General features: G+C 61.5%; 7 protein-coding genes across 12 annotated transcripts in view; 3 read left to right on the top strand and 4 right to left on the bottom strand.

Moving 5' to 3' along the window:
* NFYC (nuclear transcription factor Y subunit gamma) overlaps positions 1–12,118 on the top strand; it is a 17,159-nt gene extending 5,041 nt beyond the window's left edge. The window contains exons 2-9 of one of the 4 annotated variants that reach the window (XM_041417628.1): positions 11–82; positions 1,195–1,308; positions 2,085–2,180; positions 5,553–5,726; positions 6,537–6,695; positions 9,840–9,947; positions 10,624–10,683; positions 11,277–12,118. In XM_041417628.1, the coding sequence (XP_041273562.1) occupies positions 11–82; positions 1,195–1,308; positions 2,085–2,180; positions 5,553–5,726; positions 6,537–6,695; positions 9,840–9,947; positions 10,624–10,683; positions 11,277–11,393 (900 nt within the window). In that variant the 3' untranslated portion in view covers positions 11,394–12,118. Of the gene's footprint in view, positions 1–10; positions 83–1,194; positions 1,309–2,084; positions 2,181–5,552; positions 5,727–6,536; positions 6,696–9,839; positions 9,948–10,623; positions 10,684–11,273 lie in introns of all 4 variants that reach the window. The other 3 variants (XM_041417627.1, XM_041417630.1, XM_041417629.1) reach the window with 3 other exon arrangements.
* Positions 12,119–18,182: 6,064 nt separating this feature from the next.
* Positions 18,183–37,753, top strand: KCNQ4 (potassium voltage-gated channel subfamily Q member 4). Its single transcript, XM_041417313.1, has 14 exons — positions 18,183–18,427; positions 27,734–27,824; positions 28,416–28,542; positions 29,732–29,907; positions 29,984–30,109; positions 30,206–30,316; positions 30,427–30,522; positions 30,738–30,826; positions 31,870–32,025; positions 34,541–34,761; positions 34,848–34,950; positions 35,040–35,171; positions 35,269–35,404; positions 36,111–37,753. Exons 1-14 carry the CDS (start codon positions 18,183–18,185, stop codon positions 36,327–36,329), a joined length of 2,028 nt encoding a protein of 675 aa, XP_041273247.1. The 3' UTR covers positions 36,330–37,753.
* A 1,139-nt stretch (positions 37,754–38,892) lies between these two features.
* TINAGL1 (tubulointerstitial nephritis antigen like 1) lies at positions 38,893–49,180 on the top strand. Of its 2 annotated transcripts, none has more exons than XM_041417617.1 (12): positions 38,893–39,328; positions 41,174–41,496; positions 42,179–42,242; positions 43,839–43,931; positions 44,027–44,141; positions 45,191–45,314; positions 45,401–45,551; positions 46,710–46,893; positions 47,175–47,220; positions 47,633–47,756; positions 48,180–48,225; positions 48,346–49,180. In XM_041417617.1, exons 1-12 carry the CDS (start codon positions 38,985–38,987, stop codon positions 48,484–48,486), a joined length of 1,755 nt encoding a protein of 584 aa, XP_041273551.1. In that variant the 5' UTR covers positions 38,893–38,984; the 3' UTR covers positions 48,487–49,180. The 2 variants fall into 2 exon arrangements, with proteins under 2 accessions (XP_041273551.1, XP_041273552.1); XM_041417618.1 differs by lacking the exon at positions 38,893–39,328 and adding an exon at positions 40,529–40,637.
* Positions 39,277–40,519, bottom strand: LOC121342898 (nascent polypeptide-associated complex subunit alpha, muscle-specific form-like). Its single transcript, XM_041417642.1, has 2 exons — positions 39,573–40,519; positions 39,277–39,393 (listed from the first exon to the last, which is right to left on the bottom strand). Exons 1-2 carry the CDS (start codon positions 40,292–40,294, stop codon positions 39,390–39,392), a joined length of 726 nt encoding a protein of 241 aa, XP_041273576.1. The 5' UTR covers positions 40,295–40,519; the 3' UTR covers positions 39,277–39,389.
* A 2,025-nt stretch (positions 49,181–51,205) lies between the features above and the next one.
* On the bottom strand, positions 51,206–54,626 carry PEF1 (penta-EF-hand domain containing 1). The gene is made up of 5 exons (XM_041417641.1): positions 54,575–54,626; positions 53,744–53,963; positions 53,094–53,249; positions 52,495–52,638; positions 51,206–52,014 (listed from the first exon to the last, which is right to left on the bottom strand). Exons 1-5 carry the CDS (start codon positions 54,590–54,592, stop codon positions 51,779–51,781), a joined length of 774 nt encoding a protein of 257 aa, XP_041273575.1. The 5' UTR covers positions 54,593–54,626; the 3' UTR covers positions 51,206–51,778.
* Positions 54,627–55,578: 952 nt separating this feature from the next.
* Positions 55,579–78,578, bottom strand: COL16A1 (collagen type XVI alpha 1 chain). Of its 2 annotated transcripts, none has more exons than XM_041417598.1 (71): positions 78,470–78,578; positions 77,444–77,549; positions 75,668–75,730; positions 75,435–75,552; positions 74,015–74,138; positions 73,656–73,931; positions 73,497–73,577; positions 72,408–72,539; positions 71,743–71,796; positions 70,652–70,687; positions 70,283–70,309; positions 69,866–69,928; positions 69,662–69,703; positions 69,531–69,575; positions 69,302–69,337; positions 69,094–69,156; positions 68,956–69,000; positions 68,782–68,877; positions 68,610–68,648; positions 68,322–68,366; positions 67,930–67,965; positions 67,675–67,791; positions 67,550–67,585; positions 67,432–67,467; positions 67,268–67,357; positions 67,129–67,176; positions 66,978–67,013; positions 66,835–66,888; positions 66,541–66,657; positions 66,422–66,457; positions 66,208–66,315; positions 66,008–66,130; positions 65,869–65,922; positions 64,752–64,793; positions 64,633–64,668; positions 64,430–64,483; positions 64,294–64,362; positions 64,165–64,209; positions 64,029–64,055; positions 63,883–63,948; positions 63,744–63,797; positions 63,614–63,667; positions 63,472–63,525; positions 63,344–63,388; positions 63,145–63,261; positions 62,876–62,911; positions 62,667–62,741; positions 62,513–62,557; positions 62,185–62,229; positions 61,089–61,142; positions 60,928–60,981; positions 60,414–60,467; positions 60,241–60,285; positions 60,094–60,147; positions 59,979–60,014; positions 59,549–59,611; positions 59,372–59,443; positions 58,781–58,834; positions 58,646–58,690; positions 58,404–58,448; positions 58,250–58,303; positions 58,111–58,164; positions 57,963–58,013; positions 57,734–57,823; positions 57,603–57,638; positions 57,454–57,498; positions 57,174–57,362; positions 57,009–57,075; positions 56,737–56,913; positions 56,022–56,099; positions 55,579–55,932 (listed from the first exon to the last, which is right to left on the bottom strand). In XM_041417598.1, exons 2-71 carry the CDS (start codon positions 77,517–77,519, stop codon positions 55,730–55,732), a joined length of 4,836 nt encoding a protein of 1,611 aa, XP_041273532.1. In that variant the 5' UTR covers positions 77,520–77,549; positions 78,470–78,578; the 3' UTR covers positions 55,579–55,729. The 2 variants fall into 2 exon arrangements, with proteins under 2 accessions (XP_041273532.1, XP_041273533.1); XM_041417599.1 differs by having other exon boundaries at positions 67,129–67,173.
* Positions 78,579–82,749: 4,171 nt separating this feature from the next.
* ADGRB2 (adhesion G protein-coupled receptor B2) lies at positions 82,750–105,087 on the bottom strand. Its single transcript, XM_041417535.1, has 30 exons — positions 104,298–105,087; positions 99,728–99,811; positions 98,092–98,256; positions 95,574–95,738; positions 94,672–94,836; positions 94,496–94,597; positions 94,033–94,139; positions 93,140–93,334; positions 92,976–93,044; positions 92,754–92,862; positions 92,534–92,680; positions 91,695–91,770; positions 91,523–91,625; positions 90,607–90,650; positions 88,657–88,783; positions 88,081–88,184; positions 87,704–87,806; positions 87,322–87,472; positions 87,012–87,081; positions 86,852–86,918; positions 86,653–86,738; positions 85,933–86,031; positions 85,071–85,242; positions 84,904–84,999; positions 84,736–84,775; positions 83,946–84,604; positions 83,641–83,676; positions 83,237–83,341; positions 83,044–83,097; positions 82,750–82,944 (listed from the first exon to the last, which is right to left on the bottom strand). The coding sequence occupies exons 1-30, from the start codon at positions 105,085–105,087 to the stop codon at positions 82,750–82,752; spliced, it is 4,485 nt and encodes a 1,494-aa protein (XP_041273469.1).
* Positions 105,088–135,515: the final 30,428 nt, after the last annotated feature.

The following is a 135,515-nucleotide window of genomic DNA, read 5'->3' as shown; positions in this document are numbered from 1 at the left end:
CTCTCTGCAGAAAGACTTCAGGGTTCAGGAGCTGCCCTTGGCTCGGATTAAGAAGATCATGAAGCTGGATGAAGATGTGAAGGTATTTTCAGGATTTTTACCTGGAATTTATGATCCTTTTCCTGGATATTTTACCCATTGTTCCTTGAAATTCTTCTCATTTTTATTATTTTTTAAGTATTTTTTAGCAAAATTCTCTTGGCCTTGTGTAATTAAAGTGAGCTGGGAAAGCAGAAACATTTGGGATTTTGGTTTTGATTTTGCAGTTTTGTTTTCTTGTGATAAATACCACTTTAAGGGTATAATAAATACAAAAATAATTCTGGCTATTTCCTGTTTTCCCTAGTGCTTAACTGTCTCCTCTCAAGTTCCCTCTTGGTTTTTCTCCACTCTCACAAAGATTTAAAGTGATTTTTGTGCCACCTAATTCCATTTTTATGGAAAAAGAAGCAATAATTCAGGTGGATAACCTGGGTTTGATCCCAGTATTTGGGATTTTGGTGACAAGGACACACAAATTGGTGAAAACTCCCTGACACAAGAAAAAAGGAAAAAGGAATCACCTGCAGTTTTTGACTCTGTGCTGCTCCACTCATCCCTGGTTTTTTATTTGGAAAACTGTCACTTAATTCTTGAGGAAAAAAAAAGAATTCTTTGTTTTTTCTTTTTTTTTTTTCCCTCCTCAGTGTGACACCATCCTCCTGTCAGGACATCCCTTAATTTAAATGAGATCCTGAAAATTCTCTATTGAGATTCCCTGGAAAAAGATCCCAGACCTTTGAGGGCCCAGCTCAGTGTCTGAACCAAAAAAAAAAAAGCCAAATTTGTGATGATAAAGGGGAAAATGAGATTTTAAGGCAGAGTGGAGAGCAGGGAAAGTCTCTGGCCTGTCTGGAATATTCCTATTTAAAGGTTAATTAATAAACATTAATTCCAAGGCAGCTGATAACCAAACTGCTTCATTTGAGTTAAACTGGAGCCAGATGTTTTTTAAGGAAAAGGAATTTGGTGGAAAAAAAAGACAAACAATTCTCTTTAGAGAATATTTTAGCCACCCAAAACTCTTCTCCCGTGATCTTTAACTCCCCCAAATCCACATTTAACCACCCAACTTCCACTCAGGCAGTGAAATTCCTCTTTGCACCGTCAGGAATGAGTGCTAAAATTGCCAATAACGTGATTTATTTTTGGCAGATGATCAGTGCAGAAGCCCCTGTGCTGTTTGCAAAAGCCGCTCAGATTTTCATCACCGAGCTGACCCTGCGAGCCTGGATCCACACGGAGGACAACAAACGCAGGACCCTGCAGGTGAGGCAGCTCCCAAATCCCAGCTGCTCCCAAATCCCTTCCCCACCCCTTCTTTCCACAGCAGCAGCCGTGTTTTGTACACAGCAAGGCACTGAACTGCCCAGCTGAAAGGGGTTTTTTTTGTTAATTTAATTAAAATAAACCCACCCAAACACAAATCTGCATCTCTCAGCTGAGCTGCTGGAACAACTCTGCAGCTCCTGAATTTCTGGTTGTTACTGTTGTTGTTAGTTGTAATCTAAATTTGTATATATAGGTTTGGTTTGTGGAGGTGAAAATAAAAATGCAACAAAATACAGATTATTGGCTCTTTTAGAGAATCCATTTCCTCAATAATAATTCATTTTTTTTTAATGGTTGAAGAGTAAAATATAACTTTTTAAGGTCATTTTATGGAGAAAAAGAGGAGGTTTTCACTTTTAGTCTTACATATTGAGCAGAACTACTGGAAAATGCAACAACCATTAATTCAGGCCCTCAGCTCAGGGGAAAAATTGGGATTTTCAGGCCCACATCAGCTCTCCTGTTCTTGGGCAGGACTTGCTAATTTAGGGGCAGGCACCCACAACTGATACCCATTAAACTGAGCTAAAATTGCTCAAAACCATTTATATTGCACGTTTTGGAGGCTTTGCTCAGCACAAAACTGAATTTCCACCAGCTGGGACCTGCAGGAGACATTCCCCCTCTTTCCCCTCAGCTTTAAACCTCTAATTTCATTTATCCAGTGCCAAAACCCTCCCGGAGCTGAGGAATTTTTCCCTTTGTTGTTGCAGAGGAATGACATCGCCATGGCAATCACCAAGTTTGATCAGTTTGATTTCCTGATCGATATCGTGCCCAGGGATGAGCTGAAGCCTCCAAAAAGGCAGGTGAGACACAAAATTCTGCAATTTTTGTCCTTTCCTCAACGTGGTTTCAGCCCCTGATGAAAACAGAGGTGATCAAGCAACACGGATTTAAACATGAGCTTTGTTCTTCTCTGGTTTATTTCCTGTGGTTTGCAGGTTTTTATATTCTTAAATTTCAAGTTCTTCAATCCTTTAATTTCATGGTTTTAAATTCTTTAATTTCATGTTTTTAAATCCTTTAATTTCATGGTTTTAAATTCTTTAAGTTCTTAAATTTAGGTTGGACACGATAATCTTAGAAGTCTCAACCTCATTATTCTGTGATTCTGTGAAATTCTTTCATTTCAAGTTTTTAAATTCTTAAATTTCAGGTTCTTAAATTCTTAAATTTCATGTTCTTAAATTCTTAAATAAAAGCAAAATTGATAAATAAAACTAAAACCCACTGGGTTTTTATGGAAGTAGAGCTTGAGTGGAGATCACACCAGTCTGACCAACAAACCAAACCCATTCCTGAACAGTTCTGATCCCAAATGGTGCCAGTGGGAAGAATTTAACTTGAAAAAAAAATGGATTTATCGCATTTTGGGTTGAAAAATCCCCCTCCTGCATCCTTTGGGGCAGTCAGTGCCTCTGTAAACATCCTTGACTGGAAGCTGGAAGGTGCTGGAAGGAGCTTTCAGTCGGATGTTTACAGCAGCAGGCTGCTGCTCTCAGCTGAGCTGCAGGGATTCCTCATCCCTTTCCTTCCAATTTCCCTGCTGGATAAAAACTCTGGGCTCCCCTCAAGGCCCTGTTCGGATAATTCTGCTCCTGCAATAAAAAAAGAAAATTGAAATTATTGTTTAAACAACACTTTCCTGCTGTTTCTGAAGGTTTGCAGCGTGGAAAAATCCAAGTTGTCCCAAAAAAATGGGGAATTTGGGATCCTGTGGAACATCTTGGCTTGGAAGTTTGTCTCTGATGTGGATTTTTTCTTTTCCCCCTGTTTCACTCTAAATCCTGGCTAGCATGGAAAATTCTGTCTGCTCTGAGTGTCCAGAGCAGCATTCCCATTTGGAGCTGGGTTTTGGAGGCTGCTGTTTGATTTTGTGCCTGGAAGTGTCCTGGTGGTGCTCCTGGAGTGACAGTGAAGGGAGGGAGTGGAATCCACACCTCTTCCTTTGGGATGGTGCCCTGAGCTGGCTTTCACTTCCCATCCTGATTTCCAGAAGGTCTAGAAAATAAGGAAAACACTTTTCCATGTCCCAAAATCTAGGAGAGTCCATCCTGCTGCTCCTGTGGTTAAAACCAGCATGCCAGGTGTGCAGGAAACTCGACATAAAATAGAAATATCAACATAAATCCTCATGATTTCTCCCAAACTCATTAGTTTGGTGTTAATTAAAAGACAAAACAGCCCCCAGAGCTGCTCTTCTTTAACTTGTTTTACAGAAATCATTGAAATTTCCATTCTGGCACTGGAAATCCACTTTTTTCTTTTTTTTTTTCCTTGAGGTGCCTCATTCCTGTACTTTTCTATTTTTGGCAGTGCACCATGTTTGGGAGGAGAGAGCATTCCCTGTGTCTTCTCCTTGCTTGATTCCCATCAGGAGTTTGTGATTACAGAACATCCAGGCTCTGGAATCCAGGGAATTTTCCTGGAGCACTTAAGGAGTGTGTTACAGCATCTGGGATAACTGCTGATCCATCCCAGCCAGGAAATCCTGGGGGATTTTGGGTGGGAATGAGTTTGGGGAGATGTTCCTCACCCATCTGTGATCACCAGGAATGCTTTTTCCAGCAGGAAAATTTGGGTGGAGAATGTAGGAATGTAGGTTAAGGATTTACAGGAGAAAACCAGTGGAAAAGCTGCCTGTGCCTGGATTTTTTTAAATTATTTTTTTATTTTTGCCTGGTGTTACAATCTGGATTTATCTCTTCTTTGACAAGGCAGTGTTGGTTCTTGGAGGAGCTGGGAGTGAAATCCTGGTGTTGTGTTGCTCTGGAAATAAAAGATGGCAAACGCTGGGCTGGGAGGGAGTGGAAGCAGATTTGGATTTAAAGCCATTCCTGCAAACAGGATTGAGCATCCTGGAATAAATGCTCAGAGGAGGTCTCAGTGGCCTTCATTATTTCAGGATTCAGCTGGAATTGGGGATTGGAGCATCCAGAAATAACCTAAGGACTGGGCTGAGAGCAGCCCCAGCTCTTGTGGGTTGCTGGTTCACTGCAGACCTACCCTGGTGAAAATATATTTGAATTTATTAAATGTTATTACTCCTTCCTTCAGAGGAATGAATGAGGGGAATGGGAATAACAGGGAGCTGCAGGAGTGGGAAATGTTGTGTTTGCTGCTGGTTGTGATGATGTTTGCCCTGAGAGCCAGGCTCAGAGTTGGTCTTTTTTTACAACCAGCTGGGATCAGTTGAATTTTTGGGATTCTTACTCTGGGAAACCTCCCAGGAGTAACTCCTGAGTTGTTCTCCTCTCTAAAAAACATCTTCTAAGCCAACAAACTCCTCGCTCCAGCCCACTGCTCACCCAGACATGCTCCTGTTTAATGTGAATTTTCCTTTTCCTGCCCAGCTGGATCAACTGAAGGGGAATCCATGAGCAAGCCTCAGAAAAGCAGGGATTCCAGCAGGCTGTTGGAGGTGGGAATGTCCCATGTTGTAGCACGTGTAAACATCCTACACTCTCAGCTGTGAACTCGAGGTGGCTGGGAGAGGATTGTTTACGCCTTCTGCCATGGAGTGAACGTCTGGGAGCTGCATCTGCTCTGGGGAGCTCAGGAATTCTGATCCTGCACTATCTACATCCCATAATCTCAGAAAATCCTGGAATGCCGTTGATCTTGAGGGGCTTTTCTCTGCTGAGATGAAAGAAGGCAGCGTTGCTGCTGCCAGGGAGGCAGAGCAGAGCTTTGGTTCTTCCCACTGCCGAGCTGTCCCTGCTCCCACAGCAGGGAAGGGTTGTCAGCCTGGAAAATAAATAAAGAACTCCAGACAGGACAGCGAGCTTCAAATCCATGGCTTTTATTGACACCAGAGCTCGTGGAGGGTGGGGAAGGCAGCTCAGCAGAGGGGTTGGGTGACAGGGGAGGCTCTGTCAGTTTTCCTGGGGCATTTGCAATTGGAAGGAAGTTCCATGGCTGTCAGCTCTGGTCATTTGATTCATTTTCTCCTCCTCACTGTGACTCCACCTCAGCAGCGAGGTGCTGAGGTTTTTAAGGCACGTTATCCACACTTTTCTGATTTCCACAGAGCTGAATAATGGAGCTTTTACCAGCTCACCCTGACTCGAAGCGTTCTGAGGGAGGTGTGGCAGCTCCTTTGCCAGGGGATGTGTCTGGGGGGGATGTTTGGCCGCGGGTGCCATGTTCCCATCCCCGTTCCCGCTGTCTCCCTGCAGGAGGAGGTGCGCCAGGCCGTCACCCCGGCCGAGCCCGTGCAGTATTACTTCACCCTGGCCCAGCAGCCAGCAGCAGTGCAGGTGCAGGGCCAGCAGCAGGGCCAGCAGACCACCACGGCCACCACCACCATCCAGCCGGGCCAGATCATCATCGCCCAGCCCCAGCAGGGCCAGGTGAGCCAGGCCTCAGGGGAGCCTCGGGGATGGATTGCTCAGGAATGGCAGTGGCAGCGTGGAAATCACGGGTTTAACCCCTGGGGTGGGTTGGGAGGGAAGGAAGGAACTGAAATTTCGCCTGTTCCACCATCGGGGACTTTCCAAGGTGTTCCAGGGACCATCCTGAGTTGTTCCAATCCTTACCTTGGACATTTCTGTGGGACAGCCTCAGCTCTCCTTTCCAAATGTGGTTTCTGGTCCTGTTCCTGGGTCAGATCCTCCAGGACAGTGCCTCTCCCAGGCTCTGAGCTCCATCTGTGCTGGTTTAATCTGGGTCTAAGACAGGCCTGCCCCAGCAGGGCCAGGTGAGCCAGGCCTGAGGGGCTGAGGGAAATCCTCAGGGATGGATTGCTCAGGAACAGCAGTGACAGAGTGGAAATTACGGGTTTAACCCCTGAATGGGATGGGAGGGAAGGAAGGAATTCAAATCTCACCCTGGTCCATGATCAGGGACCTTCTGCTGTCCCAAGTTGTTCCAATCCTTGTCCTGCCTTACCTTGAACATTTCTGTGGGACAGCCTCAGGTTTTCAGGGCCAAATGGGATTCCTGGTCCTGTTCCTGGATCAGATCCTCCAGGACAGTGCCTCACCCAGGCTCTGAGCTCCATCTGTGGTGGTTTAATCCCCACATTTCGTGGGTGTAGGCCAGGCCTGCCCCATCCCCAGCAACGATCAGTGGGTGTAGGACAGGCTCAGTCTGCCCAAATCCTGGCACCTCATGGATTTTCCACCTCCTGATCCTCATCCCTGTTTTTTTCCTTTGTGCAGACCACCCCTGTGACAATGCAGGTGGGAGAGGGGCAGCAGGTCCAGATCGTGCAGGCCCAGCCTCAGGGCCAGAGCCAGCAGGCTCAGAGCAGCACAGGACAAACCATGCAAGTGATGCAGCAAATCATCACCAACACGGGAGAAATCCAACAGATCCCGGTAAGATTTGGCCAGGAGGAAAGGTGGAAAAGTCCCCCTGAGCAAATTTTGTGAGCATGAGGCTTGTTTCTGTTTGCTTTGTTAACTGGCAGAGGAAGTTTGGATTGAGTGGTGTGGTTCCTGCACTTAGGAAAACCAACCAAGTGTGACCTGAAGGGGGGAATAAATCTGAACTCATTTAGTCCAGACTCGTTGCCCACCCCAAACACCTTCCCCTGAGTGAAATAGTTGTGATTAGGAAGCAATAAATCAAATATTTCCTGGCTAAACCTCAGTTCTTTACCACAGCCTGGTTTGAATAAAAGAGAATTCATTTCTTTTGCCTTTACTTGGTTGTGCCTCTGCAATCTGAAGTCGTGACCTGGCAGGCTGAGTGGGAAAGTTGCCATCTGGGAGTTATTAATAAACTTTGATGTTAAAAGAAATATTTCTCCAAAATATTTGGAGCTGGTTGGAGAAATGGTTTTGCAGAACCAGGAGATACATCCTCACTTTTACATCAGCCTTAAAAATGAGATTTTGGGTGCCCAGTGTAACCCAAACTTTCTGAAATCTGTCCTAAGTAAACACAGAAGTCAAAAAAGTCACATTAACTTAGAATTACAACAAAGCTGTGGCTTTTGGTTCCCAGCTGGAAAATATCACACCTGTTAGAGGAAAAAAATAAACAAAAATCAGCCACTTCTGTGTTCCAGAGCCCAAAGGTCACCCAAGGGCAGGCTTTTCACTTGGATTTCAGTTTTGCTGTGAAATTGGAGCTTTCACACAGGTTTTTGCCTTTCCAGCCTTGCTGAGCTTCCCTCTGCTCGTGGTCAGAGCGTCTTGGAAAGGGTTTGGCTTGGGGGAGCTGCCAGATTCTTCCAGCTCTTTTCATCTCTTGAGTCTTCAGCTGGTTCCTGCTGCCTTGAGGTGTTGATCAGGAAGGAAGGAATTCCCAAATTGTCTTTTTTACTACAAGGAACCCTTTTTCTTGTCTGCATTTTCTTGTCCGTTTCTTTTTTTCCTTCTTCTCCTTTTCTTTTTTTTGTCTTCTTTTCCTGGTGAAAATCTCTCTGAGAGACTTGTTCCTCAAAGAATTATGGAAGGAGATCTCCAGTGGATCCTCAGCAAGAAAGGACAGCTCAGATTTGTCTCCAGAGAACAATGGAACTGCAGAAAGGGGCTTGGACATCTCTTGGGAGAAAGAATTCCTTACAAAGGAGCTGTTCAGGGCCAAAACCTCCTGAAGAAAATCCAGGGGGATCCTTTGGGAAGTGATCCTGTGTTTTTGGACAGACTGCAGGGGTTTTAGGGTCTGGTTTTGACCAAGAATTTGCTTTTTCCTCCCTCTTTCCTGGGACTGTGGGAGAACAGGGAGCTGTGGCTGCTCCTCAGGAGCTGCCAGGGGTTGCTGTGGAATCTTTTTGGGAATACCCGGATCTCTGACAGCTCCAAGACTGCAAAGCAGCCATGTGGGATGGAATAATCCCAATTCCCAGCCCCCCATCCAGCAGAGATCCTGTTTGGCTGCAACCAGGAGGATTATTCAGTTGAAGAACCACAGCTGGTGCTGAAGGAGCTTCCAGCAGGTGAAATAAAATAAAACTTGAAGAAAAACCTGGATTTGTCTCCACAAAATTCCAGTCCTTGGTCAGTTCTGCTCTTCCTGCTTTGCTTTTCTTTCTTTTTTTTTTTTTTTTCTCCTTTATTTCCTTTCTCTTTTGGCACAGTCAGAGCCATCTTTTGTCAGCTCTGTGCACTCTGATGGCTCAGCAGAGAATCTTGGATCACCCAAATTGAGCTGGAAACTCTCCTGAAACTGGAAGTGCCTCTGGAGTGTTGGGACATCTTACTCCTGGTTTTCCACACGTTCCTGGTGCTGTGCACACTCCTGTTGCTCTTTATTCCAGAAATGGAGTGGAAAAGTGAATTTTTAACAGAGAAAAACTGGAAGTGAATCCATCAATGAAGTGATAATTGTTTGGCCATATGAATTTTATAATAAATTTAATCTTTGTCTTACCCAGACCTCGTTTTGGGCAGGTTCTTTGGAGCTTCCTTTCCTTGCTTGAAGAACTTTTCCCAAATCTCTTCCACCATCTTTTAATAATGTAATTAAAACCTAATTCCCCCAGCATGGAAAACTTGACCTCCCTGCAGATCTCAATGCAGAAACCAATTCTTTATTGAAGTTTTGTTGCTCAGGAGGAGTTTATTTGCTCTTGAAATAATTTTGGAGCTTTTAGACACAAATGGGGGAGTTGGTAGCTTTTGTGGAAATGCCAGGACCACATACCAGGCACTTCTTTATCAGTCAGCAGTTTTTTAGAGTGTTCTGTGTGTTCTTAAAAAAACAAAACTGATTTTTTGGTATGAAATTACCCTCAAAACTGTGAATCTCAATGTTGTAAAGTTAAATAACAGAAGGAACATGCAGCAATGATATCTGTGACATTTTTATTGCTCTCAGGTGTCTATTAACTGAATTTTCTTCGTGTCCCACATTCCCAAGCATCCAAAATTAGGGGATTTAGGGAATAAATTTGGGGTTGAATCTCTCACATGAAGCACTGACACCAAAAAGCTGAGCTTGGGCCAGGTGGGACTTGACAGGTGTTGGCAGAGAGCTGCCTTCAAAGCCTCCAAAAATATCTTTGAGGTTTGCCATCTCTGCTGGCTCTATTTGTGGGTGAAATTCCTGTTTATTCCTTAATTTTTGGCAGGATATGATTGCTAGGTGTGCAGGATATGATTGCTAGGGGTGCAGGATATTTATTATTTGGTGCTGCCAGCTCCTAAAAGTTGATGTGAAACGCTGCCTCAAAGGAGTAAAACTTAATCCTTGTAACCACAAGTGCTTCCAAACCCCTGAGAAACAGCCATTAATATGCTTTAGCTACTAACTGACCCTTCCCAGCCTGGAAAAAAAGGAGGAATGTGGTGCCTGAGGGATGTCCTGGAGCTCTGTGCCCTGGGCTTTTGCCTTTAGGGTCCCTTGTGGCGATTCCTGCTGGGAACCCTTCGGAATTCCGTGGAGCTCCCGGGGAAAGCTCCCCCATAACTCCCATCTCCTGTGGTGGAATCGAGCAGGGGATTTTGCTGTGTGTTGAGGGTGCAGAGTGACCTGTTTCATTTTCTTTCCCTGCCCCCTCCACCTGTCTCCAGGTCCAGTTGAATGCTGGCCAGCTGCAGTATATCCGCTTAGCCCAACCCGTGTCAGGCACCCAGGTAGTCCAGGGGCAGATCCAGACGCTTGCAACCAATGCACAGCAGGTATGCACTCCACAGAGCTGCCTCCAAGGCTTCTTCCCTAGCTCCTGAAGCTGCGAATTCCAGGGGATTTCAACCACCTCTTGGGTTAGGATTCCTACTTTTCTTTTCTTCTTGTTTGTCAGAGTTTTTTAAAAAAAAATTAAAAAATGAAGGAGCGTAGCGGGAACCTCCTTTAGGTGTCCGTGAGAGCTGCATGCAGAGCTTGTTTGTGTGTGTGTGTGGCTCTGGGTGAAGCTCCCGCTGCTTCTGAGCTGCTTGCTGGTGACATTTTGGGCTCATCAACCTTCTCTTTCCTTCTCCTTCTTGCCTGGGTGAGGGAGGAGCCGTGCAGGAAAGGCAGAACGTCGGGAGCGGCGTTGAGGCTTGAGGGATCCTTCCCGCTGGCCTGGAGGCCACATTCTCCTCAGGGGAAGCAGAGAGGATGTGGTTTTGGGGTCTGGAAGGACCTGATTTGGGGTCTGGAAGGACCTGGTGTTGGTCTGGAAGGACCTGGTGTTGGTCTGGAAGGTGGTGTTTGGTCTGGAGGTGTCCGTGGCTGCCGTTCCTCTCGCGGTTGGGGTGCTGGAAAAGTTGGCTGAGGTTAAAAACGTCTCCCCAGGCAGCAGCAGGATGGTGTTGGTGGGGTTGTGACCCTCTGGGAAGGGCTGGCAGTGATCAGCTGCTCTTATTTCTGTAGATAACACAGACAGAGGTGCAGCAGGGGCAGCAGCAGTTCAGCCAGTTCACAGATGGACAGGTAAGAACTGGGGGGCACAAGGGGCACAGGGACTGTTCTAAATCCACATGTTCCTCCTCTTAAAGCACTGCTGGCCTGCAGCAGGGTAAGGGAATGTTGTGCCAGTCAAAATTCAGGTGGATTTTTAAAGTTCTGCTGCCTTTACTCTGAATTCATCCAGGCCCTGGCACTCCTGGTGAAATCCTAAATTCCTAATTCAGGAAAAAAGGGTTTTAACATCTGGGTGCTCCATGAGTATCATAAATCATGGAATGGTTTGGGTTGGAAGCACCTTAAAGCTCATGCACTTCCAACCATGTGGGGAACACCTTCCACTATCCCAGGATGCTCCAAGCCCTGTCCAGCCTGGCTTTGGACACTTCCAAGGGGTCCAGGGCAGCCACAGCTTCTCTGGGAAATCCACGGACAGAGGGGCCCTGATGTGAGCCTGGGCATCAGGAATTCCCAGAAGGACTTTGGTGGGAATTAGCAGCAGATTTGGTGGCAGCTCATGGTGGATTTTGGGGTGCCTCAGAGGGACCAGGTCTGGGGGGGGTTCTGGGTGTGCTGAGCACTAACAGAGGTTCCTTTGTCACCCTCTGTGTCTGCAGCAGCTGTACCAGATCCAGCAGGTGACAATGCCAGCGGGCCAGGACATCACCCAGCCCATGTTCATCCAGTCCACCAACCAGAGCTCGGACACCCAGGCCACGCAGGTGACGGGGGACTGAGCAGGGACCTGGTGACAAGTCCCCAAATCCAGCCCTGAGCACCTCTGCCAGACCCACCTGGGCCCAGCAACACAGCTGAGAGTGAGCCTGTGGCAGGCTCTGCCACCTCCACCTCGCTCTGCTGGCTATGGGAATACCCAGAATGTCCAGAATATCCAGCAGACTCTGCCAAGAATGCAATATTTTTATTTTCCAAACCAATCTTTGTGTATCCAGCTGCTTTTCCAAACCCTGAGAGAAGCGATCCGAAGGGATTTGGATCATCTCATTGAACAAATGTGGGAAATGGTTTTATTTCTAGGAAAATCCTGAGGGTACTGCTCCTGTCACAGCTCTATTCCTGATGTTCTGTTTGTATTTTTTTTTTCTCTGGATAGAGCTAGGTTTGGTCCTCCCATCTCTGTGGGTTTTAGGGAATTTTTAGGGGGGGAGTGTGTGTGGTTTAGTTTTTTCCCTCCTGCCTCCTTTTTTGGAGCATTTGCTGTATGCAGGGAATAGGAGGAGGAGGAATTGAAGTGAAACAAAATAAAATAAAAAAACACAACATTCCTTGTATTATGATTGTATTTTCTAAGAGCAAAAAATCCTTGAATTTGGCCTCTGGATTCCAGAAAAACTGATGGAATCTGGACAAAACCCCAGCCCTGCTGTTACCTGTTGTCCTGGCTTTGGTCCATGCATGTAATATAAGCTTCATAAAAGGAAATAAATTTGCTTTTGTCAGATCCTGTGTGTGCTGTCCATGAGATGCAGGGCCAGGAGCAGCCTGAATCCCTGGGAGTGTTACACCTGGAGCAGGGAAATCAGCCACAGGATGCCTGGACAAGGGCTTGGCTGAGAGTTCATGAGGTGGGAGGGGTTTGGGGGTAAATCTGTGACATTTGGCACAGTTGCCCCCCTTATCCTGTCACACGTGACCCCTTTGTCCCATCACAGGTGTCCCCCTTGCCTGGAAAGAAGTGTCCCCTTTACCTGGCACATGTGCCCCCCTTGTGGCACGCATGTCCCCCTTGTCCCAGCTCAGGTGTTCCCTTCTCCTGGCACAGGTGTCCCCCAGCCTGGGCAGAGGTGCCCCCTTTACCTGGCACAGGTGTCCCTGGCACAAGTGACCCCCTTTACCTGGCACAGGTGTCCCTGGCACAAGTGACACCCTTTACCTGGCACAGGTGTCCCTGGCACAAGTGCCCCCCTTTTCCTGACACAGGTGTCCCCCTTACCCCATCACAGATGTCCCCTTTCCTGGCACAGGTGTCCCTGGCACAGGTGCCCCCTTTACCTGGCACAGGTGTCCCCCTTGTCATGGCACAGATGCCACCTTGTGCCACAGTTTTCTCCCTTTACCTGGCCCAGGTGTCCCCCTTACCCCATCACAGATGTCCCCTTTCCTGGCACAGGTGTCCCCCAGCCTGGGCAGCTGGCACAAGTGACCCCCTTTACCTGGCTCAGGTGTCACAGCACAGGTGCCCCCTTTACCTGGCACAGGTGTCCCCCTTGTCATGGCACAGGTGCCACCTTGTGCCACAGTTTTCCCGCTTTACCTGGCCCAGGTTGTCCCCCTTACCCCGTCACAGATGTCCCCTTTCCTGGCACAGGTGTCCCTTACCAGGCTCGGGAAGGGAAGCAAAGCTCTGCCTCAGCCTTTGGCTCTCCTGGCCTTTGTAAATCCCATTTTCCTGATTCCCGAAGTTTTCCCGACCCCGCGATTCCTGGGAGCAGCGGGAGGGAGGGAGTGCAGAGCCGGGATGTGCCAGGCTGGAGGACACCTGGAGGACACCTTTCCCAGCATCCCCTGGGCTGGGAAAAGATGGATTTGGGGTGGAAAAGGAACTTTTCGGGAAAGCTCCGAGTGTGGGATCGGCCACGAGAGGGCCCCCGTGGGAAGGGCTGGAGCGGGATGGGACAGAGGGGACAGGACAGAGGGGATGGGACACGGGACAGAGGGGATGGGACAGAGGGGATGGGACAGCGGGGATGGGACAGAGGGGACGGGACAGCGGGATGGGACAGAGGGGATGGGACACGGGACAGAGGGGATGGGACAGAGGGGATGGGACAGCCGGGATGGGACAAAGGGGATGGGACAGCCGGGATGGGACAGAGGGGATGGGACAGCGGGGATGGGACAGAGGGGACAGGACAACTGGGATGGGACAGAGGGGATGGGACAGCCGGGATGGGAGCTCGGAGGTGCTTTCCCTGGAACTGGGTTGTCAGGGGTCCTTTCCCTGGAGCTGTGGGCTCAGAGGACCCTTCCCTGCAATTGGGCGCTCAGAGGTCCCTCCTTTCCTTGGAACTGGGGGCTTGGAGGTCCCTTTCCCTGGAATTGGGGGCTCAGAAGTTTCTTTCCTGGAATTTGGAGGCTCAGAGGTTCCTTCTCTGGGCATCCACATCCCTGTCTGCTCCAGGCTGCCGCGGGAAGGGCTGGAGTGGGATGGGAGAGGCGGGATGGGGGCTCGGAGATCCCTTTTCCTGGAATTTGCTATCTTGGAAGTCCCTTTCCCTGAAATGGTGAGCTTGGAAGTCCCTTTTCCTGGATGTGGGGGCTCGGAGGTCCCTTTTCCTGGCAGCCACATCCCTGTCTCTGCTCCAGGCAGCCGTGGGAAGGGCTGGAGCGGGATGGGAGAGCGGGGATGGGGGTTTGGAGGTCTCTTTCCCTGGAATCTGGGGCTCGGAGGTCCTTTCTTTGGATTTGGGGGCTCGGAGGTCCCTTCTCCCAGCCTCTGCATCCCTATCTCTGCTCCAGGCTGCCGCGGGAAGGGCTGGAGCGGGATGGGAGAGTGGGGATGGGGGTTTGGAGGTCCCTTTCCCTGGAATCTGGGGCTCGGAGGTCCTTTCTCTGGATTTGGGGGCTCGGAGGTCCCTTCTCCCAGCCTCTGCATCCCTGTCTCTGCTCCAGGCAGCTGTGGGAAGGGCTGGAGCGGGATGGGAGAGCCGGGATGGGGGTTTGGATCTCCGATCCCAAGAGCTGATCCCACCCGCCGGGGGCTGCCCCAGCGCCCTCCCCGCAGCCAGAGGAGATGAGTGACCTCCCGTGCTCCCCGAACACCTCTGGAAAAGCATCCCTTGGGTTTGGAGAGCTGGGAATCCGCTTGTGGGGATGGAGAGAGACCTGGAAGGCAGAGCTGGAGAGCGGAGCAGGCGCTGCTCGCCTTTATCAGCCCGCGGCTGCTGAGGAAAAGCTCTTTACCCGCAGCAGTGGGGTTTGCTGGAAATTGCTTAAATCTGAATGGGAATAAATCGCTTAAAGGACAGAAAACGGGAGGGAGATGCTGCTCCCCAAGGGAGTTTCCAGCTGTTGCATGAAGTGAATGAAATTTGGCTGGAAATAAGCCCTGTTGAGTTCTGAGGAATCAGAGGGGCTGGGGGTGGCCGGGCTGATTATTTTAATTCCTGATCGTGTCGAATTAGGCAGAGAAAACGTGGTCGTGTTCAATAAAAACTTTCTCGATCAGATGCACAAAAATTTACTGAAGGCACAGAAGCAGCCTGGTCGTGTTCAATAAAAACTTTCTCGATCAGATGCACAAAAATAGGGTTTATTGGAGGCACAGAAGCAGCTTCAGAATGGAATCTTCTTCTCGGACACGGATCTGGGCAGAGAGCTGAGTAATAATCATGGATGTGAGAGTGTGTATTTAATTAACCTCATTAGCATATTCAAGATGCGGGTTTAGATATTGAAATAAACCTTAATAGGGCAAAAGTTATTTTTTTATTTAGGTGATAACAGAGGTAAAGCTTTGCCTGCCCTCCCAGAGGATACTGGGACAGGATGGATGCCTTGGGGACAGCCAGCATCGTTTGTCACAGGGACTGGAACCCCGGGCATTGACGGGAGCCAGACCTGCCCTGCAAGGACTCACGGCTTCCTTTGATCTGCCGAGGGGACCGCGGTGACAAATTGGGTGGCGTGGGATGGCACAGAGGCAAACACGTGTCCCTGCAGAGAGCGGTGGCAGCCGCGGGGGGGACATCGGCCCTTCTCTGTGTGATGCAGTGAGTGCCACCTCTCTACGGGGCAAGTGCGACAGGAGCAGAGCTGGTCACACCCCCGGGGACCCGGGATGAAGCTGAGGAGGAGGAGGCGGAGGAAGAGGAGGAGGAGGCAGGGCTTTCCTGCTAAGGAGTGGTTCAAGATCCTTTTTCTCCTCGGGGCGATGAGCTCAGCACCGGCCGCCGGCACTCGGGCACTGCCACGCTCGGTTTGCTGCGGGCTTGGCTGCTGACAGCTGTCCCTTCCAGGGCTGCTGTCCCTTCCAGGGCTGCTGTCCCCTCCAGGGCTGCTGTCCCCCCACAAAGCTGCCACCTGCGGCCACCCTTTTCCAAGGAAAACTCACTGCGGCGGAGGTCACGCTGCCGCTGCGGGTGCGGGGTCCCCGAGGGACACTGGAGATGGGGATGGCGCTCCTGGTGAGGGCTCTGGAGTCACCACCTGCAGCCAGCGCCACCAAGGTCCCGTTCCCTCCGGGATCAGCTCTGCCTCTTCTCCGCTCTGCTCCATCCCCGCAGGACCTGGCACGCCTGGAGGGCTTTGGCTGGGAACTGTCCCAGCGCTGGCGAGCCTGGGAGCTCTCGGCATCCTCTTCCTTCCTTCCTTCCTTCCTTCCTTCCTTCCTTCCTTCCTTCCTTCCTTCCTCGCGTCTGGAGTGAGCAGAGCCGAGCCCCTGCCCCGTCCCGCTCCCTGCTCCTCCCCGAGGCTGTGCCCGAGCTCCGGGCGGTGCCGCTGGAGTCGCTCCCAGCTCGGGGACAGCTCGGGGACCGGGCTTTGGGGTGGTTTTGGGGTAGAGCAGCCCCCTGCCCCGGGGTTCCCCATCCCGCAGGAGCCCAGGCTGTCCCAGGCGCTGGTTGGTCCCAGCGAGCGGTGCCAGCGCCGGTGCCAGGAATTAATTGCCCTGGGATGAGGCCAAGCCTCCGGCTGGAGCAGGTACTGCACAGCCCTCCCCGCTCCCCGCGCCGCTGTCACCGCTGTCACCGCTGTCATCAGCGCTCCCCCCACCGCCACAATGCCACCCCGGGGTCCCCCGAGGCCGCTGTCCCCAGCTCTGCCCATCCCAGTCACTCCAGTCAGGCTCACAAGGGTCGGATGAATCCCCCCCTCCACGATGTCCCCCCAGTATCCCCCGCCCAGGGAGCCAAACTGGGGCTTTGCCCCGGTCCCCGTGTCCCGGTGAGGGGTCCCGGCTGTCCCTGGTCCCACAGCCGCTGTCCCCAGCCCCGCAGCCCTGCAGCTGCATTCCAAGCCTGCAAAACTTACTGGAAATCCTGTGGATGCAAATCCTGGCCGCCGGTCCGTGCCAGGAACTCGAGCTGCAATCCCGAGAGGGCAGCAGGCTCCAAGCACAGAGGCCTCCCCCTCGCCATTCCCGGCCTCTGGAATCCTCTTTAAAGTCTCATCAGGGCTGGGGACACGAGTAGCTCTGTGGGACTCCCGAAGCCAGGCAGGTGTGGGGTAAAATCAGCAAATCCTGGGATGCCTTCCCAAAACCTCCACCCATCTGACAGATGGGTTGGTGCCATGTTGATTCAGACTGCCTGGCTCCATCCCAAAACCTCCCAGCTCCCAGACCGATGGAGATTCCCAGGGTCTGGGCAGGTGATGAGGTGAGAATGGCACCTGCCCACGGCGTGTGGTGACCCCCAGCCCCAGGAATAACCCAATTCCCACCTGCCCCTTGCACAACCAAGTCCTTTCCAGGTCACCTTAACCCTGCCCCCTCCGCAGCCCCGAGGTTTTAATCAATCCCAGGTGAAACTTAAACCTCCAGCGAGGGGAATGTGCTGCTCCAAAGGCAGCGGGATGAAGGTCAGGGCGCTCCCGCTGGAGCTGCTGCCGGGAGAGGGGCCAGACGAGCTGGGGGGATGCTCTGGGAAGCACTTTTTGGGGGGATGCTGGAGTTAGGGGAGAATTTCGTTTGGATTTCCAGCATTTCAGGCTCCACGGCTCTTACCCCGTCTGCGTGGGGTTTTTGTGGCATCCTTGGGAGGGAATTGTGGGTTTAAGAGCACCATTTCCTCCAAGTAAATAAAACTGTCTATTTATTGTGTGTGATTCCCGAGACCTCCCAAATCCCGCAGTGCTCACGAGGGCCCCGCGCTGTGCCAGGATCTCTGACTGCCACTAAATAATTCACTGCCAAAGCCCTGAACTTCATCTCTGCTCCGGGAGAAGCTGGAGGGGTGGGGTGGGGGCACCCGGATTCTCCAAAGGTGCGAGGGCACGCGGATCCAACTTGGAAAGGGAATTCCCAGTCCCCGCCTCTGTTCCCCGCTGTGTTCGTGGGAGGTTGAGATGGAAGAGCAAAGGGCTGCACTTGGAAAACCCCTGGAGCCCGGCTCGAGGCTGAGTCTGAGGAGGATGGGAGGGGATGGGATGCTCCATCTCCTCCAGGGGTGCTCCATCTCTTCCAGGGATTCTCCATCTCCTCCAGGGATGCTCCATCCCGTGGGGATTGGGCGGCTCACTCTCACTCCAGGATGCTCCACTCCCTCTGTTTGGGCTGTGCTGTGGGATCCAGTTTTGGATGCAGTTTGGGATGCAGTTTGGGATGCGGTTTGGGATGCAGTTTGGGATGCAGTTTTGGATGCAGTTTGGGATGCAGTTTGGGATGCAGTTTGAGATGCAGTTCGGGATGCAGTTTAGGAGGCAGTGACGTGGCTTGGGACGCGATTCCATTTGGGATGCGGTGCGGGGTGAGACTGGGATGTGGTCTGCGATGCGACTCGGTTCGGGATGCCGTGTAGGGCGCAGTTTGGGATGAGCTGTGGGACGCAGCTGGGACGCGGTGCCGGATGCGGATTGGGATGCGGCGCCCCGGGATGCCCCAGGACCCTCCCCGTCCCCAGCAGCGTCCCGTCCCCACAGCGGGGCTGACAGCAGCCCACCCACCGCCCCATCCCCTCCACGCCCCGCACGGCGCTTCCCCCGCCCGCCCCGTCCCGCGGAGCCCCGGGGGCGGGGGCCAGCGCCTCCAGAACTGCCTGTACAACGTGCTGGAGCGGCCCCGCGGCTGGGCTTTCATCTACCACGTCTTCATGTGAGTACCGGGCACCGGGGGGGCCGCAGGGACCCGCACCCTCAGGGCTGCCCGGCGGGGAACGGGGCGGGCGCTGCCGGTGAAGGAGCACCGGGGGTACCGGGAGAGCCGCGGGGCTCCCAGCGAGCCCCCCAGGGCTCCACCGGGAAGTTTCTCCACCGCGTTCGGCGGGGGGGACGCGCCGGTGCCGCTCCTGTCGCCGGTGCCGCTCCTGCCCCGGTGCCTGGACCTGCCACCCTTTGGGGGTCCGTGGCAGGGGGTCCGGGGCGAGGAGCTGAGCGCGTCCCGGGGTGGGACTCAATCTCCGCGGTGGCCCAGAGCCCCTTCCCTGTGGCACCGTGTCACCGTCCCGCTCTGCCGCTGTCCCTGGCCGGGGTCTCTGAGCGTGGGGGGACCCTCAAAGGCAGGGGACCCGCGGGGGTTGACAGCTCTGGGTGGGACCGGGGACCCTCTGCTGTCCTGTACCTGTAGCACTGCTGGGACAAGGCGGCAGTGCCACCCCAGAGCCGTGTCCGGCTGGGATGGGGACAGCGGCGGTGAGCTTGTCCCTGCTGCACCCCGAGAGCTGCGCCCATTCCCGGGTCACTGTCGATCCCCAGCGCTGGAAATGCCTCTCCGGGGCCGGAGGGTGCCCCCGGGAGCGCACCTGCTCCTCTCCCTGCTCCGGCTCTTTTCCTAAGCTCTGCTCCGGCTTTCCTCGCTGGATCTGAGCATCCCACGGCTCTTGGCATGCGGGCTCAGCTCAGGGCTCAGAACAACTTCACCCCCCCGGGTTTGTTGCCTCAGGGAGCTGGGGGGTCCCCAACACACCTGGAGGCTGCAGGGACAGAGGGGGCTCCATTCTGGGGGGTTGTCCCAAGCCGGGACCCGGTCTGGGGACACTGCCGGGACATCACTGCAGCCGTGGGGCAGGACGTGTTTTCCCTCTTTGCCTGGCGTGTGCCAGGTGTGGGCACGGACCTTCTGTGAGGGCATGAGCCAAAATTTTGCCTCCTTGCTTCTCACCTGGAGCGGTGCCGCGGGGCTGCGTCGTTTCTGGGGTGCGGGAGCCGGAGCTCGTTAAGAGGCAGGAAAATGGGTCTTGCCTAAGTTAGCACATCGAGCTGGCAGCAGGAATTTGTCACTGGAGGAAAGGGCACCTGAGCTCCCCAGGGAGCCGGGACACGAGCCCGGGGCCCATTTGTAAGCACACCTCCCCAGCGGACTCCCACGGCCAGAATCCCTGCGTGGAAAATCCCACCCTGGGAAGAGCTTCTCCAGCAGGGAAAGGCAGCCAAAGCCCCTGCCAGGGGAGGCAGTCGGGATGGATGGCTTGCACACCCATGGGATGTGGAAGAGCTGTGCCCCTGCTCATCTCCCAGCTGGGATATCCATCCCTGAGCGTCCTCCACCAGTTTGAACCTGTTTTACCCCAAAAACAACCACCTGGCACAAGCGGCCCCGTTTGCAGAGCCCCCCCAAACCCCCCCCAGTCCCTCCCCTGCCACTCCAGCGTGCCTGGCCCGCAGCTCCTGGGTGCTGGGCTTTGTTCCACAAGATGTGCAGCCGCCGGCAGCAGCAGCCAAACGTCTCCAGCCTTTGCTGGGGAGGCTTTTTGTTCACTTGCTCGCTTAATTTTAGGGCTGAGGCAGCTGCAGGGCAGAGTCCTGCCAGGGACCCCCCGAATCCTGTGGGAAGACGCCGCAGTGGGTGCAAGGTGCGGACATCTGTTCTGTGAAACCTCTCCCGTAATGCTGCTCATTTCTGGCTTCTTCCAAGTTTTTTGTTGGTTTTTTTGGTTTTTTTTTTCCTCTCTCTCTCGCAGCAGATGGGAGCTGCGAAGCTGTTGCAGCGGCTCTGAAGTTGTCGGGGATGATTTGTGTGCCGCAATCCCTGGGTTTTAACAAAAGAGGAGGAAGGTGTTACCCCCTCCCCTTCCCCTCCCCGAGGCATGGGAGGGGACGGAGCCCCCGGCCCGAGGTCGGGGCAGCGCTGGTGACACAAACGGGTCCCCTGCGCTGCCTCTCCCGAGCAGGCTGGCTCCGAGACAGGGCTGAAAACTGCTAAAATGGAAATACCCGCTGAGAAGTGACGCGCTTCCCTCCCGGAGCCGCGGAGCGTTTATTGACCGACTTCAGCCCCTTTCTGTCGGCGAATTGATCCCAAATCTTATCCCAGCACCTGCTCTGGGCTCAGTGGTTTGGTGACTGAATCATTTCTGCAGCAGCTCTGCCCGGGGGGGCTGGGAGGGCTTGAAGCCACTTTTGGGGTCTGATGGGTGCCCCCAAAGTCCCCCATGCTGCGGGAAGGGGGTGGTGAGCACAGGAGAGCCCGTGCAGGTGAAATCCGAGGTTCCGAGGTGTCCCCAGCCCCTCCAGCCTCACGCTGTCCATGAAGAGAGGCACTGGCCGGCCTCGCCAAGCCGTGCCTCGCCTGCTTGGAATGAGAATTCCCAGCCCCGGAGCTTACGGAGCAAATCCGGGAGGGAGCCCAGAGCATTAAGCCAGAGGCTTTAGAGCCAGGAGGCAACATAAGAACTTCCTTTTTCCAATCTCCTCCTCGTTAGCGGCCGGGAAGCCTCTTCCCTGCTCCCAGCAAAGCTGCTGCGGGCTTGGCACGGGCACGGCTGCGTGCCCGCGGGCAGGGGCTGCCCTGCCAGGGGGTTTTTGCAGCCTGGAGCTGCTCCACGCGGTTTTCCAGGTGCTCAGTTCCAGCTATTCCCATTGTGGCTTGTCCCTGCCCACCCCCCAGGCCCCCAAATTCCCAGCGGGTCCCAGGGTCTGCTGGTGCGGATGGTTATGAAACGGCTGCTGGGTGCACCAGCAGCTCGGCTCAGCACTTTTGCCGGCCCTGGAGGAGCACTTCCATCCAGAACAGTTTCACCTGGAGCAATTTAGGGAAGCCTGAGCCAGCAGCACCAGGAACAGCCGCAATCCCCCGCCTGGAGCAGCGTCCCCCGTGCCAGGCCCAGCTCCCTGCGCTGCTGTTGGGGTTTATTTCCCATCTGGAAGAGGAATTTCCCTAGGGGACGGAAGGAACCCCGTGCCAGGCCCAGCTCCCTGCGCTGCTGTTGGGGTTTATTTCCCATCTGGGAGAGGAATTTCACTGAGGGGAAGGAAGGGAGCCTTGTCCCTGCTGGGTATTTGGTGTCGTCGTGGGGACAGAGGGGTGGCAGCTCCCGCAGAGTCTCAGGGCAAGCCTGGCACTGGGTGAGGGATGCCAGGCACGGGCTGTCCCTGCTCAGGATTGGCCTCCAGTGGGAAATCCCAGCTGGTTTGGGACGGTGGCACTGGGATGTGTCCCCCCTCCGGCCAGGGAGCAGGGTGGCGGCAGCTCCTGGAGCATCCCTGTGCCTGGCTGCTGTTCCAGGCAGGATGGGGCTGTCACCCCCGCCACTCCTTGACCGTGTCACATCCCTCCAGCACTGCTTGACTGCTGTTCCAGGCAGGATGGGGCTGTCACCCTGCCACTCCCTCCCTCCAGCACTGCTTGGAGAGCCAGAAAACACCCCCCTGCCCTGCTGGCAGTGCCACCATGGCCAGTGCCCAGCCCTTGCCAACACCCCGGGGCAATTCCTAGGCCTGGAGCCTGGCATGGATTGCAGGAAAATCCTTCCATCCCTGCTCAGCACTGAGTTCCCGCCGCCTGCTTGGAAAAACCTCTTGAATTTAACTCTTCAGCCTCTCTTAAACTCTTGAGTTTAACTCTCAACGATTCCACCTCTTTGAATTTAGCTCGTTGAAAGCTTTTAACTCGCTGTCATCGCTGTGTCCCCCAGCTGGGCTGGTGGCATGGCCACAACCAGAGGGGCTGGAGGCTGTGCCCTTCGAGCCCGGGCTGTGCCCCCAGGGCCACCTTGCCTGGGGCTGAAACGGGAGCTGCTCCAGGGGCAATGCCAGCGGCAGGAGAAGCCGGCACAGCACTTTCCCCAGCCCCGTGTGGTGTCACCAGGGCATAAAATTAAGCAACTTTGGCGCAACATGAAACGGTGCATTGATTTTTCCTTCTGGTTTTTTTCCTTTTTCCATCTTCCTGCTCTCTCTGGGCCCCCCAGGCTGGTGCAGGAGGTGCCAGTTTGGGTGCCCCAGCGGGTGAAGGGATGATGCTGGAGAGTTTTTGGTTCTTTGTCACCCCTCAGCAGTGATCCCAAACCTCCCCTCCACTCTTTGAGGATCCCAGTCTGGGGCCACTCACATCCTTGTGCCCCAAATGTCCCCATCCCTGCGGGCCCCCAGGTGCTGGAGGAGGGTCACAGCCCCGATCTCTCAGCTGGGGTGCCTCGGAAAACACTCTGATTCCTTCCCCCCCTCCAGCCCGTTCCTTGCCAGATGATCCAAGAGCAAAACTATCCCGGCTGCTCCGTGTGAGCGCCTTGGCACGGCCGCAGGAGCCTTGTGACCGTGCTCCCCGCGGGGCCGGGGGCGCTGGGTGCCACGGGGGTGCCAGGTGATGCCACCAGCAAGATTTTCCTCCCAAAACACCAAGTTTTTAAACCCACGGGCTCTCACCCTCTGTGGGATGTCACCCTGTGGGTGCTGCTATGGGGTTGGGGAGAGGCTCCACATCCCAGCTCTGCTTCCAGCCTTCCCCAGGCTGCTGGGGACACGCCGTGCTGCCTCTCCGCCGGGGCTGCAGGGCTCTGGGAGCATCACCCTCCTGACAGCAGCTCGGGGCCGGGCTCCGAGCGTGTGCCGGGCTTTGCTGTGCCTCTGCCGGCTCCTGGCTCCGGCCGCGCCCGTGGGGGAACACTCGGAGCTTTTCTGCTTCTCTTCTGGGCGGCGTGGGACGCTCCGTGCCATGGTTACGGGCGCAAACAGGGCCGCTACAGCCCGGTTATTTATATCCCCCGGCCGCCTGCTCCACCTCTCCTGAAGGGCTGCGGGGCCGAGCGACGGGGATTTATGGGACGAGCTGTTTATACAGCTGCAGACCGAGCTGAACCTCGCGGCCTGGGGAGCCGGCAGGGTGAAACGCCATCCCCATCCCCGCCGGAGCTGCGCTGCGGCAGTTTTGGTCGAAATCCCGAATTTGCAGCGGTGGCACAGCTGGAGGGTACGGCCCAGGCGCTGTGGTGCTGCCAGGGAAGGGATCCGTGCCTTCCCGGAGTTGGTTTGCTCGCTCATCCCGCCGCTGAGCTGTTTGTCCTGCGGGTGGTGTTTGCCTTCCGCTCAGTTATCGCCGCCTGTGCCAACCCCGGGGCATCCCCGCAGGGCGAGGACAAAGAGGGACCGGGACAGCCCTGCCAGGGCCCGTGTCACCCCCGTGCCAGTCCTGGGACAAGGACAAAGCAGGAGCAGGACAGCCCTGCCAGGGCCCGTGTCCCCCCTGTGCCAATCCTGGGGGTTTGGGAAGGCGGGAGGGGGACAGCCCTGCCAGGGCCCGTGTCCCCCCTGTGCCAATCCTGGGGGTTTGGGAAGGCGGGAGGGGGACAGCCCTGCCAGGGCCCGTGTCCCCCCTGTGCCAATCCTGGGGGTTTGGGAATGCGGGATGGGGACAGCCCTGCCAGGGCTGGTGTCACTCCCGTGCCAGTCCTGGGGGTTTGGGAAGGTGGGGACAAGGACAGCCATGCCAGGGCCTGTGTCACCCCCATGCCAGTCCTGGGACAAGGGCAAAGCAGGACCGGGACAGCCCTGCCACGGCCCGTGTCACCCCTGTGCCAACCCCGGGGGTTTGGGAAAGCTGGAACAGAACAGCCCTGCCAGGGCTGGTGTCACCCCCATGGCAGTCCTGGGACAAGGGCAAAGTGGGACCAGGACAGCCCTGCCAGGGCCCGTGTCACCCCTGTGCCAACCCTGGGGGTTTGGGAATGCGGGATGGGGACAGCCCTGCCAGGGCTGGTGTCACCCCTATGCCAGTCCTGGGACAGGGACAAAGTGGGAACAGGACAGGCGTGCCAGGGTGTCACCCCCCTGCCAGTGCCAGGGGTTTGGGCAGAGCAGGGACCAGGACAGACCTGCCAGGGCCTGTGTCACCCCTATGCCAGCACCAGGGGCATGGGAAAGTGGGGACCAGGAAATTCCTGCCATGACCAGTGTCACCCCCATGCCAGTCCCAGGGCAAGGGCAAAGTGAGACAGGGACAGCACTGCCAGGGCGGGTGTCACCCCTGTGCCAACACCGGAGGTTTGGGAAAGTGGGGACCAGGAAATTCCTGCCATGACCAGTGTCACCCCCATGCCAGTCCCAGGGCAAGGTCAAAGTGGGACAGGGACAGCACTGCCAGGGTGTCACCCCTGTGCCAACCCCGGGGGTTTGGGAAAGTGGGGACAAGGACAGCCCTGCCAGGGCCAGTGTCACCCCTGTGCCAATCCCAAGGGGAAGGCAAAGCAAGGACCAGGACAGCCCTGCCAGGGTGTCACCCCAGTGAGACAAGTGGAGACAAGGACAGCCCTGCCAGGGTGTCACCCCAGTGAGACAAGTGGAGACAAAGACATCCCTGCCAGGCCCCATGCCACCCCCGTGCCAGCCCCGGGGGTTTGGGGATGAAGGTTTGGGAAAGTGGGGACAAGGACAGCCCTGCCAGGGCTGGTGTCACCCCTGTGCCAATCCCGAGGTGAGGGCAAAGCGGGACTGGGACAGCCCTGCCAGGGTGTCACCCCAGTGAGACAAGTGGAGACAAAGACATCCCTGCCAGGCCCCATGCCACCCCCGTGCCAGCCCCGGGGGTTTGGGGATGAATCCTGGCAGGGCCGGGCTGCTCCATCCCCATCCCACCCCACGAGCTCCAAGGATCCTGATCCCCCAGCTCGTCCCAGGCTGTTTTGGGGTGCAGCCCCTTTGCCCAGGGGTGTTTGGGGGGCACCGGGGGCCAACTGGTGCCCGCCTGCCCATCCTGGGAGGCCGGCTTGGCCCTGCTTCCCCTGAGCTCAGCAGCTTTCCCGGCTCACCTGTTCCTGGGCCGGCTCGGGCGGCAGCAGATGGCAAAGCCCACCCTAATGAAGATTAATTGAGGAGATTTCGCCTTCCCCGCCGGGTTTTCATTATTGTTTTGGGGAGGTTTCGTTGCTGCTGGGGCCGGGTTCTGCTCCTGCTGGGTCCTGTCCCCGTGTCCATGCAGTGACACGTGCTGGGAAAGGGGGCTGGAGATGGGAATTTTATCTGGGAGAGGTGAAACACCGGCTCTGCCTCTGCTCCCTCCATCCCCAGGGATGGGGAAGCCCTGCAGCTCCTGTCCCCCTCTCCCTGCCCCCTCCCCATCCCCTGCCAGCATTCCTCGGCTTTCCAGCTCCTCTTGGAAGGTGGGAAGAGCAGCGAACTGGGATGGGATCCTGGCACTGCCGGTCCCCAGCGGGGTTTGATGGAGGGCTGAGGATGTAAAACCCCCCCTGGGTGCTTGGTAGAGTGCTACGAGCGGAATTCCTGCCCGGGAGGGATGAGGGATGCTGGTTCCTGGCTCCCCTCGCTGCCTTCAGGCATCTGACCCTTCCCTAAGCCGCTTAAGCGCTGCCGGCAGCCGGGACGGGGCGTTTGCCCAGGCTTTACAAGTTAATTCCTAGCAGGTGATGTGTTCCCAGAAAGTTCCTTTCCCAGCCAGCCCCGTGGGACCTCTCATGCCTGTATCCTTCCCCAGATCCTACGGGATGCTGCCTGGGAGGGCAGGTTTCCATCACGTTGCTGCTCCAGAGCCAGGGCCACCCACAGCAAAGTCCCAGGCACAGGGACCCCCCTCCCTGCTCGCTGGATGAGGCGAGGGGCACAAATCTTTGCAGGCTGGGAGATTTCTGCCTTCTCCTCTGCTTTGTGCTTCGCTGCCCGTGTAATTGCCTGCTGAATCCTGCTTGGATAATCTTTTATTGCTGATGATGCACGAAGCTGCGAGCTCTGCCCTGGGCCGTGTTTGCTCCTCAGCCCAGAGCCTGGCACCCCCTGCCCGTGCCGCGGGGGTGCCGCTGTTCCCTGTGGGGTTTCACTCCAGAACTGCTGTGCTGGAGGAAAAAAACCCAATTAATAATTCAGAGGGAGAAGGAGCCGGCTCCAACCTTCTGCCTTGCGGGTGGAGAGAGCCTGGGAGAGCAGCAGCGCAGTGAGGACAGGGTGGTGACACGGCTGTGACACCCCTGGCCCCTTCCTGCCTCCAGCTCTCCCTCCTCCCTGCTCTGCATCCAGCCCTTCTCCCATTCCCAAGGGTTTTTTTGCTGTCGGTCCCACCTCCAGCAGCATTTTGGGGAAAAGGACCCATCTGTCCCCTTTAGGCTGTGCCACCCTCATCCTCCTCATGCCAGGGCTGGGTTAGGAACCCCTGGTCCCACACGGGGCTGTGGGGTCAGTGGGGAGGGGTCCTGGAAGCTCCCACTGAGGGACAGAGCACCAGCCCCTCTCTGCTGTGTCCCCTGGTGCCTTCCCAGTGGCACTGGGACAGCTGGGACAGGATTCACCCCTCTGATGGCCCAGGAGCTGGTTCTGCCCAAAAATCCCACATCAACAACACAAAGAGATGGGAACGTCCTCCTGAGCAGGAGCTGAGCTCCCCACATCCCCCAGATTAATTAAAGAGATTTCTCCTTCCCCACTGGGTTCTCATTATTGCTTTGGGGAGGTTCCATCCACCCCTGGTGGCCCCCGGGCGTTGTCACCACGAGAACACAGCCATGGGGCTGAGATGGGTGCCACCAGCTCGAGGACAAGGTGCCAGGGCCACCAGGGCTCAGCCAGGCCGTGCCAGTGCCAGCCAGCGTGGTGTGCCCGTGGTCCCCAGTGCCATCCTGGAGTGGCAGTGACGGAGCAGTGAGTGGCCCTTTGTGTCACGTGGCACAAGCCCTCCGCTTTCCTTTTTTAGAATCGCTGGATCAGGGGAAAAAAAATGTATTTTTGGAGGTTTCATTTGCTTCAGCTTCAGAGTCGACTTTCTTTTTTTCTTTTTCTTTTCTTTTTTAATTCCCCTCCTTATTTTAAATGGGCCAAAGCCCCTCGTGCCTGAGCCCGGCTCTCGGGGAGGAGCAGCCTCAGAGCTGTTCCTGGGGACTTTTCCCCTGGGTTGGCACTTCCCAGGTGTTGCTGGCAGGTCCCCACGGTGCCAGTGATGCTGGGGACAGTCCTGAGGAGCTCTGGTCCCCTTCCTGCAGCACCAGAACCCTCCACAGTGCTGGACCCCCACCGTGTCCCTCCCTGCCTTTAATTAAGAAGCTGCAGGGCTGCGGCAGAGCTGGCACCGAGCCCCACGGCAGCTCCTGGGCTGCCCAAGGCTCCATGCCACCATCTAGAGGCAAAACGTGTCCCCAGTGGCTCTGCCACGGCCTGGGGAGGTCTTGACTGGGGGGTTCAGGCTGTGAATGAGGGGTGGGGTCCCCTGGCTGTCCCTGTGCCCCCCACTGACACTTTGTCCTTCCAGATTCCTCCTCGTCTTCAGCTGCCTGGTGCTGTCGGTCTTCTCCACCATCCAGGAGCACCAGAAACTGGCCAACGAGTGCCTCTTCATCCTGGTGAGTGATGCAGGAGCGGGGCTGCTGCTCGGATTTCCTCTCCCCACTTGACATCCTGAAAGAATCGGGCGAGATCGCGGGCAGAACCGCCGTGACCTCATCACCAGTCACTGGCGATCCCGTGGCACCTCGGGGGTGGCCTGGCCGTGGGTGTCACCGCGGCTCAGGGTGGCCCATCCCACCATTGTCCCTCCGTGCGCCAACCGCTGGAACAGGCAAGGCACGAGGGGCTAAAAAAGGCAACTTTCCCCCAAACTGTCAGAAAGAGCTGACGCAGGGACTTCTCCCGAGTGACGGAGACTAAATTGGGAAGGTCCTTGTGACTTTCCTGCGAGTAAGCAGAACGGGGGCTTGTTTGTGCGAGAGGTAGGAGGACAATGCTGACAGAGGAGGAAAAGGACCCAGCTCGGGGCGAGGAGGAGAGCAGCCATTCCCTCACAGCCCCGGCGGCTCCGTCTCACCGCCCTCATCCCCCGGCGCGGCTCTGCCAGCCTTGCCGGGGCCACCCCCCGCCGCGCTCGGCCTGATTTCACTTTGCCCCCCCTCAAATCTGAGCCCCTACCCTCTTTTATCCCTCTTTTCCCCCGTCAGGAATTCGTGATGATCGTGGTGTTCGGCATGGAGTACATCATCCGCGTGTGGGCCGCCGGCTGCTGCTGCCGCTACCGCGGCTGGCGCGGGCGCTTCCGCTTCGCCAGGAAACCCTTCTGCGTGATAGGTACGGGCTGGCACGGCCACCAGCTCCTCTGCTGCGGCCTGGCAGGGTGGTAGGAACTCTGCAAAGCTTCTTTGAGGCGTCTCCTTCTGAAGCTGCTCAGAGCCAGGCCACCGGAGCAGATATTTCAAGTCTCGGATAGCTCAGCGGGGGAAGGATGGGAAGGGTCTTTGCGTGATGTATTCCTGTGAGGTTTGTTCCAAAGCACGCTAAAGGGATCACGGACAAAGACAAAACCATGGGTATTAATTAGCATTGACTCCATGATTCTCAGAAGGCTGATTAATCTCTTTAATATACTGTACTTGTTGAGAAACCCATCACCCTTACACACAGTCCGATGCAGATTTGACCTAATTGGTCCTTGAATCCAAACACCACCACCATTGGCCAATTAAGAAATCACCTTTTGGCAAACAAATCTCCATAACACATTCCACACGTGCACAACAACGGGTGCAGCAAGTGATGGCAAGACTTGTTTCTCATATTTTTCTCTGAGCTTCTCACAGCCTTTCCCAGGACAATTTGTGTTTATCTCTGTGGCCAGAGAGCTGCTGCCACACCATGGGGTCTGCACACACTTAAGTATGTTCCTCAATGTGTGTTTGAGCCAATATCTTCAATTGGTGGAATATACACAATGTCACCTAAAAGTGTATGGTAAATGCAATTATTTAGAGCCTAAAGGTTTTCTTTACTAGAACTTGGAAAGCTTTGAAGTTTTTTTCAAATTTTATATTCAGTAAAAGCAAGCTATTTTGGAAAGTTTCTAGGGAAAGAATATGTACATGGGGAAGACAATATAATAATAGAATATATAAGGTTGTTCCAATGCTTGACCACTCTTTCAGTGAAGAAATTTTTTCTAATATCCAACCTGAACCTTCCCTGATGCAACTTGAGTCCGTTTCCCCTTGTTCCTCCACTGGAAGAAGAGACAGATTCCTGTGTCCTCACACCTTCTTTCAGGCAGTGGTAGAGTGCTAACATCACCCCTGAGCCTCTTTTTTCCCAAGCTAAACAACCCCAGCTCCCTCACAGCACTTACCTTTACCAGCTAATACAATAAGAAATTAATAACATAACACATTAGTACAACACCACAACTTTGCAGGGGATTTTATTGTTGATTTCAAAGGGCGGACTTGGGGATAAGCCACGCACCTCCTGAGCCTCTCTGTCCCCTCAGACTTCATCGTCTTCATCGCCTCGGTGGCCGTCATCGCCGCGGGCACGCAGGGCAACATCTTCGCCACGTCGGCGCTGCGCAGCATGCGCTTCCTGCAGATCCTGCGCATGGTGCGCATGGACCGCCGCGGCGGCACCTGGAAGCTGCTGGGCTCCGTCGTCTACGCCCACAGCAAGGTGAGAAAAACCTTGGACAATCCAGGGATGTCCCCTGGAGCGTCCCCGAGCGCGTCTGAGCCGCCGTGCCCCGCAGGAGCTCATCACCGCCTGGTACATCGGCTTCCTGGTGCTCATCTTCGCCTCCTTCCTCGTCTACCTGGCCGAGAAGGACGCCAACGTCCAGTTCGCCACCTACGCCGATTCGCTCTGGTGGGGCACGGTAAGCTCGGCCCCCGCGGCCCCCCGGGGACAGGAGGGGACAGGGCCGTGCTGGGGGAGCGCCCTGCAGGCCCCCCGCTGCTGTGCCCCCGGGCAGGTGACCCTGACCACCATCGGCTACGGGGACAAAGCGCCGCAGACGTGGCTGGGCCGGATGCTGGCGGCCGGATTCGCCCTGCTCGGCATCTCCTTCTTCGCCCTGCCCGCCGTGAGTGGGGCCGGGAGAGGCTCAAAATAGGGGGGGAAAGGGGCAGAGCCGCCTCTGTGTGGGGTCTGGTCAGTGCTGGCACTCACAGCCCTGTCCCCTCCTGTCCCCAGGGGATCCTGGGCTCCGGCTTTGCCCTCAAAGTGCAGGAGCAGCATCGGCAGAAGCACTTTGAGAAGAGGCGGACCCCGGCGGCCAACCTGATCCAGGTGAGGCAGCTCTGGCGTGTCCCGCCCCAGCCCTTCCCGGGAATGCTCTGCTGTCCCCTCCTCTGTCTGCCCATCCAAACTCCCGGCCCCACCTCCAGCACCGACACCCTGCGGGTCGGCCGCTGCCTCCTGTGGGGGCCAGGAGGGATGGAGGGGGCCGGGAGGGTTCTGCCATCCCGATGGGTCCCGATTCCCGGGAATCTCGCTCCCTGCAGGCTGCCTGGCGCCTGTACTCCACGGATGCCAGCCGGGTGTACCTGATGGCCACGTGGTGTTACTACGACAGCCTCCTGCCCGCCTTCAGGTAGGCGAGAGAGGGTGAGGGCTGGGCGGCTCCCGGGGGTCCCCGTGGGGATGAAAACCCTGGGAAACCAGGAGGGACCTTGTGGAACCCCCAGGAGTTCAGTGGGGTCGAGCAGCGCCGACGCCTTCCCAGGATGGGAGCCTGCTGAAGGAGCCTCCTTCATCCTCATCATCCTCACAGCGCCCATCCCATCCCCTCTCACTCCATCCACAGCCTTCCTCCAGCACCACAGGGAAGGGGTGGTGCCTCGGGGAGCCCACGGTTGTGGTGGTGGAGCTGCAGCCAGACAAGAGCTGGTTCCAGGTGTGGGGGAATCCAGTGGGATCCAGCAGGAGCCCCTTGTCCCGCTCCTGCAGCGTGTCCCTCCTGTGATCCCTGGGATTTTGCCACTGTGGGTGGATCAGAGGCTTCCCAAAGGTTTTCAGATCTCTCTTCTGGATCCTGAGGGTTTGCCACAACGCTGTGAGCATCCCTGCCCTGCTCTGGCCGTGTGACAAATTCATCCCTCTGTCCCACTCTCAATTTTTCCAAAGGCAGGGCTTTCAGCAGCCACAGCCCCGAGTCCCAGCTTCCCGAGCATCACCCCGGATCCTGGGAATCTCTGGGGGCTCTGCTGCCCCTCCTGCTGTGCCAGGAGCCGTGTTCCCTGCGGTGGAATTCACACAGAGCCAGATTCCATCCCTGCTGGCTCTGAGCTTTTCCCTTCTGGCTGGAGCCCAGGATCTGATGGTGACAAGTCCCCATGTCCTCACCCTGTCCCAGATTTGTCCTCACCTGATCCATCCCCCTCAGCACGTCCAACCCTTCCTTCTGTGCAATCCTGTCCCAGGACCTTCCCCAGCCTCATCACCCCCAATTAAGAAACCATCTTTTGAACAAAAATGCTGATTTTTGTTTTGTTTTGTTTTGTTTTGTTTTGTTTTGTTCTGGTTTTGCTTTGGTTGGCATTCAGGAGGACCCAGAGCTGCTCAGCCTCGCTTTGCTGGTTCAGTTTGCTTTGGAAATTTTAATTTCTCCCCGTTTTTATTTCACCCCGACCTCAGAGAGCTGGTCCTTATATTTGAGCATTTGCACCGGGTCCGCAACGGAGGATTTAGGAACTCAGAGGTGAAAAAATGGCCTGACAGAGCCCCACCACCCTACCACTGCTTCACCCCTGCCCAGAAAACCTTCAGCCTGGCCGTGTGTTCAGGGGAAAGGTAGGAGGGGGCAGCCCCTGTGTTCTCCCTCCTCTCTGCTCTGTCGCTGCTCCTCTGTGCCCTCCTGAGATGTCACTGTCACTGTCACTCTGTCACTGCCAGACCCGAGGTGCCACCACCCCAAAGTGCCCCTGCTCCCCACTGGTGCTGGGCATCCCCCCTGCTCCTGCTGCTGCTCCCAGCTCCGTTCCAGCCCCAGAAGGGGCAGATTTGAGCCCAGGGGACACTCTGGGCTGTTGTACCTGTGTGAGGTCACCTCGCTGCCCTCTTCACGTGGCTGCCACCCCGGGGTGTGGCACAGGGTAGCTGAGAGTGGCAGGAAACCCCTTGGCAAGGGCAGTGGTGCCAGCCTGGCAGGATGGAGCCACGGGACCACGCTCCAGAGCCTGGGAAAGAGCAAATCCCAGAGCCTGGGGCTGGGAAGGGCTCCCGGAGCCCATGAGGAGAGAAGGGAGGGCTGGAGGCTGTCCTGCTGCTGCTGGAGGCTGCTCTGCACCGTGTCCCTTGTCCCCTCTGCCTGAAGAGGAGATCCCAGCGTGCCACCAACGCTGGCCACCCCGCAGGACATCAGGCCGGGGTTAGGTGGGGAGAGGCCTCGTGCCTCAGTTTCCCCTGTGGTGCCACATCAGCAGGGCTGAGGCTGCAGGTGTGGGGCTGAGCGGGACCTGCTCCCCCAGGTGAGTTCAGGGCTTGGGGGGCTCCTCTCTGGGCTCGGCGACCAACCAGGAACTGGCAGGGGAAGGACAGAACCCCCCCTCGGGGGCCCGAGCCCGCCCATCTCCCCCGCGAGCACACCTCTCATAACATCTCATCTTCTCTCTCTCCTCCCTCTCCCGCTCACCCTCCTCCTCCTCTCCATCCCTCCACCCTCCCCCAAACCCCCCGTGCCCCCCTCCCTCTGCCCCAAGCTGGAATGAGGAGGACGCGCAGCCCCACAGGTGTTTACGCCTCAGGTAAAGCTCGCCCCCGGCCGCGGGGAGCCCCCCCCGAGCCCGGCGGGGCCACCACGGTCCCTGTGCTCGGGGACTGTCCCCAAACCCTCCTGGCAGAGCCGAGACAGCGCACAGGTGTTTATGCAGGACCTACACAACCACACGCGGCTGTGGCACCCACGGTGGCACGGCGGGGACGGGCGGGCGCTGGCCCGGGACGCTCGGCTCCCTCCGCCCGGGGCTGATTCTCTTTTCTCCTGTGTCTCTGCCCTGCCCCTCCAGCCCCATCTTTAGTGGTAAGAGGAGGCTCTTGCAGACGTGGGGCACGTGGAGACGGAGGTACCGTGTCCCGCCCGAGAGCGGCACCGGGAGCCTCGGGATGCATGGATGCACCTCTGCCTGCGTGCCTGCGGCATGGACAGGGCTGGGCACCGAGGCACGGGGGGTGGAGGCTGGATTGGGGGTCCCTCGGCAGGGCAGGGAGGCTGTGCATGGCCTGGGCCGGGCTGTCCCCCTGTCCCTTACTGCCTCAGTTTCCCCGTTGTAATGTGGATGAGCACGAGTTGGTGGCAGCCACCTCCAGCACTTGGATAAATCCCATAAATCCCATAAATCCCAGCTGTGTGCTGCAGCCTGATTCCCGGGACACAGCCCTTCCCAGCTTGGGAATGTGTGGGATGTGTGGCAGCCCCGCTGCCAGCACGGGGAAGGGCTGTGAGCCCCGTGCCCTGCCAGGACCCTGCCTGTATCCCTGCCTGTATCCCTGACAGGACCGTGCCTGTATCCCTGCCTGTATCCCTGCCAGGACCCTGCCTGTATCCCTGCCTGTATCCCTGACAGGACCCTGCCTGTATTCCTGCCTGTATCCCTGACAGGACCCTGCCTGTATTCCTGCCTGTATCCCTGCCAGAACCCTGCCAGGACCGTGCCTGTATCCCTGCCAGAACCCTGCCAGGACCCTGCCTCTATCCCTGCCTTGCCCTGCCTGAGGAAATCCAGGAATGTCCCCAAAGGCCGGGGTTTCATGGATCCTGTCCTGCAGGGGGTGTGGGACTCACTCCGTGCCCTCCCCGGCTTTAGGGTCCCCTTGAGCTGCGTTTGGGGTCTCTCATCATGCAAAATATGGGGGTTTTGAGTAGGTCCTGCATAAAAAAAATGCCCGAAATTACAGCTGGGCTTGGGAGCAGAACTGGCGGTAGGGCAGGAGCAGAGCCTGGACTGGGAGGTGCAGCCTGGAGGAGGAGGAGGAGGAGGATGAAGCAGCTTGGCCGGGTTTGGACACCCCGTGCCAACAGGGATGGAGCAGGAGCAGAGCTCTGCTCAGCTCAGAGGTGGCACTGCCGCGTGTCCCCTGCTGCCACGCCTGTCTGTCCCCTCTCTCCCTGTCTGCCACCTCCTTTCTCTGCTCTTGGGACCAAAAAAAAGCGATTTAAAGGAGCGACCGCAGAGCTGCCCCTGCAGGAACCGCCTGCCGGGCGCTCTCTGCGAGCTCAGCACGGCCACCCCCGCTTCAAACAGGGGCCACCCCTTCCCTGTCCCTGTCCCCACGGCGCTGACACCGCCCTGCCGCTGTCCCCGCGCAGCAACAAGATGGGCATCAAGGAGCGGATCCGGCTGAGCAGCTCGCAGCGCCAGGGCAGCCGCGGCCGGCAGCAGCACCTGGGGCCGCCCCTGCACCGCTCCCCCAGCACCGAGGACGTGGCCGAGGCCTCCAGCCCCACCAAGGTGCAGAAAAGCTGGAGCTTCAACGACCGCACCCGATTCCGAGCGTCCCTGAGGCTCAAGCCGCGGACCCCGACTGAGGGTGAGCCCCTGGGGGACACTGTGGGGGGCTGCAGGGTTGGGGACAGCCCTCGGGCTCTGCCATCCCCCCGCTCTTGGCACCCACAGCCGACTGCCCGCCGGAGGACAGCGGCGAGGAGAGGAACTCCCCCTGCGACCTGACCTTCGAGGACATCATGCCGGCAGTGAAGACCCTCATCCGGGCTGTCAGGTGAGACTGTCCCCCCCTCCGTGTCCCCCGGGGTGCACAGAGCCCCCCCGGGCACCCCGTTCCTGCCTCCAGCCCGGCTGTCCCCGCAGGATCCTGAAGTTCCTGGTGGCCAAGAGGAAGTTCAAGGAGACCTTGCGTCCCTACGACGTCAAGGATGTCATCGAGCAGTACTCGGCGGGACACCTGGACATGCTGGGCAGGATCAAGAGCCTGCAGACACGGTGAGGTCGCCCTGCAGGTGACCCTGGGGGTTCTCCCACATTCCCGAGCCCTTGGCAGTGATGGATGGGCTCTGCCCCTTCCTTCCCTCCCCGCCAGCGTGGACCAGATCGTGGGCAGGGATCGGGCGCTCCCCGCGGACAAGAAGGTTCGGGAGAAGGGGGAGAAGCCGGCGCTGGAGGCGGAGCTGGACGAGCTCAGCATGATGGGACGCGTGGTCAAAGTGGAGCGGCAGGTCAGGAGGGGACAGCCCGGTGCCTCCAGCCCCCCAGGAACCCCGGCAGACAGCGGGGGACGCTCTCTGGTGCCCCGAGGGTACCAAGGCAGATAAACTAGTCACCTTTGCAGCAGAAGAGATGCTAGAGACGTCGGTAGAGGATGAAAGGGCTGAGTCTTAGCAGGGGTTAATCCAAGGTTTTATTCGGAGCTCCTGAGAGCACCCACACCTCAGGGGGTGCTCAGAGCACCTGGGAGAGGTGCCAAGGTTACATTTAAAGGGAGGTATGAACCAAAACGTAGATAATTTTGCTGGTCAATAAAGAAACTTCAGGGATGAACACTTAGGGAATGGACATTTGGGATAGTGTATGGGGCAGCACCTGGGGGGTTCACCCCTGGCCTCTGACTGATCACTCGATGACTTGGACTGAAAGTTCTAGACGGAAAGGATGGGATGTGAGTGATTGACAGAGAGCCAGAGTGGGGATTTGGGGATGATTTCAACAAAGGAGAATGATTACACAGGTAGAGGGAGGGGGTACAATCAGGGGTAAACCATTTGGTAAAAGTAAGGGGATCCAAAACCAAAACCATTACAAAGCATGAAAACACACTACAACACCCCGGCAATGTCACCATCCCTCGGGAGGAGCAGGGGAGCCCCCCGCGACCCCTCCGGGGGGGGGTGGGCCCTGCTGAGCCCCTCCCTGCCGCCCTTGCAGGTGCAATCCATCGAGCACAAGCTGGACCTGCTGCTCGGCCTCTACTCGCAGTGCCTCCGCAAGGGCTCCAGCAATTCCTTCAGCCTGGCCGCGGTGCGGGCCCCGCCCGGCGAGCCCGACATCACCTCGGACTACCACAGCCCCGCGGAGCACGAAGACATCTCCGCCTCCGCCCAGACCCTCAGCATCTCCAGGTCGGCCAGCGCCAACATGGACTGAGCAGGAGGCAGAGGGATGGACCCTGCCCGCCGGGGATGGGGCGCTGGGGGCGGCGTGGCGCTGTCCCCTCGCTGTCACCTCGCTGTCACCTCGCTGTGTTGCTTGAACCGAGTCTTCCTCTGCGGGGACACGGCTGCAGCAGGGTGGCTGTGGCGCTGTGGCGTGGCCAGCCCAGGCTCCTGGGATGTTCCTGGGACATTCCTGGGGTGATCCTGGGGATGTTCCTGGGATGCTCCTGGGGGTGATTCTGGGGTATTCCTGAGATGCTCCAGGTACATTCCTTGGAACGCTCCTGGGATGTTCCTGGGGATGCTCATGGAATATTCCTGGGATGCTCCTGGGATGTTCCTGGGATGCTCCTGGGGAGCTCTTGGGATGTTCCTGGGCTATTCCTGAGATGCTCCTGGGATGTTCCTGGGATGCTCCTGGGATGCTCCTGGCTTCCTGTAGGATGACACCCCCCCCCAGCTCCGGGGTCCTGGGTGCTCCCCAGCTGTGGTGGGGATGCTCTGGGCTGGCCCCATCTCCTGGGGTTTGGTTTGAACCCCATCCCCAGCCCTCAGGACAGGCCCTGCCTGGTCCCCCAGAGCTGAGCCGGGGCCACCACCAGCTATGCAAGGTCCCACCTCCTTCTTGCTGCCAGTGCAGGGGTGTGGGGGCACGACCCAGGGTGGTTTTACCCGCGTCACTCGGGGTCCCCAGTGTGGGGAGCAGGGGACTGTCCCCCCTCCCCAGGCTGCACCTCTCCAGAAGCACAGCAGAGCCTTCTGCCTGCCCGTGCATGCTCCCAGGGCAATATATATATAGAAGATATATATATATGTATTTATGCAATAATGTCTTAATATGCAACACCCCTGGGAAGAGCAACCCGAGGGGCCATAGGCAATAAGCAACCCCCTGCCAGCTCCCAGGGCTGGACTGTGCTGCCCAGGAGGGCCCTGGAGGCCCTGAGGGCTCAGGGCTGGGGGGAAATCCCCACCCGAGGGTGGCCCTGGAGCCAGGAAGCTGAGCAGGGGCTGTGGGGACAGGCGCTGTCCCCAAGGAGTGTCCCTCCCTCTGTGCCCCAACCCCTGCTCCTGCTTAAAGGATTCCCTCCCTGCTGGGTCCTGCGGTGCTCAGTTTGTCCCTGTCCCCTCTGTGGTCCGGGGAGCACGGGCCGGGCCTGGAGGGGGCCTGCCACAGGGTGGTGTCCTTGCATGTCACCTTCAGCAGAGCCACGACAGCTCCCGCGCTGCCCCAGTCCCCTGCGCTGCTCCCCAGCCCAGCAACACCGGGGCTGTGCCAAAGCGCCGGGCTGGGGCTGCACCCGGGGCTCCAGGGGGGCTCGGTGGTCTCCCCACAGTGCCAGGATCTGTCCTGGGCTGCTCCCAGGATCTGTCCTGCCAGCTCTCTGGGATGGCACCGTGGGATTCGCACCCCTTCTCCCGTGCCCCTGCTCCGGGCACTGCGGATTCCCGACCCTGCTCGTCCCCTCGCCCCGTTAGTGCATGTGGCCAGCGCGGGCCGTGCCAGAGCTGCTTGAAGCCCCCACACCCTCCTCCTGCCCTCCCCCCGGGGGTGCCCGGGAGGTGCGACACCAGGGGACAGCGCTGGGTGGGTGGCCGTGGGGCGAGGTGCATGCGACAGCTTTGCCCGCAGCCGCACGCAGGAATTAACCCTTAGAACCCCCCTCCCGGGGCTGGCTGGTCCCCGCAGACCCCCCCGAGCCAGCGGTAGTTACCTCACTTGATTAACTTATTAACTTATTTGTTTCATTAAAATTTGGAGTAGAGGCTGCCCGCCTGCTGCCGTCTGTGTCCCGGAGCTCCCGAGAGGTGGCACTCCAGCCCTGCCACCCAGCCAGGGGACAGCAACGTCCGGCCGGGGACACAAATGTCCGGCAGGGGACACAAATGTCCGGACTCCTCCCTGACCCCTTAAGCTGCAGAAAGCCACCGAGATGGGATTGAGAGCCCAGCTCCGGCTCGCTCTCCCTCCCCAGCTCCATCCTGTGCGCGGCGGGTGCAGGGCTGGTGTCGCTGCAGGAGGACCCGTGCGCTGCTTTTTTGGCACCTTACACGGAAGGGTCGCTGCCCCGGGAAGGGCTGTGCCCTCCCTGCCTGTTTGGTGTGTCGTCCCCCCCCGCCAAATGGCGACGACGCTGCGATGTCCCCAAGGCCATCCCAGGGAGGTGAGGGTGGAGCCCCCTTCCCCAGGAGCCCCCAGACCCTTGTAGGGACAGCAAAGCTTCACCCCGTGGCTGTGAGCTGGCACCCCCGGGGACAGCGCGTCCTGCAGCGATGTCGGGGCTGAGGCGGCCCCTTCCCGTGCCGCTGGCCGGGGAGGAAGCCGGGGCTGGCCGCGGCTCGGTCCCTGCCTTTCCTGGCTGCCTCCTGCCAAGAAACTCGCTCCAGGATCGCCTCGGAGCCGAGCCCCTCTCGCAGCGCCCCAGAGCTGCCCGGCCCGGGGATGGGGGTTCGGGGGGCTCCAGCACCTCTGTTCCGCCGACAGCCCGATGTGTGGGGTGTGATCCCTGGGGGGTTGGCTTTGGGGGGCACTGTGCCGGCCTCTCGCGGTGTTCCCAGAAGGGTGGGCTGCTTTCCCGGGTGGGTTTGGAGGGATTCATCCCTGCAGCTGTGGGATCTTCACCCCGCATCCAGCCCGGCTGTGTTCATGGGGCATCCAGGGCCAGCCCAGCCGGGTGTGGGGTCTGAGCGGTGGGGACGGGGTCCTGGCAGCTTGTCCCTCCCCCGGCACGGCCGGGGCGGTGGCACAGGCAGGGCAGGGGGTGTGTGCCAGCCCGCGGCTCTGCCTCCCGCCGTCACATGGGCCCAAGGTGCCCCGGCAGGACTTTGTCCCCCTCCACCTTGGTGGCCCCACGTGCGCCGAGGCTGCCACTCCCCGCAGAGGGGACAGGCGCAGGGAGGGAGACGCTGGCGTCAGAGTGACACAGAGGGAGCTGTGACCTCGCAGGGCCAGCCGGCCGCGTCCCGCCGGAGCCCAGCCGCAGGAACGGGGTGAGGGGATGCACCAAACACTTGGACTGCCGCCGCTGCCGCCTCCGCGCAGCGCCTCTTATCAGCTGGCAGGGGGACAGGGTTGTTACGGGAACGGTCAGCTGCTCCCGCAGCACCCCACGGCTCCTCTGAGCTGTCAGGGAGCTGGCGGGGGCACAAGGACACAGAGCAGCGCCCGGGGATGTCCTTTGTGCCAGTGGCTTTGCTTTGTTCTCCGGGGGTCTTGGGGGAATTCGTGACTCACTGTGGAATCCAGTCATGCTGGAGACAGTCGGACTGGGCTGGACTCAGTTCCTTCCTGCGGCGCTCCAGCCTCCAGCTCCAGCGTTGCGTGCGCTGCCCAAGGACGCGCTCACAGGAAAAGGCGCTTCCAAGAGCTCTTGGAAGAGGGACTCCCTGCGGAGGGGGCTCCACAGGACCCTTCTTCAGGCTCCCAGAGCACCCCGGGCTCCCGGGGAGCAGGCAGCCCCCGTGCCCGGCGGGATTTGGCGCTCCCCACTTCCACTCCCTTGCCCGGAGTGGAGCCCACCCTGGCCGCGGCATCCCCGCCGTGGGCTCAGCCAGGAGCCCCTGGCCCGCGGCCGTCCAGGGAACCCCGCGGTGCTCCCGTCCTGGCTGCCGCGAGGCATCCTCCAGGAATCCTTTGGCAGCGCCGGGAGATGCTCCCGGCCGGGCAGGGACAGCAGGAGCCCCGCGTGGGCGGCTGAGGTCCCGCAGCAGGTGCTGGTGCCGCGGGGGCAGCGGGGCCTGGGGGGCGGCTAAACCCCCCCCTGTTGTGGTCCCTGAGCGCGTGGCTGGGCGCTGACAGCCGGGCTGGATCCAAGTGACACCAGCTCCATGCCCTGGGTTGGGCTGGGCTGTCCCTGTCTCAGCTGTACCCCTGGAAGGGGGAGGAATGCAGCCCCCTCCCCTCCTCTCCGCACACCTGGGGAATGGGGAAACCCCCCAGGACGGCTCCCCCTGCATGGAGCAGGGGGTGCTGGCCCGATAGCCGAGACCCCCCCCATTTGGCGAGGGCAATGCCGGGGGGCCCCGGGAGGGGATCAGGAGCCGGGGACACCCCGGCCCCGCGGGGACAGAGCGGGCTACAAGTTCGGGGCCACAAGTTCGGGGCTCCTCTCTACAGCCCCAGGCCCGACCCCCGCCCCGCTGCGCTCCGCCCCGGGCCGGTCGCGGCTGCCCCGGCGCCTCCCCGGGGGGGTGGCAGGCAGGAGGAGAGGCGGGGGTCCCGCCCCATGAGTTCCGTGAGAGATCCCAGCACTGGACCCTCCACTCCTCTCCTGGGGTCTCTGCGCGGCGGGCGCGGCAGGTACGGCAGGGAACGGGGAGGGGATTCCACCCCATGGGATTCCCGTGGGATCCCAGGTCACCCTCCCAGCTTTATGGGGGTCCTGGGAATCCCCACGCTGCAGGCGGGGTGGGCACGGCCTCGGGAGGGAGCCGGCAGGAGGGGGTCCTTCCCCGTGTGCCCCCGGATTGTCCTCACCGGCCCCTTTTGGGGTCCCCATCACCCCCCTGGACCCCGCGGGCTGAGACCTGGCAGCTCATGGCACTGCCCGCGGTGGCTTTGGGAACGGGCCCCGGGCAGACCCCCCGAGTGTCCCGGGGAGCCCCTTCCCCTGGGGGTTGGTTTTGGAGCCGGTGGTGAAGGGGTGGGTGAGCACGGGGCCCCTCCGAGGCCGGGATGTGCGGAGCTGGAGGAAAAGGGTGTTTTGGAGCTTGAGCTGCGTGGTCACAAGGGGAGTTACAAAACCGGAATGTTTTGAGGAGCCTGGGGAGGGCAGGGTGGGAGCAGCGCCCACCCCGCCGTGGGGCTGGCGTGCCCTCACTGCCCTCCCTCCGCAGGTGTGGGGACATGAGCGGGGACATGCGGGCCCTGCTGTGCCTCTGGCTGGTGGCCCAGGTGGCCCAGGTGGCCCTGTCCTCCCGGGTCCGCACCCGCCGGGAGCTGGGCCCCGGTTTGTACGAGCACGGCGTCTACGACGCGGGCGGCTCCTACTGCCAGCGGGGGGATGTCTGCTGCCACGGCCGCGACGACGCCTGCACCGTGCCCTACCACGACACCCTCTGCTACTGCGACCTCTTCTGCAACCGCACCGTGTCCGACTGCTGCCCCGACTTCTGGGAATACTGCCTGGGCATCCCGGCGCCTTTCCCCAAAGCCCCAGGTGAGGCGCTGGGGGTGATGCAGCCCTGGGGTGATGCTGCTGCTGCTGCTCCTCGGGGTGATGGATGTGGCGCCCCACGGTCCTGCCCTCACCGCAGAGCTGCTGCGGAGCTCTCAGAGCTGTGGGAACTCCTGCAGAGTGTCCGGGGTGGGGATGGACTTCCAGAAAAAGAGGTGTGGGAGCAGCCCGTGACCCTAGAGCCCGCTCCAGCAGTGCCTGCGGGAAGAGCAGGGACGAGAGGAGACGTGCGGGGACTCCATCCCAGCTTGCCCGGTCACGGCTGGGGCAGGCAGATGCTGGCCCTGGCTTAACCCTGCCGGCAGCTGGGGCGGCCGGGGACGAGGAGGGGGCACGGGCAGCCCCCAGCTCCCAGCACAAGGCTCTCTCAGAAGTCCCTCCGGAGCAGAGCCAGCTCCCGGGCACAACCGGCCCCTTTATCCCTGTCCCGCCAGGCTGAGCACATTTAACCCTACCGGCGCCAAGCCAGCCCCGCTCCCACCCTGCACCCACTGACCCCCAGCAGAACTTTGGGGTGCCAAGGTGCAGCCGGGCACCAGCCTGGATTTAAGAACCGCGTTGGTTTTCCCTTCGGTTTGCACCCCGGGGAATTTGGGGAGCTGGTGGGGACCCCCGGCAGAGCCAAGCACTCACCAGGGGCTCCCCCATTCCCATTCCCACATAGGCTGTGCCCGTGCAGGACGCAATTATCCCATGGGAGCCACGTACCGGGAGAACTGCAACCTGTGGTGAGTGCATGCTGCGTGGGCACCTGCGGCATGTCACCGGCATGTCACCAGAGCAAGGTGTCGCCATCCCGCGGGCTCCTGGAAACCTCAGAGCGAGGCCCGAGCTGGGTGGTGGGAGCCGCTGCCAAAATGCCTTTGCTCCAACAAAATCGGAGCCAAGGGCCTTGAGCCGCTCCCAAGTTTCAGCGCATGCCTGCGTGGGAGCCGCTCGCCCCGGCGCTGCCCAGGGGGGTTTTGGCCACGCTGGTCCCAGCCCAGCTTGCCCAAGCCTGACGGGACGCTCGGGCAGCCGCGGCCGTTCCGTGCCAGCGGGCAGAGCCCCGGCCGTGCCGCCCGCTGGGCAGCTCCCGCAGCTCGCTGGGAATTAGCTGGGAATACTGGCGTTACCGTACTGGTATTACTGGCATGCGGAGGTGGGGGACTGGGGAACCTGCCGGCGCGAAGCTGCTGCAGACGAGGATTGCAGCCGGAGGGGCGATGCGGCAGATAAGCGGAAATCAAAGGCAGCGTCTGGGGCGTGTGCGAGGGCAGGGGCACGTGTGGGAACATGTGTGCGCGCCGGGGCTGCGGGTGAAAAGCCAGCCCGAGCCTCCCCACAGCTCTGGGGCAGCCTGGAGTTTCTCCGGGATGGTGGCACGGAGCGCTCAGGGATGGAGGGTGTCCCCGCTCCCGGGGGAATGTCAGTGTCCCCAAGCCATGCAGGTGGATGTGGCATCTCTGCTGTGGGGGAGTAGCACCGGGGAGGGGGCAAATCTCCCCTTCCAAACCCTCCTCCCCCACATTTGGTGCCTGGAGAACAGGAATTTCTGCAGCGTCACCCCCGCCCCTGTCCCGGGGTTCCCGCTGGGAGGGGGGGGTGGCAGGGGACAAAACCCATGGCGGGGTGACACAGGGTGTGGGCACCCAGCCGGCGGCACCCCGAGGTGCTCCCAAGTCCCCAGGTGTCACCCAGAGCGCCGGGAGCGCTCAGGGATGGAAGGGGGAAGGCTGGAATCCAGGTGCTGCCGGCGGGATCGGGATGGGGGTGTCTGGCGGGACACGGCCTCGCTCAGCTCCATAAAAGGGAAATGTGCCGGGCAGGAGGGAGCATGCCAAGCATTGCTCACTGCACGGGGGGAGCACAGCCCGGGGCTCCCCAGGGGACCCGCCGCACCCCCAGAGCCCCCCCCGGCCCGGCTGTCCCCATGGAGTGACCTGGTCGCTGTGGGTCACCCATGGGGACACCTGGCCCCGACCCCCGGCCCTGGGCTGCTGTCCAAGCCCCCCTCTGATGTCTGCAGCCTTGGCAGCTTTTCAGCTGATTTTCTGTCCCATGGCCTGGCTGCCCTCGGGGCTCCTGCGGGGGCTGGGGCAGGGGGGGGGGGACAGCTCCCAGGGCCACCCAGAGGCCACGCAGGGTCACCCAAAGGCCACTCAGGGTCACCCAGAGGGTCACCCACGGCTTCACCCCGCTGCAAGGTGCCAAGCCCTGGTGACCCCTGACAGAAGCAGCCCTGAGCCCTTTGCTGCCTGCCCGGTTTGGGAGGGGCAGCGCCCACTCAGGGTCCCCCTGGTCACCCTGGGGACATCATTTCTCAGCCACTGTCCCCTCTGCAGCACCTGCGGGCCCGGAGGGCAGTGGCAGTGCGAGGACCACGCCTGCCTGATGGACGGGGAGCTGATCGACGCCGTCAACAGGGGCAATTATGGGTAAGGACCGGGCACCGCGAGGGTGGCACGGGGATGCCTCACCCCTCGGTGCTTTTTGGGGCAACCCCTGAGCCGTGTCCCCTCTCGCCACGCAGCTGGAGAGCCGCCAACTACAGCCAGTTCTGGGGGATGACCCTGGAGGACGGGATCCGGCACCGCCTGGGCACCTTCCGTCCCTCTCCCACCGTCATGAACATGAACGAGATGCACGTGAGTCCCCCCGGAGGGGGGAAACTGAGGCACGCCCAGTGATTCCCCATCGCTGGGAAGGGGCTCCCAGAGGCGGGGGGGAGGCAGGGCAGCCCTCGTGTTTGGAGACAGCAGCTCAGCAAATTCCCCCGGACAATCCCCGGGCTGCCAGTGTTGTTTTTTCCCCCTCTCCTCCGCGCTCGTTTCCCATCGGAACGCCGGCCCCGCCGCTGCTGACTCAGCAGAGCTGCCTGCTCCCTTTCTTTGCCTCTACCCGCACCCAAACCCAGGGTGGGCACCCCCCGGGGGTCTCTGGGGTGCTGGCAGAGCTTGGTGCACGCCCAGCCCCGCGCTCCGGAGCCCCAGGTTTAATTTTAGAGGCGCTTCCTGCGCTGGGAGAAGCCGGGCAGTTGTGGCCGTGTCCTCCCCAGGAAGGTTGGGGCGGGGGCACTGTCCCCGCTCCAGGGAGGAAAGGCAGGGCCAGAGGCCACCATGAGGAGCTGTGTCACCCAGAGCTGTGCCCTCGGGGGGGCCACCGAGGGCCCTGCTGGGCTCCGGGGTGGGACACTCGGTGCTGGTGTTGTCTAAGGAGCTGCTGGGGCTGTGGAGCTCAAATTTAGAGGAAATTTAGGGGTGTGGCCTTTCTGGGATAAAGGAGAACCCAAGTCTTTGTCACTCAGGGTGATGTCCCTGTCCTGAGGGGTCTCACAATGAGGCTGGGGGGACACAAAACCTGGGTGGGGACCCTGCTCAGAGGATGGCTGGGGTGGCAGGAGGAGGAGCAGGGGTCCCACAGTGGGGCTGGGGGACACCAAAACTGTCTGGGGACCATCTCAGAGGATGGCTGGGGTGGCAGGAGGAGGAGATGGGGTCCCACAGTGGGGCTGGGGACAACAAAGTTGGCTGGGGACCATCTCAGAGGATGGTTGGGGTGGCAGGAGGAGGAGCAGGGGTCCCACAGTGGAGCTGGGGACACTAGAGCTGGCTGGGGACCATTCTCAGAGGATGGCTGGGGTGGCAGGAGGATCTGGGGGGTCCCAGTGGGCTGAGCCCCCCGCTCTGCCCCGCAGATGAACATGGACTCCAACGAGGTGCTGCCGCGTCACTTCGACGCCGCTGCGAAGTGGCCCGGGATGATCCACGAGCCCCTGGACCAGGGGAACTGCGCCGGCTCCTGGGCCTTCTCCACGGCCGGTGAGGGCGGCGGGGCGGGCGGGGACAGCGGGGACAGCGGGGACAGGGACGGAGCCGCCTCCCCCTGACCCGCCGCTCCTCCCCAGCCGTGGCCTCGGACCGCATCTCCATCCACTCCATGGGACACATGACGCCCGCGCTGTCCCCGCAAAACCTCCTGTCCTGTGACACCCGCAACCAGCGCGGCTGCAGCGGGGGGCGCCTGGACGGAGCCTGGTGGTACCTGCGCAGGAGGGGGTGAGTGCGGGGGGGATCATGGGATGATGGGATGATGGGATGGGATGGGATGGGATGGGATCCATGGGATGGGATCCATGGGATGGGATCCATGGGATGGGATCCATGGGATGGGATCCATGGGATGGGATCCATGGGATGGGATCCATGGGATGGGATCCATGGGATGGGATCCATGGGATGGGATCCATGGGATGGGATCCATGGGATGGGATCCATGGGATGGGATCCATGGGATGGGATCCATGGGATGGGATCCATGGGATGGGATCCATGGGATGGGATCCATGGGATGGGATCCATGGGATGGGATCCATGGGATGGGATCCATGGGATGGGATCCATGGGATGGGATCCATGGGATGGGATCCATGGGATGGGATCCATGGGATGGGATCCATGGGATGGGATCCATGGGATGGGATCCATGGGATGGGATCCATGGGATGGGATCCATGGGATGGGATCCATGGGATGGGATCCATGGGATGGGATCCATGGGATGGGATCCATGGGATGGGATCCATGGGATGGGATCCATGGGATGGGATCCATGGGATGGGATCCATGGGATGGGATCCATGGGATGGGATCCATGGGATGGGATCCATGGGATGGGCTGGGATGGGGCAGGGTGTTATGGGAAAGATGAAATGGGAATGGGACAGGACGATATAGGACAAGATGATATGAGACAAGAGGATATGGGAATGGGAGAGAATTGGATGGGGTGGAACAGGATGGAATGGGAATGGGATAGGACAGGCTGGGGATGGGATAATGGGATGGGATGGGGTGGGATGGGGGACAGGGAGAAAAGGGGGTTTGGGGCTCTGGTCATGTGGGGAGAGCCCAGGAGGTCCCTGTGCTTGGACAGGTGGGGAGTGAGGGCTGCCAGGGCAGGATGGACAGTGGGGCTTGGGATCAGGATGGGACTGGGGATCAGAGTAGGATGGGAGTAGGGTTTGGGGTGAAGATGGAAGTAGGTTTTGGGATGGGAAGGGAAGAGGGATTTGGTGTGGGGATGGAGAGTGGGTTCGGTATGTGGATAGGATTGGGATGGGGCAGGAAGTTTGGTTTGGGATGGGGATGGGAGTGGGCTTTGGGATGAGGATGGAGCCGGTCCCTCCCCTCCTACACCCCTGTCCCCGCGCGCAGGGTGGTGACAGACGAGTGCTACCCGTTCACGAGCCAGGAGAGCCAGCCGGCGGCTCCGCCCTGCATGATGCACAGCCGCTCCACGGGCCGGGGCAAGCGACAGGCGACAGCGCGGTGCCCCAACCCCCAGACCCACTCCAACGAGATCTACCAGTCCACCCCCGCCTACCGCCTCTCCTCCAGCGTGAGCGCCGGGCCGGGAGCCCTTGGGAGCGGGGAGAGGGAGCAGGAAGGGGCTTGGCTCGGGCTGCTTTACCTGGGAAAACCGAGGTTGGGAATGCGGCTGGGAAAACCCCGCTGCGGAGCCCGCGGGGAGCGGCTGCTCCGCCCGGCCCCTCCACGGCAGCCGCCTGTGGGTGCTGGAGCAGCTCTGCTGCATCCCTGGGGGTGGGGAGGGCAGTGCCGGGGGTCCCGGCCCCGCTGCCACCCGCTGCCACCCGCTGCCACCCTGTTCTGTGCTTGCAGGAGAAGGAGATCATGAAGGAGCTGCTGGAGAACGGCCCCGTGCAAGGTACAGAGCTGGCGGGGGCACCCCTCTGTGCGCCCCAAAAGATTGGGGGAACAAAGTAAGGGGGGAAAAACCGCTCTGTCCGTGCTAGGGCAGCTGTCGTGGCAGCCAGAACCCCCCTCAGCTGCTCCCCGTGCGTGCCCGGGCAGCGCTGCCCCGGTGCCCGTCACGCTGCCCACCCCAGCGGGCACCGCGGGTTGCTCATTAACTCCTGAGATTTAATCACCGTCTTGGCAGCTGCGTTTGTTGAACTTTATTTTCGCTTTTTGAAACCTCCTCGGAGTGCTGTTGAGTGGCCCCGGGGAGGATCCGGCTGCCGCCTTCCCTCCCGCTGGGAATGCGATGCCCGGGGGGACGCGGAGCCCTTCCCTGGCGACAGTGGCAGTGTCCCCAAACCCTGTCGCCCTCCCCGCAGCCATCCTGGAGGTGCACGAGGATTTCTTCATGTACAAGAGCGGGATCTACCGGCACACGCCCGTGGCCGAGGGGAAGGGGCCGAAGCACCAGAGACACGGGACCCACTCGGTGAAAATCACCGGGTACGCGTGGGGGTGGCCCGGGGGGCTCAGAGGGTTGGCCAGGGTGGGAAAAATATTCCCTTTGGGTGTCCCCGAGCTGGCAAAGGAAGCAAGGAAGGGAATGGTGGCACAAGTGGCACGAGTGCAGTGCTCAGCACCCTGGAAGAGGGGGGATTTGGAGGTGCAGACCCCCGGGGCGGGGGGGATCTGCCCTGTGCCGGTGTTTCCTTCCTCCTGCCGTGGCTAAATATTCCTGCCCCTATTCCGGGAGCGGATGTCCCAACCTCGGCCTGGCCCTGGGGAGGTGCCGGGGGCAGGAAATGAGCAGGGTCAGCCCCCCCCCAATCCCCCACGGTGGGGGGACCGCAGAGTCTGGGGGTGCTTGGGGACCCCAGAGTCTGGGGATGCTTGGGGACCCCTCCTCACTGTCCTGTCCTGCTGCAGGTGGGGAGAGGAGCAGCTGCCTGATGGCCAGACCCAAAAATACTGGGTGAGTTTGGGGAGGGGGGCTCAGCCATGGGGTGCTGCCGCTTCCCCTCGCCCGTGTGGGGTCCGGCTTGGCTTTGTGGGGGTGTCACCGCGCTGAGCGTGTCCCCTGTCCCCTCTGCAGACGGCGGCCAACTCGTGGGGCACGGCGTGGGGCGAGGGCGGCCACTTTCGCATCGCCCGCGGCGTCAACGAGTGCGAGGTGGAGACTTTCGTGGTGGGGGTTTGGGGCCGCGTCAGCATGGAGGACATGCCCCACAAGTGAGCCCCCCGATGTCCCTGTCCCCAGCGCGGCCCCGCAGTCGCAGCACGGCGGGCGGGGGGCTGGCGCTGTCCCCTGTGTCCCCTGGCCGGGGGCTGCGTGTCCCCGCTGTGCTGACGCAGCGGCTGGGGGCAGTGGGGCGTGCGACGGGGGGTGCCCCGGGGGCTGCTCCCGTCTCCCATGGGATTTACCCGCTAATCCCCCCGCCCTGGGCTCGGCTGGGCTGCGGTGGTGGCGGGGGGCTCTTCAAAGGCAGCTGCACCCCCCCATCCCGGCTGGGGCTGTGGGATTTCCCCCCTTTTCCCAATGGGGGGACCCCCATATTCCTGCCCCTCCCGTCCTGGCCCCAGCAGCTCCCCCCAGCAGGGCGGTTTTGGAGCTGGGGGGTGAAATAATCCAGCGGGGGGGTCCCCTGAGCCCCCAGGGCCGGGTGTCGCCAGGATGGGGTCCCCACCGTCCCCCCCCAGCCCGTCCCTATGGTGCTATGGCCCTGCCACCCCCCCGGGGGACAGCAGGGACAAGGGAGGGCTCAGCCCCGTGGTGTCCCCCTCCTGGGGTGGGGGGCACAAGTGGGGTCCACGCAGCCAGCACAGCCCAGGAACTCCCCCTCCACCCCAACCAAAGGGCTGTACTTTTAAGACTTTTTGTATTTATTTTGCTTTTTATTGTTTGTAAATAAAGTTATGGAAGCCTCAGAGCTCAGAGGGTGGACTCAGTGCTCCGAGGGGGACACGTGTCCCCTGTCACCCCGGTCTGGGGGGCCCAGGGTGGCCTCGGGAAGGGCTGGGGGGTGAGATAAGGCCCCGCTCATTGTCCACCTTCCGGCCCCGCCGCTCCGGTCACCGCGGCCAGCGCTGGACACGCCGCGGGCACGCGCAGCCACTCGGGCCACCACGGCCACCACCGCGGCCAGGGGGGCCACCACGGCCAGCTGTGCCACCACGGCCGGCTGTGCCACCTCGGCCGGCTGTGCCACCGCGGCCAGCTGTGCCACCGCACCCGGCTGCGCCACCACAGTGAGACGTGCCACCACATCCACGCGTGCCCCCACAGCCCCCGTGTCCCCGCGCCATGCCTGGGGTGGCGCTGGGGCTGCTGTCGCCTTTTCCAAAGGCCTGCACTCCCGGCGGTCCCTGTCCCTTTCCGTGTCCCCTCCCTCGGTCCCCCCGCAGGGCGACACTCACAGGGCGGAGGGCGCTGCCACCTGGTGGTTGCTGCGCGCAACTGCAGGGACGGGCGCGTATATATTTATATATTTATATATTTTAAAAATATGTAAAAATATCTCTGTTATGTATAGATAGAGATATAGATGCGTACAGATATGTCTTTATATGTGTAAATATAGATATATTTATATATACAGGTGCCTGTTGGTTTACAGACATGAACGCCACCGCATATCTATATCTATATCATCTATATCTATATCTATATCTATATCTATATCTATATCATCATCATCTATATCATCATCTATATCTATAATCTATATCTATATTTATATCTATATATATATCTGTATCTATGTGTATATATATATATATATATATATATATATATCTGTGTTTATATATACCTGTATATTTATATATATATATGCAAAAACCACCCTGTATATATTATTATATGCGTATATATGTGCATGTAACCACACCCGTTTAATAGATATAATATGGAACATATATTTTAGATATATAATATACACATATATATTATACATATAATGTATAATATATATATGTGTATTATATATCTAAAATATATATTATATATAATTTTTATATTTATACAATATATATTATATATGTTCTATTTATTATATATAAAACATGTGTGTCTATGTATTTATATATACATGTGTGTGTATATATAAACACATGCCTATACCTATTTATATGTATATATACATGTAAAGTTTTTTATCTGTTTATGTGTATCTATATATATGTACACATATGTATACATATATATAAAAAGCCTGTATATATATTTATATGTGAAAATATGCATGTATACACACCTATATATATATATATACACACACATATATATATATATGTTACATGCAGGCACGTGTTTTTATACACATTTATATGTATTTATTATATTTTAAATATATATTTTACAGATATGCATTTTATATTTATATATACATATACATAAAGCATATAAAATATATTTAAAACACATATAAATACATGTATGTGTGTATAAAATATATCAAATACATCTATAAAATATATATTTGTATATGTGTTTACAGCCCCAACCTCTCTGCCTCAAGCCCAAGCAGGGCTGAGCTCTGACTCAACAGAAATATTGGAAATGCTCAGGGGAAAATATCCTCGGAATGCTCGGGGATGGTTGGGAACAGCCAGTCCTGCCCGGGGCTGGAAAACACCGAGCCTGGGCTCTTCCTTCTGATCTCAGACCTTTTAACCTTTCATTCCCTAAGAATTCCTCCCAATCTTTGGAGATTCCTCAGGGTAAATTCCACGCTCATCACTTGGGGAGAAAATTCCGGCATTGATGGGATTTTTCTGCGCCTCAGGAGCACCCCCCCCCAGTCCTTTATTTTCTACATTTGGACATGAAATTCCTAAGAATTGATATTAGGGAATGGTATCCAGCCCTGGGACGTGTCCCCTGGTGCCACCACAGGGGACAGGAGGCACCTGCTGTCCCCTGGAGCCCCCCCTGCACACAGAGACCACAGAGCAGCCGGAGCACAACGCATTTTATTCCAAAGCTGGAAAAATTGAGCTCTAAACTTTGTCAGGATTTGGCTTCAGGATTGGCAACAGCGAGGGGACGATCCCACGGGGCTGCAGCAGCACATCCCATTCCAGCAGCCCCCGGAAAAACAGGGATGAGACCCCCAGGAAAGCACTCCCAGGGTGGGATGTGCTCCCAGGGCACTCAGGGAGGGAAGGAAGGAGCTTTGTCCTCACTTTTCCCCTTTCCTGCTGCTTCCAAACCCAAGGCTCAGCTTTTCCTCCCCAAAACGGGGATGCTCTGCTGCAGGCACCTCGGGATGAAGCTGGAATTTGGGGCTGGCACGGGATCCAAGCTGCTTTGGCTGTCCCAATTTGGCGTGGGATTCACCCTGACTCCCACAGATTGGACAAGGAATCCAAGCTAGGAAAACCCCAGCAGCATTTGGGGTGATCAAGCTGGAAATTTGGCCCCGGAGAGGAACCCTCAGAGGGGCTCAGCCACATCCAACGGAGAGGATGAGGATGGCTGAAGCTCCTGGAGAGCTCCAGAATTCCCAGCCTTTGGAGGGGGGATGTCAGAGCATCCGGGTCACCACCATGGTGAGGAAATCCTCGTAGCTGAGGCGGACGTTTCCCACCATGGCCGTGTCCTTCTCCCGGAAGGCGTCGGTGAGGCTCTGCAGCTGCATGCAGATGTGGATGAACCGGTCCAGCTGGATACTGGGATTGGGATTGGGGGAACGCTGGGCGTACCGGGCCAGCAGCAGCTGGCTGAACTGGGGGCTCAGGTTGTAGCCCATCTGGGAGAAAGCTGGGAGCAAGGAAAAGTCGGATTGAACCTTCCCAAAGGGAGGGGGAGTGGCTGTGTGCTCCTCCCCCACGTCCCACACACTCCATCTCCCACTCCCACCACCCTTCCCACCCTTCCCACTCAGGGTGTGCACGGGCAGGGCCCTCCAGAGGAATCAAACCACAAATTCCAGGCATTTTTCCCTTTTACACACACCCAGGAGCTCCTCCCAAAAAAAAAACAGGTTCCAGCCACTCATCGTTGAGGGGGAATTCTGGGCTTCCTGAAGGAACTTTGTGCCCCACCCCTGCTGCAGCTCATCACCTCCTGTCCCCTGGGAAGCTCCTGGTTTATCCCGTGGACAATTCCCAAGGAAGCACCCCAGGAGCTCAGAGCCCCCCAGCTCCAGGAGGAATTCCAGTTTCCAGCTGGGAACAGAGCCTGGCAGTGGCTGTGGGGGGGTCGGGACGGGCCAGGCTGGTGGCTGTGGCCCTCACCCACCTTGCTGGAGCTCGCTGAAGCTGATGGAGCCGGACTGATCCCGGTCATACTGCTGGAAGAGGCTCCTCCACTGCTGGATGAAGCGCAGCAGGGCGGAGAAGCCGTAGACGTCGATGCGCCCCGACCGCGTCTTGTCAAACATGTCTGGGCAGGGAGGAGCAGGAACAGGGCAGGGAGGAGTGGGAAAGCTGCAGAAACTTCCAGGGAGCTCAGGATCCACGCCATGGCTCCCCGGAGTCCTGCTCTGATCCCAAAAAATCCCCCTCGCCAGGACTGCGATCGACTGGGACCACTCAAGGCTGGTAAGAAACGGCACCAAAAGCTGAGGCTGGGGCAAGCTTTGGGTCAGTCTCTGCATTTTTGGGCTTTCCTCCCTTTCCTCCCTGGGATCTGGGGCTTGTGCAGAGCTGGGATTTCCTTTCCCAAGCAGGATTTTGGGCCCTTCACTCATGTCCTGCACCACTGGGAGCTGCTTGGTTTGCCCAGCTCTGGCTCCAGCCAGGAGTGATGCTTGGGGAAAAGGGGAATTCTGCCAGGATGGGCTTCACCCCAAATCCAACCAAACCACATTAGAAGAGGGAAGGAGATCCCAAACTCACTGATCATGAGCAGACAGGTCTCATCGTTGAACGAGGACCAGTTGTTGTTGACCAGAGCCTGCTTCAGCTCCTTGATGGAGATGAACCCGCTGTGATCCGTATCCACCGTCTGGAACCAGGAAAACGCCTCGGGATCCACCCCTGGGGGGGCATTCCCTGCGTGGGGAGAGGCCATCGGAGCTGTCACCTTCCCCTCGGACAGGCCACGGGCTGGGGGTGGCTCCCAGGGCCGGGCAGAGCTTCTCCTCCCACGGTTTTACAGTCCGGTAAAATCCCGGGAGAACGGGGCAGGAAGGGGTGGGATGGGCACGGAGCGGCTGGAGCCGGGAATGGGCTGGGAACCAGAGCCCGTCGGAGCTCTGGGATGGAGAGGGAGCCCCGGTGCTGCCCCAAAAACCCGGCAGCACCGGGAGACGGGTCTGGGGTGAAAGTTTTAGGGCTGCCTGGCACTTCCTCTTCCTCCTCTTTCTTCTTTCCCTCCTCCTCTTCCTTCTCCTCCTCCTCCAGGATTTCAAAATAATAAACCGGGAATTTCATTCTCGTGGTGGCTTCTGCTGAGCTGGGGACCCCCTCAACCCCCCCTCGCACACCGGGGTGGGGACCCCATCACTCCCCATCTCTGTACCGCGGCAGGGAGATCCCAGACTCACCTCCCGGGGCCGGCCCGCCGTAGGGCCCGGGCTGGGGGCTGCCGTAGGGGCCGCCGTAGGGACCCCCGGGCGGGGGCTGCCCGTAGGGTCCCGGGGGTGGCCCCCCGCCGTAGGGACCCCCGGGCGGGGGCTGCCCGTAGGGTCCCGGGGGTGGCCCCCCGCCGTAGGGAGCCCCGGGGTAGGGGCCGACCGGGGGGGGCTGTCCTGCGCCGGGGTAGCCCTGGGGAGGGGACAGAGCCGGTGTGAGGCGGGCACCGGGCACCGGGCACCGAGATGGGCACGGGACGGACCTCGTGTCGCTCACCCTGGAGCCCCTGCGCGACCCCCCTGGCCCCCAGCCCCGGACCGGCCCCCGGTGCGATCCCCGCCCCGGTCACAGTCCAGATCCCGATCCCGATCCCGATCTCGATCCCGGTCACAGTCCCGATGCCGATCCGGATCCCGGTCACAGTCCCGATCCCGCTCCCGGTCACAGTCCCGATCCCGATCCCGGTCACAATCCCGATCTCGATCCCGGTCACAGTCCTGATCCCGGTCACAGTCCGGGTCCCGGTCACAAGCCGGATCCCGGTCACAGTCCGGATCCCGCTCCCTGGTGCCCGGCGCCGCTCCGGGTTCCGGTCCCGCTCTCCGTTCCCACTCTCCGCTGCCTCTCCGGTCCCGCCCCGCGGTCCCCATTGCCCGCCCCCCGGTCCCGGTCGGGCTCCCTGCCGCCGCTCCCACTCCTCCGCTCCCGGTCCCGGTCCCAGTCCCAGACTCAGTCCCAGTTCCCCGCCGCCGCTCCTTGTCCTCGTCCCGGTCCCGGTCCCGGTTCCGGTCCCATTCCCGCACCTGCCCCGGGTACGCCATAGTGGATCTTCCGCCCCGGCCACGCCCAGATGACGTCACATGAATAAGAGTCACACATTGGGTACGGTGGAAAACGACCACGCCCCTGGGCGGGGCGGAGGCAGAGCGGTGACGCGCGGGAAGCGCGCGCCCGAGGGGGCCTTAAAGCGGCAACGGCGCCTGGGAGCGGTGGGGCCCACCCGGCGGGGATAGCATCGGGAGCTGCCCGGGAGCGGGGCTGGAATTCCCCGGGAGCTCATCCTGGGCCAGCCTGGGAGTGTGGCTGGGATCAGCCTGGGAATGGGGCTGGAATTCCCCGGGAGCTCAGCCGGGATCTGCCCGGGAATGGGGTGGTGACCCCACAAAATGCGGGCTGGGATCCCCCGGCAGCAGGACCGAGATCCCTCCAGGAGCAGGGCTGGGATGGCAGTCTGGGCTTCCCAGGAATCCCAGGCATGATTCAAGAGCAGGGCTGAGGGCAGCCTGAGTAGGGCTGGAATCCCCACAGGACCACGGGAATTCGTTTGGGATTCCTCCAGAGGCAAGGCTGGGATCCCACCCCATCACAGATCTCCTGGGACCGGGGCTGGGATGTGCTGGGATGAGAATGGGACCTCCCCAGGAATGGCGCTGGGAAACCCCCGGATCACGGCTGGGATTGCCCCTGAGACAGCGCCAGCATCCCCTGGGATCAGAACTGGGACACTCCATCAGTCCCAGGGTCACAGGGAGCTCAGGGTCACCGTGTCCCCAACCAGAGTGGCCTCAGAAGCAGCCCGAGCAGCATCCCTCGGTGACAGGCTGGGGACAGGGTGGGGACAGGGCTGGGGACAGGGCTGGGAACAGGGTGGGGACAGGGCTGGGGACAGGGCTGGGGACAGGCTGAGGACAGGGCTGGGGACAGGGCTGGGGACAGGGCTGAGGACAGGGCTGGGGACAGGGTGGGGACAGGGCTGGCGAGGAGCACAGCCCCCGCCGTGCCCACTGACGGAGCCGGGAGGCGCGGGGCCACCTGCACAGGTGTATTTTCGGGGCAGGATCCACCCGCCCCCGCCATTGCTGTACAAGCCCCGAGCCCCCCGCCACGGGCACGGCCCCGGCACAGCGGGGAAACAACACGAACAATATTAACAGCAAACTGGGGGGCGCGGGGGGCGCTCAGCCGAAGGGACCCTTGACGTTCTTGGGCTGGAAGAGCGGCTGCTCCATGGGCACGGCCCCCAGGCACTCGGCGGGGCTGCAGTGCCCCGTCTTGCCCGGCTGCCCCGTGGCACCGGGAGGGCCGGGGATGCCGGGGATGCCCTGCTGCCCCACGGGGCCCGGGGGACCCATCTTGCCGTAGCCTGGTGGCCCTTGGGGACCTGGAAGAGATGGGGTGAAAGAAGGGTGAGGGGGGGTGGCAGCAAAGGTCAGGGTGGGGCTGGGGGCCAGGCAGAGGGACGGGGCTCACCTGGGGGTCCCGGGGGGCCGCTGTCCCCCATCAGCCCCACACCTTTCTCGCCTTTCTCTCCTTTGGCACCCGGCTCACCTGGGAGAGAGGTGGATGGAGAGGAGGGGTGAGAGCCTGGCACAGCCACAGCATCCCAGTGCCAGGGACACTGGGAATGAACTGGGGACACTGGGAACAGCCCAGGGACACTGGGAATGAACTGGGGATACTGGGAATGTCCCGGGGACACTGGGAATGAACTGGAGACACTGGGAATGTCCCAGGGACACTGGGAATGAACTGGGGACACTGGGAATGTCCAGGGGACACTGGGAATGAACTGGGGACACTGGGAACACTCCAGGGACACCGGGAACATGATGGGGACACGGGGAGCACACCAGGAGCACCGGGAACGTCCTGGGGACACTGGGAACGGCCCAGGGACACTGGGAATGAACTGGGGATACTGGGAATGTCCCGGGGACACTGGGAACACCCCAAGGACATCGAGAACATGATGGGGACACTGGGAACACCAGAGATACTTGGAACACTCCAAGGACACCGGGAACATGATGGGGACACGGGGAGCACCCCAGGAGCACCGGGAACATCCTGGGGACACTGGGAACACTGGGAATGCCCCAGGGACACCGGGAACACTGCAGGGACACCAGGAACATCCTGGGGACACCGCAGGGACACCGGGAACGCCCCGGGGAGCAGCACATACCCCGCATGCCCGGCACGCCCTGCCGCCCCTCTCTGCCGATCTGCCCCGGCATCCCCGGGGATCCGGGGGGTCCCGGCCGGCCGGGCAGCCCGTCCTTCCCGGGGGGACCGGGCCTGCCCGGGGATGCCACCATCTCCACCGGGAAGTGCAGCCGGGAGGTGTAATACGCCATCCGCTCTGCGGGGACACGCACCGAGCTCAGCCGCTCTGCGGGGACAGGGCGGGGACACGGGGAGGGTCCCCGGGCCTCGCCGCCACCCCCTGCCCGTTACCATCAAACATCTTGTTCAGCTCCTGGCGGATGAACCGCTTGACCTCGTCGTAATTCACCACATCTCCCTGCGGGGACACGAGGGGACACGCGAGGGGACACGGCCACCACGTCCCGCCACAGGGACAGCGTCCTGTCCCCCGACACGGCCACCCGATGTCCTTACCATCATCCCCGGTGGTCCCGGTAGGCCGGGGCTGCCCGCGGGGCCCGGCGAGCCCGGGGGTCCCCTCTCTCCCGCGGGTCCCCGAGGTCCCACGAGCCCCATGGAGCCGCTTTTGCCCGGCCCCCCGGGCATTCCGGCTCTGCCCTTCTCCCCGGGGTACCCCCGCTCGCCGGGGGCTCCAGCGTCACCCTGCGGACAGGAAAGGTCAGTCCTGGCGTGCCGGGACAGCTGTGGGACACCGTGGTGGCCGTGGTGGCACTGCCAGGTGGCACAGCCTCACCTTCTGTCCGGCCGGGCCCGCAATGCCCGGTTTTCCTGGGGGTCCCTGGAAAACAGGAGCAGTGTGACAGGGATGTCCCCACCCTGGGGCCAGAGGATGACAAAATCCGTGTCCAGCGGGGCAGGAAAGCTCCAGAGAACCCGGCTCACCTCCTTCCCAACGGGTCCGTCCGGTCCCTGCTCTCCCTGCGGGGTCAAAGAGGGGCAGCGTGAGGTGGTGACACCACGGGGCCACCCCCGAGGTCCCCACGCGCCGGGGTGCAGGGTCCTGCTGTGCTCACCGGTGGTCCCGGGTGTCCCGGGGGTCCCGGCTGTCCTGGCATTCCCGGCAGACCCCGCTCGCCCGCGGAGCCGCGCTCGCCCTTCAGCCCCTGCGGGGAGGAGGGACCGGGAGCATCGGGAGCATCGGGAGCATCGGGATCACCGGGATCAGGCGATCCCAAGCCCATCCCCACCCCAAATCCCCGCCCCAAAGCCCGGAGCGAGGGCTCCAGCCCTGGCAGTACTCACCACCCCAGCGAGGCCAGCGGGACCCGGCTGTCCCGGGCTGCCAGGGGGACCCTGGGGACAGAGACAGTGGGGTCACGGGTGGTGTCCCCACTCCCTGCCCCCAAGGGATCCCCGCTGTGATCCCCCCATCATGGGGGCAGCAACTTACGATGAGCCCTGGGGGTCCCTGCCGGCCTTGGGGTCCCATGGGTCCGGGGTCACCCTGAGGAAGGCAAGGTGAGGAGGAGGAGGAGGAGGAAGGGCGGTGGTGATGAGGGGTGCCCAGGGGTCCCCCAGCCCTCACTCACCTCGGCTCCTGGCCGGCCCGTGCTCCCTGGGGGGCCGGGTTTGCCACAGTCACCCTAAAAGGGGGAAGGGACATCAGGGACAGAGCGGTGAGTGGAGTTCTGGCCAGGCTCGAGGTCCCTGGGGATGTCACCAGGCAGTGTCACCACGGCTCACCTTCGGTCCTGGGAGCCCTGGGTGTCCTGTCTTGCCCTTGAAACCCTGCAGAGAGGAAAGAGCTGGGTGGGGGTCCCAGGGTGCTGCCAGGTGACCCTGACCCTGCAGTGCCGGTCCAAGGCCACCACCCATGCTCAGTGTCCCCAGGAACACATCAGGGGACAGTCCCTGCTCGGGGGAGCCTGGCTTGGCTGCCAGGCACGGAGCACTAGGGAGGGGTGACAAGGAGGGCTGTCACTCACCGGAGGACCCATCATCCCTGGTGGCCCAGGGGGACCGGGGTCACCCTGGGGAGAGAGAGAGACAGGGGTTGGGGGTGTCCTGGGGGTGCAGGGTGGCTGCCCCCCACCAAAATCCAGAGAGATCTGGAGCCTCACCCTCAGCCCTGGCTTGCCATCCTTGCCATCCAGTCCTTCCAAGCCAGCAGGGCCCTGTGGGGACAAGGTGACAGTGACAGAGGGAGGTTTGCATTGGGGAGCTCTGGGGGTCCCCAAGGGACTTGCTCAGGGAACCCCAGGCCATGGGAACAGATCCCTGGGAGTGGGAACAGATCCCTGAGGATGGGAACAGGTCCTTGAGGATGGGAACAGATCCCTGGGGATGGGAACAGGTCCTGGGGAATGGGAACAGATCCCTGGGGATGGGAACAGGTCCCTGGGGATGGGAACAGATCCTTGAGGATGGGAACAGATCCCTGGGGATGGGACCAAGTCCCTGGGAATGGGAACAGATCCTTGGGAATGGGAACAGGCCAGTGGGAATGGGAACAGATCCCTGGGGATGGGAACAGGTCCCTGGGGATGGGAACAGCTCCTTGGGAATGGGAACAGGTCCCTGGGGATGGGAACAGTTCCTTGGGAATGGGAACAGATCCTTGGGGATGGGAACAGGTCCCTGGGGACAGGAACAGCCAGTGATGCTCCCAGGAGCACCCGAGAGTGACACACAGTGGGGGGGGAGGGTCTTACCTGGATTCCCGGGGGTCCGGGGGGCCCGGGGGGCCCTGGCATCCCCGCGGGGCCTCGCACGCCCTCGCTGCCCTGCAGGAGCCGCAGGAGTCACGGACCGGCAGGGACAGGCCACAAAGCCGAGGGACAGGCGGGACACAGAGCCACCGCCCGCTGCCACTTGTCCCTGGCACTCACCTTCTCTGCCACAGGCCCTGGTGGCCCGGCTGGACCAACCTTTCCTGGGAAACCAGGAGGACCCTAAAGAGGAGAGGGGTGTGGAGTGAAGGGGGATCCCAGCCCATAAATCCCGCTCTTTCCTGGTTTATTTTAATGGGATTATTTTAAATGGGATCTGGGGCTGCTCCCTGATTGTCACCCCACTCGTGTCCCCCTCGTAGAACCCCCTGTCCTGTGGGGACACGGGGACACACGGCCAGGAATGGGGTCCCTCTCCCAGGGTGCTGGAATTCCCAATGGAATGTATGCAGAATTCCCAGTGGGATTTACTCAGAATTCCCAGTGGGATTTATTCAGAATTCCCAGTGGGATTTATTCAGAATTCCCAGTGTGATTACTCAGAATTCCTGGTGGGGTTTACTCAGAATTCCCGGTGGGATTTACTCACCGGTGGTCCCGGGAAGCCAGGCTGGCCCTGGAATCCCTGAGGAGAGACAGGAGCTGAGCTGGACCCCACAGCCCACGGGGGTCCTGGGGGTCCTGTCCCCTTTGGGGACACTCACCTGGTCCCCCTTCTCTCCAGCGCTTCCCGGGAGCCCACGCTCGCCCCTGGGACCCTGTGGAGAGATGGGATGGGGTGGTGGGAGCACCCCAAACCCCCCGCCCAGCCACCCCCCTCCCTCCCCACAGCCCCCAGGGTGGGCACCTACCGCTGGCCCCACGGGACCGGGCAGCCCGTCCACGCCGGGGGGTCCCTGGGAAGGACGGGAATAGCATCAGGAGGAGGGGGCTGGAAGGTGCCAGCCCCGGTGCCCACGGAGAGGGGGCACCTGGGGCAGCCCCCAGCCCCACTGCCCCCGGAGCGGGGCCCTGAGGGACTCACCAGCTCCCCTTTCTCGCCAGGGGGACCCACGTAGCCTCGCTCGCCTTTGAGGCCCTGGGAAGGAAGGGACAGGGTGGGGACATGGGGTACGGGGGGGTTTGGGGTACGGGGGGGTTTGGGGTACGGGGGGGTTTGGGGTACAGGTGGGGTTTGGGGCATGGGTGGGATATGGGGCATGGATAGGACTTGGCACAGGGTTGGGATTTGGGGCAGGGCTGGGGTTTGGGGCAGGGTTGGGATTTGGGCAGGGTTGGGATTTGAGGCAGGGCTGGGGTTTGGGGCATAGGTGAGATTTGGGGTATGGATAGAATTTACCACAGGGATGGGATTTGGGGCAAGGATGGGATTTAGGGTATGGGTGGGATTTAGGGCATGGGTGAGATTTGGGGTATGGATAGAACTTGCCACAGGGTTGGGATTTGGGGCAGGGTTGGGATTTGGGACAGGGCTGGGGTTTGAGGCAGGGCTGGGGCAGGGGGGCTGGCAGGGGCTGCCTGGTCCCCCCAGTACTCACAGGAAGGCCGGGGGGCCCCGTGGCCCCGGGGTAGCCGGGTTGTCCTGGAGGTCCCTGTGTGTGAGAATGATGACATTGAGCCACCTGGGGCAGCGCCCCAGCCAGTGCCACCCCCCACGGGCCACCAGTGTCCCCCTGTCCCCTGGTCCCACTGCACTCACCGGCTCCCCTTTGGCTCCGGCCAGCCCGGCAGGGCCACGTTCCCCTTGCAGACCCTTTGTGGGGAGAAGAGAGGAGATGCAGGGGGGTCTCCTACAGCCCCTGTCGGGGCTGTGCCCACCTGGCAGCAGGACCTGGGCACAGCCCCTGGGGTCTGTGACCTCTGCCAGCCTGCTGGGGCTGCCTGGGCTCCCTCCACCCCTGCAGGCACCGGGGTCAGTGCCCAGGCACGGTGGGGACGCTCAAACCCTGGTGCCAGGGAAATCTCGGCCCTGGGGGGCTGCGTGGGGTGCCCAGCTCTGGCTGCAGCCCTCAGCTCCAGCCTGGTGCCCCCCGTCCTCCCAGGGTGACACGGGGACAGCCCGGAGCACCACGGGGACCTCTGGGGTGGGTTAGTGAGGTGACGTGGTGCCGGGGTGACAGAGAGTGACAGGACACGCTGGCACACCGCAGAGCACGGCCCACAGAGAGCCCCCGAGAGCCCCAGAGAGGCCGTGGGGTGACGGTGACATTAGTGGACGAGGGGACACGAGCAGGAGCGCGGGATCCTCCGGGAGCCGCCGGCACAGCCCCACCACCAGCTCCTGTGGGGAGCGAGCAGGGGCAGCAGGAGGGTGGAGATGGAGGTGGAGGTGAGGATGAAGATGGAGATGAAGATGGAGATGAAGGCTGAGTGACCACACACGAGTGACCAGAGAAGGAGGAGGAGGAGGAGGAGCCCAGGCCACACACGGGATCCTGCTGGTCCCCACCAGGGGTGTCCCTGGTGACCATCAGGGGAGCTGTGACGGTCACCCGGCCCAGGTGGCAGCTCCCTGGCACACCTGGAGCCGCGCCAGCTCCCGCTGCGCCGAGGCGACCCAGCAGGTGGCGAGTGCCAGCACCAGGTCCCCGAGCTGAGGAAGATCACCCCCAAATCCGGGTCCGCCGGGACCCCCTGCTTTGGGAGGGAGGAGCGGGAATGGCAGGATGGAGATGGAGTGGGAGGGGAGGGGCAGCTGCGCTGCTGCTGTCCCGGGGGGGACAGCGACAGGGGACACAGCCAAACCAAGCGGCAGCGACACAAGGGCACAGAGCGGAGCCGTGCTGCGTTCTTACGGGCAGTCCGGGGGCGCCCGGCGTTCCAGGAAAGCCTGGGGGGCCCTGAGGGGAGAAACAGGGAGGTCACAGCTTGGAAAAGGCGCTGGGGAGCCTGGCCTGAGCCCTGGGGGTGCCACAGAGCTCCTGCTCCGCCTCGGGGCTGCCAGCGGCGTCACCTCCTCCTCCTCCAGCCTCCGCGGGGACATCGGTGCCGTGCCGTGTCACACTTGTGCCTGGCCACGGCCGCGGCCCTCTGCCTCGGGCAGGGTGCCAGGCCCCTTTGGCGACCTGCTTTGAGGGGCTGCGAGCCCCCCAGACCCCCCCCGGCCCGGGGAGCGGTACTCACGATGGGTCCGGGTGGTCCTGGGGGTCCGCGCAGCCCTGGCGAGCCCTGGGGAGGGGGATGGGGGTGACACCGAGGTGGGGACAGCACCACGGGACGTGCCACAGCCCCCGGGAAGGGTTGGGGTGGCGGGGAGGAGGGGTCGGAGCTCACCCACCTGCTCTCCTCTCTCTCCTGGGATGCCCGGGGCTCCCGGCAGCCCGGGGTGACCCGCGCAGTCAGGGCTGTCACCCTGCACAGGGTGGGGACACATCAGGATCCCGAGATGGACCCTGCCAAGCCTCCCTAAAGCTCCCCACAGCTGGGGGACAGTCCTGGATGCCCCGCAGGGACCGTCCCTGGGGTGGCAGCAGGACAGTCACTCACCCGCGCCTCCTCCGCTCGCGGGAACTGCGCGAAGCACTGCAAAAGAACCCCGGCGTCACCCAGCTGTGACAAAGGACGAGCCTGTCCCTCCTGCCGGGATCCCCCTGGGGCTGTGCCAGCATTCCCAGTGTCCCCAGAGGGCGGCACTTCCCCCAGCTGCCACCAAATCCAATTCCCCGCGACTCGGGGGGCGTCTTTCCAACCCCACCCTGCGCAGTCAGGGTGTGCCGGGCACCCAAATCCCGGCGCAGAGCTGTGGGAACACTCACCCTGGCACAGTTCTCGCTGCCAGGGGCGCCTGGCATGCCCCCATCCCCCTTCTCCCCCTCCACGCCCCTGGGAGCTTCCAGCGCTGCCTGCAGCTGGGCACAGTCCCCGCAGAGAGTCTGAAATGGGGGGGGAAAAGGGGAGTCAGGGGTGCCCCGAGGGTCCCCAGGGCAGGAGGGTGAGCCCATCCCCACCTCTCACCTTCAGCACCTCGATGTTCCTCTCAGCCATGACGGCCAGAGGGCCCTGGAGGAGAGGGAGGGAGCGATGCAGGGAATTGTCCCCGCACTGGGGACAGGGACATTGCCACGGGAATTGTCACCACCTACCAGGTCTCCAGCCGGTCCAGGCAGCCCGGGCAAGCCGTTGTGTCCCGGCATTCCCTAAATCCCAGGGGAATACTCAAACCTTGCCCTGAAAGCTCAGGACGGTCTCTGCTCCCCTCTCCTGCTCCCCTCTCCCAGCCCTCACCTGGCGACCGGGGGCACCGGGCGGCCCGGGGGGGCCGGGAGCTCCGGGGGGGCCCTGCAAGACCCCAAAAACCGATCAGAGAGAGGCGAGGGGTGAGGGGGTGTCAGGGGAACAGCGGGGTGGCACCGACCTGCGGGCCGGGCTGGGGCTGCCAGGACATCCCGGTCCATAATCCCGGCGCTCCCTGGGGGTGAGAGAATCCGGGAGGGTGAAACGGGGCCGGGGGGGTGCCCGTGAGGGTGGCACAGCGACAGGGGGGGGACACTCACCGGCATCCCGTTGTAGCTGGGGTCCTGGCGGGGGCTGGAGGGGCAGGAGCACTCGCCGGGGTCTCCCTGTGGGCACAGGGGGTGAGGGCAGGGCGGGTTTGGGGTGGCACGGGGGGGGGCACGGCTCCACGCGGACCCCGACTCACCTTCTCTCCCTGGGCACCCTTCTCCCCCTGCCAGAGGAAAACGGAGATGGGCGTTAGGGCAGCCCCCGGTGCCCCCCACCCGCCGTGTGACCCCCCACATCCCTGGCACGCCCCCCTGGCACCCCCCCGCACCTACCGGCTGCCCGCTGGAGCCGGGGAGCCCCCGCTGCCCCTCGGGGCCCTGCGAGGAAGAGGAGGGTGAGGAAAACGCCAGGATGAAGGTGCCAGCAGGGTGGCACTGCCCATCCCCTAGGGCAGGACCTACCGGTGGCCCTGTGACGCTGCTCCCGGGTGGCCCAGGGGGTCCCGTGGCACCTTTGGGGCCCGGAGATCCCTGCGGAGGAAGGACAGCAGGAATGGGGAGCACGGGGGGCACCGAGGGCTGGGGGACGCTCCCTTACCTTGGCACCTTTCTCTGCTGCCATCCCCGAGGGTCCCTGCGGTCCGGGGGGGCCCTGGGGGCAGGACAGGGTGTTGGTTCCCCCTCCCCCTCAGGGAGGGGACAGCGCTGTCCCCAGAGCCGCCACAAGGCACACAGAGGGCTGGCAGGGGTGTGACGCCATCACCCAGGGGTGGGCACCCCAAAATCCCACCCCAAACTCACAGGGGGTCCGGGGGGTCCGGTGTTGCCGGGGTCTCCCTGGGAAAAGCAGAGTTTGTGAAAGCCACCAGAGCCACGCAGTGAGGGACAGCAGGGGACAACACAGGCACCCCAAAACCCACCTGTGGTCCTGGCTGGCCGATCCCCCGAGGTCCTGGCTCACCCTGGGGACACAGAGGGGCACTGAGGTGTCCCCAGCACCCCACACCCAGCCCCTGCACTCCACTGGGGACACAGAGGGGCAGGCAGGTGTCCCCAGAACCCTGCACCCCACTGGGGACACAGAGGGGCATGAGGTGTCCCCAGAACCCCAGGGGACACAGAGGGGCACTGAGGTGTCCCCAGCACCCCACACCCAGCCCCTGCACTCCACTGGGGACACAGAGGGGCACTGATGTGTCCCCAGAACCCTGCACCCCACTGGGGACACAGAGGGGCACTGGCGTGTCCCCAGAATGCCAGGGGACACAGAGGGGCACTGAGGTGTCCCCAGAACCCTGCTAGGGACACAGAGGGGCACTGGGGTGTCCCCAGGACCCCACGGGGGGAACAGAGGGGCAAGGAGGTGTCCCCAGAACCCCAGGGGACACAGAGGAGCACTGAAGTGTCCCCAGCACCCCACACCCAGCCCCTGCACTCCACTGGGGACACAGAGGGGCACTGATGTGTCCCCAGGACTCTGCACCCCACTGGGGACACAGAGGGGCACTGGCGTGTCCCCAGAATGCCAGGGGACACAGAGGGGCACTGAGGTGTCCCCAGAACCCCACACCCAGCCCCTGCACTCCACTGGGGACACAGAGGGGCACTGAGGTGTCCCCAGAACCCCACTAGGGACACAGAGGGGCACTGGGGTGTCCCCAGGACCCCACTGGGGGCACAGAGGGGCAAGGAGGTGTCCCCAGAACCCCAGGGGACACAGAGGGGCACTGAGGTGTCCCCAGCACCCCACACCCAGCCCCTGCACTCCACTGGGGACACAGAGGGGCACTGATGTGTCCCCAGAACCCTGCACCCCACTGGGGACACAGAGGGGCACTGGCGTGTCCCCAGAATGCCAGGGGACACAGAGGGGCACTGAGGTGTCCCCAGAACCCCACTAGGGACACAGAGGGGCACTGGGGTGTCCCCAGGACCCCACTGGGGGCACAGAGGGGCAAGGAGGTGTCCCCAGAACCCCAGGGGACACAGAGGGGCACTGAGGTGTCCCCAGGACCCCACACCCTGCACCCCACTCACCTGCAGCCCCTTGGGCCCGGCAGGACCCTGCACCCCCGGCAGCCCCGGCTTGCCCTAAAACACAGCAGGGTCACCCCGAGGACACGCTGCCAGCGGGCGCTGTGCCCGTGGGGAGGGGACACGGGGAGGGGACACTCACGGGTCTGCCGGGCTGGCCGATGCCCGGCGGGCCCGGGTCTCCTCTGGGCCCGGCTTTTCCCGGGATGCCCACCCCGTCCGGGGGGTGCCCGAGAGCGGCAGGGCGGGGGTCGCACGGCTCTCCCTGCGGGGAGGGGACACGACAGGGATGGAGGGGTGGGTGACACCGCGGGGCTGCCCAGAACGCGGGGCTCTCCTCACCTTGTCGCCTTTGGGGCCAGCTGGTCCCCTGATGCCAGGCTCACCCGACAGCCCCGGGACACCGGCCATGCCCGGCGTGCCCGGGTCCCCGGGGCTGCCAGCGTCGCCCTGGCAAAGAGAGGGGACAAAGCTGGCACGGGGACACGGCACGCAGAGGTCACAGCGCCCTCTGCCACCTCTGAGTCCCCCGGGTGCCACCCCGAGCCGCTCTCACCTTCTGTCCCTTGTCGCCAGCCGCGCCGGGTCTGCCCTGGGGAAACGCAGGGATGGGTCAGGGGGGGCATGCCCCCCAATGCCAGCACGGAGGGCACGGGGGGCACGGGGGGCACTCACCGCTCTGCCCGGGGCGCCACCAGGACCCCTTTCACCCGGTGGCCCCGGCACTGCCAGCGCTGTCGCCGTCCCTTGGAGGGCTTGCGGGGTGGGAGGGCACTGCCCGCATTGCTCGCCCTGCAGGGGGACATCCCCGCTGGGAGGTGGCCTTGGGGACAGGGACACGGAGCCCTGTCCTCCCTCACCTCAGTGTCACATGGCCAGGTCTGAGCAGGGACAGGACAGGGACAGGACAGGGACAGGACAGGGACAGAGCAGGGACAGGGACAGGGGTGTCCCCAGTGCTGCGCTCACCTTCTCTCCCTTGAGCCCCCTCACACCTGGGTCTCCCTTCTCTCCCGGCATTCCCTGCACGGAGAATCCCCAGCACAGGTGACACCACGGTCCCCAAAACTGGGCTCTGACACCTCTGAGCCCCCCACAATGTCCCCACTCACCGGCCTGCCCGTGGGTCCCACATGGCCACTGTCCCCCTGAAACGGAGCAGGGCCAGGATCAGGATTAAACTCGGGATTAGCCAAGCCTGGCCTGCCCCCATGAGACACTCCCGCTCCCCCCAGGATGTGCAGAGGGGAGGGGGTCACTCACCTTGTCACCTTTGATCCCGGCCAGCTCGGACAGCCCCACCTGGCCCTGCTGGACACCCATGTGGTCACTGCCCCGGCACCCGGAGCACCCCAGGGTGTCACCCCGCCCGGGGACAGGGGGGTCCCGCCCCACCACTCACCGGCAGCCCCGGCTCCCCCTCGAGGCCCTCGGCGGGGCCGCGGCGCAGAGCGGCGAGCACTCGGATGTCGCAGGGCTGGCACGAGTCCCCCTGGGATGGCAGCAGGGGACAGTCAGAGGCTGCAGTGGCCGAGCAGGGGGTGGCGTGGAGGGTCACACACTCACCTTGTCCCCTTTCATCCCCTGGATGCCAGGATCGCCCTGGGAAGGAAAAGCAGGAGCTGGGTGCTGCTCGGTGTCCCCTCAGCTCCAGGTGGGGACAAGCCAGGCCCGTGTCACCTACCCTGTCCCCTTTGGGTCCCTCGGGGCCGGGTGTGTCCTGGGAAGGGGAAAACAGAGGGAACATCAGGGCGGCTGAGGTGACACCGCTCTGCCCTCCATGCCCCCCATGCCCGGGCTCAGACTCACCGAGACCCCATCCCTGCCGGGCGCTCCGGGCTCTCCCCGCGCCCCCGGCTTGCCGGGAATGCCGACGGCACCGAGCGTCCCTTCGGCGACAGTGGGACACACCTCGCACGGCTCGCCCTGCCCGGTGGGAGCGGTGACACAGAGGGCGGTGTCCCCCAGGATGTCCCAGGCAGCCCCAGGGCCGGGGGATGTGCCCCTGGCCACCGTGTCACCGCACCCACCGTGTCACCGCACCCACCGTGTCACCTCACCCACCTTGTCTCCTTTCGGCCCCAGCATTCCGGGGAGACCCTGCGGGAGCAAAGTGGGGACGGGGCTGCTTCAGGGAGGCCACGCTGTGCCCCAGCAGTGCCACCCAGCACCCTTCGCTGGCCACCAGCCCCATCACGGGGTGATCCCGGTCCCCAGTGACACTTCTGCTTTTCCCAAAGCCCTCTCAGGTCCCAGATTCCCAAAGCTTTCTCAGCTCCCTCTTTTCCCAAAGCCCTCTCAGCTCCACTTTTCCCAAAGCCCTCTTGGCTCCACTTTTCCCAAAGCCCTCTTGGCTCCTGGGCTCTGATCCCGGCCCCTCTCCGGCCAAGCAGCCCCGACCCCGAGCCAAAAACCCGGCCCTGACCCCGGCTTTGGCTCCCAGCTCTGCTACTCACGGGTGTCCCAGGCGATCCTCCGGGTCCAGGAGCTCCCGGGCTGCCCTGGAGCCAGAGATGGGAAATCCTGAGCTCAGCAAGGGGGACACCACAGCCCTGGGTGACACCCCTGTCCCCTCGGGGGTGTCCTGCCCCCCAAGCCAGGTCCTTGGGTCACCCAGAGGTGTTGATGGCTCTGGCTCAGCCCTGGTGGATCCGGCTCTGGGTGGGATTCCCAGCACAGCCCCCTGTCCTGCCAGGCCTGCTCTGGGCACGGGGGGCACCTGGGACCCCTTTCCCTGCACTCACCTTCTCTCCCTTCGGACCTGGGGGGCCACCAGGGTCACCCTGAAAGGGACAAAGGGTGGTGTTAACCCTGCTGGCGTGCCCTGGCCAGCCAGCTCTGGCTGTGGGGTGGCACCTTGCCCTTCCCATGGTAATGCCCACCATGGGGACACCACCTTGGCACAGGGGTCCTCACCGGCTTCCCTGGAATGCCAACCCCTGGAGAGCCTGGCTTGCCCGGGGGTCCTGGTTCACCAGCCAATCCCTCCGGTCCCACGAGGCCGGGGTCACCCTGGAGGACATTGGGGAGGGTGTGGCAGTGCCACCAGGTGCCCCATCTCCCACCCCTCACCCCCAAACCCCCAGGTACCTTCTGGCCCTTGGGTCCCACCACGCAGATCTCTCCGGGCCGGCCCTGCCAGGAGGGGAGTGGGGTGTGAAGGCTCCTGTGCCCCCCTGACCTGGGGGATGCCCAGGGGGTGCCCAGGTACCCCCCAGCACTACTCACATCACGCCCAGGGCGCCCCGGCTTGCCCTGCAGTCCCCCGTCGCCCTTCTCACCCTTCTGGCCCTGCAGGACAGACAGATGTCACCCGTGGTGTCACCTGTGGTGTCACCCAGGCTACCCAGGTTGGTACTGGCAGGTCCTGGCACCTTTGCCACCATCCCAAGTGTCTCTGCTGCCATGCCAGGACCCCCAGGTGGGCTGGACTCACCTTCTGCCCCTCAGTGCCAGCTGGGCCCGGGAGTCCCTGCACGGGAAAAAGGGGACAAAGGGGACAAAGGTGGGCTTCTGCAGGCACCCAGGTGGGCTCGTGCAAGGTCACCTCCTGCTCCTTTCATGCCCACACAGAGCTGGACCTGCAGAGCTGGACCCCCTGTGCCTGCCCAGGGCAGGGGGATCCCCGCAGTGTCCCCACAGTTTGCCTCCACAGTGTCACTTACCACCTGGCCACGCTGCCCCTTCTCACCCCGCGGGCCCTCGGCACACTGGGAGGAGGAGGAGGAGGAGGAGGTGGTGAGAGGGGAGGCAGGGATGGGGAGGGGACTTTGGGGAGGGTTTGGGGGGGTCTCACCTGCACGGGGCCGCCGGGGTGGGTGCGCACACAGTCCATGCCCTGCAGAGGGGGGAAGTGGCTCAGGGACGGGGGGGTTTGGGGACAGGGGCACCCCGAGGACAGGGACCCCCTGTGCCACTCCACAGGGAGTGACCCCTCAGCAGAAGGGGACAGGCCAGGGACACCAGGGACACCAGGGACAGGGACACCAGGGACACTCACACGGTCACCCTTCTCCCCTTTGCCACCAGCAGTGCCAGGGAGGCCCCGCTCGCCCTTGGTGCCCTGCAAGAGAGAGAGGAGGGTGACAAATGGGCACAGGGTGGGGGACAAATGGGCACAGGGAGGGGGACAGACACAGGGAGGGTGACAAACAGGCACAGGGAGGGGGACAGACACAGGAAGGGGGACAGACAGGCACAGGGAGGGTGACAAACGGGCACAGGGTGGGGGACAAATGGGCACAGGGTGGGTGACAAACGGGCACAGGGAGGGGGACAAATGGGGACAGGGTGTGGGACAGACACAGGGTGTCCCCACATCCCCGGGTGTGCCCCCAGCTCCTGGCAGGGACGCTCTGGCACAGCATTCCCACATTCCTGCTGGAGCTCTGCGTGTCCTGGTGGGTGACAAACCAACCTTTGGACCTGGGAGACCAAGGGTGACCTGTGGAGACAGGGGAAAGGTGTCCCCCGAGGTGGCAGCAGTAGAGCCCTGAGCCTGCCACAGTCCCCATTGTCCCTGTGCTCTGTCCCCAAGTGCCACCACGGGACACGAGGTGTCCCAGTGGCCTGCCACCCCCCTGCCATCCCCCCACACCCCAGCCAGAGGTTGCTGTAGGAATGGGGCCACATCTGGAAAGGATTAGGGGCCTTCCAGATGTGGCAGGGCCAGGAGGAGCTGTGGGGTAGTGGGGGGCTGGTGACAGCACCCCAGTGGCTTTTGCCACCCGCAGCTCACAGCCCAGCCTGGCCAGCTCGGGGTCCCCATGCCCAGTGCCACACTCACGTTTCCTGGTGCCATCTGGGGCGAGCAGGGAGGGCACTGGAAGAGACAGGGATGGAAGCTTGGAGCAGCTCCACACACTGCCTGTGGCACCCCAAACCCCAGAGCACCCAAAACCCCACAGCACCCCAAACCCCAGAGAACCCAAAACCCCACAGCACCCCAAACCCCAGAGAACCCAAAACCCCACAGCACCCACAAACCCCAGAGCATCCAAAACCCCAGAGCTCCCAAACCTCTACAGCACCCCCAAACCCCACAGCACTCCCAAATCCCACAGCCCCCAAAAAACCCAGAGCACCCAAAACCTCAGAGCTCCCAAACCTCTACAGCACCCCCAAAACCCCACAGCACTTCCAAATCCTACAACCCCCACAAACCCTAGAGCACCCCAAACCCCACAGCCCCCACAAACCCCACAGCACCCCAAACCCCACAGCCCCCACAAACCCCACAGCACCCCAAACCCCACAATGCCCCAAACCCCACAGCCCCTGCCCCGTTCCCCTGAGCACCCCACATCCATGGGGATCCCCCCGCAGCTTCTCCCCCAGCCCTGCAGCTCCCTGGGCACAGGGAATTCCTGGATGGAGCAGGGAAACACGGCCAGCTTTCCTCCCTGGGGAGGTGCCCAGCTCCTGGCCCGGTGTCCCCGCGGGTTTGTGGCCTGACCACGGCTCTGCCGAGCCAAACCAGCCCCCACGGCACTGGGGACAGGCAGATGTGGCTGTGTCCCCACGGCCTCCAGCCCCGATCTGCACCCTGGGACATCCCCGTGGTGGGATGAGGGATCCCAGAGACGTTCAGGGATGAGGAACAGGAGCGCTGGAGACGTTTCCCAGCCCTGGCAGCGCTCCGGAGACACTCGGAGGGAACAAAGAGGCCCTTGGCCAGAGCTGGGATGGCTCCAGCAGCAGCACAGAGCCAGAGGGGCCTCGATCCCTGCTCGGGGGAGCAGAGCAGCCGCTCCTCACGGCGTTCCTGAAGCGCTGGGAGATCCCAAACGTGGCAGGCACAGAGCCAGCCTGGGTCTGGGACAGTGGGTGGCACCATGGGGTGGCACTGGAAGGGGAGCAGGGCGGGGACACGCTCACCTTGTCCTTGGGATCGTTCCTCAGGGTGGTTCTTCCTGACGTTCTGCCCGGCTCCTGCAGGGAGGGAAGAGCACGTGGTGGCACCTGCCTGGGTCATCCCAGCCCTGGGAGTTCCCTCTCCGTGAATCCCTCCCCAGGGAGGAGGCAGCGGTGGCACCTTCCTGTCCCTTGTCCCCTCAGGTCACAGACACCTCCCTCCCCAGGTTGGACCTTCCTGTCTCTCATCCCCTCGGGTCACAGACACCTCCCTCCCCAGCCTCACACCCGGTGGAAAAAGTGAGGAAGGGATTTTCCAGGGGCTGGAGCAAGGTGGCTGCACCAGGCCAGGTATGGGATGGGGACTGGGATGGGACTGGGATGGGACAGGAATGGGGATGGGAACTGGAATGGGAATGGGAATGGGGACAGGGCTGGAGATGGGGGACCCAAGATGGGGATGGAGATGGAAATGGTGTCAGGAGCAGGGACAGGGACAGGATGGGGACCCAGGATGGGGATGGAGATGGGAGCAGGGACCAGGACAGGCCCAAGGACGGGGATGGGGACAAGAATGGGATCGGGATGGGACCGGGATGGGGCCGGGATGGGACCGGGGTGGGGCCGGGGTGGGGATGGGGACCAGGATGGGGCCGGGATGGGGCCGGGGCGGCGCTGCCGGAGCTCACGGTGCCCAGCGGCTCCTCCAGGCAGAAGCAGCGGGTGAACACCCTGCCCTCGGGCTGCGGCACCATCTCGATGAGATTGCTGCTCTGCATCAGCTCCGCTTGCCGGCGAGTCTTGGGCGTTTCCGTCTGGCACTGCAGGGAGACAGCGGGGTCGCGGGGAGGCGGCCGGGGGACAGCCGGGGCCGTGGGGACAGGAAACACGAGGCGGTGACACAAAGGGGACCGACCTGCCCTCACCGCGCCTCAGTTTCCCTTGGGGTTAAACCCTGAGTGTGCACAGGGCGGTTCCAGGGTCCGGCCGAGTTTGGGGTGGGGGCACTCAGGGACACTCAGGGGTGCTCAGGGACACTCAGGAGCACACAGGAACACGAAGGGGCACTCAGTGGCACTCAGAGACATTCAGTGGCACTCAGGAGTGCTTGGGGCACTCAGAGACACTCGGGGACACTCAGTGGCACTCAGGGGCACTCGGGGTGCTCAGTGGCGCTCAGGGGTGCTCAGGGACACTCAGGGGTGCTCAGGGACACTCAGGAGCACACAGGAACACGAAGGGGCACTCAGTGGCGCTCAGAGACATTCAGTGGCACTCAGGAGTGCTCGGGGCACTCAGAGACACTCGGAGACACTCAGTGGCACTCAGGGGCACTCGGGGTGCTCAGTGGCACTCAGGGGTGCTCAGGGACACTCAGGGGTGCTCAGTGGCACTCTGTGGCACTCAGTGGCAGTCAGGGGCACTCAGGGGTGCTCAGGGGTGCTCAGTGGCACTCAGGGGTGCTCAGGGACACTCAGGAGCACACAGGAACATGAAGGGGCACCAAGGGGCACTCAGGGACACTCAGTGGCACTCAGGGGTGCTCAGTGGCACTCAGGGGTGCTCAGGGACACTCAGGGGCACTCAGGGGTGCTCAGGGGTGCTCAGTGGCACTCTGTGACACTCTGTGGTGGGGTGCTCAGTGGCACTGCACTCAGGGGTGCTCAGTGGCACTCAGGGGTGCTCAGGGACACTCAGGGGCGCTCAGGGGTGCTCAGTGGCACTCTGTGACACTCTGTGGCACTCAGTGGCACACAGTGGCACTCTGTGGCACTCACCCCGCTGGCCGAGATCTCACAGCACCCCTCCCGCCTGGCCAGCTCGGCGTCGCAGTAGATCTGGGCTTGCTGGATGTCAAACTGCGGCGGGACGCGGGTGACAGGTCAGGGGGGGCCCCGACACCGCGGGCGGAGCCTCCCTGACCCCGGGGCACTCACCCGGACCGGGGTGCCCCGCACGGCGTCCAGCCCCAGGAAGGCGTTTCCCTCCGGGGCCAGCGCTCGCCGCGGCCCCAGCGGCTTGGAGGAGATGGAGGCGCAGTCCAGGTGCACGGACACGGCGTGGCCCTGCACGGCCACCACCACCTTGTGCCAGCGCCCGTCGAACAGGGACGCCACCGCCTTGCCCGCGAAGACGGCGCTGACGAAGGTGGCACCCGGTGCCCGCGCCTGGAACTCCAGGCTTTTCTCGGGGCCGTGCACGGACAGGGAGAGCTGGGCACAAGAGGGGACAGTGCCACGCTCAGGGACGGCTCCTGGCTGTTCCTGGGGCGTCCCGCCACACCCCCAGGGTGTACCTGGGGGTATCCCTGCCGGTCGGTGACCTGGAAGAGGTACCAGTGCTCCCCGGTGCTGTTCTTCTTCAGCAGCAAGGTGAGGACCAGGGTGAAGGTGGGGGGCAGCCCCCGGGGGAACACCTGCCTGTGGGGACAGCCGTTGGGGACTCTGGGGGTGGAGTTGGCACCAAGGAGGGTGGCACCCATCCGTAGGGCACTTTCAGGTGGAAGCACCACCCCAACAGCCCCCCCGTGGGTCCTGCCATGATCTGTCCCCACTGGTGGCACCCCAGATGCCACCACGGTGGGTTCTGCCCCGCACTGTGCACCCCAAAGATGCTGATGTGGCTGCAGCGCCCAGGGACGTGCTCTTATCCTAAAATTTTGTCCCAGGGCAGCCAGGAAATGCATCCGTCACCCCCAAGGCGGCTGGGGCAGCCTTTCCCAGCCCTCCCACAGCCCACAAAACCACTGGAAATATTTGCTCCGGGCTCTGCTCCGCTCCCAGCCTCGGCTTTCCAAGCCACTGCTCTGGAGCTGGACCAAGGGATGGGGACTGGGACAAGGCCAGCGGTGCCCTCTCCTCCCCATCGGGCAGGGGGACACCCTGACAGAGCACTGAGGTGGGTGGGCACCCATAGGATCTCACAGCCTGGGCTGTCCCCATCTCCAGACTCCCCCAGGCTGGATTTGGGATGTCCCCGGCCAAGAGCAACACCAGCCTGGAGCCTCCCCCATCCATCCCGAAGCCATCCAAGGATTTGGCTGCCCAGGCTGGATCTCCTGGCCCTCTGGAGAGCCCCATGCCCAGCACAGCTCCGTGCCAGTCCCGGGGCAATGTGGGGACACACCGCAGCCATTTCCTGCAGGAGCAGCTCCCGAGGACAGACGTGGATCTGCTCCCACCCTGCCACGCTGCAGCGTCCCTGCCAGCCCTGGCACCGTGGGCACCAGGGACACAGGGGACAAGGGCCAGTCACCCTGTGCCCCCCAGCAGCCCCCACATACCCAGCAGTGCCTGCTCAGAGCCTCTGGAGCTCGTCTGGACCCTGCAGGCTGTGCCCAGAGCAACCACAGAGCCCTGCTTGCACAAGGTTTGGCCACCACCCAGCAGAACGGGGTTTACTTTCGAGGAGAAAGGTGTTCAGGGTCCCCAGCGTCCCCACAGGTGACACAGAGGGAGCAACCACAGAGCCCTGCTTGCACAAGGTTTGGCCACCACCCAGCAGAACGGGGTTTACTTTCGAGGAGAAAGGTGTTGGGGCAGCCTCAGGGTCCCCAGTGTCCCCACAGGTGACACAGAGCTGCCTGGCATCCCTGGCACGAGCTAATGGCAAAGCCCACCCAGCTCCACCCAGACCCCAAATTTACACCTGGGGATGGCCCGGAGGAGCTTTGGGGTCACTCAGGGCCACCTCACAGGCCACCCAGGGCCACTCACTGCGTGGGCTGGACCAGGGGCACGGTGCCCAGGCGCAGCACCACCGGCCCCCGGGCGCTGCGGATCTTTTTGACGGACGAGATCTTCAGCAGGTCGAACCTCTTAACCAGGTTAAAACCTGCAGGACAGAGCAGGGGACATGAGACCTGGCCCTGCGACAGGTGACAGCCCCCAGGCAGGCCACAGAGCCCATCCTGGGGTGTCAGGGGATCCCTGAGAGAGTCTTTCCTTACCCGTGACATTCTCATACTTGTCCCCAACCAGATCCTCGTCCCAGAGCTGCGGGCACAGCTCCCCTGCGAGGCAAACCAGCACATCACTGTCACTGCCGTGTCCCCAGGAGCGGTGGGGCAAGCAGGGTGGGACCACACAGAGCTCCCCAAGCCCAGGAGGGTCTCGGGGTGCTGCCAGGAGCCGGCCTTGACGGACAGACCAAGCAAACTCCACTCCGGGGAGCCGGGAGGAGCGAGGCTGGAATGCTCCAGGAGCAGCTCAGAGGGGACAGAGCTCGGGAGGGGACAGAGCTCGGGAGGGGACAGAGCTGGCCCTGCTGCCTCCCACAGGTGAAATGCTTTTCCCAGCTCTGTCTGTTTTGCCTGCAGACAGCCCCGCGGCTGCAATCAGCATCAGTAGACTCGGACGGGTGCCAGGGACACCCACAGTGCCACCGAGAGCTGTCCCTGCACCATCCCGGTGACAGCTCAGAGCCGGTGGCCCTCGGGGACAGGCGTGAGGGTCCAGCCGGAGGCTGAGGAGCAGGAAAAGCAGGAAATGCCGTGTCAGGAGCGGTCACGGGGGTGCTGCTGCTGCTTGCAGGGATAAATCACGGCTCCGGCAGCACCGAGCCACCTCCAGATGTGCCAGATGTTGGGAGGTGCGAGATAAAGGAGTAAACAAGGGGGTAGGGAGGGAGGGATTTGTTTTGTCTCCACGCAAAGCGGCCCTGGAGCCGGATGGGGACCAAAGATTCTCCCACCTCTTCCTTGTGTGTTCCCGGGGGGTCTCTGACCCCCCCCCCCAGCCCCTGCCCACCTCTGCCCCAGAGCTTGGCACCGCCGTGGCGTGTGGCCCAGACTGCCCACGGGGACATGCTCTGGGCCTGGGGACCCCAGACAATGCCACAGCAGTGAATGTCACAGCCGGGGGCACAGTCCCCTCCCGCCGGCGCTGACATCACCCTCAGCGGGGCAGGGGACACCAAGGAGCAAAAATCACCCCAGTGCCATCCCTCTGAAGTGCCATCCCAGCCCTGGGAAGGGAAAATCTCGCCTGTCCAGCCCTCTGTCCCTCAGGAGAGGCCGGGACATGCGAGGCCACTCCGTGCCGGGCAGCAGGAGCGGGTGACAGTGACAGTGTCCCCTCCCGGGCAAACCCGGGCCGAGCCACCGCTCCACCCCCACCGAGCCTGATGCAACCACGGCGTCGCTTCCAGCGGCTCCTCCCCCGGAGCCCGGGGCTCATCCCACACCGGGACCCACGGACAGGTCAGGGACACCCGGCCGGGGACACCTCAGCCATCGTCCCGCTGTCCCCAGCTGCACCTGGACAACCCCCAGCCCTCCACCATCGTGTGGATCACGGCCAAACCTCTTCCCGACTCCCTCGGGAGCTCCGTGCATCCTCACCGTGCCCGGAGCAGTCCTGGCTCACCTGCCCCGCCCGGACCCGGCTCCAGCCGCGCTGCCAGCTGGCACCGAGCGACCCCCGGCCGCAGAGTGGCCAAGTCCCATCCCACCCCATGGCCAGGGCGGTGTCGGGTGTCCCGTCTGGCTCCCCGCAGCCGGGCTCGCTCGGCTCCACTCTGCCTGGCCCCCTGCCCGCACGGGATGCTGAGCAAAGCCCCGGCGCTCAGCCCGGAGCCGCCACTCCGGTCCTGGCACGTGGGGACCTGGCACAGCTCACGCTGTCTGCGGCCACCTCTGCTCTGCCACCGCTGGGTCTGACCCAGCTGTGACAGGGACAGGCGAGGAGGGAGGTGGCTCCCAAGCCCCCGCCCCCGTGGTCCTTACCTTCTGCTGGCAGCGGCTCCTTCCCCTGGCAGGCGCTGAGGAGCCCGGCGAGTGCCAGGGCCCAGAGACCCCTCATGGTGCCCGTGGCAGAGCTCAGGGCCCGCACCTGCAAGGGACAGACCCCGAGATGGGCACCTGGTGGCCACCAGCCCGTGAGGTTGCCCACAGCAGGAAAGCCACCAGCATGGAGTGGTGCTGACCCTCCAGGCCACGGCTCGGTGATGTTTTGGGGGTCAGTGTGGCCCCCATCAATCTGCTCCACGCCCACCCTCAGCCTCAGCATCCCTGGGTGTCAAAGGCCAGCAGCCGGATTTACTCCAAACATTCAGAAATGCAATGACTGAAGTTCCCCAGAGTGGAACCGGGCACGTCCTGCGTGCACCCACCCAGGAAGGTCTCATCCCCTCCCGTTTTATCTCCCGGTTCCTTGTGGATCCCGGAGTGTCCCCGCAGGTCACCCCGACCTGGCCTCCCTCCTGCTTCCTGCCACGAGGCAAGCTGGGGCTGCCGGCAGGGCCCGGAGCCGGGACAGACCGGACACCCTGGGCTCCCGGGGCTGCTGCCAGAGCGGGACGTGCATCCCCGTTCTTCACCCCACGCACAGCCCCCGGCACCCCCAGCAGCGGGACCACCCCTGCCCTGCCCGCTCGGGGCTCTCTCACACCCCCAGCTCTCCCCAGGCTCCCCCCTGTCCCGAGCCACAACCCCTTCACCGGTTGTCCCCTGAGCTGCCACCCGGATCCGCTGGCCTTGGCACTGCCGGCTCCCACCCCCTGTGCCACCTCCTCACCCCCCACGCCCCCCGCTCCGCTCCGCAGCTCCCCCCGCCCGCTCCCCCTTCCCTGCGCCGCACCCTCCGCACCGGCGGGTCCCCGCGGCCCCGGGGCGTGATTAACCCCGGTGATTAACGGGGAATCCCCCCTCGTCCCGTCCCGTCCCGTCCCGTCCCGTCCCGTCCCGTCCCGCCGCAGGGCCGGGCTCCGCCGCGCTCCGCCCGCCCCCGGTGAGGGGCTGCCCGGGGCTCACCTGCGAGGGGCTCGGTGGGGACGGGGCTGTCGGGGGGGTGCGGGACACCGGGAACTCCTCCACGGGACACCGGGAACTCCGCCGCGGGACACCGGGAGCTGCCGCGCCGCCCCCGCCGCCTTCCCCGCCTCCCTCCGGGGGGGGCCCGAGCCGCCCCCCAAGCGCTGCCCGCCCTCCGCACCACCCCCTCCCCAACCCGGGGGGGCCGCCTTCGCATCCCCGCCCTTCTCCTTCTCCTCTTCCTCCTCCCCCGGGCGCCTCCCCCGGCAGCGCCTTCCTTCCCTCCCGACCCTCCCTCCTCTCTCCGGGCTCTGGGCACCGGCCCAGAAAAGGGGAACCCCAATCCCAGAGGGGTGGGGTGCGTCCCATTCCCTGGCTGCCACCCCTGTGGAGCGGCTCTTCCTCCCCACAGGGAGCTCAGGACACCCGGAGCTGGCATCGTCTGTCCCCACGGAAGGAGGATGTCCCTTAAGGATGCTCCTCCACTGGCGCGGCCCCAGGAGCAGCTCCGGGCAGAGCCCGAGGCACTGGGGCAGCCAGCCGGCTGTGTGACACGGAGCTGCTGTCCCCTCCCTGCGCCTTGGGGTGGCCTGGGGACAGTCTGGCTCAGGGCGAGGTGCCCGGGGTCAGAGCGCTGGGACGGGACCGCTGCCACCATCCCTGCCGCTGGCACCGCCGCTGCTCCCACGTCCCCGGCAGCGGCGGAGCTGCTGATTTCCCAGAGCCCTGCCAAGCCCTGGAGGGATCCGGGCCCATCCCAGCCGGGACGTGCCAGCCTGGAATGCTGCCCCGAGGCCTGGCTGCCTCGCTCTGCCCCATCCTCCCGTTCCCGTGCGTGCCAGGCCGCCCTGATCCCTCAAAACCAGGCAGGGAACGAGCTCAGCTCGTGTAAGTTTGGGTCTGGAGGGTGCAAAGCATCCGCTGGCATAGCCACGGCTGTGTCACCGTGCTGGGGTGGCGCAGGACCCTCAGATGGCTCAGCTGTGTTTTCTCCCAAATTGTGATGGATCTATTTAGGCTGCAGCTTTAGAGCCGCGTGAGGGACGCATGGATCTCAATAAACTCGCTAATTAACAACTGCTGCTTATGCAGAGGCAGTAAATAAGCTGTCGCGGGCAACCCCAGCGGCTCGGCTCCGCCAGTCCCGGCGACGTGGTGACAATGCTCCCGCGAGGTGCCTGCTGAGGTAATTAAGGGTAATTAAAGCAAGTGGGAAAGAAAACACAGCGAATTTTCTCTCGTTTGGGATGATTGTTCTCCTCGAGCTGTTCTTTCTTTGGGGCCTCCCAGCAGCGATGAACCTGGGTTTGTGTGTCCTGTGGGTGCGGGGCACGGCCCCAAAACTGGCCCCACATCCCACCCCAACCCCAGAGCAGAGCAGGGATGAAGGGCAGCCTCATCCCATCCTCTGCGTCTCCCAGGGTCCTCAATTCATCTACAAAACACCTCGGAGGGTTTACAGTTGAGGCACCCTTCCGCTGCCTCAGTTTCCCTCACTTCCCAGGGTGCTCCCCTGGCTTCGTCGTCCCCAACCCAGTGGCACAAAGCGACCCCGACAGCCCCAGGGGTGGCAGCGGCGTGGAAAACCCCGCTCCGCGCAGCTCCTGCTTCCCGTTGCTGTTCCAGAGCACGGGATCGGCATTTCCAGAGGGAGAAAGAAGCCGGATCCCGCCTCCCCAGAACTCTCGCTTGGAGCGGCGCCCAGCGGGGGGATGGAAAGCAGGATCCTGGAGCCCCTGCCCACCCTCCATCCCATCATGGAAAAAGCAGAGGCACGCTGTGCTTCCAAGAAACTGCCGCGCCGCTTGCCAAAAAACACGAGCCGGAGCAGAGCCCGATAATTTTGGGGCTGGAGACAATTTTGCCTCCGAGCAACACGGCGGTTGTGTTACCCTGGGCTCCCCACTCCTCACCCCGAGCTCAGCCAACCCCCAAAAGGCTCCCCAAATCCAGGGAATGAGCGTTGGGATGACGCCGTCCGGACCACGCTGGCTCAGAGGCAGCTGCCGGCCTGGACGAGGCACAGGAGGGAATTCCTGCGGCGAGGATTTCAGCGGCTCAGCATTAAATTCTGCACCAATCCAGGCACAATTCCCCCCCCTCCCCGCCTAATTCCAGCCAGGAAGGAGAGCGCCTGCAGGAATTCTTTCCAGTTTCCCCGGGCCATTTGTATCCGCGGTGCTAGAACAGCACTTTTGCCTCTTTTTGGTGAAGTTTTCTTTCCCGGGGAGCGGAGGGAGAAGCTCCGCGGAGCTCCCGTCCCCCCGCGGCCGCGCAGCCTCAGAGCCGCTTCTCCATCGTTTCCGCACATTTTTGGCACTGGGGGGACTCAGCCTGGCTCCGATGGGAGCAGCAGATGGAAAACGGCTCCAGAGCTCTGGGATCTGCTCACCCTGTACCCCCCGTCCCGCCGGATGGGGGCTGTCCCTTGTCCCATTATGCTGGGACACACCACGAGCCTGTGCCTCTGGCCCGGGCTCCGTTCCCTCGCCCCATCTGGCGTCTCCATGAGTAATAAAAGCTGCTAATTGCCAACAGATGCCCCAGGAAACCCTGACGCTGCCTCTCGCGGCTGTGTTTGGCTGGGAAGGAGAGGAGGGGAGCTGGAGCAGGCCCGGATCCCCCAAAGCTGGGGGCGGGGGGGATTCCAGTGCGTGGCAGCTCTCAGAAACCGGAGCTGGAGGATGTGGCTGCAGAATTCCAGCAGAATTTCCAGCAGAATTAGGGACCAGCGGGGGGACACCCCAGAGAGGGGATGGTGTCCCACACCCTCCATGGGGCTGGGAGCGTCGGCCGAGCCCCACGGCAGCCCCTGGCTGTGCCAGGACCTGTCACCCACCGTCCTGACCCCTGGCATGGGCAGCCAAAATCCTTGTGCTTGTGACAACCCCCTCCCCACACAGCTGGATTCCCACCTTAGGAGGTGGCTGTGGAATAATTTGGCTCCTTCCACCCCCTCCTTTTCACTCCCACCACCACGTTGGAACCCAAATGGCTTCCTCCAGTGCCCCAAACCTGAACTGGGCGCTGCTGGGATGAACTGGGCTATGAAATTGGTACTTCCATCCCCTGGGGGGGCTGGGGAGGGGACCCCCACTCCAGGGTCACATCCTGTCCCGGTGTCTTGGCACTGGGGCTGGGAGCAGCCCTGTCCTGTCCCATGGTCCAAACTGGGCAGTGTCCACCAACTCAAACTGGGCAGTGTCCACCAGCCCAAACTGAGCAGAGTCCTTTGCTCTTTCCAAGCCTGTCCTGACCAAGGGAAGCCCTCAGGAAGCTCGGGAGGCTTTTCCCAGAGGGAAGGAACAGCTGTGACCAGGATCTGCTCCCACCACAGCACAGCAGGAGGGTTTCAGTGCCGTGATCCCACCATGGATCAAAGCCTCCCATCCCAGATGTGCCAAGAGCCACCAGCAGAGATGTCCTCTGCTCCAGCACCGCTGTCCTGACCCAGCTCCTGCTCTGGGCATTCCCACCCACAGCTGCTGCTCCTGCTGCCCCACCTCCATCTCCAGAGGCCGCATCCCCCAGCTCCGGATGCCGGGATGCTCCGGCAGTGCCGGGCAGCCCACCTGGAGCGGCCCCACGTGGTGATGACCTCCGAGGTTCCTAATTTACTCACAGATTAATTACTCTGTAATTACCACTCCCGGCTCCCATGACCAGATGCTCGTTCGCAGCGCGTGGGTGCAGGATCAGCCCAGCTCAGGGGGGCATTTTTGGGCAGGGGGGGTGCAGGCAGAGCGGGGTGACACCGGGTGACAGCCACCCCCAGGCGAAGCACGAGGCGGCGGCCGCGGCCCCACGGCACCACAGAGAGTGAACTTTTATTTCCAACAACGACAGCACCTGCCCCGTGGGGTGGGGACGGTGGGGAGGGCTGGGAGGGGGCGGCCGCGGGGGTCCCGGGGTTGGGAGGGTCCCGGGGGGCGGCCGCTCGCGTGCACACGGTGCACGGCGTGAAGAAACATCCCGGTAGAAAAGAACGAAGGTCTGAGGGCCTCGACGGCCGGTCCTGCCCCGGGGGAGGGGTGCAGGCGTGAGCGTGGGTGAGCATTTTGGGGGGAGGGGGAGGGCGCGGGTCCCCTCCACACCCGCGTCCTGGGGGTGGCAGGAGGAGGAACCGCGCGAGGACGAGTGGGAGGCGGATCTCCCGGGGTGGGGGACAACAGCTCCGGCCAGGCAGGGACCCCCCGGCTGCCCCGGAGCACGGAGCAAACCCGGCGCGTCCGCTCGCGGGGCCGCGCACGGGGCGGAGGCGGCGGCGGCGGGCTCGGCGCTCACACCTCCGTCTGGAAGTCGCCGTCGGCCCCGTCCAGGCCGGCGCAGGGGCTGTCCCAGTCTGCCCGGCACAGCTCCAGCCTGTCCCGCTGGGCGCTGGGCAGCGAGCCCAGTGTCATCGCCTTGAACGTGCTCCATGGCTTGGGCGGCGCGGCCGGAGCCTTCGGCCGCTGCTCCTCGGGGCTGGTCACATCCTGCAGGTCAGGGGCAGCTGTGGCCAGCTCTGTCCCACAGCCACCTCCTGCCCTCTCCAGGATGGGATGGGACAGCCCCCAGGGGGAGTCAGGACTTACGTTGCCCGTGCTCTTGTCCCCGCCGCCCGAGGAGACGCTCCACCGCTTTTCTCGCTGCGGAAAAACCCCAGCGCTCAGCCCCGGCGGCGCCCCTGGGTGCCCTCAATCTCCCCGGGGTGCCACAGTCCATGCAGGAGGAGGTAAAGGCTTGCAGGGTGCACACCAGGGCAGGACGGGGCCTCCAGGACCTCACCTTGGAGGAGCCGGTGGACGGAGCCCGGTACCGGTCCAGCGTGTGGAATTTCTGGTTGAGCTCGTGGTAGAGCTCGGAGTGACGTTTCCGTGTGTGCATCACCTTCTGCGGGGGCAGAGCAGAGCCTGTGGCCATCGGCGCTGCCTGCTGTCCCTCGGCACTGTCCCCTGTCCCTCGGCACTGTCCCTGTCCCCGTCCCCATCCCTGCCTTCCTGGGGCATCCCAGACCAGCATCAGAGCCCACTCCACGCTCCTCATCGCTGTTTTAATTCAGAGCCAATGCTTGGTACTGCCTGGTCTGAACCCCTCAGAGCTCAGGAGCTGCCGGCGGGGCAAAGGGAGTGGGGACAACCTGGATCAGTCCCCCACGACGGCACCGGTGACACCTCCATGGCAGGACTTACCTCGAAGTCCAGGTCAGAGTACCGCAACCTCTTCCTCTGGCAGGGGGACAGGCAGGAGCAGGGGGAGGAGATGGAGAAGAAAAGGGAAAGGTCTTTGCAGGTTCAGCATGAGGGGGAACAAGGTTTAGGGGCTCATGCCAGCCCCAATCCATGCCCGGCTGAGGACACAGAGCTCATCCCACCAAGGTGGGACGGCCAGGGGGGAGCACTGGGGGAATTCATGCAACCCTGCACGTGCACTTGTGTCCTGGGCACACACACCCCTCCCCACACGCGTGCCCAGGGGGAACCAGCCCCCCGCTCACCTCCAGGGACCCCACTTTCATGGCAGAGCCGGGCACGGTGCGGGGCATGGTGCGGCTGCGCTCCGACAGCTCCGAGGCCAGGATCTGCCTCACCGTGGGGTGCTGCTTGAACTGGAGGCCGTAGGGCGTCTTCACTGTCGCGTAGGGCTGGTTGAGGTTCACATTGACGTGATCCACGGCCACAAACCCGGGATAAGCGTCCCCTTCGGCCGCCGGGCGCCCCGTCCCGCCGGGCACCGCCTCCTCTGCGCCGGCACCGAGCGTCCCCTCATCCCGGGGGAAGGGCTTGAGGCTGCCGGTGCGGCGGGGCAGCATCATGTAATCGCTCTCTCGGGGGGGCTCGGGAGCCCGGATCCAGCCGTATTCCAGAGGCCTCAGGCTGCTCTCGGTGCACAGGTAAACGGGACCCGGCGCCTCCAGGCTGAGCTGCTGCGCCGGCGGCTCGCCCAGCTCGGTCAGACCCGCCACCACGTTGGGCGTCATCTTGGGCACCTGCACCAGGATGCTGGCGGGGGGGATGTTCCCGGGCAGGCTGGAGAAGCCCAGGCCGCCCTCCGAGGTGGTGTTGAGCTTGGGGTCTTCGTCCCCGTCCAGGGATATGCGGGACAAGGTGCCCGTGATGGTGGCGGGGTTGCAGGTGTTCACCTCTTTGAACAGCACTGTGGGCAGGGAGCGGGGTCAGAGCCGGCCCTGAGGGTCCCACGGAGGGTGGGGGACACAGGACAGACCCCCTGGCTCGTGCTGCCTGTCCCTCCCAGGTGTGGCACGGCGACAACAGAGGGGAGCTCACCTGTCTGACACGCCAGGTCAACGTCCTTTTCAAAATCTGTCTATAAAAATCCAGAAAGAGGGGAGAGAGCGAGAGAGAGAGGAGAGAGAGAGAGGGAGAGAGACGGGGAAATGAAGCACCATGGCCGGCACGGGCAGCGGCGGGGTCTCCAGGGGGGGACCCACTCACCAGGATCTGCACCTGCCCGTTCTTGCAGGAGTCGGGCGAGTTTTCATTCTCCTCGCTCCTGCACCCCCCCATCTGACACTTCACCACGTCCTGGACCTGCGGGGACAGAGCCGGTCACGGCCCCGCGGCCAGGGCTGTCCCCCGGCACCCCTCCGGCGCCGCCCCACCTCTCGGCGCAGGAAGCCGTGCACGGTGATGATGACGAAGCCCTGGACGGAGTTGAAGACGGCGAAGAGGACCTGGAAGAGGATGGAGCGCCGGTCGGTCATGGCGAGCACGGCCGACATCCAGGTCAGCGCCAGCAGAGGCAGGACCACGCAGGAGCTCCACAGCGATGCCCTGGCGCAGGGAGAGAGGGGCCGGGGTGAGCCCGCGGGGTGGAACTGCCCCGGGACAGCCCCCCGAGCATCGCCCCCCTCCCCGCAGCAGCCCCCCGAGCCGTGCCCCGCGCCCCACAAGCATGGTCGGGGCTGGTGACCCAGCTGTCCCGTCTCCCTCGGTGTCCCCAAGCCAGTGCTGGCTGGGAACTGAGGGCTGAGGGGACCTGTGGGCTCCAGCCCCCAGGTGTGTCCCTGTCCCCACACAGCCACAGGGTGCTGGGGGGACGCGGGGCCACCGCCACCCTCCCACGGCCACCAGAACAGCAAGAGGGGATTTTTTTCTTTTTTTAACAGCGAATTTTGGGGCTGCCTCTGTTGTGACTAAACCCCCGTGAGCGGGGACTCCGGCAGCCTCTGGAGCTCACACGCCGGGAAGAGGGTCCCGGGGACACCCCCGAGCCCGTGCCCCCACCCTCAGGCCAGAACAGCCCCCCAACCCCAGCGATGAGGTGACCTGCCATGGGAAGCCATGCCATGCAGAGGTGATGGGACACCCCGCCCCGAGCACAAAGCGTCACCCTTCCTTCCTTCCTTCCTTGCCCTCGGGGACCCCCAACCCGCCCCCCAACCCCTTCGGGGAGATGCCCAGAGCCCCCCCCCGCGCTGTGCTCGGGGCGGGGGGCGCGGCGGGCGCGGGACGGGCACTAACATGGCACTGCTGGCGGTGGCGGAGGTCATGGCCGCGCTGGACACCACGCCGCACTTGGTGCATTTCAGCAGCAGGCTGCCGCACGGGGGGGGCTTGGAGCTACGAGCCCAGCGCCCCCCCGGCGCCCCGCGGCCAGGACCGGGCCACGCGGGGGTTACTGCTGAGTTTCTTTAAATATTTAGAAAATTTTTTTTTGGAGGGGGGGGGGGGGGGGGGGGGGGGGATGCAGGCACGGGGAGAGGGGAGGGAGCAAGGCAGGACGGCGGGGAGAGGGAGGGGGGGGATGGACGGATGGATGGACAGATGGATGGAGGGATGGATGGATGGACGGACACAGGCAAGAAGCAAATGGGAGGAGGAGAAGAAAGAGAGAGAGAGAGAAAGAGAGCGTCGGGTTAGTCGAGGGCGGCAGCTGTTAATGGCGAGGGGGGGTGGCCAAGCGGCAGGGGAGGGGGCGGGCACGGAGGGGGGGCTGCGGCCTGAGGACCCCCCTTCCCCGAGGGAAGGAGCGGGGGTGGCTGCTCCCCAAATTCTGCCCCTCCAGCAGCCCCCAGCGAAGGGCTGTGCTCACCCCGGGCTTGGCCCCCGCCGCCCACGGGTGCGGTGAAATCTGCCCCACCCTGAGCCCGCTGCCGGGGCACCCCCGTGCCCAGCCCCCGGCAGGGTGTGGGGGTCGGGGGGCAGCACCGGGGACCCCCCCGTGGGGCACAGGGCACTTACCCAGCTCGCTGCTTTTTGGACTTATCTGAAATGCCGTCGCGGGACATGAGCTTGTTGAAGACGATGATGCCCACCAGCATGTTCACCTGCGGGAGGGTGGGCTCAGGGCTGGCACGGAGCCCCCTGCCTGTGGCAGCAGCTACCACGAGCCCCCCCTGGGTGGGTTTTGGGGGGTCCAGGGCTCTCAGGGGCAGCTCACCAGCACAATGACAGCAGCGGGTCCCACGAAGGCGTAGAGCAAACCGCCCTCCAGCGAGAGCCAGCAGCTGCAGGGGACCGAGGGTGGCGTGTCAGGGGACAGCCCTGTGGCCGTCCCCTGCTCCCAGCCAGCCCTCCCTGTGTCCCCTGTCCCCACGTACTAGCTCGCTGTCCCGTAGCCTTTGGTCCGCGTGAAGCCAACGGAGACGGCGACCACGAGGGCTGGCAGCCCTGGAGAGGGGACACGGGGCTGGAGGAGCTGGAGGAAGGTGGCACTGTCCCCCCCTGTGCCAGCCCCAGGAGTGGGGACAGCGATGGAGCTCCTCTGACGGCTCCCCACGGCCTGAGGGTGCCACCTGAGACACCCGGGTCTGCTTTCCTCCTCTGTGCCTCAGTTTCCCCTCTGATGAGCCTGGGGGGTACCAGGGGTGGGCGAGGGGTGCCCCCCTCCCACCCAGGCCGGGCTCTTACCCCATCCCAAGCACAGGAAGCGCTTCCTGACCAGGCGTGTCCGGATCCGGCCGATCACCGCCAGGTAGGACTGCCAGGCCTCGGTCAGCACCCAGCAGAAGGACGAGAGGAAGAAGAAGTGGAGGAAGGCGGCGGTCATGGTGCACACGCCCTGCAGGGTGGGGACACGGTGACATCAGTGTTTGGCACCGTGGCGGTTAAACCCCCACGCCAGGCGAGGTTTGTGTCAAAGCCAGGGGCGGGCGGGGGGGATTTAATCCCGGGATCGAGTTAATCCAAATCCAACAAATCCAATCTGGTGCTGGGAGCCAGCAGGGGACCAGGCGAGTGGCCTGGGACCCCACTGAGGGTGGCAGGGTGGTGGCAGGGTGGTGGCACCCACCTTGCTGAGCATCTGGGACTGGCCCACGAGGATGAGGATGTTGGAGGCCAGGATGGAGACGCAGAAGTTGAGCAGGATGATGGAGCGCTCCGACTTGATGAACCTGTGGCAGGAGCGACGTGGGGCCAGCCTGTCGCTGTCCCCTGTCCCTGTCCCCTGTCCTGTGTCCCTGTCCCTGTCCCATGTCCCTGTCCACAGGGTGGGTGCTGTCCTGGGGTGGGGACAGTCCCAGGCATCTTCTCCCACCCAAGTTTTCCGTTCCCACCAATCCTGTTGATGTTGAGCCTTCCTCGGTGCCGTGTCCCCCTTTGTCACCCCCTCCCCACACGGCCTCACGCCCCAGGTGCCCCCCGGGTCCCCAGGTGCCCTCGGGTCACCTCCAGAAGGCGGCGTAGATCACCAGCAGGGTCAGCAGGGCCATGCAGGACACGGCACAGCCGATCATCAGTGGCACCGACGGCGTCCCCGAGGGGTCCATGGCCTGGGGGGACACCATGGGGGACTGGCTGAGCTCAGCCCCCTCCCCACTGCTCCCTGCCAGCCCCCTGCCCCCTCTGGGCCCTCCACCCCCCTGCTGGGGACCTCCGGGTGCCAGAAGGGTTCGGTGACAGCGGTGGCACAGCCCTCCATGCCAACAGGGGATGCGGGCAGAATAGCAATGGGGTGCCCCCTCCCCTCCTGGCACAGAGCAGTGCCCTGTATTGAGCTCTAGGGACCATGGCAGCCCCTACCCACACAAACCCACCCTGCTGGGGGTGCTGGAGGGTGCTGAGACCCTTCCCCTGGCTGCTGGGGACACCCCCACCCTCCAGTGCCCACCTCATCCCAGTAGGAAATGCTCCGTGCCCATCCCCACCCTCCCTCGGGACCGCCCCTGCCCAGCCCGGGGGTCATCCCCCACCCACATCCCGTGTCCCCAGCAGGCTGCTGGCTGTCCCCATCCTGTCCCCTACCAGGTCTCTGGGCAGCTGGGCGAGCACGGCGAAGGTGGCGAGCTGGCGGCACTGGCATTTGGTGTGCGCCGGGAGGGTCTCCAGGGTTTGGCAGCTCTCCGTGTCCCAGTTTCCCAAGCCAGCATCCCTGATTAATGGGAAGAGAGCGAGGGAGAGCAATTTGAAATGGTCAAACACACGCAGCCCCTCGCGCCTCTCCAGTGTTAACCCCTTCCTGGCCTTGCCCGGGGGGAGGCACGGAGGGGGCACTGCCAGGGGACCCCCCTGAGCTCAGGATGGGGGTGAAGCCATCCCTGCCCCGGGCTGATCCAGCAGAAAGGCTTCGGGTTTTATCATCCCACAGAGATTTGGGGGGAAGAAACACCACAGAGAGGGGCGGGGCAGTGCCAGGAGAGGCAGGAACAGCCCCAAGAGCCCCCTGGCACCTGTGTCCCCTCCCAGGGGGGTGATGATCCCCTCTCTCCATGAGGTCCTCTCCCACAATGGGCATCCCCCATTATGGGACCCCTCTGCTACAGAGACCCCTCTGCCATGGGGACCCCCTCCTGCCCTTGGGAACCCTTCTGTTATGGGGAGTCTCATGTTAGAAGGATCTCTCCACCATGGGGACTCCTCCTTTTATGGGGACCCACCCCCTTGGGGACGCTCCTGCCATGGGGACCCTTCCTGTCACAGGGACCCCTCCTGCCAGGGGACCACCCCAGTGAGGGAGCAGAGAGTGGGGTGGCACTGCCACGCCCAGGGAGGGCAGCCACAGCTCCCAGCACATCAGGAAAACCAGGAACTGGGTCTGTGGGACAGCTGGGGACTGTCCCTGGGGCCGGGCTGGAACCTGCCACACTCATCACAGCCAACCCCTCCCCACCGGTTTGGGGGGTGAACTGGAACCAGTGACCCCAAACTGCGGCGCTCCCGTGGCTACCTGGGCAGGGGGGCTGGCAGTGCCCTCCCCCAGCCCGCAGCGCTGCCCGCCCCCCTTCCTGCCCTACTTTCCCTGGTTCCTGCCAGCACTAACAAATCACATCTGGCAGCCTGGCGCGGGCGGCCCCGCGGCTCCGGGGCCACATCGATCCCGTGGGAGCTCAATTCACCCGTGCCAGTGGGGCTGGGGTGTGGGAAGGGATGGTCCTGGCTCCTCGTCCCTGCTCCCATCCCTGCTCCCATCCCCGCTTTCTGTCCCTGTTCCCTGTCCCTGTTCCCTGTCCCCGCTCCAATCCCTGTCCCCATCCATGCTTTCTGTCCCTTCCCTGATTTCTGCCCCCGTTCCCATCCCTGTTACCTGTCCTTGTTCCCATCTCTGCTCCCCGTCCCTGTCCACATCCCTGTTCCCCCATCCCTGCTCCAATCCCTGTTCCTATCCCCATTCCCCCATTCCTGTCCCCATCCCTGTTCCCATCCCTGTCCCCATCCCTGTTCCCTGTCCCTGTTCCCGTCCCTGTTCCCGTCCCTGTTCCCTGTCCCTGTCCCCATCCCTGTTCCCATCCCTGTTCCCATCCCTGTTCCCTGTCCCTGTCCCCATCCCTGTTCCCATCCCTGTCCCCATTCCTGTTCCCATCCCTGTTCCCATCCCTGTTCCCTGTCCCTGTCCCCATCCCTGTCCCCATCCCTGTTCCCTGTCCCTGTTCCCATCCCTGATCCCTGTCCCTGTTCCTATCCCCATTCCCCCATTCCTGTTCCCATCCCTGTCCCCATCCCTGTTCCCTGTCCCTGTTCCCTGTCCCTGTCCCCATTCCTGTCCCCATCCCTGTTCCCTGTCCCTGTTCCCATCCCTGATCCCTGTCCCTGTTCCTATCCCCATTCCCCCATTCCTGTTCCCATCCCTGTCCCCATCCCTGTTCCCATTCCTGTTCCCATCCCTGTTCCCCTCCCTCCCAGCAGCCCCCTGGCACTGCCAGCCCCGCCCTGTCACCAGAGTGTCCCCATGTCCCCGTGCCCCTGCCCCTCACTCACGTCCTCGAGTAGTCCCAGGTGACACACTGCGGGTGGGACGTGCCCTGCGGACACAGGGACAGGTTAGAGCTCCCCCCAGCCCTGTCCCCACCCCACAAGGAGATGTGGCCCTTGGGGACATTCCCTGGGTGTCCCAGGGGTGGCATGTCCCCACTGTGGGCACAGGGACCATTCCACAAACTGGGAACTGCTGGTCTCTGCCCTGGTCAGTCCCTAAAGGTGACAGGGACCCACAAGGGACTGTGGGGACACAGTGATGGGACAGCAGGGTGGCACATGGATGGCGTGGGAGGGGAAGGGGACACCCATGGTGGCGATGAAGGAACTCATTGATGACACAGGAGGGTTGATGATGAGGAAGGGCAATGCCATGGGAGGGGACAGTCACGATGACAATGTGGGACAAGGGACAATTGCGTGGATGACACAGAGGGGACACTCACAATGACATGGGAGGGGGACACTCAGTGATGATGAGGGACACTGTCACATTGATGTGGAAAGGGGGACACAGGCTGACGACATGAGGAGGGGGACACTGATGACATTGGAGGGGGACACTTAGGTTGATGTCGTGGGAGGAGACACACTGGTGACATGGGAAGGGACATTCATGGTGACACAGGAGAGGGACACTCATGCTGGTGACTGGAAGAGGAACATTCATGTTGGTGACATGGGAGAGGGACACTCACACTGGTGACATGGGAAGAGGGACATGATGACAAGAGAAGGACCCTTCCCAATGCCAGGGGAGGGGACACTCACGTTGATGATGTGGGAAGGGACATTCATGGTGACACAGGAGAGGGACACTCACACTGGTGACATGGGAAGGGGGCATGATGACATGGGAGGGGACATTCCAGGTGCCAGGGGAGGGGACATTCCCGGTGCCAGGGGAGGGGACACTCACGTTGATGATGTGGGACAGCTCCACCAGCACGAGCGGCTCCGCGGGCCGGGTCGGCGGGCGCACCGTCACCGTCAGCACCTTGGAGGTGACGGCCAGGGGGCTCCTGCGGGAAGGGACACGGGCTGTGACAGGCCGGGGGACAGCAGGGGACACCGCGGGCGGCGCCACTCACCTGGGCGGGGGCAGGATGAGCCCCAGCGTGCGGTACAGCACCGCCCCGATGACAAAGTGCGACGATTCCTCGGCTTCTGCAGAGAGAGCCACAGGCTCGGTGACACGCGGGAGGGGACATGCAGGGCACACACGAGCGTGCCAGATGTGCACCCAGATGTGTGCTGGCCCCAGAGCATGCATGGGCGCCTGCACGTGCTCGGAGTGCAGGTCACGCGTGTGTGAATGGGAGCCAGGTGTGAGCCCACATCTGCAGCAGGTGTGCACTCACGGACACCTCCAGATGTGCATGCTCACGTGTGTACACACCTACACACTCCCAGATGTGCGGGCTCACACACCTGTGCACATCCAGATGTTCACGTTCACACCTGTGCGCACACCTGCACGCTCCCAGATGTGCACACTCCCAGCAGGCACACCTCCAGATGTGCAGGAATGTATGCATTCCCAGATGTGCACTTCCAGAGGTTCACATTCACACCTGTGTGCACACCTGCACGCTCCCAGATGTGCACACTCCCAGCGTGCACACCTCCAGATGTGCAAGCACACACCTGTGCACATTCAGAGGTTCACGTTCACACCTGTGTGCACACCTGCATGCTCCCAGATGTGCAGGCTCACACACATGTGCACACCCAGATGTGCATGTTCACACCTGTGCGCACACCTGCACGCTCCCAGATGTGCACACTCCCAGCAGGCGCACCTCCAGATGTGCAGGCTCACACACCTGTGCGCTGCCCCAGCCGTGCAGGAACATTCAGGTAGACACGTGCCCACCTCCAGCTGTGCGCGCCCTGCCAGATGTGCCCACACCTGGGCACTCCCGCTCACCTGCCGAGGCGAGGCTCAGCACCTCCCTGGGGATGAAGAGCTTGTCCTCGGAGCTGCGGGCCCAGTCCTTCATCCCCCGCCGGCCCCTCATGGGGAAGTTGATGTCGCTGGACACGGCGGACACGGGCTCCCGCTGGATGCTGGTCACTGTCAGGGGACACGGGTGTCACCTCCCCGCTCCTGCGTGCCCTCAGGTCCCCGTGCCCTCCCCGCTGCTCACCCAGGTTGTCGGTGACAATGAGCGAGCTCTGGAAAGCCTTCAGCGCATTCCCGACCAGGTGGATGAAGTCCTCCACCACCTTCATCAGGTGCACGGAGCCGGGAGAGACCTGCAGGAGACGGGAGCGGCTCCGGAACCACCGGGATGCGTCGCCGCGGTGGGGACACCCCCTTGGTGGGGACATCCCGGCTGCCACCACCACGCCCCCCCCGTGCCACTCACCTGCTGGGCATCCTCCCACTTATCGCGGTTCTCGGCATCCACCATGTAGCTCACCACCTGGAAGAAGCGCTGCGGGGACGGGGCTCAGCGGGGCTGGGGACAGGCCGAGCCACCGACCGCCACCTCCCCGGGGAGGGGACCCTCGCTGTCCCCCTGCCCGCTACCTGCACGTCCTCGGAGGACGGGATGTAGGTGGCCCTCTTGAAGGTGTCAGTGACGTTGCGCAGGATGTCCACGGAGAAGAGCAGGTCCCCGCTGTAGTAGGTCTTGCGGGCCATGAGCTCCAGCAGGCTCCGCACCACCTGGGACATGCCCTCCCCTGCCAGCACCCGCTGGCCCTTCGCCAGGTGCTCCCGCAGCTGGTACACGGGGGGACAGCGGTGTCACTTTGCTGCCACCACCCCCCAGCAGTGCTGCGTGTCCCTTTTTGTCCCCAGAGCCCGGGGGACGCTGCAGAGTTAATTAAGGCAGCTGCAGGACGCGCAGGTTGAGGGAGTCCACGGCGGTTTGGGGACATTCAGGGTGGTCTGGGGACATTCACAGAGGTTTGGGGACATCCCTGGGGTCTGAGGTCATCCTCCACATCCCAAAAGCCTTTTCCCAAACACGTGGGAATGCAACTCAAACACTCCAGCTCAAGGATTGGGATATTTTTCCAAGCCCACAGAGGTCTGTGGGTGGTCACAGGAGTCTGGGGACATCCAGGGAGGTCTGGGGACATGCATGGGTGTCAGGGGGCATCCTCTCCATCCCAAATGCCTTTTCCCAAACACACAGGAGCACAACTCCAACTAGAACCCCCCTCCAGCTCTGGGGTGGAATCCCTCTTCCCACCCCACAGGGGATTCCATGGGGACCTGAGGGAACCTTCCCATCCCATAACCATTTCCCACGAACACAGCCTGGATGGGATCCCCTTTCCCAGCCCGCCCAGAGAGCCCTGCCTCAGTTTCCCCATGCCACAGAGGTCAGGTGTCTCTTGGAGTGCCAGGGATGGGACAGAGCCCCAGGGACAGGGACAGGGGACAGAAGGGGCCGTGCCAGAGCGGGCACCTACTGAGAGATGCAAGTATCTGTACTCGTGGGAGACGCAGCGGGCGAAGCTGGGCACACCCCAATAGGCGACCCCATGGGGGCTCAGCAGGCACCGGCGGCTGGCAGTCCCTGTGGCGGAGATTTGGGATTGGGGCTGGCACTGCAATCCCTTCCTGGCACCCCGATGCCACCCACAGTCCCCTGCGCAGCCCCAGGGCCAGGGGATTTAGGGGTGCTTGACCCCAGTGTCACCCAGCACCCCCTGCCCTGCTCCTGGTGCCTGACCCCAGTGCCACCCCCTGCCCCTGGGGCTTTGGGGTGTCTCAACCCAAATACCACCCACACCCCCTACTCTGCTCCAGGCCAGAGGGGTTTGGGCACTTGTCCCTCATGCCACCCACTGCCCCTGGGGCTTTGGGGTGTCTCAACCCAAATACCACCCACACCCCCTGCCCTGTGCCAGCCCTGGGGACATCTGGGGTCACCTGTGGCGTTGGGGGGACATTTGTTGTAGATGATCTCCCCGGCAGCCGTCTTCTTCCAGGTCATCAGCATCACGTACTCGTCCTTGCACATCTCGTGGTAGGCTGGGGGGGAAGGGGGGATCAGCACAGCCCAGATGTGGAGTGAGGGGCTCTGGGGGGTGGGGGGTACCCCATACCTGGGCACTTCTTCTCGTTGCAGGTCTTCACCTCCTCGCCGGTGCCCTCGCAGGGGTAGCCCTGCATGCCCGTGCCCTCGCACATGCGGAAGCGCCGCTGCCAGCCGGTGTCGCAGGTCTTGGAGCAGAGGCTCCAGTGGTTCCAAGGACCCCACTTGCTGTCTGCTGTGGGGATGGGGACACTGTGGACACCTGGCTCTGCACACGTAGAGTGGCACCCGCGGGGACGGGGATGGGGCACTGTTGGTGCTGCCCCACGCGCTGTGAGCCGAAATCCCGCGGGTGTGAAATGCATGGATCAGTTTAAATCACTCTTTTAGAGCAGACTGGCATCCTGCTGCAGATGCCCATCCTGCTGCAGATGCCCATCCTGCTGCAGATGCCCATCCTGCTGCAGATGCCCCTCCTGCTGCAGATGCCCCTCATTCCCTGTCACCATCCACGGGCACCATGGCACAGCCACCACCTCCCTCCACGGCTGCCAGCGGCGCCACCACTTCTCCCACAAAACAAGGAGCAGCACAAAGGACAGGATGGGGACCCCGTGGTCCATCCTCTGCCCGGTGTCCTCATGCTCAGAGCCGTGCCCAGCCCCGTGTGCACACGTGAGGTCTCCCTCGTGCTTGTACGCCCAAAGCACGGCAGGACCCGCCGCTGCCTGGCACCGACGGGTCCCCAGCGCGACCCAGGACGAGGACAGCGCCAACCCCCGTCTCTTCCAGCTGAGACGCGCCCGGCGATCCCTGCCATCACCCTCAGGCTCCCCGCAGTGGAGTGGGCCGCCAGCACTCCGGGTGTCACCGGCGGTGACACCGCGGCGGCGCGACGGCGGGGCCGTGCTGGGTGCCGCGCCCCGACGCGCGGCCGTCCCCCCGGTTCCCCCCCAGCGCGCCGGGCCTTACTGGGACAGGTGGGGTTGGAGCACTCCCGGGCGTCGGCGTGGGCCCCCCGGCACTCGGCCCAGCCGTGGGCCGAGACGCTGCACTTGCGCGTCCGCTGCTGGGTGCCGTTGGCGCAGGTGACGGAGCAGCGGCTCCAGGCGCCCCACTCCAGCCACTGCCCTTCCACTGCGGGGACAAGGAGAGCGGCGTCAGCTCCCACTGCACTGCGGCCGCTCGACCGCGCCGCCCCGGCTTGGGATCGCCGGGCAACGGGTCCAACCTAGGGATGTACGGCTCGTCCTGTGCCGGACTGGACAGGCGGTGCTGGGAGAGGGGATTGTCACTGGGACTGGCCCCTCCACTGGATGGGACACAAGGGACACGCTCAGGGTGGCGACCCTGGTGTTGCTCACATTGAGCTTAGAGTTTCTGGCACCCTTGGTATTGCTTCCAACCAAACCCAGCGTCTCTGGCATCAGTCCTGCCAAATCCAGAAGCTTTGGCGTTGCTTTCCACCAAATACAGCAGGCCTGGCATCACTTCCAACCAAACTCAGAATCCCTGCCATCACTTCTGGCCAAATCCAGCATCTCTGGCATTGCTTTTTAACAAATCCAGCATCCCTGTCATCACTCCTGCCAAATCCAGCATCCCTGGCATCACTTCCAACTAAATTCAGCACCCCTGGCATTGCTTTTTACCAAATCCAGCATTCCTGGCATCACTTCCAACCAAATCCAGCATCCCTGACATCGCTCCCTGCCAAGTCAAGACTGCAGTAGCATCTCCACAGGATGCTGTGTGCCATGGGTGCCATGTCCCTGTCAGAGCTGCTGCAGGAGCAGCTGCCTCCTGCTCCAGCTGCCCCACGTCACACCTGGGGTCCCCATAGAGACAACATCTAACACATGGCATCCCTGCCCGTCACCGCAGAAACCCCACAGCCACCACCACGGCCACTCCTGGCACACAGGAGGAAGGGACAGCTGTGGCACTGCCACCTGTGTGCAGACCGACCCTGCAGCCGACCCCCTTTGTCACCTCCCTGTACCCCACAACATCCCTGTGCCACTACAGTGCCAGGCGCAGTAGAGGGGTAGGGAAGGAGCCACCTCCTCTGTGGTCCCTAGGCTGGACCCCTGCTCATGCTGGGGTCCTGAGACCCCGCCACAGCCAACGGCACTGAATTTCCCCTTGGATCTCCAGCAGGGACAGGATGGTGCACCGAGTGTCACAGCACCCCTGTGTCCCAGCCGCCCATGGCGGTGCCACCCATCCCTCGTGGCAGCAGGAGCGCAGCCCTGGCGCTCGGCTGGCGCCGTCTCCTGGCATTCCCGGCGGGAAGAAGGAGCGTGGGGAGAGGGAGGTACTGACCCGGGCAGGTCGCGATATTGCAGGGCTTGGCCTGCAGCTCGGGGCCCTCGCAGGCCTTCCCTCCGCGCCGCGAGGCCGCGCAGCGCCGCGTCCTGGTCCTGGCCCCTCGCCCGCAGGTCACCGAGCACAGGCTCCACGGGGACCACTCCTCCCACGCGCCGGGAACTGCAACACAGCACAGCCCAGGGCCTCCAGCCTCCCAGGGGTCCCGGCTTGGCAGACCCCTCGTGCCCTGCCCAGGGCTCAGCCAGGCACAGTTCCCAGCGCTGCCTGCCCTGTTGTTATCCCAAATCCCTGAGCTGGCAGCGGTGCCGCTGCCACCCCTGCACTGCTGCAGTGTCCTTTTTGAGGTGCTGACTAGCGGCGCACGTCCCCCCAAAGCCACACACGGGTCACCCCGATCCTTGTCAGCACACCGAGCACAATCTGCCCCTCACATCCACGGGAGCTCAGCGCTCCAGGAAAGGACCAGGGACCATCCTAAAGAATGCTCCTCCTTGAGCTCCGATGTCCTCGGGGTGCCAGGACAGGGCTGCACTCCCCGGTACGGACACTGCACGTCCTGGGGGTGAAAATCCCTTGAAACACCCCAGATTCAGACAGGGCAGTGTGGCTGCCACTGTGGCACCTTGAGGTCCCTCCTGTGTCCCACATGAGACACACGGACACCACCACAGACAGACAGGAGATCCTCGGCATCCTGCTGTCACCTGCCTCGAGGCACTGAGCAGCTCAGCCCTCTCCTGCCCCGTGTCAGGGAGATCCCCTCGGAATGCCAGGCTCCAAATCTCCCCAGGCTCCAGAACAAAGCCTCAGAGACATCCAGGAGGAGCCCACAGCTCACCAGGAGAGAGGATGGAAAGGAGTCCCTGAGGCAAATCCCCAGCAGCAGCACCGCTGAGAGGGTGCAGGGCACCCATTCCAGACATCTCCCCAAGAGGCACCCCAGAGGATGGAAGGATGTCAACAGCCCTCGGAGCATCCCAGCTCAGGATGGGCACCACAACCATGCCAAGCCGCCCTTCTCATCCACCACAGCACCTCGAGAAGCCCCCAGACACATCCCAGCAACGCATTCTCTCTGTCCCCACCCTCCTGCTCAGCCCTGCTGGGAGCCGGCAGAGCAGCCCCGCGGTGTCCCCGCTGTCCCCGCTGTCCCCCGTACCTGGGCAGGTGGCGGTGTTGTTGCAAGTGCGGGTCTCCCGGAGCAGCCCGCTGCACAGCGTCCCGTAGGGAGAGGAGACGCAGGAGCGCGTCCGCACCTGGGAGCCCTGGCCGCACGTCAGGGAGCACACGCTCCACTGCGACCACTCCTCCGCCGCGGGGTCCCCTGCGGGACACAGGGAGCCTGAGAGCCCGCGGGGGACAGGGGACGTGCCACCAGGGCAGCCCCGCCAAGGGGCAGGGAGGTGGGTGTGTGGGTGGCAGCGGTGAGGATGAGGTGGGGTGGGTGACAGGGGTGGCACTGAAGGTGTCAGTGAGGTGAGGCCTCGGGTGGAGGTGGGGAAGGGATTGGAGCACGGGATGGCAGCGGGTGTGAGGGACAGGATCTGTCCTGGGAGGGGCTGGCAGCGCGGGCAGGGTGGGCAGGGTGGGCAGCAGGGACAGGGTCAGTGGGGTGGGCAAGGTGGGCAGAGCAAGGTGGGCAGGGTGGGCAGCATGGGCAGTGTGGGCAGGGTGGTCAGTGGGCAGCACGGGTAGGGTGCATGGGGTGAGCAGGGTGGTCAGTGGGCAGCACGGGCAGGGTGGGCAGGGTGAGCAAGGTGGGCAGGGTGGGCAGCATGGACATGGTGGCCAGTGGACAGCACAGGAAGCACAGACAGGGGGGGCAGGGTGGTCAGTGGGCAGCATGGACAGGGTGGGCAGTGGGCAGCACAGATAGGGTGGGCAGTGGGCAGCACGGACAGGGTGGGCAGTGGGCAGCACAGGCAGGGTGGGCAGTGGGCAGCACGGACAAGGTGGGCAGTGGGCAGCATGGACAAGGTGGGCAGTGGGCAGCACAGACAGGGTGGGCAGTGGGCAGCACAGGCAGGGTGGGCAGTGGGCAGCACGGACACGGTGGGCAGCACGGGCAGCACGGACAGCGAGCAGTGGGCAGCACGGGCAGCCCTCTGTAGCTCCCTCTCCCCACCCCGTCACACGCTGACATTTACAACAACCGGCTCTTATTAAGGTTGATGATGTCTCTGAGGCTCTTGGACAGCCCAGCAGCAGAGCCCATCCGTTTAAATTAACCAGGGATAGATGGGGGAGGGCTCCAAAGGGGGCCGTTTGTCCTGGAGACAGGCAGAACACGGGCTCTGTGTCACCAGCGGCGGTGACAACGTGCTGGGGTTGCTCCGTGTCACACGGGGACCCCGAGACTGGACAGGGTCACCAATGGGATCACCCAGGATCTCCCAGTGGGGCAGACGCCCTGTGAGCAGCCGAGTGTGGCCAGGAATTCTGCACGCCAGGCACATGGAGCAGAGCTGGGGCCCATCCATCTCCTGCTCGCCTCCGAGCCCTCCGACCATAAATCAGGGAGGCTGGGGAGGGGGGAGCAGCACGTTCAAATTACCCAGATGGATTTGCCAAATAAATACATTTGAACGAAACAATTAATAGATTTTTTTTTTTTTTTTTTTTTTTTGCTTTTGCTTTACAACCCTCGGAGGAAAGTGCAGAGGAAAAAATATATAAATGGAGCAAATTAAGCCAGTCCGTGGGCAGGAAGCTAAAGGGACTCGCTCCATCTCTGTCACCCCTGCCCAGGTGCACGAGCCTGGTGTCACCAGTGTCCCCCTGCCTGTTTCTGGTACCTGTCTGGGCCATGTAGACCCCGGGTTCATCTGCTGACCGTGGCCACTGGGTCTTCACCTTCTGGTTCTCCTCGACTGCATTGCCTAGGAGAGAGAAACGCCCAAATGAGAGTGGGCAGGGGACAGGGATGGAGACAGGGATGGGGACAGGCCAGCATCGGGCATTTCAGGGGGATACAGGGGTGCCTGGTCCCATGCTGACCCCCCTGAGAGCAAGACCTGGTGGAGCATCACTGAGCACACCCCCAGCGCCCCAAACCTGTGTCACAGCTACCCCAAAATGTCCCAGGGGTGGCAGCTGGACCCCAGCCCGGGCTGCCACATCCCTGGTGCAGACAGGGTGCCCGTGTCCCCACCGTGCCAGGCAGAGGTGCTCTCCTATCCCCACTTATCAGCTCGCTGCAGTGAGGTGGCACAAATTTATGGCTCGGCTCACCAAAAATAACAAGTGATCCATCAAGGGCACTTGGCGTGAAATTAACTGGCATGTGCGGGTCCCGGCGGGGGACGCGGCTGCAGGCACAGGGGGACACCCCCCTCAGCCTCCCCCACACCCAGGGCCACCTCCCTGTCCTCCAGAGGGACTCCTGTCCCCAAATCTGGGTCCTGGATCTCCCGTGGATTCATCCCAGCTGCTCCTGCTGGATGTGCTGTGGGGACAGAGGGGCAGCACCATGGATGCCACCCCAGGGATGTCACCCCCAAAAATGCTGTGGTCACCCCACTGCTGTGACAGCCAGGAGAGCAGCCAGGGATGGCACAAGCGCCTGCCAGCCGAACACAGTGATGTCCCCAAGGGATGGAGGGGAGGTGGCATGGGGACACCTGGCACTGCCAGGGTGCTTTGGGTGCATGGTGGCTCCCACTGGGACACACAGCAGGGACACCAGCCCCAGGCAGGGAGCACAGCCTGCTCTGTCACCGGGTGTGCTGTCAAAAGTCCCCAAATTTACTGAGTTTTGCCTTAACTCAGGGTAACCCTTCAGGGCTCCCAGCTGCACCCTCAAATCCTGTCCTTGGACATCCCGCTCCAGAATTCCTGGTGGCATGGGAAACACAGGGGGACCTGGGCACAATGAGGCGATGCCCAAGGGTGTCTGTGGGGTTGAATTCCCCACAGGGCCATCCCCCTCCGGGAGTGCCACAGCAGAATTACACACGGCACGGCAAGAGCCTGGGGAAAACCATAAATCCTGAGGATATACGAGGGCGTTCTCCCTGGCTGTGTTCGACAGAGACACCAAATTCAATTTCCTTCGGAGAGCACTAAATCCTTGCCTGTCACCACCAGGAAGCTGCAGCCAACCCCAACACCGCACCCTGCCCTGCCCAGGGATCCCCCAGCACCCCACCACAGCACAGCTGGTGGGGGCAAGGATAGCAGGTGATTTTGGGGACATCAGGGGTGTTCTTTGGGGAACCTCAAGGTGAACCCCAAGGCTGGTTGTGTCCTCCCAGCAGCACTTCACTGGGGGTTGGTTTCTGAGCAGGGATGGGTTTGGGGTGAGGGAAACACAAAATTGGAGCTGCTTGGCCTCGACACAGCAGGGTGACCATCAAAAAGAGGAGGTCACCCTTTTGGGGGTCTTTAGAGGGGGCACACCGCCTGGAGCCTGGAGCAGCAGGGTCGAACACACCCAAAGTCACCCCACAAAACTCCAGCCCACCCACGTGCCTCCAAGCTCATCCCCGAACCCCCCTGGGAGAGCCTCCCCGCGGCGGGGATGACGCGGGCGCTGGGGACCCCGGGGTCACGGCTGTGGGGAGGCTCTGGGCGGGCGCCAGCCCCACGTCGCTGCGGCGGAGGAGCCGCTGAGATCAGCGCTGGGCGCCCGCCAAGCCTCGGCTCACAGGCGCCATTCAGCCCCCCGGCCCTGTGTGCCGCCATCCCCCTGAAAGGGGACCATTCTCCACCCTGGGGGGCTGGGGGGAGGCCAGGTGGGAGCCTGGGACCCCCCCCTCGTATGCATGAAGGGCGCTCTGTGATGCGGCCCCGCCGCTCAGCACGGTGACACCCAGAGGGGACGGTGGCAGCGGCGTGGCACGAGGGGTGGCCGAGGCGGCGTGTCACCCCCGTGGCTCTGGCACAGCAATAACACTGAGCCTCCGGGCGCTCCAGCCTTTAATTGAATGTCAAATGTAATTTGGAGAAGGAGCCGGAGTTTGCGCTGCGGCCGTCGCAGCCGGAGAGGCGGAATGTGGCACTGAGCCCTGCCAGCTCTGCAGGGACCCCCCTGGCCAGCGCCCTGTGCCAGGCTCGGGGGAAATAATCCCACTGAGACACCCCTGGGCATGTGCTGGGTCCCCTGGAGGAGCATCCTGCTTCTCCATCCCATCCTGGATCCCCCTTCTCCATTCCTTCCTGGATGCTAATTCTCAATCCCACACTGGATCACAATTCTCAATCCCATCCTGGATCACAATGCTCAATCCCATCCTGGATCCCACTTTTCCATCTGGTTCTGCATCCCCCTTCTCCATCCCATCCTGCATCCAGCTTCTCCATCCCATCCTGCATCCCAGTTCTCAATCCCATCATGGATCCTGCTTCTCCATCCCATCCTGGATCCTCATTCCAAATCCCATCCTGGATCCCCCCTCTCCATTGCGGATCCCAATTCCCAATCCCATCCTGGATCCCCCTTCTTCATTGTGGATCCCAATTTCCAATCCCATCCTGGATCCCCCTTCTCCATTGTGGATCCTAATTCCCAATCCCCTCCTGGATCCCCCTTCTTCATTGTGGATCCCAATTCCCAATCCCATCCTGGATCCCCCTTCTCCACAGGCAGCCCCAGCCACCACAGGTGTCACCTCTCGGGCACAGTGTCAGCCAGGCTGACCTTGGGGCTGGCACCTGTCCCCGGCGCTGAGCTCTTAATCACCCACGGGGAGTGGCATTTAAAGGGGGGCAAAAAAACCCAAAACGGGAAAAAAACCCCATAAAATGAAATCAGCTCAAGCAGCTCCCCTCGGGATGAGGCGATTTAGAGCCCTGCAGCTGTAACGGACCGGGGATTTAGTGGGGGATCTGCCCGTAATGACATTTAGCTCCTGAAATAAATGCTAAAGCCCAATGAAATTATCTCTACACCCCCGGCCCGGCCCCGCCACCTAATCTGCCGGATAAAGACCCCACGCAGCCCCGCTGGGGATTGCTCCTGCCCACGCATCACCCCGAGGCTGCTGAAGGGAAAACATCTGGCCAGATGTGTCCCAAAATCCCCTCATCACCTCGCCGGGCTCGGCGCCTCAGGCACGGGCAGCAGCAGGGCAAGGCGGCCCCGCCGCGGATCCCGGAGCCGGCTGCTTTATCCTCAGCCGTTCCTACAATCCCGGAACGAGCAAATGGCCTCATTCCGCCTGGTTAATAGCCCGGCCGCCGTGCCGTGACATCCTGCCTGGAATAACAAGCGCCCGGGCTGCAGCAGTCAAGGGTAATTTGCCACGGTGAAGGGTCATTTTACCTGCAAATTGTTTTCCACGTCTCCACCAGGGCAGAGCGAGTTGGCTCCTGCTCCTGCCCCGTGCCAGGGAGGCGGCGAGCCAGGCCAGGGAGCCACGTGGGATGTGCCAGAGCAGCCGTGGCATCAGCCCTGGCAGCGGTGGGGTCACCGTGGTGTTCCCAGGGATGGTTTGGCCGCGGCAAGGGCAGAGCAAGCTGCAGCTCCACGAATTTGAGGTTTGTATGGATTCCCTGCTCCATGCAGGGATTCCCTGCTCCATGCACAGTGTCCCACTGGAAACTTCCAGCGCTAAGGGAGCATGCTCAGGCAGGATTCATCCATCCCATGGGTTCCCTGCTCCATGCCCAGGGCTCAGCTGGCACCATCCTGCCCTGGGAGTTGGCTCAGAGAAGATTCATCCATCCCATGGATTCCCTGCTCCATGCACCAGCTTTCCTGCTCCATGCAGAGCACCCACCTGCATGCTCCAGCCCTACAGAGTGTGCATGGGAAGGGTTCACCCATGGCGTGACTTCCCTGCTCCATGCCCAGCATCCAGCTGGCACCGATCTTGCCCCAGCAGTGTGCATGGGTGGGATCCATCCATTGCAGATTCCCTGCCCCATTCCCAGTGCCCCACTGGCACCTCCACCTCCAGGATCCATCTCTTTCACCATTCCCTGCTCCATGCCCAGTTCCCAGCTGGCACCTCCAGCCCCAGGATCCATCCATTTCACAATTCCCTGCCCCATTCCCAGTGCCCCACTGGCACCTCCAGCCCCAGGATCCATCTATTTCACCATTCCCTGCTCCATGCCCCATTCCCAGCTGGCACCTCCAGCCCCAGGATCCATCCATTTCACAGTTTCCTGCCCCATTCCCAGTGCCCCACTGGCACATCCAGCCCCAGGATCCATCCATTTCACCACTCCCTCCTCCATGCCCAGTTCCCAGCTGGCACATTCCAGTCCCACAGAGCTCACACATTCAGGATCCACCCACTGCACCATTCCCAACACCCCCATCCCCCATGGACCACGCACAGGCAGAACCCACCCATCCCCTGACCGCGACCCAGTGACCCCCAGCACCACACCGGGGGTCCATCCCCGCTCCCCACTCACCGTGTGGCACCTCGGGCAGGTCGAGCTCGTTGGCACTGGCAGAATGCAGCTCGGTGGGGCAGCAGTCGGGCTCGGCGGGCGCCGGGGTGGGCGCGGGGGCCGGGGGCCGGGTGCCGTTGCGCCGGGGGGCCGGAGGGCTCTCGGCCTGGCAGCTGCAGCCGGCGTGGGTGAAGCCGCAGCGGCGGGCACCGGGAGCCTGCAGGCACTCCTCGAGCCAGCGGCACAGCACGCTGCAGGTGAACTGGCTGGAGTTGTTGTTGTTGATGAGCAGCACCTCCACGAAGCGGAATTCCAGCGCTTGCGGCTCCAGCAGCCGCGGGGCCGCCTCGGGCTCGGCCGCCAGGCACAGCTGCACGAAGTTCTTGTCGAAGTGCAGGAAGGTGAAGGGCCCCGCGCCCTCGCACAGCTCCAGCTCGGCTTCCTCGTCCTCCTCCTCCTCCTGCTGCTGCTCGGGGCGCTGGCGGGCGGGCGCGGGGCTGGCCTCGCCCCGGGGGTCGCAGGTGTAGTTGGCCAGGTAGTGGTCGAGCGGCAGCACCATGGGCGAGAAGTGGGTGCAGACCTGCTCCTCCCGGTTGAAGCGGAGGTAGAGCGAGTACTTGGTGGGGTCGGGGTTCTCCAGGGTCCAGGAGCAGCCGGAGGAGATGGTGGGGAACAGGTCCTTGAGGGAGAAGGAGCCGTAGAGGACGCCGGAGGCCAGGGCGGAGCAGGCGCTGGGAGCCGGGTCGAAGCCCCGCGTGAGCCACAGGACAGACGAAATCACAGCCAGTAAGAGGGGACCAGCAGCGGTCATCCTATGGCATTTGCCCTGCAGGCAGACAGATGGACACACGGACAGAGGCTTACCCGGAGGTTTGGCCGCCGTGGGGTTGGGCTGGGGGTCAGCACCCTGCCCTGAGTCCAGCTGGTGTGGGAGCAGCACTCCAGGTACTCCATGTCACCTCCTGGTTCACATCCCCACCTGGTCCCTGTCCCAGTCTGCCACCTTGCAGGGTTGCAGGGGACTCCTTGCTGTGCTAATGAGTCCCCAGGTTGGGGACAGTGCCGCACAGAGTGAGGACTTCACCCCAAAACCACCAGAGCAGAGACCCAGCCCCACAGCTCCCCCCTGCAGTGACCCTGCCACCCTCTGCTCACCCCTGGCCAAGCACAGCCTGGGCATGGAACCACCAAACAACTTCAAACAGGGCTAAAATAGCCCTTGGAGCTCATTCTGGTGCCCTGGAGCATGGTGGGGACAGGCTGGCAGCTCGGGGTGACATGCTGGAGGTGCACGGTGACACCCCAGCAGCGCGGTGTCCCCACATCTGTCCTAAGAGCCAGGCACTGGGTGAGCAGCCACTGCTCAGTACAGATTTCTTGGATGCCTCTCTGGGAATGCAGAACATCACCATGAACAGCTTTTTAATACCTCATTAATAAAATAATGCACGCCGTGGCCTTATTAAGTGAGCCCGGAGCACGGCTCTACAGAGGCCGAGGCCGCCGTGCACGTGTCAGCATCACTCAGCCTGTGCCCGGGGCAGCAGTGGCAAAGGGACAGCCCTGGGGACATTGGGGGACATTCAGGAGGTGGCCACAGGGCCAGATGCCATGGCTGAGGTTGATTCCAAAATCGCTGAGGTCGCCGCTCTCCTCCGCCCAGCCGTGTGCCGGGGATGCCGAGCTCTTGGCACAGCACGGGGGATGCTCTTCCTTACCCTCAAACAGCAAATCCTGCTCCCAAAACACCCTCAAACGCACGGTGACACCCCAGCAGCGCGGTGTCCCCACATCTGTCCTAAGAGCCAGGCACTGGGTGAGCAGCCACTGCTCAGTACAGATTTCTTGGATGCCTCTCTGGGAATGCAGAACATCACCATGAACAGCTTTTTAATACCTCATTAATAAAATAATGCACGCCGTGGCCTTATTAAGTGAGCCCGGAGCACGGCTCTACAGAGGCCGAGGCCGCCGTGCACGTGTCAGCATCACTCAGCCTGTGTCCGGGGCAGCAGTGGCAAAGGGACAGCCCTGGGGACATTGGGGGACATTCAGGAGGTGGCCACAGGGCCAGATGCCATGGCTGAGGTTGATTCCAAAATCGCTGAGGTCGCCGCTCTCCTCCGCCCAGCCAGGGATGCCGAGCGCTTGGCACAGCACGGGGGATGCTCTTCCTTACCCTCAAACAGCAAATCCTGCTCCCAAAACACCCTCAAACAGCGAATTCTGCTCCCAAAACACCCTCAAACAGCGAATTCTGCTCCCAAAACACCATCAAACAGTGAATCCTGCTCCCAAAACATCCTCAAACAGCGAATCCTGCTCCCAAAACACCCTCAAACAGCGAATCCTGCTCCCGAGCCACCCTGGCAGAGGTGCTGATACTGGGGCATCCCCCAGCTTGTGGGGAGGGACACTTGGCCGAGCCTGCGCTGGAGCCACTCCGGGGACATTAGGGAGCTAAAAATATCCCGATTCTCATGCAACAGGCTGGCGCTGGCTCCTGCCGCCCCCGGCAGCACGGAGGGGGGGCTCGGTGCTGGCATTCCCCCACCCAGGGCAAGGGGAGAGGGGCTGAGATGGAGCCAAGGGGAGCAGACCGGGCTGGATCTAGGGGTAAAAGCAGGGGGATCTAGGGGTAAAATAAAACCCCGTTTTTCTGGAGTAAAACACTCCGGTGCCTCTGGTCTCCAGAGAGAGCCCCCAGGAAATGCAACAGGAGAGACCCAAAAGCACCGAATTCCAACTGCAGCCGGAGCGGGGAGCACACGGGGCATCCCCCACCGGTGCTGCTCCAGCGGCCACCAAGGACCCGGGGTCCCCCCCGAGAGTCGCAGCCCCCTCCGCTGCTCCGGGAGAGCCGGGAGTGGGGGAGGGAGGAGGAGGAAGAAGAGGAGGGAGAGGAGGAGGAGGTCAGGCAGGGACACGCTGCTGCTCTGCAGCGAGCTCCTGGGGCTCCCGCAGCCTGGCAGGGACACAAGATGGTGCTTGCTTCCCTCGCCCGGGAGCAGCGAGCAGGGACGCTCCGGCAGCACCATCCGTCCATCCATCCATCCATCCATCCATCCATCCATCCATCCATCCATCCTCCACCCATCCCGCCCGCTGCCCTGCCTGCCGCTGCAAGGCTCGGGGATGGACACAGCCCACGCCTCACCTCTCCAGGCATGCATGATCCAGCTGTTCTGGGATATGGGGAGCTTCCTCCCAGCCCCAAAACCTGCCGGGACTGCGGCTGCCCGGAGGCCGGCACCGCACGGAGCCACGGCCGGGGCTGAACCAAAGCTGCCGGAGCTCCCTCGGCACCAGCCCCGCTCCCTGCAGCGCCCGAGCCGCCGCCGCCGCCGCTGCTGCTGCAGTGAAAATATTTCACTGAGCTGCGAGGGGGCCGAGGAGATTTTTAACATCTGGGCCACCGAGTCACCCGGCTGGAGCTGCCGGGTGGCAGGACCAGGGGTCACCATCACCCCCAGCCGGCAGCGCGGCGGGGACCTCTCGCCCTGCAGCGTCACCGTCTGCGCTCTCCGGCTCGGGGGAGCCTGGCACGGCCGCGGTGCCCGGGCACGGCCGCGCTGGCATCGCCCCCGCTGCCTCCAAAACCGCCTCGCTCCGTGCGGGATGAACCGCCCGGCAGCGCTGCTGGGATCCTGCGGGCAGCTGGCGACCACCCAGGGACCCCCCCCGCACCCCTGGGAGTGGCTGGTGCTCCCTGGGGACGGCGATGTCACCCCGAGCACGGCGGGCACAGCCTGGCACGCTCGCCCGCCGCAGGCGCCCGCTCCAGCCTCTTCCATCTGCCTTTGTTCCCGCCCGGGCGCAGGGAAGGGGGTGGGTTTAAAGCTTTAATTAAAGCTTTTAAAGAGCCATCACAGAGCTGGGAAGCGGCCGGGCGGGCGGAAGCGACAGCCCGGGCTCCCCGTTCTCTTAGCGCGGTCTCTCTCCATCTCTGCCGCGCATCCCTGCTGGAATATCGCTCCGGGAAGAGCCGGATCCGACCGCGGCTCGGCTCTCCCCGGCCACGGCACGGCACTGCTCCCCACGCACAAACAGGTTGTTTCCCTGAGGATGTTTTGCCTGGATTTTGGCTGGATCGTGGTCCAGCTCCATCATCCCGGCACGGCAGGAGCCCAAATCGTGATCAGGAAAAGCCAGGGACAACCAAGCAGTCCCCAAAAAAGTGATAAATGGGCAGCACTAAAGCCCGCGGCATCAATAATCTGAGAAACGATTAATGGCAGAGTAAAGGAGATTTGGGGGTGGAGGGATGTGAGTTTTAACCCAACCGTTCTTTTAACAGGCTGTAGAAAATACAAAATCCATGGGGGAAAAAAAAAGACCTGATCCAGGAAAATTCCTAACATGAACATGGCTTAGGATAAAGGAATAAAAAGTAAGGAAGGGCTGGGGCATCCTGGGTTGTTGATCCAGCGTGGAACAGCCTCTCTTCCCTGCCAAAAGAACAGGCTGGCCCCCGGCACGGCACGGCCGTGAGGCTCCATCCCACGGGATGCCATCCCTGCCCACCCAGAGGTGACAGTGACAAAGGCAGCACCACAACGAGCAATTCCCACCACCCTCCCACCCCCAGGCGCTTCCTCGGCTGTTCAACAGCACCCAAAGCTGCCCCAAAGCACCTCCATGGCGTGTCCTGAGCCTTCCCAGCCCCTCCACCAACACACCAGCGTCATTCCTGGGAAAAACTCCTCTGCAATCCCAGCTCCAGCCCGAACACACGGATCCCTGCACGGCACACGCGTGTGCACACACAGACACCCAGCAGGGACAGCGATCTCCCAGCCTCCTCCACCCGCTCTGGCACAATTCCCTCAGCGTCCAGGACCACGTTTCCCCTCCCTTCCATGATTCCACGTCTCCCTTCTCCCTCTGGCTCCCCGGCGTGCTGCCACGGCCTCTCCTGGAGCCGGCAGGCTGGCAGCGGTGCCGAGCTGTAATTAATGGTGCCGCTTTGCCAATCCCTGGCGCGGCCTCGCGAGCACTGGCAAGCACAGGCCTCTTTATTTATTTTACTTAACTGCTGTTGGTAAAACTCCACTCCAAAAGCAAGGCCGGGAGACAGCACAGAGAAATCTCCGACGGGATTAGGGATTTGCTCTGCCAGGGAATGGCGTGTGCTGCCTCCCCCCCGGCCCTGCATAGCTGGGGGGTCTCTGGAGGCAAAGCCCCCCCTCGGCTGCAGCAGCCACGGTGCTCCCACGGCCTCTTCCAAGGAGTTTCTTCCACATCCTTAGGATGTGAGTCCCTCTTTTCCATCAGCTCCATTCTGGAGGGCTGGGAGACCCGGGAAGGCTCCAAAGAGGGGTTCAGAGTTCCAGCACTGGCAGCAGGATCTGTTCTCATCCCAAATGGGGATATTTTTTTGTAGCCATCATCTCATCCAGACCTAGCCCCACCACGAGCCTCTGAGGTGCTCCAGGGAGGAGAAGGGGCCTGGCTCCATCCAGCTCTTGGAGGACTTCAAGAAGGAACAGACAGGAGCAGCGCGGGGGGGACACGATGGCCCTCGTGAGCAGCGAGGAGCTGTAGAGCTTCTGACATTTGGCAACGGAGCCAGGTGGCCCCAAGCCAGCCCCGTCCCCATTAGAGGACGGGCCCGTGGTAGGAAGTGAGTTTGCAGGGCCTCAGTCCAAATTCCCATGGAGAAGCGTTGAGGCATCGCAGCAGCGCAGGGCTGGAGCAGGGCTGGAGCATCATCTTCCTCCAGGAAATGGGGAGTCCATCCTGCAGCCCCCATCCCGTCTGAAAATCCCCATGGCATGTGGGGATGTGGCAGCAGTGGGGACACCCTGGCTGGTGGAAATCCCATTAATCCCACAGCAGTGACAGGAGCTTGGTGCCAGGGCAGAGCTCTCCACCAGCGGGAAGAGCCGAGCACCCCCGGTGCCATCTCCAGCATGGCAGGGAGCGACTCCATGCAGAAGATTCCACTGCTAAAGGTCCTTGGAGGTGTCGAGAAGAACCAGAAGGAGCTGGGAAGAGCTGGCAGCATGTCCCAGCCAGCGCTGGAGCCCCTCTGCCACGCGGCTCCCAGTCGGAGAGCGAGTGCCCGCTGTGCCCGCTCCGTGTCCGTTTTCTCTCCAGCACAGCCCGAATTTGTAGGATCCTGGCTCCTTGGATCAAAGCAGGGGCTGGTGACAAGGCTTGACAGGCAACTGGGCAGGCCTGGGAGAGGAGCTGCTGCCAGGCTCCGTGCTCTGGCACAGCGGGGCTGGCGCTGCCACACAGCCAACTCCAGGTCCACTGCCACCATGCCATCACCAAGGAACCCTGCTGGGAACGGGGAGCAGATCCTCCCTGCTGAGGGCGGCCAGAGAGCGGCCAGGTGACGGTGACGGTGACAGTGACAACAGCTGCGCCACCCCGCTCCTCCCCGTGTGAGCCCACGGAGCCGGGTGCCTCCCCACGACCCCCCTCAGCTCAGCCACGGCCTTCAAAGGAGGGACAAATGTGTCCCCAACCACTGGGACCAATCCCAGTGGCACAGCTCAGCGCCAGCCCCGTGCCACCGGCTCCACGTGCGCCCCGCACAGAACCCCGGCCAGGCGTTCTGCCACAGCCCGGCCACCCCGGGGCCACCTCCCCGCGTCACCGGCGGCCCCGGCTGCCAGGCGGCAGCCAGCACAGCCAGCAGTGACATGACCTAGAAAAGGGAAGGGTTGTTCACTCGCCGCGCTGCCGCCGGTCCCCCCGCGCCGGCTGCGCAAAAACCTCCCCGTCCTCAACAAGTGACCGGCGCGGGGACACGCGGGAGGCACACCTCCGTGCCACCAACCCCAGGGCTCGCAGGTCCCCCCCACGGGAAGGGCTGCGGCTCCCCCCAAGCCCCGGCTGCCACCTGCCTGCCGCACGTGCCCGCGGTGGCACACGCTGGGTGCCCACGTGTGCCCTCCCGCACGCCCACGGAGCCCCGGGTGCCGTGGCACGGCGGACCCCCGCAGCCCCCCACGCTGGCACCGAACAAAGCCCCGGCAGCCAAGCCCCGGCTGCCACCTGCCTGCCGCACGTGCCCGCGGTGGCACACGCTGGGTGCCCACGTGTGCCCTCCCGCACGCCCACGGAGCCCCGGGTGCCGTGGCACGGCGGACCCCCGCAGCTGGCACCGAACAAAGCCCCAGCAAGCAGGGGAGGGTTGAGAAGCCACCCACGAACCCACCCACGACCGGGGCTTCGCCCACGCGCCCCCGGTGCGTGCCGAGTCCCCAGGGCCCTGCCCAAGGGGTGACAACGCGAGGTGACCAACCCCGCCGAGCACCCACGCTCGCCAGGCTCGCACCATCCACACGCGTGCCCGCAGCGGGGATGCCAGCAGGGAGCCCTGCACCCACCCGTGGCCTTGCTGTGTGACACACCGCGGTGCCACACGTGTGCCCAGGAACACACATGTGCCCGCGGACACGCGTGCAGCCCCTCCGCCGTGGGGATGTTTTAAAGGGAGGGACTGGCACCCCGCGGGAGGAAACGGCGACTCGCGGGGGGCACAAGGGTCCTGAGGGGCACGGAGACCCCCGGGGAACCGGCGGCGCCGAGGGGAGAACGGGCAGAAGGGGAAAAGAAGCGGCAACCACCGGGAAGGGGGGACCGGCAGAGCGGGAGGAGGAGATCGGCAGCCCCGGGAGAGGGGGGGACCGGCGGCCCCGCGGGAAGGACCGGCAGCTCCGGGCACGCCGCGGCTCTCAGCCAGCCCCGCCGCCGAGCCCTCCGCGCCGCCGCAGCCCCGCGCAACTTCCCGGCAGGGCCGGGGCCGCCTCGGGGATGCCGCTGCCCGCCCCGAGCACCGGGCGCGGGGCACCCGCGGTGCGGCGGCAACTCCCGTTCCCGCAGCCCCGCCGCCGGGGCAGGAAAGTTGGCCGCGGTTGGGGTGGCAGCTGGGGTGGGTGCCGGTGCACCGAAGGGCGGGGGGGGAGATATCGGTGCACCGGCGAAGGGGGTCGCGGCCGCCCTTACCTGCGCTCCGTTAGCAGCGCGTGTAGCCCCGGCGCGGCGCGGCGAGCAGCGGGCTGGCCATCCCCGAGCGGCGGCGGCGGTGGCGGTGGCCCCCCAGCCGTGTCACACGCGTGGAGTGGGTCGTGCACAGGCACGGGGAGGGGGCTGGGGGGGGTGTGAACGCGGGGTGGGCTCAGCCGTGGCGGCGCGGGTTTGCACACGCGTGTGCGAGGCACGCGGGGCTCCGTGTGTGTGTGTGTGTGTGTCCCGTGTGTGTCCCCACGCGTGTGCAGGCCTCGGGGAGTTCTGCAGGGGGTGTGAGGCACAGGGACGCTGACAAATGGGGCTGTCACAACCACAAGCGTGGCACAAGTGGGGGTGACACGGAGCCTGCCGGACCCCCAGGACCTCGGGGGGCTGCAGAGCTGCAGTTTCACATCCAAAGGGGAAGCACAGACAGGATAAACTTGAGGATCTTGGTGGTTCGTGGGTGACTGAGCCACTGGCACAGAGGCTGCACTGCAGCCAGGATCCTGCTGCTCACCAGGCGCTCTGGCTGGCAGGGGATGGGGTGTCAGGGCCACCGAGCCCCGGGAGTGCAGGAGGAGCTCAGCAGGATGCGGCAGGGCCTGGCTGCCACGCTGCGGGAGCAGCGCAGCTGGAAATGCAGCACATTCCCGCTGCTGCCTGTCCACCTCTGCCGGACACATCCTGCCCAGCGCTGCGCTCAGCCTGGGGCTGCTCACAGCTGTCCCTTGTCCCCTCCATCCGGGCTGGACACGATGGATGGAGAGGCCAGGAGGCAGTTCTAGGACAACTGTTCAGCACCCTGGGGATCTGTGGCTCAGCACCGGCTCTGATCCAGCCCGGCGCCGCTGGAAATGCAGGATCACATCCACCCCAGACCTTCATGCAGCTTAGCTCCTTCCCTTCCTGGCATTCCCTATTCCCAGCGCCTCCCTGCAGTCCCTGGGTGCCTGACCCAGCGTCCCCAGACAGACACTCATGCCCTGTGGGTCAAGGCTGAGAGAAAGCAAACCAGCTTTTCAGGCTGGTCTTTATCCCGAGGAGAAAAGCAGCATTAGCTGCGCTGGAGCTGGAGGATATTCCCGACCCCGGCTCTGTAAATACAGCTCAGCACAGCTCTATGGATGAACAACCCCAAAACCACGGCTCCCTGGGCCATTCCCAGCTTGCCACGAGGTGTTTGCTCCCTCAGCCAAGCAGCCCAGCACGGCTGAGGGAATTGGGGATTTCCAAAGGGGTCTCTTGCACCGGCTGCCACTGCCCTGCGAGGAGCGCGGGATGCGACGTGGGATGCAGGATGCAACGTGGGACTGGTGTGGGATACAGGATGCAATATGGGATTTATGGGGGATGCAGGATGCAGGATGCAATGTGGTATTGGTGTAGGATGCAGGATGCAACGTGGGATGCACTGCAGGATGCGATGCAGAATGCAACACGGGATGCAGGATGCAATACCGGATGCAACAGCGGATGCAACACAGGTTGTGGTGCAGGATGGATGAGACATGGGATACGATGCCCATGGGGACTGCCCTGAAGCTGTGGCACATCCTGGTTCGTGTCACTCTGTCCCACAAGGCCACCATCCCCCTTGCTGCTGCCTGTCCTGCCCTGGAGCCATTCCCGCTCTCTGTGTCCCCTCCCTGCCAAGTCCCCTCTGCCCCAGGTGGGCAAAGAGGAGCTGGGGGGCTCCGGCTCTGGGGGGGGCTGGGCTGTGGGAGCGGGAAGCACCCACTGTTACCAGGACAACTGGGTGCTCTCCGGAGCCGCTTGTTGCTGCTGCTGCTGCATCCCTGCAAACCTCCCCCGACACCGCGGGAGCGCCGCTGCCACCAAATCCTCACCCAGGGGGATGCTCATCCCCGCCAGCCCCCCAGGCACAGCTTGGAAAACCACTGGAGAACCCCCCCAGGGTGTCCCCAGCTGTCCGGGGTGAGGCCTCTGAGCTCCCATCCTCCTCCTCACCGCCGTGAGCTGCCGGGATGTGGGAAAAACCGGGATGTGGGAAAACACCGCTCGGGCCCGAAGGATTCGGGGGCCGGGCTCAGCAGAGCTCCTCGCAGGGTGTAATTAGAGCAGCGCGCGGAGGTGGTGACACCGGGGCTTTATGGCTCGCTGGGAATCAGAGCCGTCCATTAAGGCCATAATAACCCGCCAGGCTGACACGAGGTCCCCGGTGCCACCACTGTCATTAGCGGCCCCCAGCGCCGCGGGGACCGGGCACAGCGGGACGGCCAAGCACCGGCCGAGCCCCCCTCGCCGGCCAGGGGCTCCCCAGGCACCCGGCGCTGCTGCTTCCAGCACAGAGCTCTTCTTTCCCCTTCATTTGGCACAGAAATCAGGGCCAGCGAGAGTCACCGAGGTGGCAGCTGCTCTGTGCCCCGTGAGGATTCAGGGAAGAGTTGAGCTCCCGGCCGCGGGGGTGGGGATGCTCATCCCGCCCCCTCTGGGCTCCATCCGCGGGGATTGTCTCCCCTGAGCAGGGCAGGGAGAGGTGGCTTTTCAGAAAGGTTTCTCTGGAGCACCTGGGCTGGAGGAAGGGGTGAGGCGGGAGGGGACGCAGCCCCCGAGCAGCCGGTAAGGACAGCAGCTTGTCGGAATCGCTTCCCGTAAACTTGGCGGAGAATTGCTCCAGCGGGAAAACAAAACCGGCCGTAAACAGGGGAGTTTGGGCTTTGCAGGATAATCTAATCAGCCCTGATGGGAGCCCTCACCGCCATGGAGGGACCTGCCCTGCCCGCGGCCACAGCTGCCTCCCAGGGACCTTCACGTGGAGTTTTCCCCCGCTGGTGTCAGGGAAAAAAGCCCAGGAAATAAGAGCGAGGTGATGAGAAGCAGAGGAAGGACAAGCCATGGAATAAATTTCACTTTCTGGTTTGTTCCGGACTGAGGGCACAGCCAAAAGCCCTTCCCAAGTGGCTCCCGGGCCTCTGGATGTGTTGCTGTCCCCAAAAAAAAAAAATGTATTTCAGCTCAGCATCCCCATCTTGGTGTTCCCAGCTCTTCGTGCAGTCAGGGATGGATCAGGGCTGGTCCTTGCCCATCTGTGCCAGGTGATGCTGTGGCACAGGACAGGGCAGCACGAAGGGCCCGAGGTGCCAGGCTGGGCACGCTGGGGAGAGTTTTTGGGGGAAAATTGGTGGAATTTCTGCGGGGTGAGGTGCTGACCTGCCTGCTGGGCCTGTGGGGCTGAGGGATGAGGACAACACCAGTGGGACAATGGTGAGAATTCCACCTCCAGCCCTTCCTGGGAGATCCTCCCTGCTCCAGAGCAGCCTGGCAAGGAGCAATCCCACCCTCGGCCCCTTTTCCACCGGAGCCATCTCACTGCCCAGCCCGGCAGCAGAGGCCGGATCACGCCTGCATTCGAGCAGCCGCTCCAGAAGCGAGGAACTTTGCATAAATATTCATGGCGATTAATAAACATGAGGGCTGCAGAAAGCCCAGCCCGGCTGCAGCGGCAGCGGGGGGGCAGCGGCTGCTCAGCCCGGCAGGAAGGAGCTCAGCCCCGACACCTGACGGGTTTGGCACAGCAGGAAAACCCAGAGGTTGGATGTTGGGAAAGCGCTCAGCCACGTCCTTTGTCCCCTTGTTAGCGAGGAGGTGGCACCTCCCCAGGGGACTGGAGCCCTGTAGGGCATAAATGGGGACACTGGGAGCCAAGGGAAGCTGCCCTGGTCACTTTTGCACCCCCTGTGACAACCCCACAGAGGCACAGGGGCAGCAGCCAGGCCCAGTCCCCTCTGGGTGTGGATGGGAGCTCTGGAACAGCCCCAAACCCTTCGCGGGGACATTCAGGCTCCAGGGGGGACATTCAGGGCCAGCTTTGAGCAGTGCCAATCCTTCACAAAGCCACGGCAGCGAGGACAGGGACGTGCCCAGCACCGGTGACAGCCCCACAGTGCTGGTGACAGCTGGCGCTGAGGCTGCAGTGCCAGCACTCCCCACCCCGGAGCGGGCAGGGGGGTGGATCCAGGTATTCCCAGCTCCTGTGGGGGAAACTGAGGCACAGGGGCAGCGCCAGGGCTGTGGGAGGTGGCAGAGGCGGCGGCAGAGGCCGCAGCTCAGAGCTGGCGGGGCCAGGTGACTCGTGGTGGCACCTGCGGGACGCTGCCTTTGTCACTCCGCCAGCAACCCGGGGCATAAACAAGTGCCTGACATTTCCACACCGCCGCCAGGCCCTCGGATTAAAGCAGAACATAATTAGCAAATTAATCAGCAGACAATAGCCGGGGATCCGAGGCTGCCGAGCTGTCACCGGCCCCGCGCGGAGCTGACCCCGGGCATGTTCGGGGCCACGCCAGACGGGGATGGCCACGAGCTGATGTCCCCGTGTCCCTTCCCTTGGATTTTCCCGTCGGGCCAGGGGTTAAGCGGGATTCTCTGTCCCGTCAGGAGCCTGGGAATGCATTTCCAAGGGGCAGCACCTTGGCGTGGCTCAGCGGGACGCACAGAAGCCGAGGAGCAGGGGGAATTTGCATTCAGCTTATTAGGCACCCTGCAAATACGGGCGAACCTCGTTCAAACACATTTGGGTGATAAAACGATATTGACTCTGAGTAATTAAAAATCATTTCCATATTCAAATACGGCTGATTGAGGAGAAATAGCTTCCCTTTAATTGCCTGGAGGGGAGAGGAGCAACTTTCGGAGCGTGCAGCCCCGGTAAAAGCAGCTTCGCTTGGCAGCGTGCGAATGGCCCGGGGAGGAGGAGGAGGAGGAGGAGGAAGAGGAGGAGGAGGAGGAGGCACGGAGGGAGCACACGGAGGGTGAAGGTGTGACCCTGCCACCCTCGAGAGGCTCTTCCCTCTCTGGTCCCCAAGGATCACTCCCGGAACAAGGCACTCCTTCCTCCCCCTCATCCAGGGGTATTCCCGGGAAAATGCCCCCGGGGCAGCAGGAATCCAGGCTTGGCATTGCAGGAATACCCCCCCAAAATGCCCGTGCCTCAGGAGGGGATCCTCTGGCTCATCCCGGGACACGCCAGCCCCGGTGGGGACAGCCCCAAATCCCCCTTTCCAACCCAAATCCCCTTTTCCAACCCCCCCAAACTGCCACAAGCACCTTCCCAAGTGCCACCACACTGTCGCTGTCACGCTGTCCCCGCAGCAGCGCTGGGGCAGCGAGGCCACCGGGGTGCAGAGTTCTCCCAGCCTCCTCCTGGAGCCCCTCCAGCGCTTCCCTGCGGGATTTTGGGCTCTGCTTGGTTTCCTAGGGAAACCGGGCTGCAGCTCGGCTCAGCCCCCGCGCTCGGGGGTGTGCAGGGGAAATGTGGGTGTGCAGGGAGGGGTGTGGGTGTGCAGGGTGCCCCACACCCTCTCCCAGCTCTCCCTGGAGCCTCTCAAACACTCCAGGAAGGGACTGGAGCAGAGTCTCCACTCCCGGGTGTCCCCTGAGCAGGAATCCCTGGGGATAATGCATCCCTGAGGATGCTCCTGTCTGCAGGGGAAATGTGGGTGTGCAGGGAGGGATGTGGGTGCCCCACACCCTCTCCCAGCTCTCCCTGGATCCTCCAAACCCCTCAGGAAGGGACTGGAGCAGAGTCCCCACCCCTGGGTGTCCCCTCAGTGAGGATCCCTGGGGAGAATGCATCCCTGAGGATGCTCCTGTGTGCAGGGGAAATGTGGGTGTGCAGGGGGGGAGGGTTGGGTATCCTGCACCCTCTCTCTCCTCTCCCAGCTCTTCCTGGAGCCTCCCAAATCCCCCAGGAAGGGACTGGAGCAGAGTGCCCACCCCTGGGTGTCCCCTGAGAAGGGATTCTTGGGGACAAAGCAGGTCCTGCATCCCTGAGGACACTCGGGTGTGCAGGGGAAATGTGGGTGTGCAGGGAGGGGTGTGGGTGTGCAGGGTGCCCCACACCCTCTCCCAGCTCTCCCTGGAGCCTCTCAAACACTCCAGGAAGGGACTGGAGCAGAGTCTCCACTCCCGGGTGTCCCCTGAGCAGGAATCCCTGGGGATAATGCATCCCTGAGGATGCTGCTGTGTGCAGGGGAAATGTGGGTGTGCAGGGAGGGATGTGGGTGCCCCACACCCTCTCCCAGCTCTCCCTGGATCCTCCAAACCCCTCAGGAAGGGACTGGAGCAGAGTCCCCACCCCTGGGTGTCCCCTCAGTGAGGATCCCTGGGGAGAATGCATCCCTGAGGATGCTCCTGTGTGCAGGGGAAATGTGGATGTGCAGGGAGGGGTTTGGGTATCCTGCACCCTCTCTCTCCTCTCCCAGCACTCCCTGGATCCTCCAAACCCCCCCAGGAAGAGATTGAAGCAGAATCTCCACTCCCAGGTGTCCCCTGAGTGAGGATCCCTAAGGATGATGCAGGTCCTGCATCTCTGAGGACGCTCCTGTGTGCAGGGGAAATGTGGAGGTGCAGAGGGGGGTTTGGGTATCCTGCACCCTCTCTCTCCTCTCCCAGCTCTTCCTGGAGCCTCCCAAATCCCCCAGGAAGGGACTGGAGCAGAGTGCCCACCCCTGGGTGTCCCCTGAGAAGGGATTCTTGGGGACAAAGCAGGTCCTGCATCCCTGAGGACACTCCGGTGTGCAGGGGAAATGTGGGTGTGCAGGGGGGGATGTGGGTGTCCTGCTCCAGGCACACAGGAGCTGCAAAGGGCATCCCAAAGGTAACACAAAACTTCCCCACCATGCCTTCCTCCACAGCTTTTTCCTTGGATCCAGCCTCAGCCCAAGACTGGAGCCTCCCGAGGAAGGGACTGGAGCAGAGTCCCCACTCGGGGGTGTCCCCTGAGCAGGGATCCCCGGGGTCGATGCATCCCTGGGGATGCTCCGGTGCCACTCAGAGGCGGGGCCAGCCTTCCCCGGGCTCGGAGAGAGGCAGGAGGGGGCAGGGTCTGGGCTGGCCCCGCGGGCATGGCCGTTCCACGCTCCATTTCCCCTGGAACTGATCGGAAATTGCCTCCCTTTGCTCCCATCGATCCATCCCCTGGGGGCCGGAGCCAGCACTGGCTGCCCGGGGACACTGTCACTGCCACCAGCTGCAGGGGACACGCAGGACACCCCCGTGGGCACGTGCCCAGTGCCAGGAGTGGCTCTGCAACACCTTGGAGTGCTGGGATGGTGGGAAAAGGGAAGAGGGGAAGGTGGGAGAGGGGTGAGGGGAAAAGGGGAAAAGGGAGGAGGGTCGGCCCTGCACAGCCCAGGACAGCTGCAAACACATCTGGAAGAGCAGGAGGATCTTCCAGCCCTGGGTCTGGGAAGGGCAGAGGTGACACCGCCATCTGCCTGGCCTAAAGGTGACACTGTCATCTGCCTGGCCTAAAGGTGACACCAACACCAGCCTGGCCTAAAGGTGACACTGCCATCAGCCTGGCCTAAAGGTGACACCACCATCAGCCTGGCCAAAAGGTGACACCAGCATCAGCTGGCCAAAATGTGACACTGCCATCAGCCTGGCCAAAATGTCATCACAGCCTGGCCAAAATCTGCCCCTCAGGGACCTGCCAGCAGCGAGGTGCTCCCTCTGGGACCAGAGCGTGGAGGAAGAGACAGGAAAATCCCCTCCAAGAGCCCAGGCTGGGCTCCCGTGGATCTGGAGGAGGTGGAGGAGGCATTGCTGGGAACCAGGATGGGCACAGGGACACCAAGGTGGGCACAGGGACACCAGAGTGGGCACAGGGACATCAGGGCAGGCACAGGGACACCAGGATGGACACAGGGACACCAGGATGGACACAGGGACACCAGGGTGGGCACAGGAACACCAGAGTGGACACAGGGACACCAGGGCAGGCGCAGGGACACCAGGGCAGGCACAGGGACACCAGGGCGGGCACAGGGACACCAGGGTGGGGAGAGGAGTGGCTCAAAAATGGCCTCTCTGCCTCCTCCAGCTCCCAGGTCAGTCCTGAAGTTCCCGTGGATGATTTTCCAGGCAGGATTTCCCTGATGGACCCAAGCTCCTTCCCTCTGAACATCATTCCTGCTCTGAGCGCCCCATCCCAGCTCCAGACAAGCCATGGGGCACAAGTGACCCCATGAAGATTTTGGAAGTGTTGTTTTTTGTATAAACCATACCAAAATTCCCTAAAAACCCATCCAGGAGAGCCCTTTGTGCTCCCACAGCTCCAGGAATCCACAGGGAGAATCGGGATAACTCCCAGGAATCTCCAATTCCTTCCAACTCTCTCGTCCACAATCCCAGACCCCCATCCAGGCACCCCCTACTAGGATCCCAGTGGGAAATGGGGTCACACCCCCAGGACCCCCTCCCCATCCCGGGGCCATCCCCTCTCCCAGGCTGCCTCTGCTCACCGGGGAAACGTACGGCATGGAAAGCCGGAGCTGGATGGGAATTAAAGAGCCATAATTAAAGGAAAAATTTTTCCAGCATGCTGAAGACAGAAGAGGATCATTGTGTTTGCCTCCCACATCCCAGATGGATGCAGACAACGCCGGGGAGCGCGTGGAGAGGAGGAGAGGAAGGGTGTGAGTGAGACCGGGACGTGTGTGAGCAGAAATTGAATTTTTATCAGTTCCTATGTAGATTGTGTTTATTCATCTGTCTCCTCTCCATCTCCCCCTGCATCTCCCTATTTCTTTGACAAAATTACTTTCCTCCTTTGGCCTAATTTTGTTTGTACAGATAGCAGCTGCTTCCTCCCGTTCCGGCAGAAGAAATATCCCGGTAAATGAGGTGTTCCATATCCCTGGCACAGGTTGGAGCGGCTCCCCAGAGCCCCTGGCTCCTGCAGGGATAGAGCTCCATCCCAAAAATCCCCTCCTGCTGCTTCCCCAGGCTCCTGCCACCTCTCACAGGGAAGAGGATGGTGAGGTGTCCCCAAGTTGTCCCAGGTCCCCAAGTGTCACCACCTGCATCCATAGGGAAGCTCTGCTAATCCATAGTGAGTGTGAATGGAGCTGGGATGATCAGGAATAAAAATAACGGTAATTTTCCCAAAAAAAATCCCCATTCTCGGCAGGACCTGTCACTCTCCTCTCCCCGGCTGGGCTCAAGATTCTCTGGGAATCTTGAGGAAATTCCCGCTGGATGATTCCAAAAACCCGGAGCCCTGCAGGGAGGTGCGATCCCAAATCCCAGGGGTGATCCCTGGCTGCCACCAGGAAGAGCCACAGCCCCACCTCCGGAGCGGGGACAACCCCACACAGAGCTGAGCACGTTTTGCCCAAACCACCCCAAAATCAGCCGGAAAAACCTTCCCGGACCCAGCCCGCGCCTCCAGGGCTTTGCCAAGGGGGTGTTTCCCAGGGAAATGGGGGAAGAGGCGCCTCTGGAGCGCTCCCTTTGTGCTCCCTGGCATGAGGGAAACTCAATGGCGTGATGGATTTTCCCCCAGGGCCAGCCATGAAAAATGTATGGAATTGCTCATGCAAAGTCCCACTCGCAGCCGGGGCTTTTGTGAGGACATCAAAAGAGCGCCGGTCGTCGTTTGTCACTCACTTCCCCGCTGCTCGAGGTTTATCATCGGTAATGGGATTTTTTATTTTCCCTGAGCTCTCCCAGGTCCCACCCGGGCACGGCCCCAAACCCCCCCTGGTGTGGGAGAAGAGCTTTTTGGGAAAGCAGGAGAAGATTGGGATGCTCAGAACTCCCAACACCACGGTCCCATCTCCTGCCAGATCCCTGCCCATTCCTGAGTGGGGCAAAGCACGGCTGGGTGGGGCCAGGAGAGGATTGGGATGCCCAGGGTGCTCAGGATCACAGTTCCCATCCTTTTCCAAATCCCTCCCCACATTTGCAAGGGGTCAAATCCCACAAGGACAGGATTGGAATGCTCAGGGTGCTCAGGAACACAGGTCCCATCCTTTCCTAAATCCCTTCCCACACCTGCAGTGGGTCAAATCCCACAAGGACAAGACTGAGATGCTCAGCATCAGGGTCCCCATTTCCTACCAGCTCCCTTCCTTCCTCTTCTGGGGGGAAAATCCACTAGGAGTGAAGCCAGGAGAGGATTGGGATGCTCAGGGTGCTCAGAATCTTACTTCCCATCCTTTTCCAAATCCCTTCCCACACCTGCAGAGTGTCAAATCCCACAAGAAGAGGATTGGGATGCTCAGCATCAGGGTCTCCATCTCCTCCTTGCTCCCTTCCCTCCTCTTCTGGGGTGAAAATCCACCTGGAGTGGGATCAGGAGAGGATTGGGATGCTCAGGGTGCTCAGGATCACAGTTCCCATCCTCTCCCGGGTCCCTTCCCACATCTGCAAGGGGTAAAATCCCACAAGAACAGAACTGGGATGCCCAGAGTGCTCAGGATCACAGGCCCCATCCTCTCCCAAATCCCTCCCCACACCTGCAGGGGGTCAAATCCCACAAGGAGAGGATTGGGATGCTCAGCATCAGGGTCTCCATCTCCTCCCAGCTCCCTTCCTTCCTTTTCTGGGGGGAAAATCCACCTGGAGTGGGATCAGGAGAGGATTGGGATGCTCAGGGTGCTCAGGTTCCCATCCTCTCCCAGATCCCTTTCCACATCTGCAGGGGGTCAAATCTCACAAGGACAGGATTGGGATGCCCAGGATGCTCAGGATCACAGGCCCCATCCTTTTCCAAATCCCTTCCCACATCTGCAAGGGGTCAAATCCCACAAGGACAGGATTGGGATGCCCAGGATGCTCAGGATCACAGTTCCCATCCTTTCCTAAATCCTTTCCCACACCTGCAGAGTGTCAAATCCCACAAGAAGAGGATTGGGATGCTCAGCATCAGGGTCTCCATCTCCTCCCAGCTCCCTTCCCTCCTCTTCTGGGGTGAAAATCCACCTGGAGTGGGATCAGGAGAGGATTGGGATGCTCAGGGTGCTCAGGATCACAGTTCCCATCCTCTCCCGGGTCCCTTCCCACATCTGCAAGGGGTAAAATCCCACAAGAACAGAACTGGGATGCCCAGAGTGCTCAGGATCACAGTTCCCATCCTCTCCCGGGTCCCTTCTCACACCTGCAGGGGGTCAAATCTCACAAGGACAGGATTGGGATGCCCAGGGTGCTCAGGATCACAGTTCCCATCTTCTCCCAGCTCCCTTCCTTCCTTTTCTGGGGGGGAAAATCCACCTGGAGTGGGATCAGGAGAGGATTGGGATGCACAGAACTCCCAACACCACCTCCCCATCTCCTCCCTCCCCATTTCTGAGTGGGGCAAAGCCCAGCTGGGGTGAGGCCAGGGCAGGATTGGGGTGCCCAGGGAGCCCAGCTCCGAGCAGGGCGCTGCCAGCAGCACCCACAGCCCAGCCGTGCCCTCGGTGCCCTCGGGGGTGCCACCAGCTGCCACCAGGGCTCGGATCCCGCCGGGAGCGCGCTCCGGTCCCGCAGGCACGACACGTTCCGCAACATTGCCCGGTAATTGCGGCTCCCAAAAAGCAATTACCGCGCCGGCAGCCCCGCGGCGGCGGAGGCGACGCGTTATTTATTCACCCGGCGACAGGCGAGGTGGCAGCCCTGGAATGCTGCTGGCAGCGGGGACAGGGCGCTTAACCCCCTCATCGAGCGACATTTGGCACAGCCAGCTCCGTGCCCAGCGGCCGGGACGTCAAATTCCACTGGCCGTGCCTCAGTTTCCCTTTCCTGGCAATGATCCCAGCTCGTGGCGCCTCCCTGGATGCAAAGCTCGAGGAGAAAAAAAGTTCCAGCCGTTCCTGAAGTCATCCCGTGGTGGATTTTCCGTGGGTTGGGGACAGCAGCGAGGTCTGTCCTCCTCACTCAATCCCAAACAGGAGGGGATAACCCCAAATATGGGGGTGTAACCCCTGAGTTAATTCCAAATATGGAGTTTAAACCCCTGGGTTTACCCCAAATAGGGAGATTTTAACCCCAAACAGGGGGGTTTAGCCCCCAATATGGGGGATATAACCCCTCAGTTAACCCCAAATAAGAGGGTTTGATCCCAAATATGGAGTTTTAACCCCTGGGTTAACCCCAAATAAGATTTTAACCCCAAATATGGGGCTTTCCCCTGGGTTTATCCCAAATAGGGAGATTTTAACCCCAAATAGGGGGGTTTAGCCCCGAATATGGAATTTTTTACACCCCTGGGTTAACCCCAAATAAGGAGATTTTAACCCCAAAGAGGGGGGTTTAACCCCAAATATTGTGTTTTCCGCCTGGTTTAGCCCCAAACAGGGAGATTTTAGCCCCAAATAGGGAGATTTTAGCCCCAAATAGAGGTGGTTTCACCCCTGACAGAGCAATTTAAGCCCCTGCAGGGCTGAGGCCCTGCCCCATTGCTCCCACCGGGGACGCAAAGTTCTCCTGCCCATGACAAAGCACGGTCTGGGCTTTGAGATTGGGAAGGGGAGAAAAAAACACCGAGAAAAAACAGCAAAACAAGGCAAAACCCAACATTTCCCTGCAGGAATGCGGTGTCGGAGAGATGTCACTTGGCTAAGCAGAGTTTGCTCATTTTGACTCCTGCAATCAGGGCAAATCCAAACGGGATTGGGAATGGGAGGGGTCCGGAGAGGTTTGGGAAGGGATGAGAAGGAGGGGAAAACCTCTGTTCTCCCTCCATCAACATTCCAAACCTACAGGAGGAGGCACGGGATGAGAATCCAGCTCAGAGGGGTTTTGGGGAAGGCAGTGGCAAATCCCATCCCACACAGGGACCAGGAAAAGCTCATTTATCCACTGGGATAGAGGCAGAAAAACGTTGGTTTGGTGTTTTTGGGGGTTTTTTCCAACTGATGGAGCAGCTCTGAAACCTTCTCTGCAGTGAGACACGATGGAGGTGACATGTTAAGTCACCCGAGCGTGGCTGGCAGCGCTGGCAGCTCACCCGGGCAGAAAGCTGGGTGGCACTGGTGGCACTGGGGGCACTGGTGGCACTGGGGGCACTCAGCCTTCCCCAGGACCCCCTGCATCCCATCCCTTTCCCTGCATCCCAATTCCCCCATTCCGGGTGGCACTGAGGGCACTGGGAACACTGGGGACACACTTCCCAGCATCCCACCCCCTTCCCTGCATCCCAGTTGCCACATTCTGGGTGGCACTGGAGGCACTGGTGACACTGGGGACACTTCCCCGCATCCCATCCCCCTCTCTCCATCCCAGTTCCCCCATTCTGGGTGACACTGGTGGCACTGGGGACACTTTCCTGGATCCCACCCCCTTACCTCCATCCCAGTTCCCCCATTCCGGGTGGCACTGGTGGCACTGGGGACACTGGGGACACTTCCCTGCATCCCAATTCCCCCATTCTGGGTGGCACTGGAGGCACTGGTGGCACAGGGGGCACCTCCCTGCATCCCAATTCCCCCATTCTGGGTGGCACTGGAGGCACTGGGGACACTTCCCTTCATCACGCCTTTTCCATCCACCCCAATTCCCCCATTCCCAGGAGAACCTCGTCCTGCTAAGGGGACAATCCAGGGCTCGGGGACACCGCGGGCACGGCGGGGTCAGGGTGGCACCGCTGGCCTCGGAGCTGGCCCGGAGCGAAGCAGAGCACGCAATTAGTAAATTAATTATCGAGCGCTAACGGAGATTTCATAGCTCGGAGCTGTCACATCACCAGTGTTTTGTCAAGCGAGATGACGAGTGGTGGAATTATTGCTGCGGTGCTGGGGCTGGGGAAGAAAGAGGAGAGAGAGAGACTTGCAGGGAGAGGGGAGGATAAAAATATAAAGGGAAGAGATAGGGAAGAACAAGATAAGTGGGTTTTGTTGCTAATGGAAGCTGGCACAGGGACAGAATCGCAACTATTAGAAGACAACACACTACACTACGAGTGGCTCTGAATGATCCTCTTAATTAACCACGAGCACAAAAGGAGCCCCTGCCCACCTCCAAACCCGGCGGCGCTGCTGGAAGAGCAGCCGCGGCTCCGTGAGGACGCCCACGGATCCAGGCCGTGCCCAGCGGTGACACAAAAAGAGCTGGAGATGCTGGGAGAGCAGGGAACGCTCAGAGCCGAGGGCGCAGATCCAATGGGGACACCAAAAAGAGCACGAGGAGCTCCCTGTCCCCTCCTGCCACCTCCCAGAGGGACACCGCGCGGGGCTGGCAGCGATGGCAGCACGGATAAAGGGACACGATTCTCCTTCCCCACCCGCCCCGGTTCCCCTCCATCTTCCAGGACCAGATTTAAGCTGCGTATCCAGCGCGATGTAAAAATAACACCCCGCCCTCCCACTTGGGAAATTGATTCCTTCTCTTCCCACCCGGCTCCGGCTTTAAATATCCCCATTTACATGCAGATTGCGCTGCCTCCCTGCACCGCCTGGTGCCGAGCCCGGGGGTGGCCGCGGGGCCGTGCTGGGACCTCGTCCCGAGGCAGCCACGGAGCACCCGGAGGTCCCCGATGCTCCTTCCCAAGCTGAGAGGTGACACAGAGCGGTGGCACTGCCAGGGAGTGCCACCCTGCCCGCGGAGGGAGCCGCTTTTGGGTCTCGTCCCAAATCCAACCCCTCAAATCCCATCCCGGCTGCTCCCCACCCCCAGCACGAGGAGCAGCAGATGCCAGGGACGGGGGGATGAGCAGGACGTGGGCAGCCGTGGCTGCGCCCTACTTTTCCAGGGCAAAATCTGGAGAGGGGAAGCGGAGCTGTCGTGTGAGCGAGCCCAGCATCTGCGCCGGCTGGCAGAGCTCACACCCACGGCCCCGAGCCCTGCCAGCCTCCCCAGGGCGACCCACGGCCACAAACCAGGGCGGGGAAAGGGGGACAGGAGGTTTTGACAGGAATTTAGCGCTCTGCCGGGTCTCAGGGATGGGATAACGCCCCTGGAGCCGGGGATGTGGGACGGGAGCGGGGCTGGGATCGGCGCTGGCCGCGTGTTGTAACTTCTGAAGGGAGGGAGGGGAAGGATGGGTTTGAAGAAGCCGCCGCAGGGCTCCCAGAGGGATCTTTGCCAGCTTCTCAAAGTGCTTAATTCCTTCCCCTTAATTCCTTCCCCTCGGCAGCCGCGAGAGCAGCCGAGATTCATGGCAACGCTCCCGAGTTATCCCTCCCTCGCCGGGTGAGAAGGGATCGAGGGAGCTGCGAAGCTTCTGCCTCCTCCAGAATCCAACCAGTGCCTCTGGACAGAGCCTGATCCCCCCCAAATTCCTGCCAGGAAGATGCTGAGTGCAAGCCAAGTCCCCCCAGATTCCTGTTAGGAAGTTGCAGAATGCAAAGCCTGATCCCCTCCAAATTCCTGCCAGGAAGATGCTGAGTGCAGAGCCTGATCCCCCCCCCAAATTCCTGCTGAGTGCTGAACCTGAGCCCCAGCATGGAATGCCGAGTTCCCCCCGGGGTGACCAAAGGGAACTTGGCCGAATTTGGGTGGAAAACCCCAAGATTTGACGAGCTTCTTGGAAAAGGGTCATGGGTGCCAAGGGGAGTTCACAAATCCATCCGGCCCCCCGGCAAAGCTCCGTGTCCCGGCATTCCCTGATCCCAAACGCCTCCCCGGGCTGAGGTTGGCAGGAAAATCATCATTGCTGCTGAAAAGAAGGAGGCAACAGGGCGAGCACAAACAGCATTTACATATCCTTAATTCTATTTTAGCACCTCTCTGGATATTTTTGTCGCGGTAGAAACATAACAGGAGGGCAAGGCCAGAGAAAGGGCAGGGAATGTGGGACAGAGGGAGAGAAAATAAATCCCGGGCATGGGGATGGCTGAGCTCTGTCCTGCTTTGTCACAGCCCCTGGCTGTGCCCGTGGCGCTCTGGTTTGCTCCTCATCTGGGCGGGACAAAGGGACACAAATGCCACCAAACACCCCAGTCCCGTGTGCGGTGTGGGAGTGAGGAGGGGACAGTCAGCACATCCCGGCTTTCCCTCGCTGCCTGGCTGGGAAAAGCAGAGCTGGAGGGGCATTCCCGGAGCCGGAGGGGACAGGCCAGGCCCGGCTCCGCAGCATCCTCGCCTGTTGCCAGGACAACGGGATGTGATGGAGCCACCTCCTCCAGCAGGGCCGGCTCAGGGATGTTGGGATGTGGGGGCCGCAGCTGGCAGCAGGTTTGGGGTGCTGGGGGAGCCCCCCAAGTCTCGGCTCCGTAGGAGAACCCCCCCAAGAGCCACCTGCGCCCAGCGGGCACGGCAGGGGCACAGCCATGGGGCACAGCGGGGGAAGAGCGGGATGGAACCCGCTGGGACAGCCTCAGATCCCGCAGGATCGGCCAGGGCACAGCCCCGGGGCCCCGCTGCCACATCGCAGCGCCTCTGCCCCTCCACCCACGCAGGGCAGGGCCCCGGGGCTGGCACAGGGTCCCCTGTGCCCCGCGGCCTCCCAGCGCCCCGGGCAGAGGGGCTGGCAACGCCCCGAGGCTCCGAGCAGCCATAAAGGTGCAGCTTCGCTTCTTTGCAGTTGGTGCCATGGCAACCTTTCCCACTTGGCTTAATTACAGAGCCGGCGGTGCCTCCGCGGGGGGGCCGGGGGTTCTATCCCTGCTCCATCCCTTCTCTGCTTCTTCGCTGCTCCATCCCTGCTCCTTCTCTACTCCTTCCCTGCTCCATCCCTGCTCCTTCCCTGCTCCTTCTCTTCTCCATCCCAGCTCCTGTTCTGCTCCCCAGAGCCAGGGATGAAGGACAGGAGGTGGAATTCACAAGCTCCCGTGGGAGGAGAATCCTCACCCAGCCCCAAAGGAGCATCCTCAGGAAGCAATCCTGGAATGGTGCCCGTGCTAGGATGCAGCTGGATGCCAGGGCAAAGCCAGCAGGGCTGGTTCTGTGATGGGAGGAACCTTTTCCACCTCATTTTCCACCTGGTTCTTTCCTGCCCTTTTCCTCCTCCTCGTGCCCTAGCTGTCCTGCCCTTGCTGCTCCTCAAACCCCACTCTTGGCACTGGGGTGTCCCATCCATCCATGGATCCATCCATCATCCATCCATCCATCATCCATCCATGCCAACTGGAATCCAAATCAAGGCCAGCCCAAAGGGAACCAGGACTCCCCAGGCTGCACCTGGAACCATTCCCAACTCAACATTTCCCCCCTCTTCCAGGTGGAAACCAGTTTGGGGTTGGATTCTCCATGGTGGGGGGGGGACACTGGGAAAGTCCATCCCAGCAGGAAAGAGGATCCCAAAGTGGATCCCAGCAAATCCTTGAGCATCCAAGGAGCAGGAATGAGACATCTCCATCCCCAGGGGAAGCTCCCTGCTCAGGGCAGGGCTCTGGCTGCAAATCTCTCTGTAATTAATTACAAATTATCCTCCTGTGGCAGCTGACCCGGACCCCGTGGAGTGGGATTTAAGGACTTTATTGATCCCAAAGAAATCCCACTGAGTGTGCCCAGCCCTGCAGGAGCAGCTCCCCATCCTGGGGCAGATTTTGGAGGTGATGGGGACATCCAGGACTGGAGAATCCCTGGAGGAATGCAGTTTACAGCAATTAAAAAAAAAGAAAGGGGAAAAAGATGTGGAAAGGAGCCCTCTGGATCTTCGGAGAGTGTGAGAAAAAAAAAAATTTAAAAAGAGAGAAGGGAAAATATAAAAACCCAGCCCAAGCCAGCAGCAGTGCTGGGCTTCAAAGGTCACCTCTGGGCATGAATTTTAATTTCACACAGGAGTTTTGTTCATTTGTTAATTATTTTCAGATGAAAAGGGAGATATTCCTGCGGAGGGTGAGGAAAGGGCCACGGCAACATTTGAATTTCAAAGGCGAGGCTGTTTGCAAGGAAAACACAAGGGGAGAGAAGGGAGGGAGAACTTCGGGAGGAGAGAGGCTGGAGAGGTCCCCCCCTGCCATGGCCTCGCTGGGGACACACCGAGGGCACGGAGGCTCCAAAAAATAACCTTGGAATTGCATCCTGATCCTCTTTCCAGGGAATATCCAAGGAATGGAACCCCCGGGGTGAGCCCTGACCCCAGGATGTGGCACAAGATGTTGGGAAGATCAGGAATGATCCCAAAACCAACTCCAAGAGGGAATTTTTTTGCCTCCTCTTTTTGCTTCTCCAAAGGTTTTGCACCCCCAGGAGGAGGAGGGAGAAGGGAAAAAGCTGTTGGAAAGATGCAGGCAGGAGAGGGCAGGGAATGAACCAGGGAATGCTTTTCCTACTCCTTTTAGCTTTTAGGGCTTTTTATGGAGCCGAAGGAACTGCACATCAAACACAACCTGGTGAATTAAACCTCCCCCACCCCGAGGGCAGCCGGAATTCCCAGCACTTCCCAGCACCCTGCCCCCCAAAACTGCTCATCCTGGGATGGAGCAGATCCCTGGGAACCCCCCTGGATGGAAGGGGAAGGGGCTCACCAAATCCCAGCCAGGAAAATCCCTCCTGGCCCACCTGGAATTTCTCCCTCCTGCTTTTCCTTTCACAGCAAAGCTGGGAATTGCCAGGAAATTATCCCCCAGGAAGGGTCACAAACAATGACCCCACAGATGGGAAAAACTGAGATCTTTTTCCATGGATAAAGCAAATATTTCCCTTCTCCAGATAAAAGCGTTTATCACACAAGAAGGGATGAGAAGGAGGAATCCCAGGGTAACTCTGAACCCCCAAGAAATCTTCTCTTAAAACCCTAAATCCTCCCCAAGGGGCTGTGCCTCAGTTTCCCTGCCCAGCCGGGCACGAGGAGCTCGGGAAGAGGAAGATTAAAGCGAGGATTCATCCTCATCACTCGGCTCCTCCTCATTTCCCACTGGAACTGCCGGGGGGGAATTCTGCTCTCAGCTCCTCAGCCCTGCCAAATCCAGGGAAAAGCCCAATTTCCACAGTTCTGAGCCCATCCTGATCCCCTAAAACCGAGCGATTTTCTGCCTGATCAGGAATTAAATCACGGCAGCTGCGATGGAGGAGCGGACCGGGGTGCAGGGGATGATCCCAAATCCCTGCACCGCTCCCACGTCATCCCTCCAGTGGGATCTCAGCGGGGTAGAAAGGCTGGAAAGGGGCCTGGTGACCCCAAACCCCCTCATCTGCTCACCCACAGATATCAAGAAACCCCAAAATCCTCACCCTGTGCTGTAGGACCATTCCTGGATTTCCCATCCCAAAGGATTCGTGTCCCACTCCCATAAATCACTGGTTTCACCCTTCCCTGGGGGGTCTGGCCAATAAGGCAGTAATAAAATGATGAATAAAGTTATTAATGAAGAGAAGCAACTCCCTTCTGGGAGCACGGGGATAGGTTCGGAGATTCCCAGCTGAATTCCTGCTGGAATTCCAAAACCCGGGTGGCACCGGGGCTGGTGGCAGTGCCACCACCTCGAGCTGAAGCCACCCGCTGTCCCCACCCTCGGCACCTGCGCTGAAATCGCTGCGTATTTTTATGTGGCTGCAAGAAAACACCGAGCGGAGTTTGCAAAGATCGGCCGCATTTAAATGCAAATTGCGTTATTTCTGTCTCGGGAAAGAAAAAAAAAAAAAAACGTCATTAATACATTTTCTGCAATTTGGAGAAATCAGTGGCAATTATTTTTTTCGTAACGAGCCATTAGCCAACTTTCATTTGAAGGGGGGGGTGGGGAGAGGGAAAAAAAAAAAAAAACTCAAGGAAATCGTTCAGTGACTGACACATTTCCTCACAGGTCTTGGAGCTGCCTGCTCATCCCGGGAATAATTACAAAGGGAAGGAGCTAAAAGTACTTCCAGGAGGCGGATGTGAGTGAAGACAAGTGATTTTCCAAGGGGTTGATCCAGCACGTGAGTGCTCAGATCGACAGGATGGGATTTTGGGGCTCTTCAAGGATAATTTTGGGTTGGGAGGGGCCTTAAAACCCATCTGGTTTCACCTTTTCGCCATCTCAGGTTGCTCCCAGTCTCATCCAACCTGGCCTTGGGCACTTCCAGGGATGGGACATGCAGGATTTTCCCTGGAGCTGCGGATTCTGAGGGTCCAGAAGCTTCTCCGGCGTTTCCTGATGTTGGTGCCCAGGTGCTGAGGGGGTCGGGGAGGGATTTAAAGGATCAGGAGCGGGGTGGGGGGTCTCAGGTATCCTGGTGGTGCCTGCCTCTGGAATGTGCAGGTCCCTGCTGGAATCGTGATCTCCCGCCTGCTTTGCTGCTAAATGAAAGGGAGCAGAGAGGAGAGAAGAAAAGAGAGATCCGTGGCGAGATTAAAGGGAAAAAAAGGCAAAAAAAAAAAGAAAAGGCTCCCGCTCTTGTTCGGATTCCTCGGGGTGAAGAGCGAATTTCCATAATGCTGGAAGTGCTCATTAAGCGCTGTTAAGTGACAGTCCCCACCCCCGGAGCGCCGCAGGGGTGGCTCTTTCCCCACCAGGAAAGCACATTCCAGCCTCTCTGAGGTGGGATTCGGGATAAACCAGAGGTGCCAGGCTGCCAGCGCCACACTTGGGGACAATCCCGGCTGATTTTCCTCATCCTCCCTCCCTGCTCACCCTACCACGGCGGCAGCAAACGAAGCAAAGAGCTCCAAAACTCCCCAAAACCGGATGGGGAGTGACAAAGTCAGAGCCACCAAGCTCTGGGGACATCCCAAGTGGCATCAGAGCTCTTGCAATCCACTATTTCTGCTGGATAATTCAGGAAAATTCCTAAATCCTCCTCCCAGGGCACCCGGGAGTGGAGCCAGCAGCCCCCCACCCTCAGCACCCAGGGGCTGGTGGGGTCACCTGGGCCTGGCTCTGAGTCCCAGTGGCCTCCATCCATCCATATCTATTGATAGTATCCATAGATATTTATCAGTATCCATGGATATCCATCAATAACCATCAATATCCATCAATATCCACCGATATCCATCAATAACCATCAATATCCATCAATATCCACCGATATCCATCAATAACCTTCAATATCCATCAATATCTACCAATATCCATCAATAACCATCAATAACCATCAATATCCATCGATATCCATCAATATCCATCAGTATCCATGGATATCCATCAATATCCATTGATACCCATCCATATTAATCGATATCCACTGATATCCATTGACATCCACCAATATCCATAAATAACCATCAATAACCATCGATATTCATCAATATCCATGGATATCCACCAATAACCATCAACAGCCATTGATATCCATCAATATCCATGGATATCCACCAATAACCATCAACAGCCATTGATATCCATCAATATCCACCAATAACAATCAACATCCACCATTAACATTCAATACCCACCAATACCCACCAATACCCATCAATATCCACCAATACCCACCAACACCCACCAATATCCATCAATATCCATCAATATCCATCAATATCCATCAATACCCATCAATATCCACCAATATCCACCAATATCCATCAATATCCACCAACACCCACCAATATCCACCAATACCCACCAATATCCCCCAGTATCCCCCAATACCCATCAATATCCACCAATACCCATCAATACCCACAAATACTCACCAATATCCCCCAATTTCCCCAATACCCATCAATACCCCACTCTCCCACTCTCCCACCGTCCCCCAGCCCCTCCCAGAGCAGCACCAGGGGGGCGCAGTGGGGTGGGAGCCCCTCCCCGATCCCAAATCCCCTCATCCCTCCCAAGGCCGCATTCCATCCTCCCCAAACAATCCATCTCCCACAAACCCCAAACCCACCCATGGCTGTCCCCTCCTCCCCGCCCCGCTGCCACCCCCGGGCCGGGTGACAGGTGACAGATGGCCAGGGTGGCCAGGGGGTGACCAGACCCCCCCTTCCCAGGAGGAGCCGAGCAGCTCCAGGCTCCTTTTCCCAGGATAATCCTGGGCCGTGGTGACGGTGATGGATGGGCGCTGCCATCCCCGCTGGCCCTTTCCTATTGACTTTTTTTTTTTTATTTTAATACACATCATAACCCCGGCAGGATCACAAACACCTGGATCAGCACAGGGAATGGATGAGGAGCATAAAATATCCCTGGGATAAACTGAAAAGGGACACTGAGTGTTCCAGCAAGATGGAGGTTGGACATCAGCCCTAAAAGCACCCCAAAAAACGCCTTTTTATTTTAAAAATCAAACACCTGGATCAGCACAGGGAACGGATGAGGAGCATAAAACACCCCTGGGATAAATGGAAAAGGAATGCTGAGTGTTCCAGCAATGAGGGAACAGAAAGAAAAAGGTTGGACATCAGCCCTAAAAGCACCCCAAAAAATGACGTTTAATTTTAAGTATCAAACACCTGGATCACCACAGGGAATGGATGAGGAGCATAAAACATCCCTGGGATAAATGGAAAAGGAATGCTGAGTGTTCCAGCAATGAGGGAAGAGCAAGAAAAGGGTTGGACATCAGCCCTAAAAGCACCCCAAAAAACGCCTTTTTATTTTAAAAATCAAACACCTGGATCAGCACAGGGAATGGATGGAGAACATAAAACATCCCCGGGATAAACGGAAAAGGGACACTGAGTGTTCCAGCAAGATGGGGGTTGGACATCTGCCCTAAAAGCACCCCAAAAAATGACTTTTTATTTTAAATATCAAACACCTGGATCAGCACAGGGAACGGATAAAGAACATAAAACATCCCTGGGATAAATGGAAAAGGGACACTGAGTGTTCCAGCAAGATGGGGGTTGGACATCCGCCCTAAAAGCACCCCAAAACACACCCAGGTGGGCTCAGGGGGGTGACAGTGTCCCCACAGCCACAGGACAGGCACAGCCCCCAGCAGGAATTAAATCCCAGCTCCTGGAATTCTCCTCTCCTTGTCACCTCCCTCCATACCAGCACAACCCCAAATCGCTTCCCACCCTCCCAGAACCGAACCCTGAGGTCGTGAGGGGTTTTTTCGGGGGTCCCCGGGGGTGTCCCAGCTCTCCACGGCGCCAATCCCGGGCTCTCCAAAGGATCCAGCTTCTGGCTCCGGGTGAAACACATTTAAAGAGCCATAAATTCCACCAGGGTTAGCTGCAGATGCTTAATCAAAGCCCCGTGAGTGATCTCCTCTCTGCTTTAGGAGCTTTTTTCATGTCCTCTTTGGCTCCGATATGGATCCAATACCTCCAAGGCCGTAAAGATAAAAAACGGGATAATTGCATCGGGAGTTTTATGGGCGGGAAGATACAGGAAAGCACAAAGCAGCCTTGACAACTGTTTTTGGGGATGCTGGGAGAGACTCTCCTGCTCGAATCCAGCCATCCCAGCTCCTTTTTTGTTTCAAAAAGTTTTTAAAACGCCTCTCTGTCTCCCCGTCTCTGGGTTAGAAAAGGCCTGATCCGACACCCTTGCTCATCCCAACGCTTTTCCCTGAGAATTCCTCACACTTCCCACGCCAGTTCCTCCCCACCTCCATCCCCGAGCGCCGCAGGAGCCCCGGAGCTCCGGTGAGCCGCTCCTGGATGAGGCACAGCGCTAATTGAAGCCCCCCTGACTGCAGCTCCCTTACAATTAACAGACAATTAGCAGCACAAGCTGCCGCGCGGGAGCGACGAGCGGGCGCTGGCAGCGAGACAAGCTC

Source organism: Onychostruthus taczanowskii, unplaced genomic scaffold (genome assembly GCF_017590055.1).
Source record: "Onychostruthus taczanowskii isolate IOZ18803 unplaced genomic scaffold, ASM1759005v1 scaffold56, whole genome shotgun sequence".
In the NCBI taxonomy this organism is placed as follows: Eukaryota; Metazoa; Chordata; class Aves; order Passeriformes; family Passeridae; genus Onychostruthus; species Onychostruthus taczanowskii.
The sequence above is the reverse complement of the archived record's forward strand: the minus strand, read 5'-3'. Positions and strand labels throughout refer to the sequence as shown.

Excerpts from the sequence above, each read along its gene's own strand:
- KCNQ4 (XM_041417313.1), top strand. The coding sequence starts at position 18,183 with ATGCGGATTGGGATGCGGCGCCCCGGGATGCCCCAGGACCCTCCCCGT. Across the intron at positions 18,428-27,733 it reads TTCATCTACCACGTCTTCAT|ATTCCTCCTCGTCTTCAGCT; the intron begins GTGAGTACCGGG and ends TTGTCCTTCCAG. Across the intron at positions 30,317-30,426 it reads CCTTCTTCGCCCTGCCCGCC|GGGATCCTGGGCTCCGGCTT; the intron begins GTGAGTGGGGCC and ends TCCTGTCCCCAG.
- TINAGL1 (XM_041417617.1), top strand. The coding sequence starts at position 38,985 with ATGGGGCATCCAGGGCCAGCCCAGCCGGGTGTGGGGTCTGAGCGGTGG. Across the intron at positions 45,315-45,400 it reads CTGGGCCTTCTCCACGGCCG|CCGTGGCCTCGGACCGCATC; the intron begins GTGAGGGCGGCG and ends GCTCCTCCCCAG. Across the intron at positions 48,226-48,345 it reads GCCAGACCCAAAAATACTGG|ACGGCGGCCAACTCGTGGGG; the intron begins GTGAGTTTGGGG and ends TCCCCTCTGCAG.
- LOC121342898 (XM_041417642.1), bottom strand. The coding sequence starts at position 40,294 with ATGCAGGGGGAGCCGTCCTGGGGGGTTTCCCCATTCCCCAGGTGTGCG.
- PEF1 (XM_041417641.1), bottom strand. Across the intron at positions 53,250-53,743 it reads CGGCGGGCCGGCCCCGGGAG|GGAATGCCCCCCCAGGGGTG; the intron begins GTGAGTCTGGGA and ends CTCCCCACGCAG. Across the intron at positions 52,639-53,093 it reads GACCTGTCTGCTCATGATCA|ACATGTTTGACAAGACGCGG; the intron begins GTGAGTTTGGGA and ends CTCCCTGCCCAG.
- COL16A1 (XM_041417598.1), bottom strand. The coding sequence starts at position 77,519 with ATGAGGGGTCTCTGGGCCCTGGCACTCGCCGGGCTCCTCAGCGCCTGC. Across the intron at positions 67,014-67,128 it reads CCGGGATCAAAGGTGACAAG|GGGGACAGTGGCCATGTGGG; the intron begins GTGAGTGACCCC and ends GCTCCGTTTCAG. Across the intron at positions 62,912-63,144 it reads GCAGCGAGAACTGTGCCAGG|TGCTTCGCGCAGTTCCCGCG; the intron begins GTGAGTGTTCCC and ends GTTCTTTTGCAG.
- ADGRB2 (XM_041417535.1), bottom strand. The coding sequence starts at position 105,087 with ATGACCGCTGCTGGTCCCCTCTTACTGGCTGTGATTTCGTCTGTCCTG. Across the intron at positions 93,045-93,139 it reads CGTCCTCCGAGGACGTGCAG|CGCTTCTTCCAGGTGGTGAG; the intron begins GTAGCGGGCAGG and ends CCGTCCCCGCAG. Across the intron at positions 87,807-88,080 it reads ATCTACGCCGCCTTCTGGAG|GTTCATCAAGTCGGAGCGCT; the intron begins GTGACCCGAGGG and ends CTCCTGCCACAG.